Genomic DNA, 118,616 nt, shown 5'->3' with positions numbered 1-118,616 from the left:
ATTGAACCTGGGACCTTCTTCATGCAAAGCAGATACTCTGCCACCACAGAGCTATGGCTCTTCCCCAGAGTTGCTCTTATGCTCTTTCCTGATTACAGGAAATATATCTGTTAATTTTATTTATTTAGTTAGTTATTAAGTTATATCCCGCCCTTCCTCCCAGAAGGAGGAAACTAATGAATTGTTTTCTTCACATAACTAAAGCAAAAATTTGTTGTTTGCTTTGTTATTTCTTTCCAGAATTGTCATGGTTTATCTGATAACTTACATACTCTGTTATTCTAAATTGGGAGGACTGTGTTATTTAGTTTTAAAAGTAGCAAAGTTAGTCTAAAATGAAAAAAAATGTTTAAAAAAGAATTCCATCCCACTGGGTTCTTTGGGACCGGGTTCATAAAGTCACCTGCATTGCTTGCAGAAGGTCCCAAATTCAATCCCTGGCATCTCCAGGTAGGAGAGAGACTGGGAGAGACCCTGGTCTGAAATCTTGGAGAGCTGCTGCCAGTCAGTGTAGACAATACTAAGCTAGATGGACCATTAGTATAAGACAGCTTGCTATGTTTCTATTTAAACCAGCCCTTAATATTCTAATTGGGCAAAAGGCAGCTTCCTAGGTGCCTATTTCCTGCATAAATGTGCCTAGAACTTCAGCCTTACAGCACAATCCTGTACAAGTCTGCACAGAAACAAGTCCTGCTGAGTTCAATGGGGCTTACTCCCAGGTAAGTTGGTATAGGATTGCAGCCTTAGTGCCACTGGCTTCAGTCTGATTGCAGAGTTAAGCATGTGCTTAACACAATCCTACATCAACTTACCTGGAAGTAAATCCCATTGGACTCCATGGGGATTGCATCTCTGTAGAGACCCTTAGTCTTGCTGAGTTTGTCTCTCTTATGGGAATTAAGAGGCTGGATCCAGACATTACTGTTATTAATTTATTACCCACCCTTCACCCCGTCCCAGGGCGGCTTACACTTAAAATGCAGCCTTAAAAACAACTTAAAACACCTTACAATCGCAAATATTGAGGTTCCTCAATGTTATGGGAGAAAGGGAGGATTTTTACAAGTGCCATCAGCTTCCCAGTGCAGAACAACAATGTTACATTGCAATCTTAACTGTGCCTACTCAGAAGTAAGCTCTGTTGAATTTAATGTGGCTTGCGCCCAGGTAAATGGGTTTAGGATTTAGGATTGCAGCCTATGTTTAAGTTTGTTGTTGGTTTAAGTGGGTCTACTCTCAGCATGACTTAAGCCCAGATATATCCCAAATGGGACTACAAAAAGCTTTATATTGGCTGGATCATGCCTCTAATAATACATTTATTTAGATATTTAGAATTGGGTTGCCAATGAGTCCGGATATACCTTGGCAAGAGGAGAGTGATCCCCAACTCTTCCGTTGTTTTCAAAATGTGCTGCTTTGTTTTTGCTTGGGAGGGGGGGATTTTATTATCTATATTTCTCCTTTATTTTCTTTATTGAAATAGTTACAGGCCACACTTTTATAAAAAACCTGGCAAGGCATGTATACAGCATGCAATATCACAATAAGGTCAATAAAAATGATCAGTAAAACATCAATAAATATGGAGTTGGTAAAAAAAAGAAATGCTTTTAGGGGATGTCAGGAGTGACTCTCTTGCAGAACCTCTGCTGGAGGTGAAGGTGGAAATGGGCAAGAAATTTGGTTCAGTTTGTATTTCAGGCTGATTTTATCAAATTCACACTTTTGAAAACAATCTGAGAACTGAAACGTAGTTCTTCGAAATGGGCACATATTTGAATTTTGCAACGCAGTTCGCCAACCAAACGTTTACAAAAATGCGTATATTAAGGAAAAGTGGGCATAAAAATGAATATATGAGTAACATGCAAAAATGCATGATATGATGAGGCATTGCTTGCAAAAATGTGTATATTAGTCAAAACTGTCTACAGAAATGTGTTTATCAAGAGAAATTCGCACTAAAATGCTGGAGAATTTTCATGAGGATTATTTTTTTAATTGCTGCAGAAATGTGGAGAACTGAATTTAAGAAAAATGCGAAACGGAGAGAGCCAAAATTGACAGAACTTTCCATCCCTAACTGGAACTTTGGACAAGTTCTGTATCATAATTGTATCGCATTGCGGTTTTGCCATTCCGTCTGCATTGTATTTGTGGGGTGCGTGTGTGTGTTTGTAAGCGGTTTAGAGACCATCTTAGTATATTAAGTGGCATATAAATATATTGAATAAATAAATAAGACACTTTTGGGGGGGTGCTTTGGAAAATGACCCTTTCGTAAGACCCTCCAGGACCCTCCTCTGTTGTGATTGCCAGTCTTGTTAGTTCATCTGTATCATTGCCCTGGTGACCTCTGACCCCTGCTGTGTGTCTCTCTCTCTCTCCCCCTCCCCATATAATCTTTTTACAGCCCTCCCCTCCCAGCCCTTGGCACTCAGTGTATATTGATTGCCCCTCTATTCTTTTTTTTTTGGCAAAGAAACATCCATCGGTCCATTTCCACGTGGTGCCCCTTTGTCTTGCCTTTCTGTTTCTCCGTGTTGCCAGCCTGTCCTCAACTTCTTGACCTCTGCCTCCTCCCCCTCCCGCCGAGCCTGGAATCAGCCTTGTTTGTCCACCAAGATTCTTTTTCATACAAAGCAGAATTTCTTTTCTTTCCCCCTCCAGGAGAAGCTGCTTTGATCCCTCTCTCTTCATCCCTCCCTCTAACTTTTCTCCGATGAAATGGTGCCTTTCTCTTGACGGCAAAGGCATTCTTTGGACGGAGGAAACTGAAATGGTACCTCTGATGAAGACAGATCACGCCTCTTTTATTGCTTGGAAATGGTGTGTGTGTGTGTGTGTGTGTGTGTGTGTGTGTGTGTGTGTGTGTGTGTGTGCGCTACCCATTTTGGGGCTGGATCCATACAAGGGTCAATTGGATCTCCCTCATCCTCAATTGAAGAGTTGTGAACTTAGAAGCTCAATGAATGCAGTTTAAGCATGGGTCAAGGTCAAGTCTGAAATGCATTTGTATTTATATTGCTAGCCTGGCGGGGACAGACCTGTATATGAAAGATACACATTGCTGGACATATTAAGGTGCAAATATAGTGTGATGGAATGGTTAGAGGGTCAGACGGGGATTAGGGAGTGCTAGATTCAAGTCTGCGCTCAGCTATCAAGCTCATAGAGGCCCCATCTGCTGTACACATTTAAAGTAGTATCATACCACTTTTAAACAGTCGCAGCTTCCCCCAAAGAATCCCAGGAAGCGTAGACTGTTAAGGGTGCTGAGAGTTTTTAGGAGACCCCCTGTTCCCCTCAGAGAGCTACAATTTCCAGAGTGGTTTCACAAACAATCCCTCTTTCTAGGGAATTGTGAGGGGAATCCAGGTCTCCAAAGAACTCTCAGCACCCTTAACAAACTACAGCTCCCATTATTTTTGTGGGGATGGGGAAGCCGTGACTGTTTAGAGTCGTATAATACTGATTTAAATGTAGTGTAGATGGGGCCTAAGTGATTTTGCACCCCCTCTCTCTGCCTTGGCCTTGGGCTCCTTAGTGGAAGAGTGAGATGTAACAATAATAAATAACACAATGTGAGACCTGCAACAAAACATTGTAGCACGGAGCATTCAGGGTTCTTAGTGGAAAATATGCAAGGGGGGGGAGCAGAGCAGATCTGTAAATTAAGGGTTACCCTCCCTCTCTATATTGTGATTTATTTTCATGACAGATCACATGTACAAATCCTCCCTCATCATTCAAGTTTTTAAAAACCACAATAAAACAATGTAAACTGTTGCTGCAGCAGAAGAAACCCCTTTGTGTATGTGATTTTACAATTAGCAATCTTCACACCATCTTTTTAAAAACAACAACACACAATGAAATAATGTAAGCAGTTGCCACACCTCTAAGAATCTAAAAGTGAAATAAAAATGGGGGGGAGAGGAGAACACCAACTGAAGCATCAGCAGTATAATATGGCCTGCAAGAGCCTAGCAGAGTAACAAAAGGCAAGTCTCTGCTGCAAGGAACATACAGTCTAACACGGACATCTGCGCTTTGAATGTAAGCATCCGCCTTGCTGGCCAATCATTGACGAAACCTGTGCCTTAGTAACCGTTCCGAGGATTGCAGCTTACGGGGAAGGTCACAAGGACAATCGGATTGCTTGGTCATGTAAAAGGGAGAGTCCTGTGTGTATACAGCCACAGCTTCCCTTGAGCCCAGAAAGGAATCTGCTGAGTAAGTGCTGATGGCAGCAGGAAGGAAAACACAGCAGGCTTTTCATCGGAGGCATGAATTAAAACAAGGGAGGCCAATCCAATCCTTCTTGCCCTGTATCCTGTCTCCAGCAGTGCCCAGCGTAGAAGATTACAAAAACACAGGACAGTTACGGAGTGATGAGCCATTCCTCTTCCTCTCCTTGACAAGATCTGAAACTTCCCATGATTCAGATCTCCTCTGCCTCACTTAAGATACCCCCCCCTGAAATTAAGGGCCCCTCCAGACTGGCGGGGAGTATTCTGTAACACGTCATTGACGTGACACTAGTGCATTAGTGGCTGGCTTATACTGGACTGTCCACACATCCATTCCACTTTATTGGTCGTTCTGTGATGTTTCCCTGGTGTTACTGCATGATTGCCATCCGGAGGATCACTCTTGTTCTACAGTGCCACAAATAAATATATAAACAAACTGGCACATTTGCGGTATGAACAGTTACAGGATTTCAGCAGGGAGCTATGGGGCATATACTGATTGGAAACAAAGCTGTATGTCTGTCGCAAAACTTTTGCAGGCAGAAACAGTATTGAAAATGGGAGTGCATATAACCACCCCAATACTTACGTGAGCAGCACACATTGTCCTGAATGCACAATAAAAAGACATCTCGATACGCCAGACTCTGGCTTGTTTCCACACAGCACGGCACCAAGAGAAGCAGAGCAAGACGTTTCAGCGGTGCACACCAGCATGCTGCATGTTCACACGAAGCCATCACTTGTATTTAACCACAGTTTAATGTGATGCGCAACCTGGGCCACTGTATGCGAATACAAAATAAATAAAAACATATAATAATATGGTTGAATCTTTGATGCCTACTTTTGCACCCTCGTGTAAGCTGTGCTCAGAATAATAGGTACCTCGTTGCTCTTTAATTTTTCTTTTTTTAAACTTTTAAGCCACTGCTTTTATTGATTGACACCTTCTGGTCTATAGTTCCTCCCGATCTGCAGAGATAGGCAGCAAGATGCAATGTTCATTAGCATGAAGTTGTCAAGCAATTAAACCAGCTACCGAAATGAAGATGTTCCTCCCTCTGTTTTTTCCGTTTGGTTTTAAAGCCCTCCCATCAAAGGCAAAAAGCGAGCTTGTCCGGCTAATCTGTGATAGAAATCTGGTACGGTTCAGAGGTAAGCAAGAAGGTCATCAAGAGAACACAGAAAACTACCCTAGAAGAAAATCAAGGCGTCTTTCTCGAGTAAACAGTGAGCAACTGGGAAGGAAAGGTTTACGAGGTTTACTCAGAAGGGCACACCTTTGATTAGCTATAGCAGCTTTCAACGGTGCTTGGAAAGGAGACAGACTCCCAAGGAAGGGAGCCAGGAACCTGGTGATGGTAACCACAGACAGAAAGAAGCCTCTACATTCCACAAAGGTTCAGCACAAAGTTCCTTTAAGTGGTACCCTGAAAAAGGCTGCCCGTGTGGCCTAAAATGATCAACAAGAAGATGGACCCTGCTCTCAGGCTTACAACTTAAAAGACACAACACAAAAGGAAAAAGGGTTGAGGAAAGGGAGGAGGGGAAAACAAGCCAAGTTGGGCACTTGGTCTTAGGATGCTTCCAGACCGCTGCTATTTTCTGTCGGGACTCAATCACATGCAGACAAATTCAGGCTGTGCAATTAAAGTGGCTTTGGCACTCCTGTGCAACAAACCTGCTTCCCCAGTAATCAGACTTTTTGTGGTGAGGAAAGCAACAAGCATTTTAGAGTTTTTCCCAATATACACATTCTTGCATCTAAATTTGCCTAATAAACATGTTTTTGCAAAGCAGATTTTCCCTAGTATTTATATTTTCCCTGTCACATAGCCCAGTTTTGTACATTGTTTTCACTAACATGTATGAATGTAAGACCACAAGAAGGGCCTTCTAGATCAGGCCAGTGACCCATTTAGTCTAGTCTGTTCTCCCAGTGGCCAACCAGATACCCGTTATGGGAAGCCTGCAAGGAGGACCTAAGCACAGCAGCAACTCTTCCTCACTTTTGATTCCCAGCAACTGGCATTCAGAGGCTTACTGCCTCCAACAGTGGAGGTACAGCATAGACATAACGGCTGGGAGCCACTGATAGCCTTATCTTCCGTGAATTTGCCTCATCCTCTTTTAAAGTTAGCCAAGTTGGTGGCCATCCCTGCTTCTTGTGGGAGTGAATTCCATAGTTTAACTATGCTCTGCATGAAGTACTTTCTTTTGCATTTCTGTGCAACCTTTACCTTAGGTTAAGCATTTTTGTACACATTACTTGGCCGAAAGAACTGCATTGCAACATTCCAAGAAGTGTAAATTTCAAAGGATGGCTGTGTTTCGGGTCGCGTGTTGTTTCAGAAAGTGCAAATTGGGTAGGTTTGCTTTTAAATGCATGCTAAATCGAGTTGCTTCCCATTCCGAGCTGAAATGCAATGCCACATCCCAGCACCGTGAAGGCAACAAAGGATCCCATAGCCTCCGTCTATCTGATCTTTGCAGACACCAGCTCCGCAGATCCTTGGGAGTTAACAGTGTGCACAAATACATGGGCGGGCCCTGCAGACTTCAGTTGGCTTCTTCTGAATTCCTCTCCTGCTGCATGCCACTGAAAAGTGGAGGATCGAGCTAAGCAAATCTCCCTGCAGACTTCAAAGGCCTGTACGTGTTTGCTGTCTGCGGGAGAGTCACGGTGCTTTTTCCCTTTTGACCTGAGTTGTCATCAAAGAGCTAGGAAGCCACATTTAGCCATTGGTGACAGAGGCCTGCGGAGGTACAACTGAGAGTGTTTGCTAGAGATGCTGGCATAGTATCCCCCATGCAGTGCATGCTGGGAAACTCCCGGCTGCTTCAACCATATTGTCACTCCCTGCAATGCATGCTGGGTAACTCCCTGCCGTCCTTAAGTATTGCAACTCCCTGCAATGCATGCTGGGAAACTCTCTGCTGCTCCTCAAGGACTATCACTCCTCAAGTATTGTCACTTCCTGATTCAAACTGGCATCCAATTGTATCCAGACATAGATGAAAACCTGCTCTTTGATCTCAGGAACCATCATGCAAAATTTTGTTAAAATCAATGCAGTTTTTAAAGGCTCAGCCTGCCATCTTGATTCAAAATGGTGCCCAACTGTATCCAAACATACACAAAACCTGCTCCTTATTCTCAGGGACCATCATGCAACAATTTGGTTACAATACCTTAAGAGGTATCCACATGCATAGGGAACAGACAAACCATTTTCCAAAAGATATCTTGGATTACATTTATATCTCACTGTTCGTCCAAGGAGCTCAAGGTGGCATGCAGACACTTCTCCCCCCTCTCCATTATAACAACCCTGTGAGGTAGCTTAGGCTGTGAGAGTGTGACTGACAGTCACCCAGTCCGCTGAGTGGGGATTTGAACCCTGGTCTCCCAGGTCCTAGTCCAACACTCACTACACCACACTGGCTTTTCTGCTTCCCATAGGGGCATCTGGTTAGCTGGCCACTATGAGAACGACATAGGCCATTGGCCTGATCCAGTAGGGCTCTTCTTACGTTCTGTCCTCAATAGACATTCAGCATTCTGTGGCCACTGAGGATGCGCAATCCCCACGGGGCTGTCTAGTGTGGACAGTTGCCCCTTAGCACCCACTCCATTCTTCCTACTTCTGTAAACCAAACCAAGAATACCTGGGGAAGGGCCAGAGATCAGTGGCAGAGTATCTGCCTGGCATACCGAATCCTTGGTATCTCCAGTCCCCTGTCTGAAACTCTGGAAAGCCACTGCCGGTCAGCGTGGACAACACTGAGTTAGATGGAACAATGGTCTGACTTGGTAAAGGCAGTTTCCTATGTTCCTAATTTCACTCTTTTTTCTCTATACCCTTTTTGGCTACATAAGTCGTCAGCACTCAACACCTGTGTTCTCTATTAGCATCAATTATCTTATTTTATTTTGGCTGAGTGGGGGGGTGAGCAAAAGAAATGTACAATCCGTTGACTCACCTGTGGGTCGTGACCTCTCATCTTGCGATGCACCAGCTTAATACACTCCCCCCCAGCCCACAAAACAGAGCTGTGCTGTCCAAGGCTCTCATGCCAACGGTGCCACGGGAGTTGGTAACCTCGACGTGACCCAGCTGATCCTCCCGCCAATCTCACCTGTCCTCCTACTGAGCAAACACCACAACTGTTGGCAGAGAGGATTTGCCTGTCTGAACAGGTGAGGGCCAGGCCTCACTTTCTTCTGGGGAGGGTGATCGAGAGGTCAACTCTTTTTCCACCAGCTTCTTAATGCCCGCTGAAGTCACCTGCGCATCTGCAGCTAAACTTTTCAAGAAAGTAGCCTCAGTTTCTTCCCAGTAACTGTCTGATCAGGACAAACAACTGCTTGCAATTGCTATTTTACTCTTTACACCTTGATTGGGGCTTTCTTTCTTTCTTTCTTTCTTTCTTTCTTTCTTTCTTTCTTTCTTTCTTTCTTTCTTTCTTTCTTTCTTTCTTTCTTTCTTTCTAAACAAACAAACAAACAAACAAACAAACAAAAACAAACAATGATCCTTCTCCTTTATTTATTTAACAAAATGTATGAGCTGTGTGGTTGTAATAAAACTTCTAAGCGGGTTTACTGCAAAATCAAGAGATGACAACCATTTAAAGGTTAATTCAAACGTAGAAAAGAGATTAAAACACGTCGGCATCTACGTGCGGGGATGGGCTTGCTTAAACAAAAATGAATACAGCGCAGGAGCCTCTCTGATGTCAAGAGGCAGGGAGTTCCACAGTGCAGGTGCTGCCACAGTAAAAGAATGGTTTCTCACAAGTGCAGAACAAGTGTTATGTGGGGCCTGCAACAGGTCCAGTTCCACAAGTTGAAGTGGTTGAGGGAGGCACCTATGGGGTAAGGTGGTCCCGCAAGTAAACTGCTCCCAGCCTGTTACTGATAATTCAACAGTAACACCTTGAACGTGGCCTTGAACCTGGCCCAGTAATAAATCAGCAATCAGTGCAGATCTCTGGGCAGAGGTGTTCTATGTTGACAGGGCCTCGCTCCTGTCAGCAACATGGCTGCAGCATCCTGCACTTTCTGGATCAAGCGTGAGGGAAGCCTCACTTAGAGTGCTTGCAGTAACCCAGTCTTGAAATCTCTAGTGCCCGAACAACTGTGATCAGGCTCTCCCAGCCCAGGAGTGACATTGGGTTGTATCCAATGCTAGTCCTATGTACAGCAGGCCCATTGAACATAACATACATGACTAATTTAGGTCCATTTAATTAAATAAGTCTACTCCCAGTAAAAAAATCTTTTTATTTATTTACTTATTACATTTATATCTCACCTTTCCTCCAAGGAGCTCAAGGTGGTGTTCATGGATATCCCTTCCCCATTTTATCCTCACAACAACCCTGTGAGGTAGGTTAGGCTGAGAAGCAGTGACTGGCCCAAACTCACCATACAGACTCTAAATGATAACACAGATATTACGTTGCGGACATACCATACTTTGAAAGCACATTATTTCCCCCAGAGAATCCTGCTGAGCTCCTTGGACAACTCCGTGAAAGTTCGGACTAAAACCTGGAGTGGATTCTCTGCCCCACTGACATCGGAGTGCCCAGCCTCCACTGCAGCAAGTAATCTGACCTTCAATATGTTATACCTAGTTCAGTGTGTGTGTGTGAATGAGATTGTTGCACTCTATTGGATTTCCTCCTTTATCATTTTATAGGGACGTATCATCACTGTTAAATCTATAATTTCCGGCTGTTCCCATATCTTTCTAATTAAATCCTTGCTTTCTTGGAACCTGGGTCACTTTTTCAAAGGACAGCCCTAGAACCTCCTAGTTGGATATGTTGAAAAACACACCAACATAATTTAAGAAATGGGGGACGAATTGATCAGTGGCTAAGCCCAGGTAGAGCCTAGTAGACAGCGATCTACTTCAGTTAGCCAGAAGGTTGTGTGTTCCTTCCTATTTAATTTTGCTGTATTGTTGGGGTGGGGGAGAAATTCAGTGTTGTTGCATTTTAATGAGAAACGTCCTAATTTGTACTTCTCAGGCCAATGCACAAACCCAAACACAGCTGTCCGTCCAAATTTGCACTTCTCTGGACGTTTGCGAGGCAGTTCTCCAACCAAACAATGCGTACAGCGTATTAGGGGAAAGTAACTGCGTATATTAGTGAAAATATTAGTCATGATAACAGGAGACAAGGGGACACATGGAGGGGAAGTGGGGAAAATGAGTCGATGCAACGCCACAACATGTTATACTAGAGGCGGGAGGGGGGAAGAGCTAATAATCTGAATTTGCCACATGTTTATCCTTCCTTTTGCCCAAGAAGCTCGACAACACACATGTTCCCCTTGCTTGATCCACAAAGCAACCCTCATAGGCGGATTAGCCTGAGAGATAATGGTTAGAGACAGTGCGCTTCATGGCTGAATATGGATTGAACCCAGGTCTCCCTAGGCCCAATCTGGTACCACACTGCCTCTCTTTGGCAGCAGTCTGTGCATTTCCTATCATTCACAATTTGACCCTCAGTATCCTAGCCAAGTCACAATCCTCAGAATCCTTTGCAGGGGTTGGGGAGCCATGGTGATTAACCTGTAGAAAACTGATAAGAGTTCCTAGTGTAGATAGTAGGCTGCACCTGACCAAAAACAAAGGTTGTGACCTGCTCTTCTGCCTTTTTAACAGCCACTTTATTGGCAGCTATCCCTGATAGGGGTGGTTTTGTCCAGCTTGGAGGGAGCCAAGATCACCTGCTCATATCTGTAGATCAAGCTGGGATTAAAGCAGAAGAGCACAGACTGGTTAGAAAAAGAAGAAGTTGGCAGGCCTTAAAGATACATCCACAGTTAAATAACTGGACACTGGTCTCAAACCACTCTATGAGTTTTTAACCCATTCCCTGTCGCATTGGGGTGGGGGTCCCTCCAAGTTTATTTCCAATTGTCACTCCTGGTATTTAATTGCACACGACCATCACTTTAATGCCAATGAGGGTTTGCACCACAGAGGTGAAGTAGCCAAGTAGTGCCTCTGTCTAGAGCATTGTGGCCAAGAGTGCCTTCCAGATGGGACCAGAGGTCCTTCTAACATTTTTGTTGTAGATTTAAGGCCATATGTGAATGTTACCCTAACCAGCACCCACCAAGTGCCAGCACAACTCATATCAGCAGCTGATGACAGTGGTGGTTGGTGCCCATTGGGACTGGTAGGGTAGAAGGCAGAGAGGCCAAGAGTGGGAGTGCCACAGCCAAGGGGCAGGCAGAGCCAGTTTTATCCCCATCCTCTTCTTTAAAAATGGAAATGCAATGCAATGGACTGCCTTCAAGTTGATCCCAACTTATGGCGTCCCTATGAATAGGGTTTTCATGGTAAGTGGTATTCAGAGGGGGTTTACCATTGCCTTCCTCTAAGGCTGAGAGGCAGTGACAGGCCCAAAGTCACCCAGTGAGCTTCATGGCTGTGTGGGGATTCAAACTCTGGGCTCCCAGATCGTAGTGCAACACTCTAACCACTACACCACACTGGCTCTCGTAAGAATGGAAAGATCTTTACATTTCAGTTCTTTTTGTTTTTCATTTTTCCAGTCTTAAAATTCAGTTCCCCATATTTCTGCAGCAATTTGCTAATTTCTTTTTGTAAATCCTCATGAAAATTCCAGAGCATTTTAGTGCAAATTTCTCCTAATAAATACAGTACCTGAAAGGTCATCTCATATACCCAGTCAATCACTGCGCTCTGCAGGTGACGGACTCCTGCAGATGCCATCTCATCAGGAGGTCAGTTCCGCACAACATAAGAAGCGGACCTTTAGTGTTGTGGCAGTTGCCCTTTGGAATTCCCTCCCCTTAAGACGGGCAGTCTCTGTTGTCTTTTCAGCGCTTATCAAAGACCTTCCTCTTTCCACAAGCCTTTTAAGTAGAGACCTTATCCCAGCCTGCGTCTGTGCTGGAATTGTTTTTTAGATTTTAAAAAATATATATGTTTTTAAAGATGTTTTTAGTGTACGCATTCATTTTTATGCACACTTTCCCCCTAACACAGACATTTTTGTAAGCATTGTTTGGTTGGCAAACTGCATTGCTAAATTTGAGTAAGTGCAAATTTCAAAGGAGGGCAGTGTTTTGGCTCTCATATTGTTTTAGAAAGTGCGGATTTGACAGATTCAGCTTGAAATGTGAACTGAATTGAATTTTTCACCCCTTGCTACTCCTCTTCCCTGCTGAGTTCCACAAGGGGGCAACAATGAGTCTAGCGAGAAGGAATCATAGAATCGTAGAGCTGGGAGGGGCCTATAAGGCCATCGAGTCCAACCCTCTGCTCAATGCAGGAATCCAAATTAAAGCATCCCTGACAGGTGCCTGTCCAGCTGCCTCTTCCAGGGTTGGAGAACCCACCACCTTCCTAGGTCATTGGTTCCATTGCCTTACCACTCTAACAGTTATGAAGTTTATAGATCTTGAAGAACAGGATGTGAGGCAATCCTGAAGGTTATCCAGGTCTACATCATTTATGGTCAGAGTGAATCTCCCATTCCCATTGGACCTGGCTTACAGGGCCATCTTGTGACACTTTGAGCCAAATGACAAGATGGTGCCTTCCAGAGCTTGGAAAAGTTACTTTTTTTTAACTACAACTCCCATCAGCCCAATCCAGTGGCCATGCTGGCTGGGGCTGATGGGAGTTGTAGTTTACAAAAAGTAACTTTTCCAAGCTCTGGTGCCTTCCCATTCCATGTGCAGAATCCAGCTGGGCTAGCAACTGAACGTTATTTTAACCCTGTCAATGGGGCAGCATCTTCCATGTTACTATAGTCTTTACTTTGGGCCAGGCTACTTTAGGGGACTCATGGAGAATGAAAGCTGGTAGACAATAACATCCTCCGGGCTGGTTGAAAGAAAAAAAGTGGGAAAGTGGGGGCTGAGTGAGGGCAGACTGAGTTTGATGGGGCCTAATAGACTAAACTCCAGTGCCTGATTGAGTATGATGATTTATTCAGTGTACCAGTTGCTTGTAGGAATGGGAGAGAAATTTGATTTAGTTCACATTTAAAGGCTGATCTACCTAATTCACACTTCCTGAAACAATACGGGAACTGAAATGCCATCATCCTTTGAAATCTGCACTTTTATGAACAGAAGCGCACATACGAGGAGAACGTGGGCATGAAAATGCATGTTAGTGAACATAACATACAAAAATGCACTACATTTGGGAAAGTTGCTTGCGGAAATGTGCACATTATGCAAAAATTGCATTAAAATGTGTGTTTCAGGAGAAAACTGCACTGAAATTCTGGTGGTTTCTCATGAGGACTTTTTAAAAAAGGGATCTGCAAACTGATATGGAAATGTAGAGAAATTAGTTTTAAGACTGGAAAAATTAGAAACTGAAGGAAGCTGAAACTGACAAGTTGATCTATCCCTAATCGTGATCCAAAGGAAATTCTACAAAATATTGCAACGGAGAAAAAGGCAGCTGCCATTTTGAGCACCAGTCACATATGTACTACGTATTTATTGGATCTGAGGATTCTCAGCTACTGACCCTTAGCCCTTGTCCTGTCTTCTGGAGGGCAAGTCCCACTGGTGATCTAATAACAGGAGATCAGGTCAGAAAACCAAGATGCCGGAGGGAATCAGGATAAGACATACTGTTCAGTGTGTCTTCACAATCCTAGAGGATAGCAGCCTTGCCTTCAGACACACTAATCTTCAAAGGAGGGTCAGGCTCAAGGCTTGCAGGACTGTGGACAGATCACTGAGAATCTTACTTCCAGATGACCTTTTATTGAGCATTCATCCTGATTTGTTTGTAGGGAGGCTAGAAAACACTGTTTATTGAGCATTCGTTCTGATTTGTTTGTAGGGAGGTTGCGTCAAGGAAGTGTTGCCCCCAGTGTGTTTTCCCATCACCTTCCTAATCGCAGAAAGTCTGATTTTTGAGGGGGAAAGTGGCTTTGTGGTGCAAGACCTCCAAATCAACCCTAACTGCATAACCTGAGTTCGCTGGCATGTGACTGAGTCCCACTTGAAAACAGCAACAGCCTGGAAGCACCCAGTCTCAGCTACAGTTGGAACCAGATTCTGACTGAACACCAGGAAAAACTTCCTAGCTGTTAGAGCACTATGACAAAGGAACCAATGACCTATGGAGGTGGTGGGCTCCACCACCATTGAGCAGAGGGTTGGACTAGATGGCCTTAGAGGCCCCTTCCAACTCTATTATTCTGTGATTCTATGATCTCTCCAGGCCCAAACTTCTCTTCCCAGGCTCTGTGCCCCCCTTGTTTGAGGATTGGAGGTCCTTAACAGGGCAGTCCATTAGGCTGGCGCCTCCGTTTCATGTGATCTAAGTTCCATTGTGAAGGCACTGGGGGAGTGAGTGGTGGCTGGTGCGAAGGGGCTCAGTCCCTTGGAGGCACCAGGTTCCTTGGGTGTTTCTGGCTGGCTGGTATTAGTCCCTGAACTCGGATCATGCCTCTTGGTTGTCTGGAGGAAGGATAAAGAGGGATGTGTATAGGAACTAGCCTGCTGTCCAAAGGAAACATTCACACTTAATACTCTGCCCACTACTGGCATGTGGGCCCTGGAAAGATGTCCAGAAGGGAATGCGGTCCTGCCCTGAGGAATCAGAGCAACTGTTGCCCATTTGTTTATGGTGTTGAATCTGATACACCCAAAGCCAAGAGATGTTGTTCAGCCCACTTTGTGGCAGTGCCTGGATTGCCGACAGGTGAGGGGGGGGGATGGATGGGGAGGCCCTCTTATGTTGGTGACAGTCCTGCTGAGTTACTATCTTTAGAAGGCTATAAAATGTAAATGTACTGCCTTCAAGTCGATTCCGACTTATAGCGACCCTAGGAATAGGGTTTTCATGAGGCTGAGAGGCAGTGACTGGCCCAAGGTCACCCAGTGAGCTTCATGGCTGTGTGGGGATTCGAACCCTGGTCTCCCAGGTCGTAGTCCAACCCCTTAACCACTACACCACACTGGCTCTCTTAGAAGGCTATAAGTGAGCACAATTTGGCTAAAATTAGGGGGCATGGAGCTGGTAGATTTTCCTACGGAACCCCTACCTCAGAAGCACTGGCGGCTGGTGGCTTCATGTCAATAGGGCAGTGGGATCCACTCTGGGTTTTAGTCCAAACATTATAGGAGCTGTCCAAGGTGCTTCAGCTCCTTGAATGTTCAGACTAAAACCTGCAGCGGATTCCACTGCCCCACCGACATGGAGCCACCAGCCCCCAGTGCTTCTGAGGTGGGGGACCTCAGGCCCTGGGGTCAAATGCAGCCCTCCAGACCTCTTTGTTCGGCCCTCGAGACTCTACCCAGATCATCCCCTTCACTGACCCTGCTCTGCACCCACTTCTAGCAATTTTACCAGGCTGGAATGTGTTCCGGAACGGTGATAATTATGCAGCCACAAGAGCGGCTGTATACTATAGCCAGCGTGGATTTTTCACATTCCACAATGTTAAATTGAAAATACCCCCATGCCATTCTGATGCTTCCCATAAGCTCATTTCAAAACAAAACCTTACAAAACTTACAGTCCTGAACTCAGAAAAGCTTGCTTAACAACCCTCTCAATTTTCATGGCGATACACAAAACAGTCAGAAAGAATTGAGAGCTCAAAGTCTAAAGAGGAAAAAAAACCAGAAGCCTTTTGAACTTTTTTCTCTGAGTTCTCATAATCTGTTGAAATTCATTAAAAATCAGCCATGTTCACAGAGTACCTCTAATCCTGTTACTGGCGTTGCCCCATACTCCGACCTTCATCCTCTGCAGTTTAAAAGTTTTAAAAATGCCTGGCTGATTTTTACTTAATTTAAGAAGTTTTGGCTGGAACCCAGTGATAGTGTCAGGCATGCTCAGTAAAAACCAACTGTCAGTGTTCTAAAAGTCAGACTCACAGCTGCTGGGCTTGGCTAATCAGGGGGCCACACCCACACCTGACCTTGATTTCACGTCAGGCAGTCATGGCTTCCCCCAAAGAATCCTGGGAAGTGTAGTTTGTGAAGGGTGCCGAGAGGAGACTCCTATTCCCCTGACAGAGCTCCAGTGGCCAGAGTGGTTTAACAGTCAGCCACTCTGATTGAAGGTCTGTGAGGGGAACAGGGCGTCTCCTAGCAACTCTCAGCACCTTTCACTAACTACACTTCCCAGGATTCTTTGACAGAAGCCATGACTGTCCAAAGTGATATAAAGACCTGGTGAGGATGTGGCCGGGGACAGTTTTGGTTTAAATTTGGGTGGGAGGCTGCATGTGCCTGCTGTGGAATAAAAAGGTGGGGAAAACGCTGAAAAGCAATGATACTGTTCACAATGTTTTCCTTTTGGAAAGGAAAGGGGCTTTCCCTCTGCCCAGTGCCCACCCATTCAATCCCCTCCTCCTACCCTCCCTGCCCCTTCCCCAGATCAGTGTTGGACTGCGACCTTGGAGACCAGGGTTCGAATCCCCACAGAGCCATGAAGATCGCTGGGTGACCTTGGGTCAGTCACTGCCTCTCAGCCTCAGAGGAAGGCAATGGTAAAACCACCTCTGAATATCGTTTACCATGAATACCCTATTCACAGGGTCATCATAAGTTGGGGTCAACTTGAAGGCAGTCGTTTTCCATTTTCAAACATAATTGCACAGAAATAAATCCCACTGAACTCAAAAAGTATGCAACTGGTCAAACCCACCTTCCCTTTTCCTCCCTCCTATCCCCTCCCTCTTGCACCTCCCCTCCCCCTCCAATCCTCTCCCTCCCCCTCCCCCTCCTTCTCCCCATGGTCTGTTTTACCTATCTTAAGCATGATTGCACGGGAGTAAATACCATTGAACTCAATAAGCATGCAAATGATCAAACCTGCCCTCACCTGCCCCTTCCCTTGCCTCTCCCTTCCCCTCCCCTCCCTTTCTCCTTCCCTCTCCTCTCCCCTCCCCTTGCTCCTCCCCCATGCTCAGAAGCACACGTTACCAAATTCTTCCAAGCTACACAGGACGTGGATTGGACTGTGAAAGACCAACCCAAATTGTGTTTGCATTTTGACAACTTTGTAGGGCAGTACAACATCTCAGAGAGGAGGTCAGGTCTCTTACTCCCCTGGTGCATTCACTATAGCTGCCCAATTTCCCTGCTTTAACTTTGATATAAATATCTGTGGGCTATGGGTACATTCTTAAACCGCAAGGTTTTTTGCCTATTAGTGAATTTCTCTCTCTTGTCTGGAGGAAGGATGGAGAGTGGTGTGTGTTTGGTCGAATCTACCATTAGTATATGGCCTCTGCAAGGTTGCCCATGAGGGAATGTGGTCCTTGGGCTGAAAAAAAGTATATCCCCCCTACCTCTTTAATCCCCCAAAATCTAAACGCTGCTTCCTATCTTCACTTTTGATAACACTTGGACAATTCCCGTGCAAAAGCCTTCCCTTCCATCTCCCCACCCTATAGGAAATGCTGGTAAATTATCATCCTTGGCTAGGTTCATGGAGAAGGCTATCAAGGGCTACTAGCCACGAAGGCTACGTTCTATCTCTACTGCCAGAGGCAGCACACTTCTGAATGCCAGTTGCTGGGGAGAGGGCTGTTGTGCTCAGGTCCTGCTTGCAACTAGCCACGGTGAGAGCAGGACTCTGGACTAGATGAGCCACTGGCCTGATCCATTCATTAAAAAAACGCAAACGCCTGGGAACGTTGCAGACTAAATTCTGCCCTTACCAAAAAAAAGAGAGAAAGAACAAGAGAAAGGATAAGCGATCTTGTGATGCTATGTACAGGTGGGGGACATTGCACTTAATTCCTTATACATCCATTGGACAACATTCACTTTCTTTAATATATAAATCTCTGTGGATAGGCCAGGGGTAAAGGAAAGGGAGGAGCCAGGAAATCATGGAGTTTCTCTATACACAGTTCAGTTGGCTCAGTTTGACTAGCACACGCAGCTCCTCCCTTGCAGCACAAAGTAACAGCCCCAATTTCGCTCTCCGGTCCATCACGGCAGAGGAATGTAACTTTATAAATATGATTGATCTTCAACTTTTGCACTCTCTCCATAAAGCTCCTTCTCAGTTCAGAATCCATTTTTGTTCTCTCGTAAAGAAGAAATGCCCTTGGGGAAGGAAAATACTTTCAAAAACCTTAAAGACAGCAAGTCTTTGGAAATACTGCGGAGGAGAGGGGGACGCCCCACGTTTCGGGAACTGGGTCCACGCTGACGCCATTTTTGCTCCCGTTGCAATGAGTCACCAAAAAGTTTTGTCTTTGAAACTTCTGGCGCTCTCGCCAGGCTGGTACGACGCCAGTCCTCTTGGCCACCTCCTGGCCCCAAGACTCCATCGTCGGTCACTGGCAGGATGATGTGGAAAAACAATTTCCGGTTGCTAAAAGCAAAGGAAGTGAGGTTGGGAGCATCACCAAGCTTGCAGTGGACACTAAAAAGGGGGGGGGAGAAGAGGGATGCAGAGGTTAGAAGTGACATATGAGTGGTGGGGAACCTCAGGCCTGGGGGCCTCATGTGGCCCTCCAGGCCTCTTTCTATCTGACCCTTGGAACCCTCCCCAGGCTACACCCCCTCTCCCCAGGTGACTCCTCTCATTGGCCCTGCTTTGCATGGCTGGAATGTCTCCTGGAACTCGCATAATGCCTCTTGCTCGCCTGGGTGGAGGACAGAGAGAGGGGCGTGCGAGTGTGTGTAGAAATGAGCCTCCTGTACAAAGGTAAAATATGCATCAGTTGCTCTACTTCCGTTTGCCTCTGGACCTGCCCACCACTGGCATGTGGCCCCTAGAAGGCTGCTCAGAAGGTAATATGGCCCTCAGGGTGGCATAGGTTGCCCACCCCTGTCATATACAAAAGGAGAAAAGTAGCAACTTTGGGGAGTTTAGGGAAGGAGGAGGAGGAGGAATATTTCCTGACACTTTGCAAGTGTTCTGTGTAACAGGATGGGATAACTGTGAAACGTTCAAGGCATTTCCAAATGGATTTAGCTGAAGAGGGCGAAGCTGGTTACTAGTTCCCAGTTCCTTCTATGGAAGTTTGAAAGCATGAGCAGCCTTCATAGAATCATAGAACAGTAGAGTTGGAAGGGGCCTATAAGGCCATCGAGTCCAACCTCCTGCTCAATGCAGGAATCCAAATCAAAGCATTCCTGACAGATGGCTGTCCAGCTGTCTCTTGAAGGCCTCCAGTGTCAGAGAGCCCACTACCTCTCTAGATAATTGGCTCCATTGTCGTATGGCTCTAACAGTTAGGAAGTTTTTCCTGATGTCCAGTTGAAATCTGGCTTCCTGCAACTTGAGCCCATTATTCCGTGTCCTGCACTCTGGGATGATTGAGAAGAGATCCCGGCCCTCCTCTGTGTGACAACCTTTCATGTACTTGAAGAGTGCTATCATATCTCCCCTCAGTCTTCTCTTCTCCAGGCTAAACATGCCCAGTTCTTTCAGTGTCTCCTCATAAGACTTGGTTTCCAGTCCCCTGATCATCCTTGTTGCCCTCCTCTGAACTTGTTCCAGTTTGTCTGCATCCTTCTTGAAGTGCGGAGACCAGAACTGGACGCAGTATTCAAGTAATAAATAAATAAATAAATAAATAAATAAGATGAAGCCTAACCAGTGCTGAATAGAGGGGAACTAGTACTTCACGCAATTTGGAAACTATACTTCTGTTAATGCAGCCTAATATAGCATTTGCCTTTTTTGCAGCCACGTCACACTGTTGGCTCATATTCAGCTTGTGATCAACGACAATTCCAAGATCCTTCTCATATGTCGTACTGCTGAGCCAAGTATCCCCCATCTTATAACTGTGCATTTGGTTTCTTTTTCCTAAGTGTAGAACTTTGCATTTATCCCTGTTGAATTTCATTCTGTTGTTTTCAGCTCAATGCTCCAGCCTATCAAGGTCCCTTTGAATTTTGTTTCTGTCTTCCATTGTATTAGCTATGCCCCCCAATTGTGTATCATCTGCCTTCATAAGGAACTGACATCAGATACCCTTATCTTAAAGCTTATTTTGGGGGGCCCTTATTAAGCTGCTTCAGTAACACCTTGGATAGCTCCCTGCACAGCTCGGGCTGGCTATTCCATGACAACAACGCTGAAATGTTGCTTCAGCACCAGTCATCCTCTGACGGAGCCTTAAACAGGAGCTGCAGCTCCCATCTCAGTAGTCAGCTCCACTTCCTGTGAGAGGAGCTTCTTCATTTAGCAGTGGTTGACTCTAGCAGAGCCAAGGAGACTGCAGTTGCACTAGGCTGCAGCAGTAACCAACATGGTGCCCTTCAGATGTTGCTGGACTTCAACTCCCATCAGCCTCAGCTGCATAGCCAATGTTGGTGGTTGTAGTCCAGCAACATGCTTGGAAATGAATAGTCCATTGAGTAATTGGTTTTGTAACATTTGTTTGATTGGTTGTAATGGTCACTGGATCAATAAACGTATTTTTGCAGTAGTCAAGCAATGGAGGGCACTATGTTGGCTACCTCTGCTCTAGAGCTTCTGAGTCAGAGGAGGGCAATGCAACCTCCTCAGGCAAAGACGTGCTTGCACACTGGGCTCCTCTTGTGCATGTGCTTCAGACTCAGTGTGCACATCTTCAATGCACTGTATGTGGGGCTGCCTTTGAAGACAACTTGGAGTCTACAGCTGGTGCACAATTCAGCAGCCAGACTGCTCACTGAGGCAAGATGGCCTGAACACATAACACCAACTCTGGCCAAGTGCACTGGCTACCAATTAGCTTCCGGGCTCAATTCAAAGTGCTGATTTTGACCTATAAAGCCTTATACAGCCCAGAACCCCAATACTTCAAGGACCACCTCTCCCAATATGAACCACCTCGGACCCTGTATTCGGCATCTGAGGTCCTTCTCTGTGTGCCTCCTCCGAGGGACATGTGGAGGATGGCGACATGAGAACAAGCCTTCTCAGTGGTGGCCCCCCACTCATGGAACACTCTCCCCAGAGAGGCACACGTGGCACTATCATCATCTATTTTTAGGCACCAGGCAAAAACATCCCTCTTTTCCCAGGCATTCGGCTCTTAATTTTTTGGAGGTTTTTTGGGGGGCTTTTGATGTTGTAACCTCTTTTAGGGGGTGGGTTGTTCTACCATCTTATCCATAGATTGTGTGTGTTTTAAAAAACTTTTTATTTGTGTTAGTTTTATATTGGTTTTAATGTTTTTATTGTATGTCACCTTGGGTTCATTTTTCTGAAGAAAGGCAACTAATACATTTAATAAATAATAAATAGTAATAACATCTGGGACTGGCCCCAAGGGCAATTACCTCTCCCACTACAAATTCCCTTGGGCCCATTTCCAGTTCCTTCATCTTCCTGCTAGATGCATCTGTTCGGGCTTTTAAAAAAAAGTTTTCAAAACTTATGTTTTTCCTGGCTTCTATTTGAAAGTCTTGTTTTATATGCTGGTGGTGGGGTCTTTGTTGTTACCTATTGAATTATATTATATTGGATTGATTTAAACTGACCATTTTTTCTGGAATTGTATGTTTTAATGTTTGTTATAGATAAAATTATATATTTGTTATTAATGCAAGCCATCTTGGGAAGGCTATAGTCTTGAAAGATGGCTTAAAAATACACATATAGATATATTTCTCCCAGTCTGTATCTGTATTGGATTTGAAATTGTTTATACATAAGAAATTCTTCTAAATTGTTATATATGGGGTTGTATTCAACCAACTTACTCAGAGTAGACCCACTGAAATTAATGGAACTAAGTTAGTCATGGCCATTAATTTTAATGGGTGTACTCTGAATAAAAGTTAGTTGAATTGGCTGTTGTTATGTGCCTTCAAGTCGATTATGACTTATGACGACCCTATGAATCAGCAACCTCCAATAGCATCTGTCGTGAACCACCCTGTTCATCCCATGAAATAATTTTTAATTGTTTGTATGTATGGATTTGTTTCTACATATAGAACTGTTTCCTGCATATGCAATTAGTTTTAATTGTCCACGTGAAGCTCTATTTATTTTAAGACTAGTTATATATTTTATTTATTAATGTTGATTATTAATTGTGATTATTGACATTACGTGAAAGTCATTCAGTGTCATAATGTTTTGCATTTAGTTCTGTTCTGCAATAGTCTTTTGACTAAGCAATAAACGTATTGATATTGATTGATAATTGTCCTTATTGTTGATGTTTTTACTGTGAAATAGCTTTGAATATATAGATATAGATATTACTAACTACATTGCTAAATATAAATATATATATGTGGAAAATAGCTGGCTGCTGGTAATTATCTCAACCAGCTCTTCTTTTAAAGGCAGACTGAATTTTCTACATGGCCACTCAGGTCCACATTGGGCTCCCCGGCGAGACTGAGCAAGTAGCATCTTGCAAAGTTTTGATTAAGAGGACACTTCCTGGGTCCAGGAGGGCTTGTTTCAACAAGCAAGCATCAAAGTCAACTGGAGGGCAACACTGAATAATCAGGGACAAAGTAAGGGTTGAGCGCTTGGCAGATGAATCGATAAGAGCCTTGCTAAGGAAATGGCCTTCTCCTTTTTCCCAGTAGTCTGGACTCGCCTGATTGCCTAACTGATGGAGAATGTGTGGGCAAGGGGTCTCCCCTGTTGGCTAGAAAGGATGGGAACCCAACTGGTGGTGGTGGTGGGGCTTGAGAACAGCACCTTTGCCTTCAAACATGGTGAGAGGAAAGCTTCTCTGCAGGCTCCGCGTTGTTCTGGCCCAAGAGCTCCCCATCACTGAGCAAAAACAACACACCCAGATATCCAAAGGGTGAAACCAAAGCAGACTCTGAAGAGTTCCAGAAGGGACTCTCCAGACAGGGTGTGGGAAGGCTGAACATGAGCGTGTGGCCCTATCTACAGCATTCATTTAAAGCAATGTTAAACAGCCGTGGCTTTCCCCTAAAGAATCCTGGGAACTGTACCTTGTTAACGGTGCAGAGAATTGTCAGGAGACCCCCTATTCACCCCACAGAGTGACCGCTTCCTGGAAGAGGGACTGATTGTTAAACCACTCTGGGAACTGTAGCTCCGTGAAGCGAGTAGGGGTCTCCTAATAACACTCAGTACTCTTAACAACTACAGTTCTCAGGATTCTTTGAGGGAAGCTATGATTGTTTAAAGTGGTACATTACTGCTTTAAAAGTATGGTGCGGATGGGCCTCAATTAATGTAAACTGGATTTAAAATGTATTGTAAGCTGCTTTCCCTGATTTTGCTTGCTGGCTGTGATTGTCCTAATGAGGGTTCTCTTTTAGACAAAATAAGTATTTCTTTTAGGCAAAATAAATGAGGAATTTCTCAAAAGTATATTTGAATCACTTGCAAAATGTCTTGGGGTGTATGTGTATGATTGTTTACACATCCTTAGGATGTCACTGGAGTTTGGAGGCATTTTTTTGCATGAGGCAAAAATATCTGATGACTTTCTCAAGGGAAGAATTAAACTACTGTTGAGGATCAAAATTGTTCAGGGGTGGGGATGGGGTTCACAAACATTTCTCATTGAACAAGCACCTGTTATGTTTGCTGGGCTGTCCAAGCTGATCTTGCTAATCTATTTAATTGGAGCTAGCTCCACCAGCACAGTCTTCCAGGGCTGGGGTGGGTCAGAGTTAGGACTTTGGAACACAGGAATCTACCTTATACCAAGTCAGATAATTGGTCCATCTAGGTCCAGTATTGTCTGCACCAACTGGCAGTGATTTTACAAGGTTTCAGAGTTGGCACATTCCCATTCCTACTTGGAGGTGCCAGGGATTGAATCAGGGACCTTCAAAAAGCCTAGGAAGCTGCCTTATACCAAGTCAGATCATTGGTCTGTCTACAGAATTATCTACACTCTGCCTGGCAGTGGCCAACAGTATAGTGGCAAATTCAGAAGTGCAGGGCCCCTTCATGATACTCACAGCCACACTCCTTTCCCCCTTTTTTGCTGTGGGGTTGAGATCCTTGTTAATCCCTTCTCCCCCAACAACAGATGTCCCTAGGAGCCAATAAGCATGAAATGGGAGAGTAAGAAGAGTCTGCTAAGAAGAGTCTTCTCTGTGGCTGAATCACCTCCTTTCACTCTGATTGCCTCCAATCAGCAAGAAAGGACAAGGGAGCCCATCAGAAGACTCTTCTCAGCCACACACTCTCCTTTCATGCTGATTGGCTTGCAGGATGCTGGAGACAGAGGGGCCCTGCTGGGACCCTGCTCCCAAAAAAGTAAAGGGTCTAAGACATACACCCCCGAGACCCTGGACGACTACACCCCTGCCAGTGGATCTCTGGGGTTGCAGAAAGGAAGTCCTTCCCAATCCTGCCTGGAGATGTTGGGCATTGAACTTGGTACCTTTTGCATGTAATCATGCACTCTAACCACTGAACTATGCCCCTTCCCCACTGCATCCAATGCTCAGGCAAACCCCAGCTGCAAGCACGTACCCACAGACATTCATCAGCTCCCCTTGAACAATCTCCAGGAAACACTGGTCCTGTACAGGAACCCAACATCTCATGCCAAACATTCTTCAACCCAGCCCATTATTATAATTATCCTGGCACACCAAGGTGGGTGGGTTTTTTTTTAAGTGAAAGCTTATCTGTTGAGAAGTTCAAGGCTTTGTCTCCTAACTATCTACTAATCGATAGAGGCTGACTGTTTCCCACAGTCTGCAAAGCTGCCTTTAAAGGGGAGGAGGGAGGGGCAGAGGGCCTTTTGTCTGTTTTCCCCCATGAATTGAGGAAGGTTTACAGCAAAAGGGACCAGCGATGGGAGTTCTTTTTGCACTGATGTATCTCCATGAGTTTCATAAGGGCTGGGATAGCCTCACTTGACTCTGATAATGTGTTGCTTCAGACTGGCTTCCTTATAACCTAGACTGTGTACACACAACACATTTAAAGCACAGTCCCTCTCCCCTGGGAACGGTAGTTTAACCCCTCACAATTCCTAGCACCATTAACAAACTACAGTTCCCAGGATTCCTGGGGGGGTGCGCTTTAATGTGCCTTAATGTATGGTATGTATGAAGCCTTACTGCTGCAAACTGTAGAGCAGTTTCCAAACTTTTTACCCCGTAACCAAAGCTTTTTACATTGATGAGATAGTAGCACGTTACTTGCACAAGATTGCCCTTGATAAAGGGACTTTCGATACCCAAAATGCGTCCGGCTGCAATAAACAATTATTATTTTCATTTTGGGTGGTTGCTGGTTCAGCACTTCAAGGGTTCCCTTCTCCTTGTCTTTGCAGCAGAACACCAAATCAGCTTTAACTGAGCAAATTGCATGTATGTAACTGAATCCCAGTCAAAAATAGCAACAGTCCGGAAGTGCCCTTCATCATACTTAGAGTAGGCCCATTAAAATTAACAGGACTTTAAGGCAGTCATGACGAAATTCTCATTTATTTCAGTGAGTCTAAGTAGGAAAAAGGTCACATCCGCATAATCCATTGAAAGCACATGGCTTCTCCCAAAGAATCCTGGGAACTGCAGTTTGTTAACAGTGCCAGGAATTGTCGCTCTGCGAGGAGTAAATTACAGTTCCCAGGATTTTTGGGGGGAAGCCATGGCTGTTGAAGTGGAAAATATGCACTTTAAATACATGGTGCAGATATGCAGTTAGTCTGGATCCAGCTCTTAAATATTATATGATTGTCATGTCTGGGTTTGAATTGGAGTATTTCAGTTTTAGCCTCTTTCTAAAGGACAGCAAAATCTCCCTCAAACAAAATCTCAACGTTATGAGGTAGATTAAGGAAAGAAAGGGAACAGGCTATTTTCGGCTTGTCATGAGAGCTTGCACTGTTTGCTCAGCGACACACCATCAAATCCCTCCCTTGGGGCACTAGGCACCCCCAGGCTCAACCTCCTGTGCCTCAAAAGACCTGGGAACTCTAAATGGAAACCAGCATTTTCAATCAGCTGGGGGGTGGGCTGAACTGCAGCTCATGCCAGGCTGTGCTTTGAACCTGTGGTTTAGTTTGGGATAGTACTTGGCTCATCGTTTACCTGTTTACTGGAAGACATATTGGTTAACGAACTGATGCTGCTGGTATCCGTGACCACCATGGCTGAAGGGAACCGAGATGTGTGAGAATACTGAGGGGGTTCCTGTTTGTGCGCATACACTGTGGAGAAAAAAACAACAGCAACCATTTTAGAGCACAACCGTAAACCAACCCCCCTACCACACACACACAAGAAGCCTCTCTGCACACATTATAAAGCAAGATAGTAATTTATAGAACCTTCTAGTGTGCGGTGGTAGGACTCTTTTGGTCCCCCTCATACGCAACTAGAATAAAACAAAAAAAAGAGACTGATAGCATTAATTTTTTATCAAGATTGTTGTTGTTATGTGCCTTCAAGTCGATTTCGATTTATGGCGAGCCTATGAATCAGCGACCTCTGAGAGCATCTGTCATGAACCACCCTGTTCATATCTTGTAAGTTCAGGTCTGTGGCTTCCTTTATGGAATCAATCCATCTCTTGTTTGGCCTTCCTCTTTTTCTACTCCCCGCAAACAAATCAGGGTGAATCATCAATAAATTGGTTGTTGGGAAATGTGTACTAGTGGAAGTTCTTTGCTGGAAATTGTCCATCTATTTGCATAAAATTTGCATTGGCTAATTTATATACATAGCAGAAAATTTAGAAATAACTGCCATTATTTAAAGAAAAATACATCTCACTCTAATGAGGAGGACTGCGATCAGCTGGCCTGGGGTACTTGCTCAGTCTGCTGACCAGGTCCCGCTAACTGTTGATGGGCAACTGCATCTGTGTTGGAATTGCTTTTTAATATATTTTTAAACCTTCTTTTTAAAATGTTTTTAAACCTTTTTTTGAAATGTTTTTAAAGATGTTTTGTTTTAATATGTTTTTAATGGTTGTTGTGTTTTAATATACTTTGAACTCTGTTTTTATGAAGTTTTAAAGTGTTTTTAGTGCTTTTGTTTGCCACCCAGGGCTCTTACTGGGAGAAAGGGCGGGATATATATCATATAAACAAACAAACAAACAAACTTCAAGGCTCCTCCTGCTATCACTTCTTAGATTCTTTGTCTTTAAACCAGATGTTGACAGAGGAGTCCTTAAAATAGAGAACTCTCCTATATAAAATAGGATACATGGCAATTAGGGATGTAGAGAGGACACAGTTTTCATCCTGTCCAGGGTTCATCACAATCAGTGCCGTTTCTACTCCTCTACGGTTCAGCTTCTGCTAAAACGTAACGTAGTTTGTCTCACTACTTGCTATGGCTGAAAGCAATTTAATTATGGAACTAATTACACAACCAATTTCAATTTAAGAAACAATGCAGAAAATAATGTAATTATTTACATAACATTTGTGGACAAAAAAATCAGCAACAGCAAACACCACGTGTATTTGCTTGTATGATTTCCATCCCTGACCTCTGATAAAGATGCAAATTGTGGCAATTTCTGCTCCGATTTGTGTTGCTGACAGAATTCTTGGACATCCCCAACAGGAACCCTGCCTTGCACTAAGGCAGTGAATTTCAGACTGTGTTCTGGGAAATCAGCAGCCGAGAAGGGGAATGAAAACTTTGTTTTGATTCTGGCCCCTGTTGCAACAACACACACAAAAACACCCACCCACACATATACACAATCTGTACCTTACGAGCCCCTTTTTTCACCTCCGGAAATACCTGACAAGATCCTTACTGTGTGAATTCTGCAGCTGCGTCACTGTGGTCATGTAGGGCTGCTGTGCCAAGGGATTGGGTGACTGCTGCATGATCGGCTGCTGGTGGGGGCTGTGCAGCTGCTGAGAGAACTGGACGGGCTGGAGGGCTGCCAAGCTGCTGGCCACACTGTTGATAACAGGGACGCTCTGTGCTTGGGAACTGTTTAGGCCTGAAACAGAGAGAGAGAGACAGAGAGAGAGAGAGAGGAGGAACACATTAGAGCAGGAGTGGCAAACAACCTCAGGCCCCAGGGACCAAATGTGGCCCTCCAGGCCTCCCTATTTGGCCCTCAGAACTTTCTGCAGGCCACACCCCTGCTACTTTCTTGACACCTCAAATGTGTTTTTCCCCAGCTAGAAAGTCATGCTTGCCTGGAATGAGAGAGAAAGAGAGAGTGTGTGTAGAACCACCTGACATTTGCATGACTGGAATGTACAAAGGGAAGAGTCACATCCATACAGTGGAGGCTGGTTGCTTCGATGTCAGTGGGGCGGTGAATCCATTTCCTGTTTTAGTCCAAACTTTCAAGGAGTTGTCCAAGGTGAGCACCTTGGACAGCTCCTTGAATGTTTGAGCTCCTTGAAAGTTTGGACTACAACCCAGAGCAGATTCAGTGCTCCATCGGGCATCGGTACCACCAGCATCCACTGGATCCATGACTCTGCCCACTTTTATATCTGGCCCTACCCACTGTTGGCATGTGGTCCTCAGAAGGTTGTCCACAAAAGAATGCAGCCCTTGGGCTGAAAAAGTTTCCCCACCCCTAAATTAGACGCTTCCTGAAATTTTAAAGGAAATGTGTCAAACCTAAAGCCAAGTGGTCTCATTACGCCCTTTAGGGGTCCCTTGTATGACCCACAACACTTCTCTGCCTCTCCATACAAATTATTGAACTATCCTCAGAGCCAGGCGTTTCCTTTATGAGGCAAATCGTCACAGCATCAGATCATTCTCCAGTGCATGTAATTTATTAGAATTATTTTTAACATATATTGATCACCTTTCTGCCTTGTTTCACACAGAAGACAATGTGGAGTTTCTACAAACTCCAGCTACATTCAACTCAGAGCAGACCCATAGAAATTAATAGACCTAAATTTTCATGTCTATTCATTTCAGTGAGTCTACTCTGAGTATGACCAGCCTCAGTCAGCAACCCTCAGTCAGCTAAAAACTCCACTTTTCTTCCTTCCTTACCTCTTCAGAACCAACTTTTCCATGAAGCCTCTGGCCCAACCCCTTTGCCCCCCATGCCCACTGCAGGAATAGCCAACAGGGTGGTGCCCTCCATATGAATAGCAGATTATAATTCCCATCATTCATTAACATTAGCCATGCTGACTGGGGCTGATGAGAGCTGGAGTCCAACTACCAGTTGTTGGCAGTGGCGGCCGGTGGCTCCATGTCAGTGGGGCAATGGAATCCACTCCAGGTTTTAGTCCAAACTTTCAAAAGTTTGAAAGTTTGGACTAAAACCTGGAGTGGATTCCATTGCCCCACTGACATGTTTGAAAGTTTGGGCTAAAATTCTGGGGCAGATTCCACTGCCCCACTGACATGGAGCAACCGGCCGCCACTGCCAACAACATCTAGAGGGCACCACGTTGGCTACCCTTATCCTAATGTATCTAAGCTTAAGTATGCATAACTGAAATAGCAGCACATTATTGCCTGTTCACGCCTATCTTCATTTTCCTCTTCTGCAGTTTTCCCTGTGTTGAACTTTGGACTGTAAGATCTCGGGGCAGAGACCTGTTCCTTGTACTCAGTAAAGCATCCTGCGCACTGATAGCACTATAAAAGGAGAAAGAAGGGGGGGGGAGAGAGGAAGGCAGGAAGAAAGATCTAACCCTCCAGTTTAGCAGAAAAGTGCTTACTTTGGGTGATAGCCATGACTCCTGATAATGGCGCCATGATGAGGTTCTGCGACTGTTGTGGGTTATGATGGGAAAAGCTGTGGATGTTGGTGAGAGTACTGACTGGGGGCAGCCCACCTCCAGACACTGTAATCTGCCAAGAAAGGAAGATGGGACAATTCAAAACCAAGGTATGGACAGTCCACCAAACAGCTTTAGCCAGACTGAGTGCCTCATAAAAGCAGAAATTCTGGGTAAGGGCATTTTTAATATATAAATAAGATTGTACACAGAGCTGCCTTTAGGAACCTTGTCTGCCACAGCAGTCACCCAACCCCATGAGGATTTAAACTCTGATCCCCCAGGTCCTAATCCAACACTCTGGATTGTACCTAATGCTAGTCCTACTCAGCGTAGACCTGCTGAAAATAATGGACCCAACTAACTTGGGACTATTAATTTCCATGGGTCTACTCTAATTGGAGATTACTCAGTAACTGCTACCCCACACCCCAGCCTTGAGTCACTTTTCCATTCTTATCTTAAAAGTCCTTTCAACGTCCATCAAAATTCCTACAGCTATCACCACCTGGTCCACGAAAAATTCCTACAGGTGCCATCACCTGGCCCTCCAAAAGTTTGCCTCACATTTCGCTTGGGGGAGGGAAATTCCCTGAAAGCTTTATTTGTAGAGTGGCATGTGACCCTGGCTGAGACAGTCAATAAACGACTTTCTGGATGGAAGACCAGATTGTCTCAGAAGAGAACTATGCATCCCTGGCCAAGGGAGAGAGAAAAACTATAAAAATCACTCAGTGTGACATGAATCAGTCAAGCTAGGCCAAGGAAAATAACCCCACAAGATGAATTTCTAGAATATTCTCACACTTTGGCTACTGAAGGCTGGTGTGGCCCAAACAAATAAAGAGTTATATTACCAAGATCTGGGGGCTCAGTAAGAAGGGACTACGAGAAGGCGGAACGATAAATTTTATAATACTGTAATAATAATAACACAAGTTAAACTGTGAATGTTTGAAACTGTCTATATCTCGGGGAGCTTGTTCACAGTAATTGTTTTCAAGATGGCTGCCATAACACTTTTGGCGGGAAGTTCAGCTTGTCTGAAAATGGCATTGTCACGTGTTCCAAAGTGCACGTTCTGGTCACACAGGGTATTGGACAGGTAGTGGACCTTACTGAGATCATGCTGTGGAACACATTTAACACACCCCTTTGGCCACACATTGAGCAGAAAATCGGGAGTGGAGGTCAAGCAGCCTTTCAGGGAAGCTTGCCCACCATTAGCAATCTCCTCACGCCTGGTGTCAGCAGCCGGTATCCTCAGGCCTTGGAGGAAAGGTGGCACATAAACATAATAACATAAGTAATAAATAAATCAAGAGCTAGTCCTCCCTCAGAAGCTTCCAATAAACCTCTGAGGCACAATAGGGTAGGGTCTGGGAGAAGTTCCATTTTGTTTGCATCTTAATGAGAAACTACATAATTCACACTTCTTGAAACAATGTGTGAACCAAAACACAGATGTCCCTTGAAATTTGCACTTCTCTGAATCTTGCAATGCGATTATCCAACCAAACAATGTGTACAGAAATGCACACATTAGAGGAAAGTGTGCATAAAATGCATATATTCATGAAAGTAACATACAAAATGCATTATATTAGGGGAAATTGCTTACAAAAATATGTCTGTCAAAACTTCATGCAAAGCATGTGTTTATATGGAGAAATTCAGACTAAAATGCTGGCAAATTTTCATGAACATTTTGTTTTTAAATTAATCACAAATTGCTGCGGAAATGAGGAGAAACAGGACTTTATAGATTGGTCCATCTCTGTCCTGCAGTTCACCAGAACATAGACTGAAAGTTACTGACAAGAGAGCAAAATTATTAATGCTTTCGGCACTATGGTGATAATAAATTATATATTAAAAAAACTTTCTTCAACGCATGACACAATTCCTTATGTGCTTACTCTGAGGAAGGAGACATTCCTCAAAGCCAAGTTGCCTCAGGCATGCATGTGATATTAAAAAAAAACCATTTACACAAACCCATGCAACGCATCAGCACACACTGGAAAAGCAATTAGGGGCAGAGAAAATATGAATTAATAAGGACAGAGGAGTGGAGTCACCTGACCAAGAAAGAATTCGACCCCACGGTCACAAACAAAACCTGCAGTGGCAATCTCCAAAATTATGGGCCCGAGTGCAGAGTCATAAAAGACTGACTTCACGCCCAGAGATCAGACTGACACAGGTCTGGAATTAAAACACTGGCATAATTCCTAGGCAGATTCCAGTGCAAATTTCTGACTTTAACCTGATGGGGCCAGGAGACAGATTTCATAGGTCTAATTTATTTATTTAAAGGATGCATAATTTGCTTTTTGTGAACCAGGCTCCACAAAGCAGCTCACAACATATATAAAAAATGGGAATCCAAGCCCAAATACAATGCAGAATAAAACTATTTTAAATATCCATGATTTCACAATGCTAAATGCCTAAAACCAGCTCAAAGGAAACTTTAACATAATAGCGAGGCCCCAGCACAAAAGACCCACCTCTGTTTTTCTCTAGCAGAAAAGGCCCCCTCTGGTCCCCCCCCCTTTGGCCTTTACCCCCCCACACACATCTGCCCTTGGTGCCACCCATTTAGCCCTTGGTCCTGCCCACATGGCCCTTGGAGGGTTGGCCAGATGCAAATCTGACCCTCAGGCTAAAAATGGTTCCCCACCCTTGCCTTAATAGAAAAAGGCTGAAAGGGATTTTTAAAAAATATGTTGTGTTTAACTATTTTTTTACAGTGCAATCCCAATCTAAACCTGTTTCAGTCCTAATCAGAGGACCCCAGTACCTGTCATTTGGAATGGAAGAAAGAAAGCTCCTATTGAAGAGTTTGCACATATATATAAATAAGATACAACAAAGTTTAAATGTTAAGTATTCACACAGTAATGTGGGCTGGGAGGTGTGTGTGGCTGTAATTCAGCCCAATGGAGCTAATTTGGAAGTACCCTCAATGCACTGAATCCAAATGTACCTTTTCTCTCTAGGGACAAGGTTTTAATGGTTCTGCAAGTTTACAGTTTCAGTGGCTGTGTGCATAGTGCTGATTGGCTAGTGCTGCTTACGTCACGAATAAATTAACCACTCCCCACTCCCAGAGGAGTTTTGCAGTGTAAACCTTTTCAAATTATAATTAAGGCATGAATAGAAGTATAAATATGCACACTCTGCTTTTGAAAACAATCACCCCCTCAAAATGCAGACAACCCACCTGGAGAATGGCAGAAGGATAAAGACCAACAGATATCTGTCATTTCAGTTGTAAAGCAGGTACGAAGCTGAGATAGGCCAAAAGACCAGTCCTAGGCTCTCATATTTTATGTGTAGTCTTGAGACAAGAGAGTCTGCCTTGCCATTACTATTGTCTTTTATGATCCCAGGAAGGGCATCCAACCAGGCCTCTTAAGTGCCAGTAGCACTATACTGATAAAATTATTATCGTTTGCCTGGTTCACACATAATGCTAAACCATGGTTTATGCTAACCATAGTTAATAACCCATAGTTAGAGCTGAGGCACCTGGCAGACACTTAAACCTTGGTTTATTACATTACAGAATAGTAGAGCAGCTGAGCCTTGAGAGTGGTTTAAGTTTTTTGCCACCCTTCATCTGTGGCTCTGTAGCTTTTCAGTGGTGACAGCTCCTATAGTTAAGAAAGAGGTCTGGGTTCGTACATAATGTTAAGCTATATTTAACTTTACCTTTTATAAACCAACTACAAACCTTGGTTAACAAGTGATCTTTGACAACCATAATTAAGCTACTAGGCTGGAGTCACACATAGCACTGACTAACTCATAGTTTAACAAACAGTTTAATAAGCTATGGTTTGGTGTTATGTACAAAGTAGCCCATTATTAGTTAAGTTGCTGGGCTGGGTTCACACATAATCCTAAATTATGGTTTAACAAACCATAATTTTATAAACCATAAGAACATAAGAACATAAGAAGAGCCTGCTGGATCAGGCCAGTGGCCCATCTAGTCCAGCATCCTGTTCTCACAGTGGCCAACCAGGTGCCTGGGGGAAGCCCGCAAGCAGGACCCGAGTGCAAGAACACTCTCCCCTCCTGAGGCTTCCGGCAACTGGTTTTCAGAAGCATGCTGCCTCTGACTAGGGTGGCAGAGCACAGCCATCATGGCTAGTAGCCACTGATAGCCCTGTCCTCCATGAATTTGTCTAATCTTCTTTTAAAGCCGTCCAAGCTGGTGGCCATTACTGCATCTTGTGGGAGCAAATTCCATAGTTTAACTATGCGCTGAGTAAAGAAGTACTTCCTTTTGTCTGTCCTGAATCTTCCAACATTCAGCTTCTTCGAATGTCCACGAGTTCTAGTATTATGAGAGAGGGAGAAGAACTTTTCTCTATCCACTTTCTCAATGCCATGCATAATTTTATACACTTCTATCATGTCTCCTCTGACCCGCCTTTTCTCTAAACTAAAAAGCCCCAAATGCTGCAACCTTTCCTCGTAAGGGAGTCGCTCCATCCCCTTGATCATTCTGGTTGCCCTCTTCTGAACCTTTTCCAACTCTAGAATATCCTTTTTGAGATGAGGCGACCAGAACTGTACACAGTATTCCAAATGCGGCCGCACCATAGATTTATACAATGGCATTATGATATCGGCTGTTTTATTTTCAATACCTTTCCTAATTATCGCTAGCATGGAATTTGCCTTTTTCACAGCTGCCGCACACTGGGTCGACATTTTCATCGTGCTGTCCACTACAACCCCGAGGTCTCTCTCCTGATCGGTCACCGCCAGTTCAGACCCCATGAGCGTATATGTGAAATTAAGATTTTTTGCTCCAATATGCATAATTTTACACTTGTTTATATTGAATTGCATTTGCCATTTTTCTGCCCATTCACTCAGTTTGGAGAGGTCTTTTTGGAGCTCTTCGCAATCCCTTTTTGTTTTAACAACCCTGAACAATTTAGTGTCATCAGCAAACTTGGCCACTTCACTGCTCACTCCTAATTCTAGGTCATTAATGAACAAGTTGAAAAGTACAGGTCCCAATACCGATCCTTGAGGGACTCCACTTTCTACAGCCCTCCATTGGGAGAACTGGCCGTTTATTCCTACTCTCTGCTTTCTGCTTCTTAACCAATTTCTTATCCACAAGAGGACCTCTCCTCTTATTCCATGACTGCTAAGCTTCCTCAGAAGCCTTTGGTGAGGTACCTTGTCAAACGCTTTTTGAAAGTCTAAGTACACTATGTCCACTGGATCACCTCTATCTATATGCTTGTTGACACTCTCAAAGAATTCTAATAGGTTACTGAGACAGGACTTTCCCTTGCAGAAGCCATGCTGGCTCTGCTTCAGCAAGGCTTGTTCTTCTATGTGCTTAGTTAATCTAGCTTTAATAATACTTTCTACCAGTTTTCCAGGGACAGAAGTTAAGCTAACTGGCTTGTAATTTCTGGGATCCCCTCTGGATCCCTTTTTGAAGATTGGCGTTACATTTGCCACTTTCCAGTCCTCAGGCACGGAGGAGGACCCAAGGGACAAGTTACATATTTTAGTTAGCAGATCAGCAATTTCACCTTTGAGTTCTTTGAGAACTCTCGGGTGGATGCCATCCGGGCCCGGTGATTTGTCAGTTTTTATATTGTCCATTAAGCTTAGAACTTCCTCTCTCGTTACCACTATTTGTCTCAGTTCCTCAGAATCCCTTCCTGCAAATGTTAGTTCAGGTTCAGGGATCTGCCCTATATCTTCCACTGTGAAGACAGATGCAAAGAATTCATTTAGCTTCTCTGCAATCTCCTTATCATGGTTTGGTGTTATGTACAAATCAGGCAATTATTACTGTTACTAACATATTTTGGCCTAAATGCAGATATCCACAAGGGTTAAAAAGAGAAAGGGATTCTGGGAGCTTGCTAAATGACTTAAGTGGGGTTGGAATGAATGAGAGTTTTTTGTTTTAATCAAAGGGAATGTCATCAGCAAACAACGATCTACCCCATCGTTTCAATTTAGCAGGCATTCAATCAATACCCTGAGAACGGCTCAGTGTCACATTTATTGGCGGGTTTCAAAGCTTGTACCACTACCTGTTGCCAGGGAAAGGTAAGGTCACAGTGCTGAATTTTTACTGAGTGTGTACTCAGGATTTTCCCCTTCCCGTCCTTACAAACGCTTCATTGTTTTAATATAGGTCTTGTGCAAAACCACACATACACACAAACACCCAGAGTTTAAAGAAAAAATCAGAAAAAAAGAAAGTTTTGTTTGTTTTGCTTGCTACTAGACCATCTTATCTTATCTGCACTGCAGTTACAATGGCACAGGTGTACTCACCATTTTACCATCTGGGGAGAGCAGGCTGTGGCTGTGGCCCGGATCCAAGCCAGCTGGGGACACTTGCTGCAGGACAGCCTGGCTGGTGGTCACCATGGAGCTATTACCGTGGTGACTTATGGTGGAGGAGGAAGTGACTTCATTGCTTCCTGGTTGGTTGTAACGGACACCTGGAGAGAAGATCATTTCAGCCATATTGCTTATTTATTTATTTCAAGGCATTTATAAACTGCTTAATTCTTAGCATTTCTAAGCATTGGACATAAAAAATAAACCATAAGGAGAATAAAACACAGGTGGGAAAAAATTCTTCAGCCCAAGGGCCACATTTCCCTTCTGGGCAACCTTCTGTGGGCCACATGTCAGTTGTGGGCAGAGCCAGAAGCAAAGGTGGGAGGAGCAACGAATGCAAATTTTACCTTTGTGCAACAGGCTAGTTTCTGCACAGGCAAACACACCCATCTCTAACCTCTACCACAGAAGCAAGAGAGTGCAAAAACACTCAAAGAGGTTGCAAAGCAGGGCAAGTGGGAGGGCGGCTGGAGAGGGGCTATGGCCTGAGGAGAGTGCACCTGAAGTTCAACAGGGAGGAGACCTATTTGATCTCAGCTGGGAGTTCTGCAGAATTGGGCCCACATTACTAAACACATGACTCCTGGTGGATACAAGCCGTGCATCTCTACACCATAGGGGATTACTAACAGAGACTCCTCCAAAGAGCTCAGTGATTGGGGAGGAGTACAAGGGGGCAAGGATATTATTATCATCATCATCGTCATCACCATCATCATCAAATGCTATCAAATGCACATGGCACTGTGCATAAAATAAAACAACAAAAAATAAGTCCCTGCCCAAAAGGCGTACAATCTAAATACAAGGGATCAGACAGTCCTCAAGATATCCTGGACCCACGTTGTTAATGGCCTAGTAAATTAATACAAGAAACTTGAACCTTACTGAGTTATTAATTACGTTTCCCACCTTTCCTCCAAGGAGCTCAAGAAGTTCCTCCCCACTTTCTTTTAATCCTTACAACAACCCAGTGAGGTAGGTTAGACTGAGAGGTAGTGACTGGCCCAAGGTCCAACCAGTGAGCTTCATGGCTATATGGGGATTTGAACCCAGGTTTTCCCAGTCCTACACCACTGCACCACACAGGCTCAGATCCACAAGAGTAGTTACCTATCTGAAACAAAATGTTGCAGTGCAGAATGCTCCCATTCACTGTTCCAGTTAGTCAACCATGACCTCCTCTGTAACACTCCATTCCATTCCCTTTCCCAACTGGTCTCCCCCCCCCAACAGTCAGCCAGCCAGCCAGCATCCCCCTTTTTTTCTTTCTAAACCTTTGGGTTCCCTCAGGTCTCCTGATTCCTCCCTCTTCTGTGCTGGATGGTGCTGTTGTGGCTATTTAAGCATTGGCACATCACACCTGGACACTGGAAATTGAGGAAATTATTGGAGGAGGGGTAGGATAATAATAGCTTTGCACGTGCCTGGCATTTTCCCTTGAGGGAAACAGTGTTTTGCTTAGAAATAGATCCAGCCCATATTTATTTAATGTATTACATTTATTTTCTACCTTTCCTCGAAGGAGCTTGAGGCTGCATAAACAGTTCTCCCACCACCAACAGCATTTTATCCACACAACATTCCTGTGAGGTAGGTTAGGCTGACCAATCACGACTGGTCACCTGATGAACTTCGTTCATGGCTGAGTTGCAATTTGAACTTGGGTCTCCTCAGTCCTAGTTTGACACTCTGACTGCATTCATGCTGTACATTTAAAGCACAAGGCTTTCCCCCAAATAATCCCAAGGACTGTAGTTTACCCACTTACAGAGCTATCATTCCCAGCACTCTTAACAAGCTACCATTCCCAGGATTCTTTGGAGGGGAGAGATATGTGCTTTAAATGGTGAGAGGACCCTGTTCTAGACAAAGGGCATTTCAAGACATTTACACACCACCAATTCTCTCTCTCTCTCTCTCTCTCTCTCTCTCTCTCTCTCTCCCCTTGAACATTGCAGAGCAAAGCCATGTGCTCAAATGTTTTTGATTTTATATACACATACACAAAATGAGGAAGTAGCTCCTCATAGTGGGCTAGAAAGCAAACAGCACAAGGCCAGCAACTTTCAACAAGGTATTGCATAACCAAATAAAAAAGCTCTTGGACCTAGTTCCAAAGGAAGAAGGAAGCTGACATTCTACCAGCTGAGTCAAACAGGTACATTTTTGAGGTTATGCTCTGTTGTTGTGGTTTCCTGTGATCTTCACAAGCACGATACTCAAGCTGGTGGCATCTAAGACCAGGGAGAATTCACCATCCCAATAAAATGGAGTGTTCATTTTGAAGAACGCCAGCCCTTAAAACTGCAATGATCAGTTCAAGATCAGGGCTGTGCCAAAAGTACATACAGTTGTTGTGTTGTTGTCAGTGAAGACTGGTAGTTCCTATGCCTGGTAGTTCCTGTGTCAGTGGGGCAGTGAATCTGCTGCAGGTTTGTCTGAACTGAAAGCACCTTGGACAGCTCTTTAAAAGTTCAGACTAAAACCTGCAGCAGATTCACTGCCCCACTGCCATTGGAGCCACCAGTCTCCGCTAGTTGTTGTTTCATGAACATTTCCATAAGTGTCAAAAAATGCCTCCCCTGTAGATAATTTCTCTTAAGCAAACATCTACTCCTTTATTAATTTATTACAGGAGTGGGCAACCTGTAGCCCTTGGTCAAATTTTGTGCAGCCCTTAGCCGTCTGCAAGCAGTCAGTTCAGACCTCTGGCAACTGCAATCTGTTTCGCGTCTGACAGCCCACTCCATGGGAAAGAATAGTAAAAGGGGCAATGAGAAAGAGCATAACCAATGTCCCCCGTCCTATTATGCCGCGATATGGAATGCTTAAATTCTTGTTCATTTGATAACAGTGTTCATTTTACAGACTGAGCATAGTGGTGCTTTCCCATGTCTTTTAATATTGTCTTGGTGTGTTTCAATGGTGTGTGATTCCTTTGTGGCAGTGTGCACCTGTAACTTTTGACCATAGCTCTACCGTCTGGCGAGAGTGCTTACTCTCACTTTTTCTGGGGAGGAGGTTGGTTCTATATTTTGCCCATCAGTTTTGTAGTAAACTATCATTTTTGAGCTTTTTTTAAAAAAATCATTATGAATTTACAATCATTGTTATTTAGTCACGTGTATGTTTTATTTCCTTGGTGTTAATGTATACAGGCAATGGTTAGTGAAATCTCAGGTTGGTGTCAGCAAAAATAGGGGATAGGTAGGAACAGAGGACGGGCCTTCAGCACCACAAACAGGTGTCTGTCCTACCCCATGTCAGGCTGAAGTAGGATATATTATGCAAAACAAGAGTTCTGCTTCATTTGCACTGTGTATACATGCCATTTTCAAGTTTGCAGCTTTGAATTTTTTTGCAGTGCTGGGTACAAACAAAATCAAGATTCTGCAACCCAAATTTCTGGCCTGCAGATTTAGACATGGTGATCTTAGGAGCTTTGGAAATTGCCTTATACTGATCTACCTAGAGCAGTATTGTGTACACTGACTGGCAACAGCTCTTCCAGGTTTCAGGCAGGGGACATTCCCAGCCCTCCTTGGAGATGCCAGCGATTGAATCTCGACCCTTCTGCATGCAAAGCAGATGATTTTGAGCCACAGCTCCTCCCACAACAAAACAGGATTCCAGTCCTCATGGTTCTGAATTAAGGGCTCATTTCAATAGAAACATAGAAGACTGCCTTTTAGTGAGTTACACCATTTGTCCACCTAGCTTAGTACTGTCTACACTGACTGGTAGTGGCTCTTCAGGGTTTCAGGAAGGAGCTCTACCTGGAGATGCCAGAGTTTGAATCTGGGACCTTCTGCATGCAAAGCAGGTGCTCTACCGTTGAGCTGCAGCTGTTTCCTAATGACCTAGTAACTTCCTTCCCACAGGTATTTGATACTTACACACCAGCAATTGAGAGAAAAAATAGGCAGCTTGTCTTGTTCAACAAGGTGCAGCTTTAAAGTATGAAACAATTCATTATAGATGTGTTTAACTTAGTTAAGAATAGATGTTCAAACCTTCAGAGACAGCCACAAGATACACTGGATGCTGTTTTGGAAGGCTCATCGAGCAGATCAGAAATAATTAACTGAAGAAGCCAGATGGGAAACAAGATCCCTTTTATCAGTCCTGGGTCTCAAAAGTAATTTGTTATGCACCGTCATGCACCATGAACCAAAAGCATTGCTAGAGGGTGAGGCACTGGAAAAAAAATCAAGCCTGGGCAGCAGGACCCAATGCTTCCATAATGGACCTGGAAAAGGGGAAGCCAGTGGAAGACTCCACACTTTGCACGCAGAAGGTCTCGAGTTCAAATCCCAGCATCTCCAGCTAGTGATAGGAATGACTAGAGATGAGGGAGAAATTCAGTTCAGTTCGAATTTTAATGAGAGCCTACCTAATTTGCATTTTCCATAACAATTCGCAAATCAAAACACAGGCATCCTTCGAAATTGGCACTTCTCTGAATTTTGTGATGCAATTCTCCAATGAAATAATGCATACAAAAATACATATATTTGGGGTAAAGTGTGCATAAAAATGCATGTATTGGTGGAAATAGCACATAAAATGCATTATATTAGGGGAAATTGCTGGCATAAAAGTGTACATTAGAAATAATTTGCACTAAAATGTTGAGAAATTTTCATGAGGATTTTTTTTTAATGCAAACTGGTACAGAAATGTAGAGAACTGAATTTTAAGACTGGAAAAATGAGAAACTGAGAGGACCAAAATGGGCAGATCTTTCCATCCCTATTCTGGGCACAAACAATTTGCACAGTTTCCTTTATGTCCTGTTTGTGAGCTTTCCCAAGGATGCAGGGAGCTGCCTTTATACCTACTCGGATTATGTGGGTGCTTCCAGACAGAGACCTCTGCCAGTCCCAGGCTGTTGCTATTTTTGGTAGGGATTCAATCACATACTGGCAAATTCCAGTTGCGCAATCTGGATTAAATGTAAAAAACAAAAAATGATGGGATGCTATTTTTACGATGGCATCGTTGTGTGGGTGCTGCAAAGAAGCTTGTGTAGCACTAATGCCACAATAAACTCCCACCTGGAAGAGCCCTTTGTTCATCTAGCTTAGTATTGCCGACTCCGACTGGCAGCAGCTCTCATGCAGAAGACTTTCCCATTACATGCTAACTTTTCCTTTTAGCTGGAGAAGTCAGGGCTTGAACCTGTGACCTTCTGCTTGCAAAATATGTGCTGTACCACCAAGCTATGGTCCCTCCCCCAAAGACTTGCACTCTACATAAGGCCCAAACACAGCCTCAGCACTGCCTTTTGCTGCTGTATAACTAGAAGAGCCAGTGTGGTGCAATGGTTAAGGTGTAGGACTATGACCTGGGAGACCAGGGTTTGAATCCCCACTCAGCCATGAAGCTCACCGGGTCACCTTGGGCCACTCACAGGCCCTCAGACTAACCTACCTCACAGGGTGGTTGTGAGAATAAAATGGGGAGAGGGAGAACCATGTACACCACCTTGAGCTCCTTGGAAGAAAGGTGGGATATAAATGTAATAAGTAAATAAATGCAACAAAATAAAGGGAGCCAAAAGTGGGGAAGGGACATAGCTCAGTGGTAGACCAACTGTTTTGCTCACATAAGGTCCCAGGTTCAATCCCTGGTATCTCTAGGTAGGGCTGGGAAGAACGCCTGCTTGAAACCCTGGAGAGCCGCTGCCAGTCCGTGTAGACAATACTGAGCTGGATGGACTAATGGTCTGACTCAGAATAAAACATGCATGGTGCCCTCCAGAGGTTATTGGACTACCCCGCCCATCATCCCTGACTATTGGCTATGCAGGCTGGGGCTGATGGGAGTTGTGGTCCAACAGCATCTAGAGGGCATCATGTTGTCTATTCCTGAGCAAACAGATTGCTCCACTGGAGCTCAGTAGCTGGTTGGCCACTGAGGGAAACAGGTTTCTGGATTAGATTGATCTTTGGTTAAATTCCGCAGAGACCTTCATATGGGTGCATCTACTATCTGGATATACACTGACCCAGTCATGCCATACAGATCCATTGGGCAGTGTTCCGTGCTAGTCCTACTCAGAGTAAACCCACTAAAGTTAATGGGCATGGCTCAGTTAGGTTCATTCATTTCAGTGGGTCTACTCTGTGTAAAGCTATGGGCAGATCCATACCATGTAAGTGTGTTTTGTGCACATCCAATGCACAATTAAAGCACATGACGTCCCCCAAAGAATTGTGGGAACTGGCTTTCCCCTCACAGAGCTATAAATTCCCAGCATGCTTAACAAACCATAGTTCCTATGATTATTTGGGGAACGTCATGTGCTTTAAATGTGCATTGGATGTGCTTTAACTGTATGGTGTGGATGGCCCATTGCATTGACTTCAACCCACAATATATCCACATGTTTAAAGGACATGGCTTTTCCCAAATAATCCTGAGAGTTTGTTAAGGGTGCTAGGAACTGTGGAATGGGTAAACTACAGTTCCCAGGATTCTTTGGAGAAGCCATGGGCTTTAAATGTATGGATATGACCGTAGCTGCCACGCATAGATCCAACATCGCCAACTCAAAAGAGTCGAGAGGCCTTATTCTCTAGATGTCTTTGACACCCTCTATTTTCTCATCCTGATAATGGAAGAATGTTCTTTGACAAATGGAGATTTGCCAGCACAAGTGGACGTCCCAGACATGAACAGGGTAAACATTGCTTAACCTGAAGCGCTTTACACCCGCATTCTTCAGCTGTATTCCTAACCTCATGCAAAGGGTGCCCAGGCTTGGGACAGATCAGAAAATCTGAAACATTGTTTGAACAATGGAAGGAAAGATAATTTGAACAAAGGGAGTCAGGTTTTGAGGGATGGGGTTTGTTTTTTCTTAATTGAAACATAAATAATACTGATTCTTTCATTTCCTCCCCCCCCCCAATCCACGTGGATTCTGCTATTTAAAAAACTAGAGTTGTTTTGTGCTTAGGAATGCTAGCTCTATAAGGGGGGGGGGAGATCCCTTTAAGGGATAATTAAAGCTTTATGGGACCATCCATACATTTTATCGTATTAATATGTACCATTAGATAATGTCAAGCGTACTAAGCTATCCTTATTTAGGGCTCTGGCTGTTCTTGTGCAGATTCTCTCTTCCCCCCCCCCATATTTTTTGCCCCCTTCATCCTAACATTTTTAGTTTGGGCCTGCGGCTCCAGTTTATACAGCATCATCTGGCTGAATGGATTTATCTCTCAAACATACTTTTTTTCCTGATCAGGTTCTGATCTTCTGAGAAAAGGGCTGGCCCTATCATTAGGTGGTGGCAGCCTCAAGTGGACGGCATCACTGGCCACCCCCTTCTGTTGGAGGACGGAGCTATGTGTGCCACTGCCACATGACCTGTTCCTGCACCCCCATAACTGGCCCGCTGCTCTCAGGTGCATTGGAATACAGTTGCCAGTATTGAAATAACATTCAACTGCCAGCCCAATTGGCTTCTGTACATGGAACGGTGCCATCTTGTCCTTTGCCTCAGGCAGAGATATGTTTTGGGCTGGCCCTGCCTGTGAAGATATTAGGAACATAAGCCTTACTAGATGAGACTAAAGGCCTATCTAATCCAGAATCCTTTTGCTCACAGTGGCCAGCAGATGCCTTTGGGAAACCCACAAACAGGCCACACAGAACAGCCCTCTTTCTTCTTCTGAATCCCAGCAAATGGCAGTCAGGGGTATACTGCATCTGATCCTGCAGGTGCTGTACAGCTATCATAACTAGTGGCCATCGATAGTCTTACCCCTTGATGAATTTGTCTCACCTTCTTTTTAAAGCTGTCTTAAATTGGAGGCTGTTACACAGTTTGTAGAATCCCATGCGTCAACTATGTGGTATGTTTTTAATCAGGCAGTTGGAATGTACAGTCACATCAAGTCAGTTTTATTGTCAATTGTCCACTTTAAATTGGTTTGTAAGGCCTCTTACCATGAAAACCCTATGAATATATATATAAATAAAAGATTCATAAGGTTGCCATAAGTCATAACCGACTTGAAGGCATATAACAACAACAACAAAGGCACTTTCGGGGGGGGGGGGGTCAATTTGTTTTGGTGCCGACATACAAATACCAAAACAGTAGTTGTTGTTATAATTAATTAATTAATTAATTAATTAACTTTCTTACCTGTAATTCACCATGAGATCCCAGGGTGGGTCACAACAATTTAGACATTCAATATTAAAACAATAAAACAGATTACACTGAAGAGAGTAGGGTATGTTCATATGTATCCATTGATCAATCGATAGATCAATCAATAGATATCTCAGGTGTCAAGGGCAAGGGTGAAGAGTTGCATCTTCAGCATATGGCGAAAGCTAAACAATGATGGTGCCAGGTGCGCCTCTGCGGGGAGGGAATTCTACCGCTTAGGAGCTATCACAGAGAATGCCCTCTCCCAGGCTGCCACCCTCTGAACTTCCGAGGGTGGCAGAACAACCAAGAGGGCCTCGGCTCTGCCAGTCTGAACACCCAAGAGAGTCTGTAAGGAAGGAGGCGATCTTTCAGATATTTGGGACCTAAATAATTTAGGGCTTTAAACACTTGTGTGAGCACCTTAAATTAGGCCAGGAAAGAAACTGTCAACCAATAAGATATGACTAGTTGAAAATAATAATTTTAAGAATCAGGATCCACAGCAGCATGTATGGAAGATGAAAATTCTCTGGCTGCAGAATGTCTTGGGATAATATATTGTGCAAAGGATATTGTCTGCGGTTTATGGAAAACCTGGGCGAGACGGCCATTGAAAAGCCCAGTCCATTGTTCACCCTCTTCCCCTGCCACAGCATGAGTCTGTCCTGGAGCAAAGGGTTTTAATTCTTCCCTGAGCTGACCCTCCCCTCAGCTCACAGCAGCTCCGGCTTGCCTCTGAATGCCCTCCAGCCTGTGTGACTGTGCCGTGCTTCATACAGACGGCTTTACTAGCGCAACAGACATAATATAAAAGTCTGTTTATGGGACCTGCGCTATTGTTTCTGACACCGGGTTGCAGAGCCCATGAAATGCCTTTATTGGCTTCCCAGCAGATCTATATGGGAGGAGGCACATCTTCAGATTCGGCTGCATACACACCAAACATTTAAAGCATACAAGTTACCCCAAAGAATCCTGGGAACTGTCGTTTGTTAAGGGCACTGGGAATTGTAACTCTGCGAAGGGTAAACTACAATTCCTAGGATTCTTTGGGGCAAGTCATGTGCTTTAAATGTACTTTAAATATATGGTGTGTACGCAACCATAAAGCATTAAGGTTAATAGCTGTCGAGAGCGCTGACCTCCTCTGCAAATTTGTTTGTTCCCCTTTTAAAGCCATCGTTCATCCCATGGCCATCTCTGCATCTTGTGGTGGAGAGTTCCATAAACTAATCGTACACTGCGGTGGGGGGAGACTTCCTTTTGCCTGTACTTGATCTATTGCCCATCGATTTAACTTGGGTGATCTTGACTTCTAGTATTATGGGAGAGGGAGAAAAAGATATCTCTCCCCAATGCCATCCCCCATGCTGTGCCTAATTTTTTTTAATAAAACTTCAGGTCTTGCCTTAATTGATCTTTTTTCCCCCTAAATGAAAAAGCCTCAAATGCATTGTCTTCTCCTGGTACTCCACTCCTCAGGTCACACTGCACCTTTTCAGCTTGATGATACTCTTTTTGAGACAGGGCAATCAGAACAGGGCAATTGCAGCTCACAGGGTAGAGCATCTATTTATCTGGATGCAGAAGGTCCCAGGTTCAATCCCTGGCATCTCCAAGTACGGCTGGGAATGTCACAAGATTGCTGGAGAGCTGCTGCCAGTCAGTGTAGACAATACTGAGCTAGATGGACCTATGGTCTGACTCCATATAAGGCAGCCTCCTATGTTCCTAACCAGATACTACCATTCCAAATGATGTTGTACCATATATTTATATTATAAAGGCATTACATTAAGCATTGGAACCTCATGCCTATTGAGATCAGGCAGACATCTTCACTGTACTCTTTTTTGGGTGCCTGCTAAAAACATTTTTGTTAAGGCATATAGAAGTCAACATATGTTTTAATCTGTTTTTAGCTTATTGTAGATTTTAACTTTTTTTAAAAAAAATCCTGTTTTAACTCTTTTATTGATATTTAATGTTGTTGGGGGTTTTTTGTAAACCACTGAGAGGTTCTATTTATAATCAAAATGTATATAAAGTTGGTTAATTAATTAAATAAAAATAATTACTGGCTGTTTTATTCTTAAATCTCTTTTTTCTAGAACCAGATGATATTATTTTCCATTCGTAAACCCCACTGACCAGAGGAAGGCAAATTACCACTACACCACAAACACCCCAGAAAAACCTCCAAGTCACTAACTCATCTGGCTGGGGGGTGGCAAACCCTTGCCAGCCCCACAAACAGGCTAATCAACCAGACGTTTGTGCCTTCACCCCATCTCATCTCCAAGAGCGAAGGGATTCGACTGAGAGAGACAGAAGACGACAGAAGACTGCCACTCAACTTGAAAGCATTATTCTCCTGTGGCTGTAAGGCGAATTGTTTATGTCCATTATAAACCAGTTTATTGTGACTGCCCTCCCTTGCCTATTCGGATGGTGCCATAAAGCTCTAATTATCCCCAATAAAACCAGAAAAAGGTTCCTAAACAACGTGTTGGGCTGATCCAACACAATAATGGGCAAGAAAGCATAAAATATGGGCTTGGATGGGCCACCCCCCTTTTGGCATTCAAATCCAGCATTCTGCTGCCCTTTCTAGCAGCAGAATGGGAAGTAAATCACGCTGGACTTCTCAAAGTCCCCCTAAAACCCACAACAACTTCCTTCCAAAGATCTGAAAAATCTAAGACACACAGGAAGAGAAGGAAGAATTAGAGAATGCTAAGTTAGCGTAGTTGTGCTGATGTTTCCGATTTGGTTTACTTTTGGTGGGTACCACTGCTTCATTTATAGAAGGAGAGGTGCCAGGGATTAGGGATGCTGGAGAATTCTGATAAAAACAGGAGTGAAAACTGCTGATATTCGCTTATTTGTCCCATGTCTGGAACGGAAATAAATTCAGTGAATACAACCAGCATTCATGGTTGTTGTGGCTTTCAGTTTGCAAATGATATATAACTGATTACATTCCCCGCACGCACAAACCATTTGCATTGCATTTCCTTTGAAATGAATGAATGGGGTGAAATAAGCTAATGAGAATATAATTACTTTATTTATTTATTTATCCTGCCCTTTCTCCCAGTAGGAGCCCAGGGGGCAAACAAAGGCACTAAAAATACTCTAAAACATCGTAAGAACAGACTTCAAAACATATTAAAACACAACCACCATTAAAAACATATTAAAACAAAATATCTTTTCAACTGTTTTTTAAAAAGCTTTAAAAACATTTTTAAAAGGTTTAAAAATATATTAAAAAACAGTTGCAACACAGATGCAGACTGGGATAAGGGCTCTACTTGAAAGGCTTGTTGAAAGAGAAAGGTCTTCAGTCGGCACCGAAAAGATAACAGAGATGGTGCCTGTCTAATATTCAAAGGGAGGGAATTCCAAAGGTTAGGCACTACTACACTAAAGGTCCGTTTCCTATGTTGTGTGGAACCGACCTCCTGATAAGATGGTATCTGCAGGAGGCCCTCACCTGCAGAGCGCAGTGATCAACTGGATATATAAGGGATAAGATGGTCTTTCAGGTATCCTGCTCCCAAGGTGTATAGGGTTTTGTACACCAAAACTAGAACCTTGAAGTTAGCCCAGTAGCTAATAGGTAGCCAGTGCAATTCTTTCCGCAGTGGAGTGACACATTGGCGATAACCTGCTCCACTGAGCAGTCTCGCCACTGTATTTTGCACCAGCTGCAGCTTCTGGACCAACCTCAAGGGTAGCTCCACAGAGAGTGCATTACAGTAATCCAGTCTGGAGCTTACCAGTGCATGGAAAACAATGGTCAGGCTATCCCGGTCCAGAAACGGAAGCTGGTGAAAGGCTCTCCTAGCCATGGAGGTCACCTGGGCCTCTAGTGACAAAGATGGATCCAGGAGCACCCCCAGACTATGGACCTGCTCTTTCAGTGGGCCCCATCCAAAGCAGACAATTGACCAATTATCTGAACTCGGGAACCACCAACCCACAGCGTCTCCATCTTGCTAGGATTGAGAGTCAGTTTATTGGCCCTCATCCAGCCCACCACCAAGTCCAGGCAGCGGTCCAGGGCTTGCATGTTACAGAGAAATAGAGCTGGGTATCATCAGCACTGCTGACACCTCACCCCAAATCTCCTGATGACCGCTCCCAAGGGCTTCATATAGATGTTAAACAGCATGGGGGACAAGATGGTACCCTGCGGCACCCCATAGCACAACTACCAGGGGGCCAAAATACAATCACCCATGCTATTCTCTGAAAATGACTTTGGAGATAGGATCAGAACCACTGTACAACAGTGCCTCCAATACCCATCTCACTAAGTCGGCCCATATCATGGTCAATTGTATCAAAAGCTGCCTAGAGATCAAGTAAGAATACAGGGTCACACTCCCCCTGTCCTCCCTAAAAAGATCATCTATCACGGCGACCAAGGCCGATTCAGTCCCATAACCAGGCCTGAACCCAGACTGGAATGGGTCAAGATAATCTCTTTCATCCAAGAGTACTTGCAATTGCTGTGCCGCAACCCTCTCAATCACCTTCCCTAAGAAGGGGGTATTTGTAGTAGTTGCCGCAAACCAATGGGTCCAGGGTGGGCTTTTTTAGGAGTGGTTGAATCACTGCCTCTTTCAGGGTGGCTGGAACCACTACAATGACGCATTGACCACACCCTGGATTCACTCGGTCAACCCCCCTCAGCAAGCTTTAATAAGTCAAAAAGGGCAAGGGTCGAGAGGACGAGTTGCAGGCCACATCGTCACAAGCACCTTGTCCACGTCATCAGGCCACATCAACTGAAACCGTTCCCAAGAAGACGCAACACATGTTGCACTGGACACCTCACTGGGGACTACAGTAGATGTGGATGAGGCATCAAGATTGCCGTGGAGGTGAGCAACTTTACCCCCAGAGTGCCTCACAAACAATTCACAGTGGTCCTCCGAAGGGCCTAATACTCCATTTCTTGGAGTTGATGCCAATAATTGATTGGCTATTGATGCCAACTATTGAATTATTGATGCCAATAGTTGACGCCAAAGACTTTCCTCTTTCAACGAGCCTTTTAAGTTGAGACCTATCCCAGTCTGTGTCTGTGTTGGAATTGCCTTTTAATATGTTTTTTTTAACAATATGTTTTTAATCCTTTTTTAAAAAATATGTTTTTAAAGCTTTTTTAAAAAAATGTTTTTAAGTTGTTTTGTTTTAATGTATTTTAAGGTCTGTTTTTATGATGTTTTAAAGTGTTTTTAGCGCCTTGTTTGCTGCCCTGGGCTCCTGCTGGGAGGAAGGGCGGGATATAAATCAAATAACAAATAAATAAAATAAATAAATGATAGACCCCTGACAATATGGAAAAGCTTCACTGGACGGCTACTAGAGGATGTGATGGTGGCAGAAAAGTGGGCCTTCTTCGCTGCCCTCACCGCAGCACAGTAGATAAAGTTATGTCTTACTTGTGCCTGATCAGCCTCACAGCACGTCTTTCACCACTTGTGCTCTAGCCATCGTCCAGCCTGTTTCATTGCCCTTAGCTCACTGGTGTACCAGGATGCAAACTGGGCTCCACAATGCCGGAGAGGGCACTCAGGGGCAACCATGTCAAGAGCCTGCACCTAGCTGTTCCACAGTGTGACAAGGGCTTCAACAGGGTCACCTGCTCTATCTACTGGGAACTCCTCCATAGCATTCAGGAATCCAGTGGATTCCATTAGTATCTGGGGGCGGACTATCTTAATCTATCCATCACTCCTGCAGGGGAGGATCGGAGTCGTAAGTCTAGACTTCACCAGGAAGTGGTCTGATCATGACAATGGGGTGACATCCACCCCCCATCTCCAGACCACCCTTTCCTCCATCTACTTGTGCCCTGCCCTATGCGTTGACAACTTGAGACAGCCCCATGGTCGTCATGGAGGCCATGAAGTCCTGAGCCAGATCACTAGAGGCAGCCTCAGCATGGACATTGAAATCACCCAGGACTATCGTTCTGGGGTCCTCCAATACCACAGCAGAGACGGCCTCCACCAGCTCAGTCAGAGAAGCTGCCAGGCAGTAGGCTGGACAATACACCAGCAGCAACCCTAGTTTACTGTCTCCTTGGCTCACCAGGTGCAAGCCCTCACAGCCAGCTCTAATACAGAGTGGTTTCCTGGTGACAGAGATGGAAGTTCTGTAGACCACAGCAACTCCCCCCACCCTGCAGCCTGTGCTGGTGTTGCACCGAATATCGAGGTGGGCAAAGCTGGGTCAGATCAACTCCTCCCAGCTTACCCACCCAGGTCTTAGTAATGCACACCAAATCTGCGCACCTTCATCCAAGATCAAATCATGGATGAGTGTGGTCTTATTGTGTACCGATCTGGCGTTAAACAACAGCACACACAGGCCAGTGGGCAGAGCAGGCCAGTGGGCAGAACCTAAATTTAGAGCATTGGACTGAATCTCTCCTGCAAATCCTGACCATCTGCAGGCAACTACAGAGGGTACTTCTAGACTGTCACTATTTTCAGGTGGGATTCGATCACATACCAGCAAATTCAGGTTGTACAATTAGAGCTGATTTGGAGCTTTTGAGTAACCCACTTTGCCCCAAAATTGGGCTGTTTTCTATAAGAAAAGTGACCGGGAAATGTTCTGGAAAGTGCAGGACACTTAACTTGATGCAACATCATCTGACTTCCCTGAAAACAAATCAGGATGAACATTCACTAAATATTAGCACTTGTGTTTTTATGCTTTGGTCTGTTTTTGTCTGGACAACTGCTTTAATGGCTGAAGGGTATGAAATGGTCTGTACATTTATTAAATCAACAACAGCAGCAGCCCAGGATTAAACATGTCATCTGGAACAGGGATGGGTGAGAAATTCAATTCAGTTTGCATTTCAAGCTGAATCTATCAAATCCACACTTTCCGAAATAATATGAGAACAGCCATCCTTCAAAATTTGCGCTTATTCAAATTTTGCAGTTAAGCTCTCCAACCAAACAATGATTGCAAAAAAAAAAATGCATATATTAGGGGAAAGTGGGCATTAAAATGAATATATGGGTGAAAACATACAAAGTGCATTATGTGACGAGAAATTGCTCGCAAAAAGGTGTACATTAGTCAAAACTTCCTACAGAAATATGTTTATTAAGAAAAAATCACACTAAAATGCTAGAGAATTTTCAAGAGGATTTAAAAAAAAAATTCAGATTGCTGCAGAAAAGTGGAGAACTGAATTTAAGATTGGAAAAATGAGGAACTGAGAAAACCGAAATGGGCAGATCTTTCCATTTCTAGTCTAGAAGCACCCAGTCTCTAGGATTCATGAGAAACAGTTACATCAGGAGAGCCACCTGGACCAGGCCAGTGGCCCATCTAGTCCAGCATCCTGTTCTCACAGTGGCCAACCAGGTGCCCCAATGGGAAGTCCTCAAGCAGGACCTGAGCGCAACTGCACTCTCCCCGCTTGCAATTACCACAACTGGTGTTCACAGGCAAGCCGCCTCTGACTGTGGAGGCAGAGCACAGCCATCATGGTTAGTAGCCATCGACAGCCTTCTCCTCCATGAATCTCTAATCCTCTTTGAAAGCCATCCAAGCGGGTGACCATGGCTACCTCTCGTGGGAGCAAATTCCATAGTTAACTCTACGCTGGGTGAGGAAATATTTTCTATTGTTTGTCCTGAATCTTTCAACATTCAGGTTTGTTGGATGCCCCTGAGATCTTGTGTTATGAGAGAGGGGGGGAAACCCCTTCTTTCTGTCCACTTTCTCCACACCTTGCATAATGTTATACACTTCTATCGTATCGCCTCTTCCTCGCTTTTTCTCTAAACAAAAAAGCCCCCAAATGTTGTAACCTTTTCCCATAGGGGAATTGCGCCATCCCTTTCATCATCTCCTTGCAGGCAAAAGGTGAAGAGGATGACCCAATGAAAACCAGAGCCTAAAAGTTAAGTTCAGATCAAGGACATCTCAGGTAATCAGGGACCCGTAGGCTGAGCTATGAACTAGGAATGCATCCCCTATTCAAGCCTTCTGTCCCATGAACTTGCTAGGAGGCATTCGGCCACTCCCCTCATCTGCAGTGATAATTACCATTGTTCCTTTTATTTCCAGTGTTCAGGATATGAGTGCTGATCCTTATGTAGCCAAAATGGCACCACCCATGCACAGGAGGGAGGTATCAGCTGGCTTGGCAGGAAACTCAAGATTGTTTGCAGAAATATAAAATATATTTAGAGGGTGGGAAGCCCACTAAGACTGGGAAAAGGGGACAAAAATCAGTCCAATGAGGATCAAGCATGTTCAGCTCAACTCATAGAATCCTGACTTATTGTTAGGGGTGAGTGGTAGGGGATGGAATCCTGAATAGCGGCACTCCACACTTCAACTCTTCGTTGCAGATCCCACTTTTACTGAGCTAATATCCATAGCTGCTGTACATACATATGACCAAATGTACAGTACGAATTACTTGGAGAAGTGCTTCTTACCCTTTGCAGTGCTACATAGTTACTAGGATAATAATTTCAAAATGATTGTTTGAATGGGTTGGTTGCCCTGATGGATGACCTTTTTGTTTGAATGGGTTGGTCGCCCTGATGGATGACCTTTGTCGGGAGAGCAACGGGGTGTGTGTGTGACCCTGTTGTTCTCATTGGCTTTTGATACCATCAGCCATAGTATCCCCCTGGACCATCTATGGGAGATGGGTATCGGGGACACTGTTTTACAGTGGTTCCAGTCTTCTCTCTTGGAGCAGTTCTAGAAGGTAACATTTGATTAATGTTTCCCAGCCTCTTAGCTCTTGAGCCAGGGGTGCTGACAGCACTATTCTGTTTCCAGTGTTATGTAACATCTACCTGAAACCATTGGGAGCAGCCATTAGAAGATATGGAGTGAGGTGTCATCAGTACTCTAAGGATATCCAGCTCTATCTTTTTGTAACATCTGAACAGGGAATGGTTGAGAAGGCCTTGGACTGGAGTCTACATGCGGTGGTGAGCTGGATGAGGAGAGTGAATAAACTACATCTGAAATCCTGGCAAGAAGGAGACTCTGTGGGTGAGCGGTTCCCAGTTCCAGGAAATTGTTAAGTTGCCTGCTCTGGAAGGGGTTACACTCCCCCTGAAGGAATAGGTGTGCAGTATGGGGATGCTCCTGGATCCAGCTCTGTCACTGGAGGTGTAGGTGCCCTTGGTGACTAGGGTCAGTGGAGATGGGTGCTTCAGCACATTGGACAGTTCCTTGAAAGTTCAGATGAAAACCCAGAGCGGATTCACTGCCCCACTAACACTGGAGCCACGTCTCCACTGGTTAGGAGTGCCCTTTACCAGCTCCAGCTGGTAAGACAGCTATGGCTGTTCCTGGGTCAGAATACCTTGACAACAGTTGTCCATGCACTGGTAACCTCAAGGTTGGATTACTGCAATGCGCTCTGTGTGGGGCTACCCTGGAGGTTGGTCCGGAGTCTGTAGCTGGTGCAGAACACGGCGGCTAGGTGGTTTGTGGGGGCAAACTACTGCTAGCATGTAACACCTTGCTTGCAGGCCTTGTACCAGCTGCACATCTGATACTAGCCCAAGTCCAACACGTGGGTACTAAGGCCCTATACAGCTCAGGGCCAGGTTTGTTGAATGACTGTTTTATCCCTTCTATACCCAGTAGCTCACTGCAGCCTACAGGAAAAAATGCGCTGGAAAGTGTGGAAGCGCTCGATGCAACATCTTATAACCTTCCTTCCAACAAATCAGAATTAATGCTTAACAAACCATGTTGTCTTATCTCCCCGCAAACACTGTGCAAATAGATCAGGATGAATGCCCAATAAACATTATCTGAATGCCGACTAAACATCATCTGAAAGCAACCTGTGCATGCTTCCTCAGTCTCTCATCTGTAAAATGGTAGTTATAGTGCACTACTACACAGAGTTGTGAAAGAAGACACAATAAAAGTTGTCATCAGCAATAATAATAATAAAATGCATCCTCCCCCCCCTTGCTGTTCAATTCAGAAGGTTTAGGGAAAGCTACAAATATATACTGAATATGTACAAACAATGCTACAGCTCTCCCACACACACGACTTCAAATGAAAACCTTATTGTCTTCTGCCTTTGCAGATAATTTAGGATGGGCCAGAGTAGCTGGGAACAGAAAAATGTGGAAGCAAAAGGATGCAGATCCACCGTTTGAGGCTTGCTATTAAGCACTTAAGGAATTTAGTGCTCCAGACAACCCCACAGAAACAGTGCAAGGACAGTTCAAATCTCAGCATGGAGAGCCATCGGTGGGGTCAGCAGAAAACAGCCAGAGTGGGGAGCTGCAACTTCAACCTCTCCCCGCCCCCCCTTGCATTGTGCAGGTGGGTAAATTAAAGCAGGGATATTAAACTTCCAACGAAGAGGTTTACAGCTGTGGTTGTCAGGCTCTCCCACACCCCACCCTGTTAGGAGATCCTTTGCACATCAGCTCATTGCTGGAACCCCCCCCCCAAGCGAGTTGCAAAGGATTCTGAGTGAACACAGATAAAACCAATCCTTTAGTGTGGCAGGCCCTGCCCTGTGGAACTCCCTGCCAGTAGAAAGTTCGCAGGAATCATTCCTGACTTCTTTTAGATGTCTCCTAAACACTGTGTTATTCAGACCGGCCTTCTCAATGTGAATTTTCCTTTTACCAACCAGAGTTTAATTACATTTTTAATGATTTTTTAAAAAAACAACTGAACTTATTGTCATTTCGTATACCGCCTTGCAGTATAATGCCTTGTGATTTTTGATGAAATTGCAGTCTACAAATATTTAAATAAAACAAAACAAATAAATAAGAAGTGCCCCGCTGGATCAGTCAGAGAGTCTGTCTCGCCCACCACCCTTGTTTCACACACGAGCCAGCAAGATGCCTCCCAGAAGCCCCCAAGCAGGACCTGCCCACAACAGTGATCTCCCCACTTGTGATTCCTGGCAACTGCTATGTAAGAAGATACCTTATATCAGGTCACACTGTTTGTCTATTCTGACTGGCAGCAGACATCAACAGTCCCAGGCCAATCTTTCCCATCACCTACTAGCTGACCCTCTTTTAAAAAAACAAAAACCTGGAGATGCCAGGGATTGAACCTGAGAGCTCCTGCATGCAAAGCAGGCGCTCTACCCACTGAGTTACAGCTCTTCCCCTAAAAAAAAAAAGCAGGATTCCAGTCCTCATGGTTCTGTATTGAGGGCTGGCTTAAACAGAAACATAGAAAGCTGCCTTATACTGAATCAGACCAATGGCCCATGTAGCTCAGTATTGTCTATACTGACTGGCAGCAGCTCTCCAAGGTTTCAGGCTGGAGTCCTTCCCAATCCTACCTGGAGATGCCAGGGGATTGAACCTGGGACCTTCTACATGCAAAGCAGATGTTCTACCTATTGAGCAACCCCTCTCATTTGTTGTTTCCCATTAACTGGTATTCAGAGACATACCACTGCTGGCCCGGAGCCTCTCCAACCCTGGAGGCCTTCAAGAGGCAGCTGGATAGCCACCTGTCAGGTATGCTTTCATTTGGATTCCTGCATTGAGCAGGGGGTTGGACTGGATGGCCTTATAGGCCCCTCCCAACTCTATGATTCTATGGAAGTATGTTATATGGAAAAGTTGATTATTAGCCAGTCATTGATAGACTTGCCCTACATTAATATGTCTAATCCCATTTTAAAGCCATCTTACAGAAGAGAATTCCATCAATCAATTAAGACAGGTCCTATGGACCACACACAAGTTACGAGAGTTAGCAGTAGAGAAAATGCATTGAATGCAGAAGGCCCCAGGCTCAATATCTGGCCTTTCCAGTCAAAGATTTGCAGGTAACAGGTCTTGGAAAAGATCTCTCTCTCTCTTTAACTACTACTACCACTACTAACCCATTACCACAAAGTCCCAATTCAGGTTACAACAAGAGGAGGAAGGGTGGAATATAAGTCAAATAAATAAATGAACAAGTACAAGAGTTAAATCAGTTACAGCAATTTACAATCAGAAGAACAGGACAGGTCCTAAAATATATTGTTATTTTTATTATTATCATTAATAATTTGATTTATTACCCACCCTTCACCCTAAAGGCCCAGGGCAGGTCACTCACAACAATTTATAATATGGCATTAAAAGCAGTTTAAATCAAATTACAATCACAAGTATCGGGTGGGTGCTAAAGTATATATGCCTTAGGTGTCAAAGACCAGGGTAAAGAGGTGCTTCTTCAGCATACGATGGAAACTATAAAGTGAACGTGTTTCTACATCTCTCTGGGGAGGGAATTCCACAGCTTAGGGGCTGCCCCAGAGAGCACCCTATCCAAGACCGGCCACCCAAACTTCCAAGGACACTGGAAGTACCAAAAGGGCCTTGTCTGTGCCAATATTAACACCCGAGAGGGTCTGTAGGGAGTCTTTCAGATATTGGGGGTATAACTGCAGATCCAAACCATACATTTAAAGTACATCCAACACTCATTTAAAGCACATGACTTTCTCCAACGAATCCTGGCAGCTGTGGATTCCACCTCACAGTTTAAATTCCCCCATGATGGGTGAAGTCATGTGCTTTAAATGTGCATTGGAAGTGCTTTAAATCTATGGTGTGGGCATGAGGCTTTAAATACCAATGTAAGAACTTTGAACTGGGCCCGAAAATGAACTGGTAACACAAAGGCCCCAAATGCACTATACATTTAAAGCAGTGTTATACCACTTTAAACAGTCATAACTTCTCCACAGCATTCTAGGAATAGCAGGGAGGGAGTCTGCAGGGAGGTTAGAGTTCACTGGGAAGAAGGACTGATTGATTCTCAAATTCTTGTGAAAACTATAGCTCTGCGAGGAGAATAGGGGTTCCCCAAACAACTGTTAGGAGGCTTAACAAACTACAGCTCCCAGGATTCTTTGGGGGAAGCCATGACTGATTAAAGCGGTATAATATTGCTGTAAATGTACAGTGCGGATGGGGCCCTAAGGTCTGGAGGGACGCTGCCAATCAGAACAGACAATCCTGAACTGGACAGGCCAAAGTGTTTGTTCTGTATAAGGCAGCTTCTTGTAATCACATCACTCATTTCAGTTCCAGAGGTCCAGCAGAAGATCTGCAGCCAGGCGCTCCAAATCCCTCCCTCCCTCAAGGTCAAAACTGGACATTAGGGACACAGAGCCACTATCACTTTCTTTCCATTTGTTCCTGGTAACGCCACGCTGAGCTTCAACACAACACAATCATGTGACTCTGTCGCACTTTGCATGGCCCCTCCCACTTCATATCATTGGCTATCAGTGACGGTGGTGGGGGAACACACAGTGCAATGACGTCCGTCGTGCCATGCACTGTGGAAAACTAGCTGCCTTGGGCACCACTCGGTGGAAAGGTGGTATACAAATTTAACTAACAACAGACAGACAGATAGATAGATAGAGAGAGGGGGAAGGACCATAGCTCAGTGGTAGAGCATCTTCTTTGCAAGCAGAACGTCCCAGATTCCATCTCCAGCATCTCCAGGTAGAGCTGGGAGAGACCTCTGTTTGAAATCCTGGACAGCTGCTGCTCATCAGTGTTGGCAATACTGTGCTAGATGGACCAATGATTTGACTCACTATAAGGCAGCTTCCTACATTCCTAGAATTGGAGTGATGACTATTCCACATCTCTCACAATGTTTGCCTTTCAGTTTGAGCCCTCTGAGGCAAACAAGGTCTGTAAGGGCAAATCTTGGTGATCCAAGTCCAGTGCTAAAATAATTTTTTTTTAAAAAAGGAAGGGATGGGGCGGGTGGAGTAAAAAGCCCCAATTTAACTGCCTTTCCATCCTCGCTGAATAAAATGGACACTTGTTAAAACGATCCCAGCAGCCCCCTAATAGAGAAAGGCAAAAGAAAGTCATAGGGGGACTCAGTCCATGCTGGAGGGATGAGGAGGGCACATCAAAGGCACCCAGGCTGGTTCAAAGCCCCCGCTTTAATTGTCAATTAAGCATGCATAACAGGGAGGAGTGAGGTGGGAGCGAAACAAACCCATGACAACCCCCAGACTCCATGCTGGTGTATTATTGTAAAGGCAGGCGGGAGGAAACACTGAAAACAGCTGATTTTGCTGACAATGTGCTGGTAGTGCATCTTGTAAGCAATCAGGCCCTGACAGAAGAGCAGGCTCCTCTCTCTGTCGCTGGTATTGTGTAGGACATTCCACCCCAAGGGTCACATCATGGTCAGTGGGGAGAGAGCGGAGCGGGTGAAGGCAGGCAGCTGAACTGCGCATCCAGATCTTGCTGGCTGCATACGCTCCGCGGGGATCCTTATTTACCAGGGACAAGTCAGAGGAACATAGGAAGTTGCCTTATACTGAGGTCACATCCGCACCATACATGGAAAGCACTCTGATATGCCACTTAAGGGCAAAAGACGAGCCTGGCTGCTGGGTGAGGCCAAAGGCCCTTCTGCTCCAGCATCCTGGTCCCACAGTGGCCGGCCAGATGCTTGCAAGCGCTCTCCCGTCCTGAGGTTTCCAGCAGCTGGTATTCAGAAGCATGTTGCCTCTGACCGTGCAGGCGCAGCACAGCCATCATGGCTCATAAACTTAATTTCCATATATTTGTCTGGCCCACTTTTAAAGCCATCCAAGTTGGTGGCTATCCTCTGGGAGCCAGTTCCATAGTTTAGCTATGTGCTTTAACAGTCATGATTGTAACAGTCATGGCTCCCTCGCTGCCAAAATAAATAAATAAATAAATAAATAACAGAATCCTGGGAACTGTCATTTGTTAAGGGTGATTGGAACTGTAGCTCTGCGAGGGGTAAACTACAGTTCCAGGGATGAGGGTGGGGAGGGAGGAATGCGTTTTAAATGTATGGCGTGTACTCATCTTAAAGCACCATGCAGCACACAACTTGCCATTTCACACGTTGTAGATGTGAAGGTATGTTTTGATCTGCAATAATACATTATCAGGCAGTTATGTCCCTCCACCCCACCCCACAACTCTAACGTAACTTTAAGTAAAAGAACAAACTCTATCCTGGTCTTTCAGTCACTGGAGTGCAGGCTATTACAGAGTAAAAATGAATACGGATTACAAAAGACAAAGCAAACCCGTCAGCAGCATATAATGAGCAGTAGGGGCTCAGGTCACATCCACACCAAACATTTAAAGCACTTTTAGACCACTTTTAGCAGTAATGGCTTCCAGAAATGAACCCTGAGAATTATAGTTTACTATTCCCTCACAGGGCTACAGTTCTCAGCATCCTTAACAAACGACAGTTCCCAGGATTCTTTTGGGGGAAGCCATGTGCTTTAAACGTGCCCTGAATGTCTGGTGTGGATGTGACCTCATCAGTCAGTGATCTCTGGCATGAAGAAACCGGTGTCATGTGCACCTCCCTATTTACATCTGCAGAACGTTGAAAGGTAAATCAGTTCCTCTAATCATGGGTGGGATTTCGGTATATATAAAAAAACCTTAGGCCAATAAAAATCAGACTGATTAAATCTGTGATACATGTCTTTGATACATTTAAGATTAGAGGCAGTTCAAACGATGACACATGAATCAGGGGAAGGGCTGTAGCTCTGTGGTAACACACACAGGGCTTGCGTGCAGAAGGTCCCACATTCAGTCTCTGGCATCTCCAGGAGTGACAGGGAGAGAGCTTCCTGTCAGAGCTGCTGCCAGTCAGTAGACAATAATCTGACTCTTCAGATGCTGTGCGCACTCTTTGGCTGCAAAGCTTTGTGCTGCAATTCCCAAGGTGCCCCTGAAAGCACCCTGGGAATTGTAGTCTGATGAGAAGAAGTAAGGGCCCAGTCCAAATGCGGCCCTGATTGACACTGCCAGTGTTACACTGAACTCAGGTTGCTTCCAGACAGCCTGTTTACTGAGCAGTCATCCTGATTTATTTGCACAACGTTTGTGAGGAGGTTAGACAACTGCCACATTCACACCGTACACTTAAAGCACATGGCTTCCCCCAAGAATCCTGGGAATGGTAGTTCACCCTTCACAGAGCTACAATTCCCAGCACACTTAACAAGCTACCATTCCCAGGATTCTTGGGGGGAAGCCACATGTTTTCAGTGTATGGGGTGGATGTGACCAACGCCGGCTATTTATTCAGCATCCATTCCGATTTGTTTCTGGACAGGTTACACAATCAAGCAAGTTTTATCCCACACTTCCCAGTGCATTTCCCCCTCACTTTCCTTATCACAAAAAGTCCAGTTTTGGGGAAAAGAAGTAGGGGCATGTTGCTGCACAAGAGCACCAAATCAACTACAATTGTGCAGCCTGAATTTGCTGGTATGTGATTGAATCCCACCCGGAAAAAAACAAGAGTCTGGAAGTGCCCTCAGTTGCCACTCCTAAGCGTAATGTGAGATTTCGAGAGGTTGCATCATAACAATGACTCAACCTGTTAAAAAAGTTGATTCAGCAGTCCCCCCCCCTCCCTACATATGTAGCCAGCGATCCTGGATAGAAGTGACTGTCCGAGAGATGCACCTCAGCTGCTGTTGCAAAACGGCGTTGGCTTTTCTGCAGCCTCTCATTCCGGGTGGGATTACATCACGAGTCCCACCCACCCAGTTCTTTAAAAAGGAGAGAGAGAGAGGATGCTGCGGCATTGTTTAAGGAACCAGCAGCAAGCCCCAAAAGAAAAGAGCTGGTGACCCCACACTGACCCCCACGCGACCCTACTGCTTGTCAGAAAGCTGATTTCTGTTGTTTGCCTCTTGAGCTCACTGACTTTGGTGTGTAGATTACAGGTACAGGAACAATGGGGATTGTTTTCCCCAACAATGCGCCTTGCTCCACACCACTCAGTCACTCAAGATAGCCTCCCCCTCCTCCAGATTAAGCTCCACTTTTTTCTGGCCTTGTCCCTTTCCAATCTCTCCAATTTAAATTTAGCTTGCTTTCCCCCCCCTCTCCGCTCCAGGTTTGCTTTTGTGTGACAATTCTCTGTCTATCCAAAGAGTTATAAAATGGCCAAAGGCTTGCCATAAACACAGATGGAGAGAGAAGGGGGGGGCATCCAGACATCCTTTTTATTGTGCATTCATGATGATTTGTGCTCGTATTGGAGCAATAATACACAACCTTGCTTTCAATACTGTTTGCGACTGGCAAATGTTGTGAGGAGGACAAACCACTTTGCTTCCAGTCCGTGCATGTCCTGTAACTTCCTGCTGAAATCCTGTCACTTTTCATACTATAAATGATCCGGGGCGGGAGAAGGGATTGTTCCACTTTTGTTGCACACTAGTTCAAGAGTGCAATAGTAACGCTGAGAAAGCATTGCAGAACAGCGAATAAAAGGGAACAATGTGTGGACAGTCTAGTATAAACCCACCACAATTGCACTATATTGTGACAATGACATGTCACAGAATACACCTGCAAAGAAACTCTAGTCTGGAGGGCCCTTCTGTCTATCCAAAGAGTTATTAAATGATTAAAGACGTGCCATAGAAAGAAAAGACGGACAGAGCAAGGCTGCATACACATCATACATTTAAAGCACATGACTTTTGCCAATGTTGGTACGAATCCAGGGTTCAAATCCTCACTCAGCTGTGAAGCTCACTGGGTGACCTTGGGCCAGTTGATGCCTTTCAACTGAGCCTACCTTAAAGGGTTGTTGGGAGGATAAAGGGGTGGGTAGAGAGTGGAACAATATATGCCACCCTGGGCTTTTTGGATAAGTTATTAAATAATAATACCAAACAGCTAAATGAAACAAGGCTAAAAACATCAGGAAAGTCCAGCTGGATCAGGCCAATTGTCCATCTAGTCCAGCATCCACTTCTCATAGTGGCCAAGCAGATGCCCCAATAGGAAGCCCGCAAGCAACACCTCTCTCCTCACCTCTGATTCCCAGTAACCCAAGGTTGTCTCTCCTCCTGATGTTTATTTATTTATTTTATTTATATCCTGTCCTCCTCCAAGAAAGAGCGCAGGGCACCAAACAAAAACACTAAAAGCTCTTTGTTGTTGTTGTTATGTGCCTCCAAGTTGACCACGACTTATGGCGACCCTATGAATCAGCGACCTCCAAGAGCATCTGTCATAAAAGCTCTTTAAAACATTTTAAAAAAGCAATTCCAACACCGACACAGACTGGGATACAATCTCTACTTAAAAGGCATGATGGAAGCGGAAAGTCTTCAGCAGGCACTGAAAAGACAACAGAAGCGGTGCCTGTTGAATATTTAAGGGGAGGGGATTCCCAAGGGTAGTTGCCAACATCCCCCCCCATTGTCTGTTTTTGTTTGTAAGCTCCTGGCAGGCAGGGAACTGTCTATTTTTGGTTATGCCACTCTGTCAAGGCACCATTTATACTTAAATATAGTATAAACAGCGTTGTATTAACAATCATAACACAACAAATGCTTATAACAGTGATTTGCGGCAGGGTGGGGTGGAAATATACATAGCATTGATTTCTCGCTCCACCCCACTTTTCCTTACCTGGCATTTTGCTTGGTGGTGAAGAGCTGGGTTGAGCATGATGAGGGGAACCGTGCGCGAGCAAAAGGTTCATGCCCTGGGGCTGCCCCGTGCTGTAGGCATCCAGGGCCAATTTCTGACGAAAAGCCTCTTCTTTCCTCCGGTTGGCAAACCAGTTGTAGACCCGGACTTCCGTTACCAAATTCGAACCCAGGCCATGTGCTTTAGAGGGGGACACACCACGCTGGAGGCATTCTGCCCTAGGGGAGAAGAATTAAAAGGGCACGTTGGAAGGGTTCACAGTAGGCAACTAGAGCTATCCTGGCACTAGGCTTGTTTTAGTGTTGTGGGCTTGATAAGTAATGCTAACTCAATAAGTGTGAAATCAACAGAGGCTGCATTTAAAGCACATGACTTCCCCCAAGGAATCCTGGGAGCTGTAGTTTGTTAACAGTGTTATGTTATGTTAATGTTTATTTATACCCCGCCTTTCAGCCAAAAGGCCCTCAAGGCGGCCTTAATGGGGAACTTATGTGGACTTAATGGGGAACCGATGGCCCTCCGGATGCTGTAGAACCCAGTTACAAGTGTCATATAATATTCATTCCACACTTGTAAGTCATCAAACTTTTAGTGTGGCAGCATCTACACTTTGGAGCTCCTCACATAAACGCTGTGGACCACTTGAATGAAGCTCACAAGCCACTGATGGTCCATGGAACCTTTGGGAATCCTTGGCTTGGAGCCATGCAAAGCAAGACAATATCTGAGGAACTCTCCTGCAAGCGGGTGACACAACTACCAAGCGAACCACATTTTGAGGACCCCTGTTTTAGTTTATATTTGAATTTGTTTATGCAGGTTTTTGCAAGCCACCTTTGAAGAGGTGGCACAGACATGTTGTACCTTAAATAAATTGGGGGGAGAGGGAGAAGGAGGGATGTCAATACAAATGAGGCTTGGAGGCTCAGCTCTGCCAGAGATTGGTGAGGAATGTTGGAGTGGGTGGGGTGGGGTGATAATGCACATTTGTATCACGGTATCCTTACTGGGGAATATAAAGGCTCTTTCGTCTCTACTGATGTTTACATCAACGTGCAGCTTGCAAAGACGCTATCTGGACCTTGGTGAAGTTCTGATAAGATACAATAATGTCCTTTACATAAGGGGGATGGAAGAAAAAAAGAAGATGTGGAAATGAGAGAAAAACTAATTTTGGAAAACAAATCTACTTTTATACATGTAATAAAAGAGGCTGTTGGCAGTACTGGTAGTGGCTGAAGATCTTTAGGGGGTTCTCTTTTGGTCAATACATTTCTAGTTTTATTTTATTTATCATTATTATCAGGGCTTTTTTTGTGACAGTACCTGACAGTACAGAATACCATCACTCCTTTTCTTTGCTACCTATGGCAGCCATTTTATAATGGCACTTTTATCAAGACATGAGTACCAGTACATCATTTTTTTAACCAAAAAAGCTAACAACAATAATAATAATGTCGTTTTTCTCACATAAGTGACCCAAAACAACTTACATTATAAAACAATATTACAGTAAAACATTACATTTTTGAGGGGGGGTGTCTCTCTGATACTGTATTGTTTCCAGTTTAGTTCTTTTGTTTTCTTATTTTGTGATTTTACGACAAGGCTGCTATATATATGCTTGTAAGTTGCTTTGAGTCCATCTTAATAGAGAAAAGTGGGACACAAACTTTTAAAAAAATTGTTAGGTGCAAAAGCCCTTAGGAACTGGGCTGTGAATCTAAGGCTGTGTAAACACCATACATTTAAAGCACCCAGCTCCTCCAAAAGAATCCTGGGGACTGTAGTTTACCCTTCACAGAGCTACTTCACCCTTAACAAACTACAATTCCAAGGATTCTTTGGGGGAAGCCATGTACTTTCAATGTATGGTATGCACGCAGCTTTAGAGTGATGTCTGTTGAATCCTAACTACTGATTCAGGCACCATATAGGCAGTAACATAGCCGCAAATTCAGAAGTGCAGCATCCCTCCGTGATTGTCATGCCACATTCCCTCACAGCCACACCCCCTCACTTGCTTGCTGTCTGTCATCATCTCCACAATCCTCAGTCCTTCCCCCACATACCTTCTCCTACAACAACAAATGTCCCTAGGAGCCAATCAGCATGAAAGGGGAGTGGGTTAGCTACTGAAAAGAGTCTTCTCGGTGGCTAACTCACCCCCTTTCACTCTGACTGGCTCCAGTCAGCAGGAAAGGACAAGGCAGCATATTAGAAGATTCTCCTCAGTGGCTAACACACTCCCCTTTCATGCTGATTGACTCATAGGATGCTGGAGACATAGGGACCTGTCCGGGACCATGCTCCCAAAAAAATGAGAGGTCTAAGCTCCCCTGAGATCCTGGACGACTACACCCCTGCATACAGGTTTATTGGCAGGCTGTCTACATCTTTCCAGACAGGGCCCCTAATGCATGCCTGTGGCAAGGCTTCTCCTAATTCCTCCTGTTAGGTGTGCTTTAAATTGGATTACTGCACTGAGCAGGGGGTTGGACTCATGGCCTTATAGGTATCTTCCAACTCTACTAATCTATGACTCTAGTTCACGGGAGGAAAGGAAGCAAAGAATCTGGAGACAAGGCTGTATACTGTTAATTTACTATTGACAACCTGATACATTTCCTACTTGAGCCCTCCACAGATTTGGATCACCAAGCTGAACCATCCAAGCCATGCATGATGGGTCTCATTAGAACGGGGATAGGGAATCTTAGGCACAGACAGGACCAAATGTGGCCTTGCAGGCACCAGTGTTTGACCCTTGGGGATTCTCTCTGAGCCATCCTCTCCCTCCCACAGGCCACACCTTCCTTGAGTCCTTTTCCCCTGCTGAAATGCGTCCGTGAACTGGGATGATGATGCCTCCTGCTTGCCTGAATGTAGGATGAAGACTCTGCACTAGAGGCTCAGCCAGTTAACTATATTAACCAGTTTCAATATTGCATTTTTATGTTGCGAGTAACCTTCCCTGAGACTTTTATGGGGAAGGGCAGGTTAGAAATCCAAATAACGATGATAGCAGTATTTTTTGTTTTCAGCCGCCTACAAATTTGGGAGTTGTCAAGCATCCAGCCTGGGCTACAATATAAGCCATACATTTAAAGCACATGACTTCCCCCAACCCTGCAAAAAAAACCTGGGAACTGTAGTTTGTGACAAGTGCTGGGAATTGTAGCTCTCTGAGGGAGGGGTTAACCACACACCATACATTTAAAGCACATGACTTCCCCCAACCCTGCAAAAAAAACCTGGGAACTGTAGTTTGTGACAAGTGCTGGGAATTGTAGCTCTCTGAGGGAGGGGTTAACCACACACCATACATTTAAAGCACATGACTTCCCCCAACCCTGCAAAAAAACCTGGGAACTGTAGTTTGTGACAAGTGCTGGGAATTGTAGCTCTCTGAGGGAGGGGTTAACCACACACCATACATTTAAAGCACATGACTTCCCCCAACCCTGCAAAAAAACCTGGGAACTGTAGTTTGTGACAAGTGCTGGGAATTGTAGCTCTCTGAGGGAGGGGTTAACCACACACCATACATTTAAAGCACATGACTTCCCCCAACCCTGCAAAAAAACCTGGGAACTGTAGTTTGTGACAAGTGCTGGGAATTGTAGCTCTCTGAGGGAGGGGTTAACCACACACCATACATTTAAAGCACATGACTTCCCCCAACCCTGCAAAAAAACCTGGGAACTGTAGTTTGTGACAAGTGCTGGGAATTGTAGCTCTCTGAGGGAGGGGTTAACCACACACCATACATTTAAAGCACATGGCTTCTCTCAAAAGAATCCTTGGAGCTGTAGTGCACACCTCACAGAGCTACAATTCCCTGTATCCTTAAACAAACGAACAGTGCCCAGGATTCTTTGCAGCCATGTGCTTTAGATGTAGGACGAGTGCCGCACACAGCCTTAGTGGAGGGCTCAGATGCAAATTTCCACAGGCCTGACCTTCCAGGATAGTTCCCACCACCCCCATCCCGTGTTGACTTATTCTAGATGGTGAGAATACCAGGTTCTTTTTCCTTTGACACAGAATGTGCCAGACGCTTCACACAATGGGGCTTTGGTTTTAAAAACAATGTACGGCTTAGCCCTCTGCCAAGAAGCTACTAGCTAATTAGAAACAAGACAAGGGGGAAGACGCCTTTGTCTTTTGCACAGATTGTTAGCAGTAGGTGTTTTGTTGGGTTGCTGCTGCTGCGGTTGTATTATCATTATTATTCTACGGCCTTACTATTCTGAACATGCCCAATCTCTTCTGATCTCAGAAGCTAAGTCAGGCCTGGTTAGTACTTGGATGGGAGACCGCCTGGGAATACCGGGTGCCGTAGGCTTAGAGGAAGGCAATGGGAAACCACCTCCGGATACCTCTTCGCATGAAAACGCTGTGAATATATCCCCAAAAAAAGATTCATAGGGTTGCCATTTTGTCGTAATCGACTTGAAGGCATGTAACAACAAATTATTACTGCTGCTTTTTTAGTAAAAAATGAGGTGCGGTAGTACTCATACCTTGCTAAAAACGTTCTGGGTGCCAGCACAAAATGGCTGCCATGGGAAGGCAAAATAGAGGCGCCAGTACTCCATACCAGAGAGTACTGTCACCAGAGCTTGGAAAAGTTACTTTTTTGAACTACAACTCCCATCAGCCCCAGCTGGTTGAGCTGGCTGGGGCTGATGGGAGTTGTAGTTCAAAAAAGTAACTTTTCCAAACTCTGACTGTCACAAACCCACCTACCGCCCGATTATTATTATTATTGTTACCTGTTGCATTCCTCTACCAGTGCTTCTCGTTCTTCCTTGCTGGGGTTCTTCTGCCGATCATAAGCCTGGTATAATATCTGCTGGGATGCGGGACCCCACTTGAAACGATTCCGCCTCATCTTCTTGCTGGGTGTTTCGGCGCAGGGGTCGTCCAGCTGGCCCATGCCCTGGGTTTGCTGGTTGAACTCTGGAAAGAGAGACAGCAGCTGATCTTGACTGCTTTTGTCTGTCATATTTCCCGAACCCTGGACTGTCTGGCTGAATTCTGAAAGAGAAAGGAGCAGATTTTGATCGGGCCTATAGCCGCTGCCACTCAACAAGAGATCTTTATTGCACAAATTAATTTGACTCTACGACCGGTGCGGGAGCCTTTGGTCCTCCAGATGTTGCTGGACCCAGCAAGCATGGCCAATGGCCATGGATGATGGGAGTTGTAGTTCAGCAACATCTGGAGGGCCAAAGGCTCCCTGCACCTGCTTTATGAGGTCAGCCAGCCTGATTTTTTTTTTAACCTGGATCAATATTTTCCTATGATTTAATCTGAGTTTTGCATGCAAGTATGGGCCACAGATTGAGGCAATCACCTATGGCAAGCATGGCCAATGGTCAAGGACAATGGGAGTTGTAGTCCAGCAACATCTGGAAGGCACCATGTTGGCTACTCCTGTGTCCTCCTGACCAAGGCTGCCAAAACTCAAGACAATGCTTACTTCCATGGGATAGGCCTTTGAATGGGAAGCTAAGTGGGAGAGGGCAGGCAGGCAGCAACCCCTCTGCAGGTCTGATTTGGTCCAGGGGCCTGTAGTTACTTACCACTACCACAATGTTATTTATGATCCTCCATTATATATAGATTGTGCAATTAAGGAAACACATTGAGCTTTTAAGAACTGCTTCTCAGGGCAGTACGACACACAAATGTACCCACTGTTTTGAACACGCTGCAGTGAAGTGGTGGGTGGGAAACCTACTTCCAATGGAGAAGTGGCAGATGGGGGAATAGGGCATCCACAGGAATGTTTCCAGTGCTGGGTGGGTGGGCGGAGGTGGGCAAAGTTCATCACTGAAAAAGGGGAGCCAGCTTGCTTCTCACCAAGAAATTAGAAGAATATGGCTTGTACATTTTGCTTCATTATCCCAGGTTCGACAAAAAGTGTCTGGAGTAAAAGATTTGTGGGGGACGTGGTCAGTAACCCTTCCCCTCCCTCCCTTGGCTGGCTCCAGGTTTCTGGGGGCTCCTGGGCACAGGTTATCAGTGGGGGCCTTGTCCCCTTGCTTTCCTCCTCAGACCACTCCTCCTCCTCCCTCTTGGCCCCACCCCTTTAAAGTAAAACAAATCTTGATGAATATGGTGGCAAGGAACCCCCTCTTGTCAAAGGAAAACAGTAAAACATTTTGCTTTTTGAAATAATGAGTGCTATTTCTCCATCAGTGAATGGAAAACACCACTCTCACAAGGGTTAAAATTAACCCTTGGGACTCTCCACAATAATCACATTTTGCACTTCCTTTTCTGGAGATAAAAATGGCAACATCTTTGTACAGGCAAAGTATGCAAATAGATCCTGTTCAAACAAACCATGAGTAATCTCACAGATGAGCAAACAAGCCATGGTTTGTTTCTCCAAAGCTTGTTTCCCAGCTGCTCTTTTGCCGTTGTACCTTGAAAAGCATCTAGGGTGAGGTGGCCAGACAAACCACAATTAAGCAAGGCTTGGGTTCAGATGTAAACCATAAACCAAACCATAGTTAAAACAAGCCATGGTTTGTAAGCCATCAGCAATCCATGGTATTTAAGGAGAGACTAGGTGGCCACCTGTCAAGGACACTGCAGGATCCTCACTGAAGATTGTACATGAAGAAGGAAGTTGGACATGAATGACCTCCAAGTTCCTATTCACCTCTATGATTCTATGGTTCTGAAAAAGATGGTTCAAGCCACTTGGGCCACCAACACCCTGAATTTGGACTGCCTGTGTAAGGTTGCCACTTTTTCTTTTCCTTACTTGCAGACTTCAGTAACAACTAAGAAATTCAGCAGGTGAAGCTTTTTCCTGCATGTGAGAAGAGCCTCACCTACTTTATTTCTCCCTGTCATGTAGTTGTTAAAAGGCTCCGAAGTTTTGCCAAGATAAAAGGAAAAGAGGGTTTTTGGGGGGGATGGGAAGGACCTTATACATACTGCTAATTGAGAAGCTCTCATCTGCTCCAGATCCATTCATCCAAAAACAATTGATAATTATACTGTGCAATACCTCCTGGTATCTTGCGCTCTTCTTAAACTTGGTGCTATAACCACAACAAAGATCAGCAAGTTTATCTTGGGATGTGCCAGACTGCAGCTAGCTAATTGGATCACTCTGTCCTAATGACATTGTCCCTCAAGGAGACAGGGCTGCCGTTTGACACAATAGCCTATTTAATTTTACTCAGATCTCTGGAGACAAGCTGGGTAGGCAATTTCTGGTGGAGAAGAAAGCCCAGGTTGTTCTTCCCTCAATTAACAAAAAGTGTGTGTGTAAAAGAGAGAGAGAGAGAGAGATGACAGAAACCCAGCTTTCCAGATAGGAATTCACAGCACAAGCTGATTCGCATGGATTCAGAATTAAGTCTCATTTTCAGAGGGGCTAATGTTGAGATAAGTGAGTCTAGGATTGTCTTAGCCTTAGTTCCCTGCTCAGTAGAGTAGGTGAGACTCAGAGACAGAGCGCTGAGATGCTTTTGTCCAAGACCTTGGAAACCTGACAGAGTGAGCAATACTGGCCTAGATTGTGGGTGGAGGGAATTTGTGGCCCTCCAGATATGGTTGGACTACAACTCCCATCAGAACAGCCATGCTGGCTGGGGGTTGTTGGGAGTCTAAGACGGGTTCCCAAACCATGGTCTTCATTTGGGTGGTCCACATGGTGTCTCTGAAGAACAGTGGGTGCAGTGCATTAAATATTTGCATTGATTTTTAATTATATTTTTATTTCTTCTCTTTTTTCTCATATTGTATTTTATATTCTGTTCCATGGAATTTGAGTGGTAATACAATAAAATATAATATAAGAAAGCAATGAAAGTACAGTTAAAAATCATATAGCATCTAGCACAGCACATTATAATTGCTACAACAGGCAGAAATTTACAAGGAGCAGGGGGGTGGACTTGATGGCCTTATAGACCCCTTCCAACTCTGCTATTCTGCGATTCTGGGAAAAAATCATTAAGTGGTCCAACAAGACTCTCAGCAATTTTCAACTGGTCTATGATGGGGGGAAGGTTTGGGAACCTCTGGTCTAACGAAATGTCTATGGCCACTGTGACCCGTTCCCCAGCCTAGATGGATAGCCCAAGATAGCTGCCTTATATTGAGTCAGACCAATGGTCCACCTGGGTGAGCATCATCCACACCAGGAGGAGCCAACATGGTGCTCTCCAGATGTTTTGGACTACAACTTTTATCAGCCCCAGCCAGCATAGCCAATGGTCAGGGCAGGGTGATCAGGAGTTGCAGTCCACATCATTTAAAGGGCACCACATTGGCAACTTCTAGTCTACACTGACAGGGTTTCAGACAAGTATCATCCCCAGCCCTACCTGCAGACGCCAGGGATTGGACCTGGAACCTGGAACCTTTTAAACAGCGGCAGCCGGTGGCTCCATGTCAGTGGAACCCACTCCAGGTTTTAGTCTGCACTTTCACAGAGCTGTCCAAGGTGAGCATTTAAAGCACATGGCTTCCCCCCAAGGATCCTGAGAACTGTCATTTGTTAAGCGTGCTGGGAATTAAAGCTTCGTGAGGGGTAAACTATCATTCCCAGGATTGTTTAGGGGAAGCCATGACTGTTAAAGTATTATAAATGTGCTTGGTGTGGATGTGACCTTAGAACATAAGACGAGCCTTGTCGGATCAAGCCAGCAGCCCATCTAGTCCAGCATCCTGTTCTCACAGGGGCCGACCAGATGCCCCAATGGGAAGCATGCAAGCAGGGCCTGAGTGAAAGAGCAATTCTCCCCACTTGTGATCCCTAGCAATGGGAATTCAGAGCCATACTGCCTCCAACAGTGGAGGTAGAGCACGGTAGGGATGGGTGAGGATTTTGATACAGTTCGCATTTTATGGTTATTATTTATTTAATTTGTATCCCGCCCTTCCTCCCAGCAGGAGCCCAAGGCGGCAAACAAAGCGCTAAAAACACTTAAAAACATCATAAAAACAGATCTTAAAATACATTAAAACAAAACAGCGTTAAAAACATTAAAAAAAAAAAACTTTAAGAAAGGGTTAAAAACATTATTAACAGACACATTAAGCAATTCTAACACAGACGCAGACTGGGATAGGTCTCAACCTAAAAGGCTTGTTAAAAGAGGAAAGTCTTCAAAAGGCACCAAAAAGGTAGCAGAGATGACACCTGCCTAATATTCAATGGGAGAGAATTCCACAGGGTAGGTGCCGCCACACTAAAGGTTCGTTTCCTATATTGTGCAGAATGGACCTCCTGATAAGATGGTATCTGCAGAAGGCCCTCACCTGCACAGCGCAGTGATCGACTGGGTATATAAGGGGTAAGACGGTCTTTCAGGTATCCTGGTCCTCAGCTATATAGGGCTTTGTACACTAAAACTAGAACTTTGAACTTGGCCCGGTAGCAAATGGGCAGTCAGTGCAATTCTTTCAGCAGTGGGGTGACATGTTGGCGATACCCTGCCCCAGTGAGCAGTCTCGCCACCGCATTTTGCACCAGCTGCAGCTTCCGGACCAACCTCAAGGGCAGCACCACATAGAGCGCATTACAGTAATCCAGCCTGGGGGTTACCAGTGCATGGACAACAGTGGCCAGGCTATCCCGGTCCAGAAACAGCCTCAGCTGTCTTACCAGCTGAAGCTGGAAAAAGGCGCTCCTAGCCACGGAGGTCACCTGGGCCTCCAGCGACAAAGATGGATCCAGGAGCACCCCCAGGCTACGAACCTGCTCTTTCAGAGGGAGTATGACTGCATCCAAAGCAGGCAACTGACCAATTATCCAAACTCAGGAACCACCAACTCACAGCGCCTCTGTCTTGCTAGGTTTCAGACTCAGTTTATTGGCCCTCATCCAGCCCACCACCGAGTCCAAGCAGCGGTCCAGGGCTTGAACGGCCTCTCCCGATTCAGATGTTATGGAGAAATTTTAAGCAGAATTTATCAAATTCACACTTTCCAAACCAGTATGAGAACTGACACACAGCCATCCTTAGAAATTTGCATTTATTAGAATTTTGTGGTGCAGTTCGCCAACTAAATATTTACAAAAAATGCATACATGAGGGGAAAGTGTGCATAAATATATGAGTGAAAATAACATGCAAAAATGCATTAAATAACGAGAAGTGGCTTGCAAAAAATGTGTACCTTTGTTAAAACTGCTTACAAAAATGTGTTTATTAGGAGAAATTTGCACTACAATGGTGGAGAATTTTCATGAGGATTTTAAAAAAAGCAAATTGCTGCAGAAATGGGGAGAACTTGAATTTAAGGTTGGAAAAATGAGAAATTGAGAGAATGGAAATTGACAGGTCTTTCCATCCCTAGAGCATAGCTATGAAGAACATCAGTCTTCGTAGTGACGAAACAGCGGAGGCTCATCTGTATGTACTTGACAGCAGTTGAGTGAGGAATGTGTGCGTCACAGTCAACAGATTGTAGGTTGGAATACTCTCCGTCAAATTACACAATCCACACACACAAACACAGACACTACAGTGTCCAAAACCACGGTACTTACGCCTGAGGATCTCCCTTTGCTTCCGGACGTACCACGTATAGAGGGCCGCCCGCTTCTGTGTCTTCATGGGTGTCCCCTTGTTGAGATGCTGGGAGAGGTGTGACTGATTCAGTCCCGTGACATCCACCACCTCTCGCTGGGGGATGTTGTGCTGTTGCATGTACCCCTTGATCATCTTTGCAGCCCGCCAAGGGTCCTCACTAATGGGGGAGAGGGTAAATGACAATTAATCTCCATTCCATGGAAGGTGCTGGAAGAAACTGTTTTAGGCATGTAAAACATCTGGAAGTGTTGAGAGTTAAAAACAAAATGGGATGTGGGAGGGGAATTGTCCTTTTTCCCCTAAGGGGAAAACATACTTTGGAGGGAAATTGTTTACAATTTACCTGATTTATTTATTTATTTATTTATTTATTTATTTATTGTATTTCTATACCGCCCCATAGCCGAAGCTCTCTAGGCAGTTTACAGTAACTAAAAACATTAAAACAAATATACAAATTTAAAACACATCTTTTAAAAACAATTTAAAACACAGTTTAAAAATTTAAAACAATTTAAAAACACATGCTAAAATGCCTGGGAGAAGAGGAAAGTCTTGACCTGGCGCCGAAAAGGTAACTTTACTCAAGATGACTCAACCAAAGGCTGGTCCAAAATATTTTGCCGCCTGAGGCAAAATGGTGTCCCCCGCTCCCCAGCCAAGTCAAGATGCACAGTTCTCAAAGCTGGTCACGTTATTGTGGCCCCAAGGCAAAAAAATTGAAAAAGGGCCTCTTCCCCCTTCCTGTCAGTGAAATCACAATAATAAATTAATAACTAAAAATTGGCTGTCCTTTCATGTCGCCCAGAAGCACTTGCTTCAAGCAAGCCGCTTCACTTTGCTGTTTAAAACCTGGCTGATGGATTGACAGAGGTGCAGGTCAGGATTAGCAATTCACAGGCTCAGGTCTTCAAAGAAGCCTAGAAACCTCCACATAGAGAGACACATCTACATAGTCATTTGTGTGTTAACTTTTATAAGATGAATCATATAGCTATTTTGGTAAATCCTAGATACACGTTACTGGCTGTGACTAGAAACTGGCCCGAAGGCTGACTCAAGTGTGTGAACACCCACAGCCTGAAATTTCACCTCAGGTGTGGTAGCCTTATTTGCTCTGCCCTCAAGGGCTGCCCTCCATTGTGAGGTAAACTTCATGCTCTCCATTTTGAGGGAGAAATATAGAAATTGTCTCCTTTCTGATTTTTTCCAAGTGAGCTACTCAGGGACCACATTTCAGGTCTCTAGGTCATGAGTCTGATAATGTTGGCACCCCATAAGAGAGTGAGGTACAAGTATAATTTTTATGTAATTAACCATCCACACCAACCATACCCTAAAGAATCCTGGGAACTGTAGTTTTTTAAGGGTGCTAGGAATTGTAGCTTTGCGAGGAGTAAGCTACAGTTCCCAGGATTCTTTAGGGGAAGCCATGATGGCTGAAGTGGTATAAATGTGCTTTAACTTTTTGGTGTGGGTTTGAGATCTGTACTTCTGGCTTTTACTGAAGAGGTCATATCCACATCTGAAGAGGCAGAGGAATTCCACAAGCCCAACATCTTCACTGTGTACACACCGTGCATTTAAAGATTATTTAAAGCACATGACTTCCTCCAAAGAATCCTGGGAACTGTAGTTTGTTAAGGGTGCTGAAAATGGCAGCTTTGTGAGGGGTAAACTACAGTTAGCAGGATTCTTTGCGGGAACCATATGCTTTAAATGTATGGTGTGTACACAGCCCTTGCTAAACATGAGGCTTGCTTTCTCTGTGCTGGCCTCTATTATGACAAAAACCTAAAGGCCCATGTTTTGACAATAGTTATCATTAGTAACACTCACACTAATATTTATTTGACACGTTTTTGCACTCAGTGCCTTAAAGCAACTTACACAGTAGTGCCACACTACACTGGGCACTCTGAGGCATTGCGCGAAATCAAAATGGCTGCCCACCATTATGGATGCCAGATAAGGCAACAGATAGAGGCCCAGAGCAGGGATCAGTGCTGGTGAGCCCTGCCACATTTCTGGGGCATCAGTAGCTGCCTGAGAGTGCCAGGTTTACCTCTACTGTTAACCCACCCCTGAGCAGAACCTCAAAGCTTCAATGGGTGCACATTGCTATGAATATTCTCTTTCAGGTTTTTAAATAAGATTTTCAGCCAGTATCTGTTGCGTACCACATGAGAATTAAATATTAACTCCACCTATCTTTTGTCACCTCACCGCTACCCCACACCAAAAAACTATCCTGCCAGCTGCCACACACAAAAACAATCTGTTAGTCATTTATGGTGTGTATTGCAACAGACCAACATGGCTACACCTCTGGAATTTGTTGCAAAGAAACTTGGGGTGGTGGTGGGAGGAACAACAAAGTGAGGAATGTTACCTCAGAACATAAAGCAAGGGTCAGCACCTCACTCCGTCAGCATACATGCAGTTTGGAGCAGCAACTCTTTCCCCCCAAAAAACACAACAGTTTATGATTTATTTTATCTGCCTTCCTTGTGCGCGCACAGTTCCCAGATCAAAGCAGAGCATTTCACCAAAGTGCACAATAGCGACATGCATGAGGTCACGAAACTAGACCAGTCCTCCGACATGCTAATGAGTGGAAACTGCCCAATCCCAGGTGGCTTGTGGATTTGTGGTTTCAGAAAAGTTTCATCACTGACTTTACCTTCCTTGCTATCCCGCCCTCGGCTTCTCAGCCATCCTTACAACAAGAGTGGGTAAATAAAACTCAACAACATCCTCCCAAGATATATGCCAAGAATTTATTCTCCTGTATTATTTAAAAAAAATACCTCTAGCTTAAGACAACCTATCTAATCTGCATCTGTACACACATACAAAGCGGGCCTAGGAGAGGCACTCCATTCTTCTTCTAGAAGTCGGACCTCCCCCTCAGTGCCCCCATACCCACTTGCCTAAGGTCACAGATCCACATCATACATTCAGAGCACATTTAAAGCACATGGCTTCCCCCAAATAATCCTGGGAACTGTCGTTTAGAGCTAGAATTCCCAGCACCCTGAACTACAGTTCCCAGGATTTTCTTTGGAGGGGGGAGAAGAGAGGCCTCATACTTTAAAAAGGTAAAGGTGTCCCTGCACTTATAGTGCCAGTCGTTTCCGACTCTTAGGGTGACGTCTTGCGACATTTACTAGGCAGACCTTATATATGGGGTGGGATTGCCAGTTCCTTCCCTGGCCTTTCTTTACCCCCCAGCGTATGCCGGGTGCTCATCTTACCGATCACGGATGGATGGAAGGCTGAGTGGACCTCGACCTTGACACTACCACAGTGCATGAGTGGTGGATTTATTTTGCTTCAGATTGTTCTGCAATGCTTCCCCGAGGCTATCACATTATTGCTGTCTGGAGGGGCTATATAGCACAACAAAAATGAGACAAAAATAAACCAGAACATCTGCAGTGTAAAAAGTTGTTGAATTTCAGGAAGTTACGGGACATGCACTAACTGGAAATGAAGCGGTGGGACCACCGCAAAAGGTTTGCGAGCACAAGCAGTAGTGAAAGAGAGATTGTGTGTGAGCTCTCATGATGAGCCCAAATCATCATGAATGCACAATAAAAAGGATATCTGCAGGGGCCCTAAGGCTTTAAAGTGCTACCAGATTCTCTATTCTATTTGCTGCATAAGTCTAAACCCACTATTATTATGGTGGAACTAGCAACAAAATGTTGCAGTATGAGTTCCAGTCAGCCATGTTTTCTTCCACAATACTCCATTCCAGTGGTGGCTGGTGTCCACTGAGTCTGGTAGGGCAGAAGGCAGGGAGCCCAACAGTAGGTGGAACCAGCGCCAATGACAGAAAGAGCCAGCTAACACGAAATTTTGCCCCCGTCCTCCTCCCTGATGAGTTCTACAAAGGCAACAGTGAGACTAAGGAGGAGGAAGCTGGCAGCTGGTGCCACCCCCTGGCAGAGGCTGGCTTGGTGGGGCAGTGCCCCATTTGCCTTAACAGACCAGCCTCCACTGCTACATTCCATTCCTCTTCCCCTCTAGTTTTCTATTTGCTGCCCCCATACACACACACACACACACACACACACGTCAATGCAGCCATTATCATGCTGTAGCCACTGACTACACACAGTCCTCACTGGGTTGTTTGCCACCCCCTTGGTTCCCCCCCCCTCAATTTTTTCTGTACAACTGGAAAAGTGTTCCCCTTGACCTTGCTGATATTTTCCCTCCATGAGTTGATGGTGCTGTTTGGACTATATAAGCCAGGAGTGGCCCTCCAGACGTTGCTGAACTATAACTCCCATCATCCCTAGTAGGCATCACTAATGGACAGCAATGTCTGGAGGGCCAAAGATTCCCCACAGCTGATATAAGCAACGAAACTCATGCCTGAACATCAGAAATGGAGGGAATAATTATGGATTACATTTGCTCAAGGTCACTGAGAGCTTTGTGACTGAGAGGTGATTTTGTTGAGGCCAATATGCTAAACCAGTGGTTCCCAAACTTTCCCCATGGACCACTTGAACATTAAGCCCAATATATGATGCCACACCCAAACCCAACATGGCTTAACTCTGCCTCTCGTGCACGTGGTGTACAACTCCTCCCAAAACCATGGACGCAAGGGTGGGTCACTGCAGACAAATCATTAGTATGACTGCGTTGTTGGCTTGATCAGAGAAGGAGTAGCAGGAGTTTTGTAAGTGTATATAAGTGGAGTTGCATTTGAGTTGTTGTTAAAGATGAGTGAAGATGCATATAACGGGTTCTCAGCTGTCATCCATTTTCCGCAAGATGAATTCAACGACCAGTTCCTTATTGGAAACAGGCAGCACTTCCTCGACTGGGACACCTCCTGTTGTAGCTACACTGACCAGCTCTACATGGCTGCCGGAAGTGAATTTGTACTTGCTTATAGGACTGGTACTCCTGTGGACACTAAGTACTTTGTTCAACTGGAGAAAAGTCAGGGTTATTACCACCTCCATGAGGTCAGCAGTGGTGTCAGCATTTCCATCTATAACTTCTCTCGATACATCCACGAGGTGGCCAGATGAGTGCTCCAGTCGTACGTTGGAGGAAGGTTGGACCGAGCCAGCACCATGGTGCGTATCGAGCGGATGCAGGGAAGTCGGTCAAACACGTTCCGCCTGAAAACGGTGGTGCCAATCCAGTTTGTTCAAGCGGGGTCCCGAGTTCTCAGCGGAATGTGAGCATCACAACTCCAACGACTGCGTCCTGTGGGCCTGGACCAACTACAACAACTTGTTTCCTTCGGCCCTGAATCCCCCTCTGCGTCAGATCGAGTTTACAACGACATGATCCAGCCAGAGCATGTGGATGATCCCGACCCTGAGTCGCCCACCAAGGAGCTGCTGTCCAAGGCCGAACGCAAGTTCAAGCAGCTGTGCGAGTACCTGATCAAGCATCGCATCAGCAGCGACGTGACCGTCCAAAAACAGTTCCCTGGGCTGTACATCAAGTACCAGGTCTCCAGCTACTCCACTTCACAGCTGCGTTGTGCCCTAGAAGTTTCTCCCAGGGGCTGCTGAACCATTACACCTTGGCTTTGCTGATCATTCCAGATACTACTGCTCCCCCTGACTTTATGCACATGCAGCATAACAAACTCTATCAACTGTTCCATCTGCAGAAGAATAACCCTGTCACAGCTGCGCGCTACCTGTATGCCTGGGCGGACCACCAGACCAGAAACACAGTGTGGATCTTTGGACCCCCTTCCACTGGAAAAACCCATCTCAGCCACACCATTGCCCACGCCAGCAAGAATTACAGGAACGTCAACTGGACCAACGACAACTTCCCCTTCAACAACTGCGCTCAGAAGCACATTGTCTGGTGGGAGGACGGCATCATGAAAGCCAAGTTTGTTGAAGCCACCAAGGCCATGCTGGGAGGCACCCCTTGCCGAGTGGACCAGAAAAATCGCCAGTCCGTCAAACTCAACCGAACCCCAGTCCTCATAACCAGAAATACCGACATGACCACCGTGTTCGATGGCAACACCATGAACTACGAGCATCACCAAGCCCTGAAAGACCACATGTTCAAGTTCATTTTTGATATACATCTGCCTTCTGATTGGGGCCTGATTGATGGACAAGACATGTGCGAGTTCTTACACTGGGGCAAGGTGAACATGCAGCAACCAATCAAAATGGTCCACCTAGTGGAGAGGGACCCCACCCATGGTCCTTACATTGAACTTGCTCACAACGACAACATTCAGTCTCTGGATGGATCTCTATGGGGAGAAGACCCTTCAAAACACTCTGCAGGAGTTGGAGATAGCAGTCTCAGTGTTGTGGAGACAGAACTGGGTGGAGTGGCAGCCTCAGGAGCAGAGATGGTCGTATTTCAGGAAACTGATACTGGAGTCCTTGTTACTCAGGAAGTCTCCGTACAGGACTCTAACAGTGAGGAGTTTTCTGGCAACTGAAGGGGCGAAGAAGTACCCATACAGCCACGTGATCCTGACGCAGATCCGGGGGAAGGCCCTAGTGAGTCTAAGCAACCTTGAAGAGACTGCTCCCCGGAGCCCAAAGCATTTGAAGACTGGATTCCCTCCACGGCCTCTTCCATATACTGCCCAGACGATTTCTACCCTTCTGAGTGACTCTGAATGCAAGGAAGACGCAGAAACGGTGGGAGAAGGATTACTGGAAACACCAAAAGACCCAGTACTATCCTAGACCCACCTTTGGCAAAAAAACGGCCAAGGGAGGAGGAAAAGAGTGTGTCCCCAACACCAAGCAAGACCCTGCCACAGGCAAGTGCTTACCCTGCCCCAAAGGCCACATACGAGAGCCGGGGCAACCCGTCTGCCTGACGCTTGCATCCAGACAATGAATTTGACATTGACTCGCCCTCCAAACGTCTGTGGGAAGAATCCCCTCCCGAAACACCTGCCAAGTCCATGTCCGAAGACATGGCACCAGTGGGTCAAAGAAGAGATACGGCTCCAACCTCTCAACCTGGCCCCCCTAACACCGTGGTTGCAGGAGCGGGAGGACAAAATCCCCTGCATTGGATTGCTGATACCTCCTGGGGTGACAATACTGTCACAACAATCCAGACCCGTATATGTCACCTGAGACAGTGGGAACCTGGTGGAAACTACGACCCACACTCCATGGAAATAGGAAACATCAGCAAGCCGCAGAGACTTACAGAAACCATGGCATGTAGTTACTTTGAAGGCTACTGCACTCCGTGGTCCTACATTGACATGAATAACTGGGCCTGTCATTTCTACCCTAGAGACTTTCAGCACCTGGTGAATAACTTCAGGAGCATCCGTCCCAAAAAGTTGACCATCAAAATTTCCGATGTACAGATCAAGACTATTACCATTGAGAACTATCAGACAGTCGTGAATAACAACATGTCTGGAGCCATGCAAGTCCTCTTTGACCCAAACTACATGTTCCCCTACGTCTCTGACAAGATGCAGTGGGGATACCTGTCTCCCAGACCCTGGGTCATCAATACCCTGCCACGTTATGCCTACTCCACTGGCTGCAACATCTTGGATGAACAAATTGAACCGCCTCAAAAATTCTTTGTCCTTGAAGCCCACATCCACATGTTACTAAAGAATGGAGAAGAAACAGAATTCACCTACAAGTTTCCACCCCACAAAGGACATAGCCTCAGTAAACTTTATTGGCCGAGAAGGAAACACATTGTACGGACAATACACCATGCACGCAAACCCACGGACGCACCGAAGCTGCCCGAAGAGAAGCCATGAGAAAACCTGTGTATGCAGTTATCGAGAGCCGAGATTACAATCAAATGTATCGGCACTTCTACAAAACGGGACCTGCCATGTGAGGCATCCGTATTCACGAAGAACTGGAAACCGTCCGAGAAAACAGCAAAGATGCCAACGAAGATGAAGCCACAGACCCTGGACATCCCGACAACCATCTCTACACAGAATTGGATACCAGCAAAATCCATCCAGGGCACTCTCAGATCTCCAGAACTGGGTCCCAACTGTGGCCTAACAAAGTCATTGGCATTGACCCGAAAAGAACATTGAAAACGAGGACGCTGGAGAGCCCTACATGCACACCAACAACATGGCCATCGGAGCAAGGAACTCCTCTGGCGACACTCATTTTGTCTCCCACATCAATCCCGATGGGTCCTTCCCCGAAGTAGGTACACCCATGAGAGGGCTCATCCCCCTACTCCCAGGCATGAAGTGGAACTATCCTCCCATTATGTACTGTGAACCTATCTGGGCCATGAAACCTGCTGTAGAAGAACATGCTTGGTGCGACATCACACACATGGGCGCCATGGCCTTCGCAAGACCACCACCACAAATCTTTGTCAAAATCAAAGAAGAACCCACCATCTCCTCCGCCACCCAAGTAATGGAAGATGAACAAGGAAAAAATTATTTCACCATCGACTCCTATTTAAACCAAGAAGGGATGTTTATGATGTCGTACACTATCGAATGGGAACTTCCACCCAAAAGACACACCGAGTGGACTCTAGAAAATCAAGTGTCATGGGTCAGAGGATACAAAGTACGTCAAAGTTTCCATCATCTCCGGAATCACCTCCCAAATAATTTATTAATCTGTTTACACACACTCACTCCCGCAATTGTAATCAATCCTTAATAAACACGCTAAGGCTTATGCAGCATTACCATGTCACACCATTTTTTTCCTTATCTGATCAGGCCCATACTAATGATTTGACTGAAGTGACCCACCCTCACGTCCGTGATTTTGGGAGGAGTTGTACACCATGTGCACAAGAGGCGGAGTTAAGCCAGGTTGGGTTTGATGTAGCATCATATATTGGGGCTTGATGGACCTCTTAATTATCTTCCTGCCTGTTGTAGCAATTGCAATGTGCTGCGCTGCATGCCATAGGATTTTTAATTGTAGTTTTATTGCTTCTTCATTTTCTTGTATTGCAATTTGCGCTCCATAGAATTCCGATTCAAATACCATACAAGAAATGAAAGAAGCCATAAAACACAATTAAAAATCAGTATGAATATTTAATGCAAACATACCACAGACCTTCTGAATGAATCTCGTGGACCGCAGTTTGAGAACCCCTGCACTAAACATTACACCACACTGGCTACCTCTCTGGAACACACACTTCCTACTGCTGGTCTCTCATCCTTCTTTCCATCAATCTGTGCAGCCTCTGCTGGACAAGTCTCAACTGTAGGAAGCAGAAATATGGGCAGGTTTTTAAGTGCTTCAACTGTGCTTATTCACCAGGCTCCATCCCGATCTCTCAATCTCTCTCAAAATGCTATTCCTGTTCTTATTTTGTAAGGACCTTTGGAGGGGTGCCTTTTACAAACGTTGCTAGCTTTTGATTACCTCCCTCCTGCTACAAGGACCCTGACAATAAATATCGCTGAATGTGTTCCAAGTTGCAGATATTCTGTAAGAAACACAAGCAGTTCTGTCAGGAGATTCAACGGTCACAAGAGCAGAAAACTGTTGTGTTCGGTTGACAGACACACTTGCTTCAGAAGCTGGTGCAGGACAGAACAGGGAAAGGCCATCGCTCAGAGGAAGAACATGGTTGTTGCATGCAAAAGGTCCTAGGTTCAATCCTTGGCATCTCCTTATAGGACCAAGAAAGTCTTCTGCCTGAAACCCTGTAGACTGCTGACAGTGAGCCCTTTGTCCACTGGGGCCTCTACAGATGTCCTTTTAATTGTGCATTCATGATAATATTGGGGTGATTATATCCATCTCACTTTTCAATATTGTTTACACCTGCAGAAGTTTTGAGATGGACATACCAGAACATAGGAAGCTGCCTTATACCGAGTCAGACCATTGGTCCATCTAGCTCAGTACTGTCTACACTGACTGGCAGGGGCTCTCCAGGGTTTCAAGAAGGAAACCGTCTCAGCCCTACTTGGAGATGCCGGGGATTGAACCTGGGACCTTCTGCAGTGCTCAGCCACCAAGCTACAGCCTTTCCCCAATTCCCCAAACTGCTTCATTTCCAATCAGTTTATGTCCCGTGGCTTCTTACTGAAATCTTACAACTTTTCATGCCACAAACGTTCCAGGGTGGTGGTGGTGTCCACTTTCATTGTGCTTTGGTGCATGCGTGCCCCTCTAGACGGCAATAAAACAATAATATTGAAGAAGCATTGCAGGACCACTAATAAAGCAGAATGATGTGTCGACGGTCCAGTACAAACCCACCACTAATTCACTACTGTTGCAGAATACACCCACAAAAAACCACCAGTTTGGAGGGACCCTCTGTTGTGACTTTCCAAGAGTCTCGTGGCACCTTAAAGAGAAGTAAATTCATGATTGTATCATGAGCTTTTGTGGACTATCAAGCCAATTCATCTATAGCCACAAATAATGATAGATGTGTTATTCTTTAAGGTGCCATAAAATTCGTTGCTGCTTTGGCTCCAAAGACTAACTCACATAGCTACTTCTCTGGAAACTGTTACAAAGCAATGAGTTGGCTCTCAAGTTTTACAGAACTCTTCTTCAATCTGGATGTCACTCTAACAAAAAGGTTAGCGGCCAGGGGGAGGGGAAGGTTTTGCTGGGAAAAGGCATGGTGTGAAATACCAGTCTCCAGTTTAATCTTTTTGTGATGATTCAGGGATGTGTTTAAAGACAGAAGCTGCAATCCTATGATAAACCAATTTCCCTGATAATAAATCCGGTTGAATTTAGCAAGACAGAATTCACAGGATTGCACTGTAAAGCTAATCCTGATAACTGCTGCATCTACTATAGATTTTGCAGATTAGAAAGAAAAGTCCCATTGAACGCAGTGGGAGTTGCTTCTGAGACTCTGAGCGAACACTAGAGAGGGATGAGAAATTAGACTCAGTTTCAATTTAAAGCTGAATCCATCAAATTCACAGTTTCGGAAACAATATGAGAACCGAAACACAGACAGCCTTCGACATTTGCACTTATGCAATTCTGAATTTCGTAATGTAGTTCTCCAACCAACCAGTGTTTACAAAAATGCATATATTAGAGGAAAGTGAGCATAAAAATGAATATATTCATGAAAATAACATACAAAAATACATTATATTAGGAGAAAATGCTTGCAAAAATGTGTACATTAGTCAAAACTGCACACAAAAATGTGTTTATTATGACAAATTTGTACTAAAATGGTAGAGAATTTTCATGAGCATTTTTTTAAAAAAAGTTGCAAATTGCTGCAGAAATATGGAGAACTGAATTTAAGGCTGGAAAAATGAGAACCAGAGAATCAAAACTGACAGATCTTTCCATCCTTCATGAACAGGCTAAAGGATCATGATGTAATTAAATTACTTTCTGCTCGGTAGAAAAGTTTGCCACTTCCATGACAGTATAACTGGGAAGAAGAAGCAAAGGATGTTCTCTTTGAAACATAAAACCCAGCAGTTATCTTAGGCTGCAATCCAATACATGTCTACTCAGAAGTAAGTTCCATAGGGTTCAATGGGACTTATTCCCACGTCAGTGGATACTGGATTACAGCCTTAATATTTTTCCAGCACTATGTGGAACACATAGGTTTCATTATACCTGTCATACAAGTATTCTACCTTTTAAACAGGTATTATATTATATTTAATTAATTTATATCCCACCTTTCCTCCAAGGAGCTCAAGGTGGTATACATGATTCTCTCCTCCCCATGTTATCCTCACAACAACCTTTGAGGTAGGTTAGGCTGAGAGAGACAGTGACTGGCCCAAGGTCACCTAGTGAGCCTCATGACTGAGTGGGGACTCAAACTCTGGACTCCCAGGTACTAGTCCAACGCTATAACCACTACACCACACTGGTAGTGTAGAATTCTCAGACAACAACCTCACGAAGATGCACAGGAATAGAGATTTGAAAGAAATTCAATTCAGTTCACATTTAAAGGTGAACTCTTCTAATTTGCACTTTCTGAAACAGTCTACAAACTGAAACACCACCATCCTTCAAATGTTTGTACTTCTCTGAATGTTGCAATGCACTTCTCTAACCAAGTAATTTAAGAGGGGGAAAATAATGTGTACAAAAACTGCATATATTAGTATGCATAAACATGCATATATTTGGAAAAAACAACTTTACAAATATGTGTTCTGTTAGGGAAAAGTTATTTGCAAAACTATATTAGGCAAAATTGCATACAAATGTGTGCATTCTAAGGAGAAATTCGCACTAAAATGCTGATGATTTTTTTGTGGGGACGTAAAAAAAAAAATCTGCAAGCTGGGGTAGCAATGTGGAGACTGAATTTAAGATTGGAAATGGAACAAAACTGACAGATGCTCCCATCTCGGCATAGGAGGCACCGGAACTGTGGCTGTGTGCTCAGGAAGGATTTAAAAAAAACCAAAAAAAACCCCTGCCCCCTGCGTAGTGTTCCCAATTAAAATCCTTCCCCCCTCAAGCTGCTACTCAGTTGAAGAGAGATCAAAGAGAGCAGTTAAGATGGGATATAGCAAACACTGATGAATAGCTTTGTCAATTCAGCTACCATTATAATTTTATGCCATTCTTAATCCATATTATTTTCTAAATGTACTGTATTGCTATATCATGTTGCTATAAGTTGCTTTATTTTCTTCAGCATTCATAATATCAAACCCATAATATCACCTGGCCACAGTCTGACAGTGAGAAGTATTGCACCTCTATTTAAATTACAGTATTGCTCCTAAATCTGCACCTATGCATATAAATTAACATTTAATTTAAACATAATGTTGTATGTTTGCTTTCAAGTTCCACAGAATTTACTTTGGCCCTAAAAAAGGCATTCTTACACTGTTGTTACTTCTGGATTTTTTTCTAATCACAAACAAGAGTATCAGAAATCTCATTGACAATAATAAATAAATAAATAAATAAATAAATAATAAAAGGTGCGTAAAACATCAAGATAGCCAGAAATACAGATGTGCTTGAACCATAATCATATGTGGTGTGAAACATGTGTTTATATCCCCTGTATCAGGTGCAGGGAACCTTTGCTTCTCCAGATGTTGCTGAACTACAACTGCCATCATCCCTGGCCATTGGCCATTCTGGCAAGGGCTGATGGGAGCTGAAGGTCAGCAACATCTGGAGGGGCAAAGGTTACCCACACCTGCCCTAAATCAAGGGTGGCGGGGAGTATCTGTGGCCCTCCAGGTGCTGTTGGACTCCCATCAGCATGACCAATGGTTACAGACGATGAGAGTTGTAGTTCAGTAAGCATCTCAAGAGACGCAGGTTCCCCACTCGGAGTTCTCATGGTGTAGAAATGTGCTCATTTTGTCCTCGCCATCACCTAGCGTGCAGCAGCCCTGTGTAACTGAGCTAGTTTTCCTAACTCCAGCTCCTTAGCCAAGTACAAAGGCTCCTTTAAAAGCAAACAGGGAGCTCATTGCAAAAGGCTCTTCAGGGCCAGGGGCTTGATTTTTGTTTGCACAGGAGGGAAACTTTGCCCTGCTTCTGGGAAAGCTGCAGTGCATGAGACAGGGCGGAATGGGGCAGGGTGAGGGCTCTGCGGGTCTTCTCCATGCAAAACTACATAGGGGAGCATCAAACCTGACCAGGTGACAGAGGGCATCCAGGCTAAGGCAGCATGTCCTCAACTAAGGTCTACTTCCTCACAGCTCTTATTTATATATTTGAGGCCGGGGTGAAGAACCTCAAGCCCAGGAACTGAATGTGGCCCTCCATTCTGCTTTATCTGGCCTTAAGGATTCTCCCCGCCTCCCGGCCAGGCCCATCACTGGTCCTGCTATGCATTGCAGAGCTTGGCAAAGTTACTTTTTTGAACTATAACTCCCATCAGCCCCAGCCAGCATAGCCAGTGGATTGGGCTGATGGGAGTTGTAGTTTAAAAAAGGAACTATTCCAAGCTCTGTACCTGGGGTGCTTTGCTTGGCTGGAATGAGTTCTTGAGCTGTGATAATGTCTCTTGCTTGCCTCGACGAAAGATGGAGCGATGTAGGTGTGCCTGTCTGATTTTGTGTGACTGGAACGTAGCCTATTTTTACAAAGGTAAGAGTCACATCTATTGTCCTGCCCTCTTTTGCCTCTGGCCCCAACGACTATCAGCATGTGGCCCCTGGAATGTTCTCTGTGAGAGAATGCAGCCCTTGGGATGAAAATGATTCTCCACCCTTGATTTAAGACAGCTATATTCTGCCCTTCAACAAATGTCCATAGCAGCTTACAAAAAGGTTGAAAAATCACAACAAAACAGATGAAAGCAGAACAAGAAAATGAAGACATTAAAATTGTGTAGTTTAAAAAGCAGTCAGCAGATCTAAAGACAATAAGTAGCATAAAAATGAGGTACAGAATACTGCAAAGTCTGGGAAAATAAGTACTTACCTGGTGCCCAAATGACATCAAGGCAGGTACCAGGAGAACATCTCTGGGGAGAGCAGGGCACAGTCCCCACGTATGGATTGAGGAGACATTAAATTCAGTACACACATTTAGAGGTGGGCCTATCTAATCTGCACTTTCCAAAGCAATATGTATACTGAAACACAGCCATCCATCAAAATTTGCATTATTATTATTATTATTATTATTATTATTATTATTATTTAAAATATTTATACCCCGCCCTTTTTCTAAAGAACTCAGGGCAGCTTACAAAAGTAATCATAAAGAATTAAAACAGTAAATATACAAAGTTAAAAACAGTTAAAATGAATTAAGTCAAATACAAGGTATATCCAAATTTTGAAATGCTGTTCTCCAGTCAATGAATGTGTACAAAAAATTGCACATTCTAGGTAAAATGCACATAAAAGTGCACATTTTAGCAAATATAACATACAAAATGCATTATATTAGGGGAAATTGCATTGCAAAATGTGTTTCTCAGGGAAAATTGCATTAAAAATGTGCTTCTGGGGAGAAATTCATACAAAAATGCTGATGGATTTTCAGGAGGATTTAAAGCAAAAAACAAAAACCTGCAAATCCGGCAAAATTTGCATCTTCTTCAGGTGAGGCTGTTAACATGCTAAACCGTTGCCTGGCCGCGATAATGGACTGGATGGGAGCTAACAGACTGAAGCTCAATCCAGAAAAGACTGAGACGCTGTTGGTGAGTGCCTTCTCTGCCCAGATGGTGGATGTTCATCCTGTTCTTAATGGGGTTACACTCCCCTTGAAGGAACAGGTTCGTAGCTTGGGAGTTCTTTTCGATCCTTCCTTGTCTCTTGAGGCCCAGGTGGCCTCGGTGGCATGGAATGCTGTTTACCATCTTCGATTGGTAGCCCAGCTACGTCGCTATCTGGACAGTGACAACCTCGCCTCAGTTGTTCATGCTCTGGTAACTTCTAGATTGGACTACTGCAATGCGCTCTACGTTGGGCTGCCCTTGAAGACTGTTCGGAAACTACAGCTAGTCCAGAATGCAGCGGCCAGATTGCTGACGCGGACCAGAAGGTCCGCTCATATAACACCTGTTCTGGCCCGTCTGCACTGGCTTCCTATTTGTTTCCGGGCTAGATTCAAAGTGCTGGTTTTGACCTATAAAGCCCTACACGGCATGGGACCACAATACCTGGTGGAACGCCTCTCCCAATATGAACCTACCCGTACACTGCGCTCAACATCTAAGGCCCTCCTCCGAGTGCCATCCCATCGAGAAGCTCGGAGGGTGGTGACTAGAACTAGGGCCTTTTCAGTGGTGGCCCCTGAACTGTGGAACAGTCTTCTCGATGAGGTGCGCCTGGCGCCGACGCTACTATCTTTTCGGCGCCAGGTGAAAACCTTTTTATACTCCCAGGCATTTTAAAGTGTATTTTAAAAGTATTTCCCTATTACCTTGTATTTTGGACGTTGTTTGGTTCTTTTATTGTTTGTTTGTTTTTGGTTCTTGATTTATTGTATTTATTGTACTTATACACTGTGCTTGTTTTATCTTTTATGTACACCGCCCAGAGAGCCTTCGGGCTTAGGGCGGTATATAAATTAAATAAAATAAATAAAAATAAATAAATAAAAATGTGAATTTGAGACTGGAAGAATGAAAAACTGAAATGGATAGATCCTTCCATCCCTAGTGTTCTCCAAGCAGATGGTTCAAAACTTTTCTAACCACCGGAGGTGGGGGGGAGGAACAGGGAAAGAAGGCAGGAAAAATAACAGAGAAAGAAGAAAAGAATGAGAGTCAGGAAGAATGAGAAAATCACAGTTGAGAAAAGACAGAGAGAAGGAGAAAGGAAAATGGAAACGCCTTGCAAAGATGAAGGGAAGACTCTCATATTCATATAAGATGGCACTGACACCTACATTTAAAGCACATGTCTTCCCCAAAAGAATCTTGGGAACTGTAGTTTGTTAAGGGTGCTGGCAATTATTGCTCTATGAGGGATAAACTACAGTTCCCAGGATTCGTTTGGGGTAGGGAGAATGTGATTTAAATGTACAGCCTAGGTTATGAAGACTGAAAGAGAATAGTATCCTGTACGTATGTGTGTGTGTATATATATATATACTGAAAGTAACACTGAAGATAAATACCAGAGAAGGATCAGTGAACTTAAAGAACACCTTCTTCTAAGAGGATATTCTCCACATATTATCATTTGCAACATCCACCGAGACTCCATTCTGTCCAGAGAAAACCTCCTCAATCATACTGAGGTGTCAAAGGGCAGAGAGCAACGGATTCCATTTGTGGTAGATTTCCATCCAGCATCTCCTAACTATCACCGAGCAATCAGGGAGAGCTCCCCGTTGCTGGCAAACTCTGAACATCTTGCTAGAGCCATCAGCAGGCCTCCTGTTGTAGCATTTCGCCAACCTCCTAATTTGCGCAGACTTGGTGAGAGCTGTGCTTAAGCCACCTATCACCAATCCAGGGTCTCATCCTTGTCACTCCAAACGCTGTAACACCTGTGTGTACCTCAGGGAGACAGCCGCTTTTACAAGCACTAAGACAGGCAGGACCAATTACATCAAACAGAACATCACCTGCAGGTCCTGCAATATAGTTTACATCATTGAGTGCAAAAGACCAGGATGACATATCCAATATGTAGGGAAGACCACAAATGACCTACGCACGTGCTTCAGAAACCACAAGTCGGCAATCTTGACAAAAAAAAGTAGAGCAACCAGTTGCAAAGCATTTTAACATCGAGGGTCACAGCCTGTTGGGCTTTTCCATTACAGCAATAGAGATGTCAGCAGATCCAGCAGCACTGACTAAAAGGGAGAACTTTTGGATTTACTCCCTGAACACATTGGCACCACATGGCCTGACCCTGGAGGACAGTACCACCACCACTTAGCTTCTGCAAAGGAAGCCCCTCTGAGCATTCCATCCTCAAAGCTCTCTAACTGCCACCTTGGTAACAGCATTTGTATGTTGGCAGCTGATGAAGGCGGAAGCTGAAACGTTTTGTTAATACTATAAAAATCTGTTTGGTTAATCACAATTACGTTTATATATATTTTAGGTGATTAACGGAATCCTTATAGGGATCCAGAGCAAGCTTGAGTGAAGTTCTGTTTGTTGCTTTCAAAACTGTCTTATATATATCTCCAGTCCAATCCAGCTCATGGCCAGTCACACACACACACATAACCAGCTGTGGAAAATCACCTTCTATCCCCACACAAAAGGCCAAAAGACAAACAAATAAATTCAGGAATTACAATAAGGATGGGAAACCTCAGGCACCGGGGAGCCAAGTACGGCCCTCCACGCTCCTCTGTCTGGCCCTCAGAAGGATTCTCCCCAGGCCCTCAGGCTGTGTGACATACACATCATACATTTAAAGCACATTACTTCTCCCACTGAATCCTGGGAACTGTAGTTTGTTAAGGGTGCTGGGAATTGTAACTCTGTGAGGGGTAAACTACAGTTCCCAGGATTCTTTGGGTGAAATAATGTGCTTTAAATGTATGATGTATACTCGCAGGTATGTGTGTCTAGAACTGCAGCCAAAGTATGCTTTGTGGAGGAGTGTGAATTTGAACCTTGTACGGCCACCTGCTCTAATACAAGCCTCTACTACAGACATAATGGGGCTGTCATTCATACATGAACCAAACACCATTTGTGTTATAGAACAGTAATCAGAAAGACCAACAATTCCTATTCCACTCTGATTCTCAGTATATAACTTATGAAAAACAAAGGGAGAGATATTATTTTGTAAAAGGAGAAGCAGGTCTGAAAGATGACTGTCCTCATAGCAGTCTAGAAAAGCTTTCAAAATTATCTCAGGATTTTCTGTTATGACCCTTCTTTCATGTAAACAGCTCGCTAGTCTTCAGCAACAAGATGACCAAGATCACTAAAAATAATGGGGGGAGAAATTATAATGCATGTAAGAAAAAGACCAGTTGCAAAATCATAAGAAAGCCCCACTAAACTGAATGGGGATTTCTCCCAGTAAGCATGCATAGGATTGTAGCTGTGAAGTGCAATCCTATACATGTGTTCTCAAAAATAAGTCCTATTCAATTCAATGGGACCGCTTAATCATTAGCATTTCTAACAGGTGTACATTTATTAGGGATGGCGTAGAATATTCGCAAAATCGGATTTGGTAATGAATGTTCATCGTCGAACAGGCTCCCACTTTTTGCATGCGTTTCTGGCTGTTAGCAACACTGTAATTTTTTTTAAAATCCACAACAAGAATTACCAAATTATTTACATAATTATTTTTGTAATCTGCTGCTGCTGTATACATTATATAAATATATAGCAATTCAGATGTTATGGAGAAATAGAGCTGGGTATTGTCAGCATACTGCTGACACCTCGCCCCAAATCTCCTGATGACGGCTCCCAGGGGCTTCATATAGATATTAAATAGCATGGGGGACAAGATGGTACCCTGCAGCACCCCACAGCGCAGCTGCCAGGGGGCTGAAAGACAGTCACCCAATGCTATTCTCTGAGAGCGGCCTTGGAGATAGGATCGGAACCACTGTAAAACAGTGCCTCCAATACCCATCTCACCAAGTCGGCCCAGAAGGATGCCATGGTCAATGGTATCAAAAGCCGCTGAGAGATCAAGTAAGAATAACAGGGTCGCACTCCCCCTGTCCTTCTCCCGATAAAGGTCATTCCCTCCTGGGCAACCTTACAGGGGCCATGTGCCAGTAGTGAGCAGAGCCAGAGGCAAAATGTGGCAGAACAACAAATCAGACTTTTACCTTTGCACTAGTAATCTAGTTTCCATATATACACACACATACACCTCTGTGCTCCGTGCAGGCAAGCCAGAGGGATTCCCAGAGTACCAAGCACACACTGCAGACAGGGAAAAAATGGGAAGAGGATGCATTGCTTGGAGAGAATTCTGAGGGCCATATCAAGAGCCTTGAAGGGCCACAATCAACCCCTGGGCCTGTTCTTCTCCACCCATGATGTATTATTAATTAATCAATTAAAATTTATATCCCTCCCTTCCTCCCGAAGGAGCTTAAGGCGACATGCTGTCTAGCAATGGGTCCCAAACTTTCCCCCCCTGTGGACTACTTGGAAGTTGCAGATGGTCTTGGCAGACCACTGAAGGATTTTTCTGCCTGTTGATAGCTGTTGTAATGCGCCGTAGTAAGCGCCTCGTGCTTTTTAATTGTATTTCAATTGCCTCTTTTATTTCTTATATTGCATTTTGTTGTTTTACACTTTCCATTCTGTAGAACTCAAACTGATAGACCACAAAATACAATATAAGAAATAAAAGAAGCAAAGAATAACGGCAAAAAAAAAAATCAATATGAGTATTTAATGCAGAAATGCCACGGACTATCTGAATGAAGCTTGTGGACCACTGGTGGTCCATGGACCACAGTCTGGGAACCCCTGATGTAGAGGATTGTAAACTATTTTTTTACAATTTACCTCCATGTTTACTAGATTATGTCAAGGTTATGCCTCTTTGGTTTTTCCTCTGAGGGTTGAATCCACCTAAATCATACTCAGGATAGACCCAATGAAATCAATAGACATGACTAATTGAAGTCCACTGACCTGAGAGCGCAAGGATCTACATAATATTGTAATGTGCTGTGTCTAGTGACAGTGCGGTAAATAGCAACACTAACAGAATTATCATTATACTGGAATGGGAAGTGTAAGAAAATAAACAAACAAAATGGCCCTATATTTTCCCTCTCATCAGCCACGGGCTCCCTGCCTTGTTCGGCTGCGTTCAAATGAGGGCCACCCTGGATTATGGATTATTATAAACGTGAGCACCTTTTTAAAAAACGTCTTTAGAATTGAGAGACAGACGGAAAGGAATCATTGATTTAACATACAATCCACATACCAGTCCATATCTCGGCGTACAAAATATAAAATGTATATCCATTCTCAAGGCCACTGAACAAGACTTCTTTTCGAAACGTGTTTGGCTTTGTTACACATTTTGTATTTTCATGGGCATTAGGTTATGCATATTGGCCTTTGTTTATAAGTTGCCCTTCATGTTGATATTGATATTGTTTTGACCACATTATATATTTTGTTTCTTACTATGTATGGGCATTGAGTTATTTTCAAAAACTTTCTGGCCTATTTCGCATTATTACATGAGAACACCTACAAGGATTTCATACTGTTTGTTTGTATACATTAAATTTTTGATATTTTTTATAACATTGTATTCATGTCTGTACCTTAACTTTTTCTGGAGCACTATACTTACGTTGAGGTAGATTTTAACTTCACAGTTTTCACAAGTTAAAGATAACCTCTGTTTGATTATGGGTGAATCAATTTGTTTACAAGGCATGTTCATTATTCTCAAAGCTTTGTTAACAGAGAACGAAGATACGCCCAAGTATACCCAGGAAGGCTGATGTTAAAATCCTTGGATCTATATGAGCAGTTTTTGGCGATTAACAGCCTGCTGAGGGAAACTAGGGAATCTCCTTCCCCAGAGGTTTTCAAGGGAAAGTTTGGCGTAGTTTTGGGTGAGTGTTTTGGGCACAGTCTTGGCTATGCGTTACTGATCGTCTCAAACTCTTATTTAAGGCCAGTTCAGCTATTTATTCTCCCTGTCTCTTTCTTAATCAAAAATATTTATATACCCCTTATTATGAAAACAACTCAAGGCGATATACAACCCAATCCATTAAAAATTCAGACACGGGAATAAAATTAATCCAATAGCACTGCAGTCAGTCCAAGGTTTAACTACCAAAAAAAAAAATTATTTACAAATGGCTGACATTTGTTCCTCATGTAATGTGCTCAACACAGGTCTGGTGTTTTCATGCACAGACATGATTTCTCAATCCTGCTACCGCACCCTTGGGCTTAATTCAGATGCTCATGTGAAGACAGCAACATCAACATTTCAAGAATGCCAAATGATTGCTGCAAATATAACTGGGGATTTTGTTAGAATTCCCCCATCCCTCCTAATGCAATGCCTTTCCAGGAAATCAGATATACACATTCAAGATTTTGGTGGAATATTCTTGAGGGACAGAGCACTTCAGGGATGGAATCAATCGCCCACAGGGGCGGGGTGGTCTCTTCCTTGCTGGAAGACCTCTGGCAGGGGTTGGACAGCCATCTGTTGGAGACAAAGGTAACATGGGGCAGAAGGCAGGAGCCCAGCGGTAGGTGCAGCCAGAGTCAATGAGAAGCAGAGCTAACTAATTCTAGTTTTGTCTCCATCCTCCCCCCTACTAAGTTCTGCAAGGGCAAAACTGAAACTAAGGAAGAGGAGGAAGTGGGCAGCCAAGGCCACACCCTGGAATTGTTATAAGTAAGAAGGCAGGCAGGGGTGGGCTGGCTGAGGGCGAACTTGAGGTTGATGGGGGCACTGCCCTACCAGCCCCAGTGGACCAGCCTCCACTGGTTGGGGATGCTCTAGCTTGGAATATCCTGCACTGACAGTGGGCTGTGGCCAGACAGACAACAGAGTTACGAGGGGCCTTGTGGGTTATGATTCTATAACTTCCAGGCATCGAGCATAATCAAATGGGGAGAAACAAGGCAGAATTCCCTTCCTGCATGACCCACGCCTTCTGCAAAACACCTCCCGAAAGCAATTTCTCTGATCACACAGCATCATCTTTTTCAACTGCTGTCACACAAAAGTCAATCCGTGAGCCACAATGCTGTGACCATATCTGTGAAAATCACATGGTTAGGTTCTCCAGATACATGTGCCCCCAGAAGCAGTTGGTAGCCAACCATTGTGAGGAACGAGAGGAGAAGATGGCCAGATAGAAAAGATGTCACTAGCATGACAAGCGACGGCTACTGACATTTCCCTTTCTACACCACTATTAAAGGTACAGGAGCCCCTTCTTCGTTTGCATCACTATTAAAGATACAGGAGCCCCTTCCTCTTTTGAACCTGTCTACCATTTTGTTTTTCAAAACCGCTTAATTCAGATTACTTAATAAGCCACAGCCCTTTTGAATCACATACACCCCAATCTTGCTTGTCTTATGGCCAAGGGTGAATTGATTTCATGAGGGGGGGGCACACTGATGGCTGAAATGGGGTTGTTAGCTACGATTGTGAGAGCCCAGAATTGGTTGATAATATAAGGGCTGTCTTGCTGGATCATACAATAACCAGCCAGATGCCCCTAGGCAGAGGGGCGGCACCTGTAGTCCTCCAGATGTTGATGGGCCACAACTCCCATCATTTCTGGCCACTGGCCAAGCTGGTGTGGTTGATGGGAATTGAAGTCCAACAACACCTAAAGGGTCACAGATTCCCCATCCCTGCCAGAAAGGATTTTTTTTACCAACCCCTCTATTATTGTCATTCGATCTTACAATTTCATTTTTATTTCTGACAAAAAAGGGGCATTTCTTTCAATAAGCCACAAGTTTGAATCCAGCACCACCAAATAAGATTAGGTGCCAACTAGGGATGGAAGAGTCTGTCATTTCTTGTTCTCTCATTTTCTCATTGTTCCCATTTTAAATTCCGTTCTCCACATTTCTGCAGTAATTTGCCATTTTTTTAAAAAAAAATGCTCATTACAATTATTCAGCGTTTGAGCGTGACCTTCTAATAAACACTTTTTCTGTATGCTGTTTTAACTAATGCACACATTTTTCTGCCAGGAATTTCTCATAATATAATGCATTTTTGCATGCCATTTTCACCAGTATAGTCATTTTCAGCACATTTTCCTGTAATATATGCATTTTTGTAAACCCTGGTTAGAGAACTGTATTGCAAAAGTCAGATAAGTGCAAATTTTGAAGGATGGCTGCATATTGTTTCAGAAAATGTGGATTAGAACAATTTAGCTTTAAAGGCAAACTGAATCCTATCCCTAGAGCCAACTAAAATGATCCTCCACTGTCCTAGAGCAAGTTTACTCAAGCTTCAGTTCCCAACATATTTTTCCCCCTCCATGGACCGCTTGAAAATTGCCCAGGGCCTTAGCAGACCACTTCATGTGTTTTTCCCCTAGCCATTGTAATGCACTGTGCTTGATTCTGTGTGATTTTTTAAATTGCATTTAATTGCGTCTTTTATTTCTCATATTGTATTTTAATTGTATCACCATTTGAATTCCATAGAATTCTACAGAATTCAAATTGTAAACGGACGTACCACAGACCACTGGAATGAAGTTTGCGGGCCAGTGGTGGTCCATGGGCCACAGTCGGGGAACGCCTGGCCTAGAGCCATGCAAAGCAAGACAATATTTGAGGAACCTTCCCGCAAGAGAGTGACACAACTCCTAAGCTTCTGTTTGTTTGTTTAAGAGCATGCTTTGAGGGGGGGGATCTCTCCCCTCTTCCATTCTTAACCAACCAACATCCCCCCCACCCCACCCAAAGACACACACAAGACCTGGGTTTGATTTACAACTTCACCAATGAATAACCCCCCCTCTTGTCTTTTTTTTTTTAAATCGCAAGCTCTTGTGTATCTTTCTGTTGATGATTTATAGAAATAAAATTAATAAGAGCCAGAGTGCCCACGTGCTGGAAGTTTATGTGCTGCCATATCTTCCACGCCATCAGATTTGGGGTCAGATTTACTGATATCTTAGAACTGCTTTGTTGCTTAAGGCAAAAGTGTCCAGCATTTTCTGTTTCTGACAGTCTGGACAATCTCCCCTTGCAAGACATGAGCTTTCTGGACAATCTGCCTTTGCCAGACATGAGCTTCCCCTGTTGTGGATGCCACACAGCTGCTATCCAGAGATGCACTGCTTCCAAACATGGAGGTACCTTTTAGGTGCACTTGCTAACTTATTTGATACTAAACCAGAACATGTACAGACCAACTCCACTGTTTCATTTGACTGAGGATTTGCAATAGGACAGTAAATAAGAACATAAGAACATAAGAAGAGCCTGCTGGATCAGGCCAGTGGCCCATCTAGTCCAGCATCCTGTTCTCACAGTGGCCAACCAGGTGCCTGGGGGAAGCCCGCAAGCAGGACCCGAGTGCAAGAACACTCTCCCCTCCTGAGGCTTCCGGCAACTGGTTTTCAGAAACATGCTGCCTCTGATTAGGGTGGCAGAGCACAGCCATCATGGCTAGTAGCCATTGATAGCCCTGTCCTCCATGAATTTGTCTAATCTTCTTTTAAAGCCATCCAAGCTGGTGGCCATTACTGCATCTTGTGGGAGCAAATTCCATAGTTTAACTATGCGCTGAGTAAAGAAGTACTTCCTTTGGTCTGTCCTGAATCTTCCAACATTCAGCTTCTTTGAATGTCCACGAGTTCTAGTATTATGAGAGAGGGAGAAGAACTTTTCTCTATCCACTTTCTCAATGCCATGCATAATTTTATACACTTCTATCATGTCTCCTCTGACCCGCCTTTTCTCTAAACTAAAAAGCCCCAAATGCTGCAACCTTTCCTCGTAAGGGAGTCGCTCCATCCCCTTGATCATTCTGGTTGCCCTCTTCTGAACCTTTTCCAACTCTATAATATCCTTTCTGAGATGAGGCGACCAGAACTGTACACAGTATTCCAAATGCGGCCGCACCATAGATTTATACAACGGCATGATGATATCGGCTGTTTTATTTTCAATACCTTTCCTAATTATTGTTAGCATGGAATTTGCCTTTTTCACAGCTGCCGCACACTGGGTCGACATTTTCATCGTGCTGTCCACCACAACCCCGAGGTCTCTCTCCTGGTCGGTCACCGCCAGTTCAGACCCCATGAGCATATATGTGAAATTCAGATTTTTTGCTCCAATATGCATAATTTTACACTTGTTTATATTGAATTGCATTTGCCATTTTTCTGCCCATTCACTCAGTTTGGAGAGATCTTTTTGGAGCTCTTCGCAATCCCTTTTTGTTTTAACAACCCTGAACAATTTAGTGTCGTCAGCAAACTTGGCCACTTCACTGCTCACTCCTAATTCTAGGTCATTAATGAACAAGTTGAAAAGTACAGGTCCCAATACCGATCCTTGAGGGACTCCACTTTCTACAGCCCTCCATTGGGAGAACTGTCCGTTTATTCCTACTCTCTGCTTTCTGCTTCTTAACCAATTCCTTATCCACAAGAGGACCTCTCCTCTTATTCCATGACTGCTAAGCTTCCTCAGAAGCCTTTGGTGAGGTACCTTGTCAAATGCTTTTTGAAAGTCTAAGTACACTATGTCCACTGGATCACCTCTATCTATATGCTTGTTGACACTCTCAAAGAATTCTAATAGGTTACTGAGACAGGACTTTCCCTTGCAGAAGCCATGCTGGCTCTGCTTCAGCAAGGCTTGTTCTTCTATGTGCTTAGTTAATCTAGCTTTAATAATACTTTCTACCAGTTTTCCAGGGACAGAAGTTAAGCTAACTGGCCTGTAATTTCCGGGATCCCCTCTGGATCCCTTTTTGAAGATTGGTGTTACATTTGCCACTTTCCAGTCCTCAGGCACGGAGGAGGACCCGAGGGACAAGTTACATATTTTAGTTAGCAGATCAGCAATTTCACCTTTGAGTTCTTTGAGAACTCTCGGGTGGATGCCATCCGGGCCCGGTGATTTGTCAGTTTTTATATTGTCCATTAAGCTTAGAACTTCCTCTCTCATTACCACTATTTGTCTTAGTTCCTCAGAATCCCTTCCTGCAATTGTTAGTTCAGGTTCAGGGATCTGCCCTATATCTTCCACTGTGAAGACAGATGCAAAGAATTCATTTAGCTTCTCTGCAATCTCCTTATCGTTCTTTAGTACACCTTTGACTCCCTTATCATCCAAGGGTCCAATTGTCTCCCTAGATGGTCTCCTGCTTTGAATGTATTTATAGAATTTTTTGTTGTTGGTTTTTATGTTCTTAGCAATGTGCTCCTCAAATTCTTTTTTAGCATCCCTTATTGTCTTCTTGCATTTCTTTTGCCAGAGTTTGTGTTCTTTTTTATTTTCTTCATTTGGACAAGACTTCCATTTTCTGAAGGAAGACTTTTTGCCTCTAAGAGCTTCCTTGACTTTGCTCGTTAACCATGCTGGCATCTTCTTGGCCCTGGCGGTACCTTTTCTGATCTGCGGTATGCACTCCAGTTGAGCTTCTAATATAGTGTTTTTAAACAACTTCCAAGCATTTTCGAGTGATGTGACCCTCTGGACTTTGTTTTTCAGCTTTCTTTTTACCAATCCCCTCATTTTTGTGAAGTTTCCTCTTTTGAAGTCAAATGTGACCGTGTTGGATTTTCGTGGCAATTGGCCATTTACATGTATGTTTAATTTAATAGCACTGTGGTCACTGCTCCCAATCGGTTCAACAACACTTACATCTCGCACCAGGTCCCAGTCCCCACTGAGGATTAAGTCCAGGGTTGCCCTCCCTCTGGTCGGTTCCATGACCAACTGATCTAGGGAATAGTCATTTAGAATATCTAGAAACTTTGCTTCTTTGTCATGACTGGAACACATATGCGGCCAGTCTATGTCCGGGTAGTTGAAGTCACCCATTACTACCACATTTCCTAGTTTGGATGCTTCCTCAATTTCATATCTCATCTCAAGGTCTCCCTGAGCATTTTGATCAGGGGGACGATAGATCGTTCCCAGTATTAAGTCCCTCCTGGGGCACGGTATCACCACCCACAACGATTCTGTGGAGGAGTCTGCCTCTTTTGGGGTTTCGAGCTTGCTGGATTCAATGCCTTCTTTCACGTATAGAGCGACTCCGCCACCAATACGTCCTTCCCTGTCCTTCTGATATAGTTTATATCCAGGGATAACCGTATCCCACTGGTTTTCTCCATTCCACCAGGTCTCTGTTATGCTCACTAGATCAATGCTCTCCTCTAAGACCAAGCACTCCAGTTCTCCCATCTTGGTTCGCAGGCTCCTAGCATTAGCGTACAGGCACTTGTAAGCAGTGTCTCTCTTCAAGTGTCTTTGGCACTTGTGGTTAGGCCTGTGGTAATTTTGCTCTTCTGAATTTATATCCTGTGCCCCTGCTCTCACAATGCCTACTTCTAGGCCTACCCCTTTTAAAATTTCATAATTTCTTTGGTTTTTATCCCAGGGGGGAGGTTTATTCCGAACCGGACCTTTCTCAGCTCCTGTTGGGTTTCCCCCCTCAGTCAGTTTAAAAGCTGGTCTGCTACCTTTTTAATTTTAAGTGAAATTAATGAATTCATTCATTAATTAATGAATTAATAAATATTATGCCTCATAATTCAATATGTCTAAGAGCAGAGGCTGCCTATAGATTTGAGTGGTATACGCTTTGCCTATGTTCAGAGGTACCCTTTATTAGAATGTTTGGGGTTTATTGATTTAGGCCCTGTCCTATTGTGTATCAAACCTTTAACGGGTGTTTCTTTTCTTTTTCCCTCCAGTTATATATGAGGAGAGAAAACTGAAAACCCAGAAGCAAATGTAGAATCAGTCAAAATAAAATAAGATTAAAACTAAGGGTCTTGGAGAAAAACCCTCAGTAAAAATGGGTTTGAGCACCCTTGCTTGTTTTCCATATCAAGACACACTAAAACAGGTTCCCTGGGTACAGATTTAAAAGGCACCCACTGGGTATTTAAAGAACATTGCAAGAAGCACCCCTGCAATAATCTACAGCGGGGAAGTATCCCGAAGGACCCCATCAAATTATCCTATGCTTACTCCAGAGTAAGCCCCGCTGAATTCAATGGGCCTTACTTCTGAATAAGCATGCGTGGGATTGCACAGTAAAGATCAAACTCCATTTTACTTAATCAGGCTTTCAATTTGGGCTGCAATCCTGTACATGCTTACCGGGGAATAAATCCCATTGAACTCAACGGGGTTCGCTCCTAAGTAGACTTGCATTGGCTTGTGCTGTTATTAACAGGGCTAGGCGTGGGCTGAAATCATTCAAATCAATGGACTGCAAGGCAGATTAGGATCCACAAAGAGGCAGGAAAAAAACCCCTTTTAGCCTGCAATAAATCCCACAGGGCCCTCTCCCAGAAGGGTGCGGTCTGACCTGATGGGTGTTTAAACTTGGAAGTAAGCCCCGCTGGTGTCAAACGGGGCTTCTTGGACCAAGGAGGCGCCGCAGACAGAAAAGGCAGCCTGAACTCTTTGTAAGCTGCAGCCCTAGAGGGCAACATGCCGTTGGAGTTCGGGTAGGCATGGTTAGGATCGCGCTGAGAATGCCCAAATTGTATGGTGTGTGAACAGCCCGGGGAGGGGGCTGGGACTTCAAATTTCTACTTTTAAGAGCCGGAAAACCAGGCAGTGATCCTTCAAGCCTTGTTATGGTCCAGACAGCAGCGTAGTGGCAAATTTGAAAGAGCGGGGGTCCCTTCATAATAGTCATAGCAGTGCCCCCTCACAGCCACACACCCTTCTAAAATTATACAGCCTTCCAAAATATAAAATAATCTAGCCAGGCTTGAATACTACTTTAGAAGACTCTTCTCAGTGGCTAAAGCACTCCCCTTTCGTACTGATTGGCTCATAGGACCCTGGAGACATAGGGACCCTGCTGGGACCCAGTTCCCAAAAAAGTAAGGGTCTAAGACCCCCTGAGACCCCGGACGACTGCACCCCTGGTTCCAGAGTCCGTCCAAGGTGATTGGATTTGGCCTAGACCAAACCGGACCGAGAATCGTAGGTTCAGGGGTCCCCAGTCCCACAATATCTTCCCCTTCTGATTTATTATCTGGGAAGTAAATGGCACTGAAATCCAATGCAACTTTCCTTCTAAATAAAGTTTTTTTAAAAACTTAGGACGGTGTACCTCCCTGTTTAAACACACACATTTCACACGCTAAATGAAAGCGATTTGGGAGAGGGACACACTGGAACCAGGCTGTACATTTCTCTCTAACCTTTCAGAGCAGGGCCTCGATCCAGCCAAATCCCCGCAGTTCAGTTGTTAGGACTACAGAAGCCCTGAAAATAATTGCACGAGAGTAAGTCCCGTTGAACTCACTGGGATGTGAACAAGTCCACGTGCGCAGGATCGGCCCCTTATGGGCTGTCAAATGTGCTTACTCACAAGTAAGCGCTATGGAAATCAAGGGGTTTTCCCCCTTCCAAGTAAACTTGGTTAGGATCGGGCCGCGAGGCTTCTCGCAGGCCCTGGAAATCCGGAAGGGCGGCCGCAAATAAAAGGGGCGTCGGGTTGCAGCCTGCACGGCTCCCTCCCCAGCCCGATCCTAACCACGTTTGTTCGGGAAAGCCGCTCTCGCTAAATCCCGCGCAACACCGCTCAGGTTGGAGTAAGCCCAAGGGAACTCACTGGGACTTGCTCCCGAGTAAACAGACCTTGGATCGGCTTGCAAAGAATTCAAGGCGGAGATCCTTAGCCGATTTGACGTGGAAGGAAGGCCCACTAAGCTTACATCAACGAAAAGGAACGAATTAAATCAGATTTTTGTCCGAATCAACTCCTTCTAAAAACCTCGGAGTGCTTGTTTTCTTTTCCCGTTTAAGGGTTTGGTTTTTTTTAAAATGAGTAGAGAAGCAAAAGGAAAGGGGTGCTGTTCTTGTCTGCCTCTCCTTCCTAACCGAGCGACGGTTCTAATCAAATACATCCCATCATCGGAATAAATCCCAGAAATACGTATTTTGAAAAGTTACCTTTGGACCGAAAGCCATTTCTGAGCTGCGGCGGGCATCTTAGGCTGGCCAGCAGGGTCGAGCTAAGCCGGGAATAAACCCTCGGCTTCTCTTTAAATTGAGGCGTAGGGTTAATAAATAGCAGAGTTTATTTAGTTGATATTTCGCTAAAGGAAAAAAAAAATCGTAAACTCCGCGGGATAATTAGTAACCAACTTGTCAAAGCCGTTCAACTGGCTCTCGGCTGGGCGACACACTTATTTCTGAGGATATCTTTAGCTAACAAATCGAAGGCAAGAGCCAGGAACTTGGGACCAAGGAAAGGAGATGAAAGTAGAGCAGGTCCTTATTAGACAAAAGTTTTTCCGGGGGGGGGGGAATTGAAATCTTACTAGGAAGTGGAAAGGTTTACTCGGAGTTAATTATTAGAAGATTTTCCTTTTCATCAAGCTCACGCTTCTCTCTAAATGGACTTTATATTGTTATTGATTATGATGGATAGCTTCTTGGCTAAATGATGACAGACTTTGTATTTAATAATAATAATAATATTGGTGAATGATGATGCTTAGGATTTGTCTCGTCAGAAAAAGCAGCTGAGGAGAAGTATAGATCTGCTGTCATATACACAATATTTTACATATGTATGTATGGCGAATATTGCATATTTGTCAATATAGACTAGATAATGTTTTATATGAATGAATTTCCAAAAGGTGGCCACTTATTGGCATACACATGTAGGTGATGAAAATTACACTCGGTGAATACCTGAAAACTCGGAGATGATATATACTGGCCTCTGTCTAAAAGCAATTGCCAGCAATTTATTGTGTGTCTAAACGAGAATAAATTGCCTGTCTGTCTGTCTATCTGTGGCTGGTTTCCGACAGTCACAAAATACATTTGAGATTGTCAAAATCCACTAAATTTTGGACTGTATGTGCATATGTGCAGATGTATGTGGAAGTCACAACACATTTAATACACATAAAATATAATCTAATGCATAACTATATTGTAGGTGTAATATGGACTCTCTTTTGTATGCATTATATACGTGCACAGACGGACACAAAGAAAGATCCATTTGAACAACCGGATCTGAACAAAGGAATCATGCCCAGGTTATTTTTCTCTCCTGAAATTATATTCCTTCAGTCAAGTCCATCTTGTCCTTAATTTCTTCCTTTTGGGCCTTCACCCTGAACAATTTTTAAAATAAGTTTGAGGGGAAAGGCAGACGACAAGCCAAGAGCACAACTGGAAATTCAGCTCCTAGGTAAGTCAGTTTGAAAAAACAAAACAAAACAAATCAGGAGCAAGGGTCGGTTCATTGGGCTTTTTTTTTATCCTTCCTGAAAGGATACCACAACGCAATCCTAGGAACGTGTTACTCAGAAAGAGATTTCATCCTATTCATTGGGCATTAGTCCCTCGTAAGTGTGGCTAGGATTGCATCCCCCGTATTAATTCCATTTTTAAAAAACCGTTTTCCAGCTCAAATATTGCCCCCTCCCTTCAACCGGGAAGGACCCTCCCGTTGAACAAGCAGAAACAAATATATAGCTTAGAAATTTTCAGGATTAAGCGGCATACAAATTCTGTTAAACCCATAAATAAAAATGGCATGCCCTGTTTGCCATGACCCTCTTGTTTGTTGACTAGCTCCCCAGACGGGTTCAACCGGGAGATTTGGAAAAGAGCACGTTTTCCAGTTCTGTGAGGACTGCAGCCTTTAAAACAGGCTTCCTAGGGAAGGAAACCTACTGAACGCAGGGGGACTTACTTCTGAGTAAAACACGCGCAAGATCGAGCGGCCCTTGTTAGAAAGACATGCTCCTTTTAAAAAATATATGATTATTTTAATCAGTTCTAATACATTTTAAAGAGGGGGAGAGAGATCCCAATCCTGAATATTTGCTCCAGAAACAGACAAAACCTTTTTTTGTGGGTGATAGACAGATCGATAGATAAATAGACAGGCGCGCGCACACAAACATATATACTCGAAGCACGGGGACAGCAGCAACGTGGCTGGGCAAACTTTCCCCCCAATCGATGGACGCGGTCGTTGTTTCAATAGAAAGGGCGACATAATGGGGAAAGTTTTCTTTTTTAAGGCGTTCCGTGTAATTTTTGGTTAGCTTTCCACGGAAGGCCGTTTTGCGGTGCGTTGATATATAATGAATGAGAAGGTTCGAACGTTCCCCGAGCCCAGCGTTCCATCCCCTTTGATTTGAACGCGCCCTCCGCCGAACCTTGCGCCTCTTTCATCCCAACGTTCCCCCATCCCCTTTGATCCGCGCGTCCCACGCGCGCGGGGCTCCCCAGCTTGCCTCGGCGCGGTTCCCTCCAGCTCTTTCCGCCGCCCCGTCCAGTCCTGGCTTACTTGATCATCCTGTCCACTTCGGCCCTTTGCTCCGCCGCCTCCTCGGTGTTGAGCGCCTGCAGTTCGCGGAGGATCTGCGGCGTGTCAAAGTCATCGCCGTCGTCCGAGGCCTCGTCCCCTGACAGCTTGCCTTTGCTGTGCCCGTTGGTCAGCGTGTGGAACACCGGCTTGCTGTCCGCCTCGGCCCCGCCGCCGCCGGGGGACAGCTGTAAGTTTTCCAGTTTCACCCCATAGCCGCCGCTGGCGGAGGTGCTGCCGGTGGGCACCAGCTCCTCCAGAGCTTGGATCAGGACCTCCTTAGTCACCCCAGAGGTGAGGAGAGCGTTGAGAAGCTCTTGCTGCAAAGCGCTCAGTTTGGACACCATTTTAACGCAGGGAGGAATTTGGGGTGGGGGGGGAGAGGAGAGAGGGGGAAAGGATCGGGAAGGGGGGAAGGAAAGAGAACCCCCCAAAAAACCCCGACCCTCAAAAATCCACCTTCTTATTGTAAAACCCCGCGCACGCGCAAAAAAAAAAACACACCCAAAAGTAAACCAAAACACAACACTCCTGGCTTGACACCTGCTCTGTCCACAGGACCCCGGGAGAATCTCCCTTAAGGATGCCTCAGCCGGCCTCTATCCCAACGTGATGATCTCCATTAGGCAATATAAGATATGCAAATGAAGTGGGCAGGCGGGGGCATTCTTGCAACATGCAAATGATGGGCAAGGGGGGGAGAGAGAGAGGTAGTGGGCCGAGAGCGAGAGACCAAGATTGTCCTCTGCTTGGCGTCGCCTGGAATTGGCTGCACTCAGAAGCGAGGGTGTCTAAGAGGTCGCCAAATCTTTTCACTGTACTTTGAACCTGTTTAGGGAGAGAGGGGGCGGCGCGGGGTGAGGTGAGCTATCAAGGGCGACCGAGAGTCTCTCCTTTGAGATTCTTTCTGTTTCTTTGTCTTCTTTTTTTGGTGGTGGTGGGGAGTTGTGAATCTGGAAATCAGTGGGAAGAATTAAATAGATTATAAACCCCTGTCCCATTGTGGAAAGGGTTTTAGGAAACCAAAAGCGAGCTACCTTAAAAACAAACAAACAAACAAACAAACAAGGAAATGGAGGAGAGATGGACCAGATGCCTGGACAATTTCATGGTTGTTTAAAAGAGCGGGTTAGTCAATTTCCCTTTCTGTGTTTAGATCCATAACTTCTGCCGTTTTTCCCTTTTGATTTCTTTTTTTGGATACAGGTTTCCAAAGGAAAAACAGGACTGACGGGATAAATCTTACCTGCTACCTCACAAGGTGGAATAATGTCCCTAATGAATTTTTATTCTCCTTATTCCCCTCCCCTCAATTTCTTGAGGTTCATTAGAGAAAAATTTGTCAAGACCTGAAAACAACAACAGCAACTAGAGAGGCCAAGCCCAGAACATTTAATATGTGTTTATTTCTATATTTGAGATTTGGGTTTCCTGTCCATACTTTTAATTGTGGGAAATATATGTGGCATGAGTGAAAGGGATCAAAAGAAAGTATTTTTTAAAATTGAAATATGCAATCATTTTTTAAAAAAAAATCACATTTATTAGCTGTTGTTTTTACATAATGGATTGTTATTTTCTCTTTTTCAATAAAATAAAATAAACTGTAATTTGCAAAAATGTGTGAGGTTAACTTTCCTTCTGTACACATGTGTACACGTGTAAAAAAAATACCTCAATTAAACAACAAAAATGGCCATGTTTGTACTTTGTAACAAACATTTTAACCAAATAAATTTCAGTTAAAACACTCTCCATCGGGAACAATTGAAACAAAGCAACTAAAAGTTTTAAAGGCATGATCCAGCTAAAGTTAAGCACTTTTAGTCCTCTGAAGTGATTGATGTTTACTTAGAAGTAGTTCCCACAAAGTTCACTGGGACTTACTTTTAAGTAAACAGGCAGAGAATTGGGCGCATGTTGTTTATGGTGTAAGCTTCATTGGGTGTGTACAGGGACTTGCTTCCTGGTAAGAGTGTGGACAGAGGTGCGGTCTCAAAACATGTGCGCTCTCTCTCTCTCTCTCTCTCTCTCTCTCTCTCTCTCATTGAGACAACACAATCCTATGCATGTTTACACAGAAGTAAGTGCCACTATAGTCAATGAAACTTGCTGCCAGGTCAGTGTGCAGAGAATTGCAGCTTTCAATGAGCTTTGCTTTCATTAGATCATGCCCGAAATATCAGCGTTGCCTTCAAACATGTCAGAGAAAAGCAACGTGGTTAGTGTGTGTGTGTGCGCGCGTGCGTGCGCAAGTGCATTTTAAAAATTACGATTCATTTTAATTGCTTCAGTTGGCAATCTGGAGAAACCCCACAACGAAACTGGTGGCTAGTGGGGTGATGTGCACAAAGGCTTGGCCTTCGCAGTGGGTTTGTCACAGACAGAATGAAGTACATTGCAGGTTCGCTACGAGCTGGGGTTGCATCAGTTACCTGTTCCTTCCGCATCTGTATCTCTAACCTCTCAATAGATTTCCCTGGGAGAAGTGGTGCCTGGTAGCTCCATGTCAGCAGGGTACTGAAATCCACTTTGGATTTTAGTCCAAACTTTCAAGGAGCTGTCCAAGGTGCTGGAGCGCTTTGAAAGTTGGGACTAAAACCTGTCGTGGATTCCACTGCCCCACTGATATGGAGCCACCGGCCGCCACTAGCTAAAACTGAATCCGATTATTCTGGCTGAACTATGTTCAGCAGTAGGAAACAGAATACAAACTGCAACCCTGAAGCTGCAATCCTGTGCTCACTTGCCTGAGTATAAGCCCTGCGGAACTTAGTGGCATGTACTTCCGGGTAGGTACATATAGGATTGCATTGTCAATTGATTATTTATTTACTTACTTATACAGATTCCGCCCTTTAAGCCAAAAGGTTCTCAGAGCAGTTTGCAATAAAATAAGTTCTAATATGGTCCCAACCCTCAGGCTAACAATCTTGAAAAGATATGACACAGAAGGAAAAAGGAACAGGAGGGAGGAGGAATAAGGCAAGCTTAAGCACAAACCCTTAAAATGACAGTCCTTATAATGCAGTTGTGTAGCTCAGTCTATGCAGATTAAGGATGTCTAGAAGTACAGAAACTCCCCACTTATCTCAGTGGCCATTCTGGATTTTAAAATGTTTTAATCAGCCCAAAAGGCATCCCTGATTAGCCGGGCGACACTTAAAAAACAAAGGAAATTGTTTTGAATGCAATAAGTTGTTTTAGAAAAGCTGCACTGGCAAAGTGCATCACGGAAGAGGTATCTTCTCTTTGCTCTTGTGAACAAGGGGATGCCTCTTCTGTGATGACAGACCCATCTGTAAGATGAACATACACCATCTAAAAACAAAGTATGGTTGTTTTAGTCATATGCAAATACATGCAGATTTAAGACTGCCATCTAAACACTCTAAGGGCCCTTGCAGACATCCTTTTTTAAAATGATGCATTCATGATGATTTGTGTTTGTGATGGTATTGGAGTGGTTATACGCGATTTCCCTTCGGCGCTGTTTGGGCCTGCAAGTAGCTTCCAATTGGTGCACATCCCAGAACTTCCTGCTGAAATCCTGTAACTTTTCATGCCACAAATGTTCCGGGGTCTGTGTGTGTGTCCCATTTCTGTGGTGCTGTTGCGCAAGAGTGCCCCTCCAGGTGGCAATAATGGAGTAATATTGGGGAACCATCGCAGTACAACTAATAAAGAGGAGTGTTGTGTGGACGGCCCTGTATAAATCCCCCACTAATGCATTATTGTGTCAGTGGCATACTGCTGAATACACCTGGGTGGCTGGGAAACCAGTCTAGAGGGACCCTGACGGGGGAGTAAATCACACCCAGCTCATTGGGACTTACTTTTGAATCAATATGTTTAGGGCTGCTGTGTTAATACTTGATTTAAACACATTTGATTAATTCAGCAAGGCTGCAGTCCTACATTTACAAGGGAGTAAGGTGCAGTGAACACAGCAAGGGCTCATTTCTGAGAAAGAGTGCACAGGATTGCGCAGTAAGCTTTTTTTAAATTAAGCCGCAGCATTAATTATAATGTGATTGGGCTCTGTTGCTCTGTTTCCTTTTTAAAAAAAAATTAGTTGACCCATGGGAACATCCAATCTCCATAACACTGATCAGAAGAAATGTATAACCCACACACAACCTGGAGAAATGTCAAAAGAATGGGTTCTGTCCAATGCAAGCCCTGCTCAGAGTAGACCCACTGAAATTAATAGGCACAACATTGTTTTCAGTGGGTCTGCTCTGGGTAAAACTTGGTTGGCTCCAGCTCACTGAAATTCAGATTTAAAAAAAAATCCCAGTGAAACATTTTTTATTTACTAACTTTTAAAAAACAGGATGCCTTTAATTCTAGGGAGCTGATTCAATCTACCTTGAAGCATCTTTCATTTCAGAAAAACAAATCGTGTTTTCTGGAGATATTTCCCCCCCCCCCAATTACTTGAGAGACTCGATGAAGTTTACAGGCCACAACAAATACAATTGGGTTTCTGTTCCCTTCCAGGTCTGTTTACCTGCCTTAGCTAAAAGGGGTGGGGTGGGCTATATAATATAACTGAGAGCATGACTGGTTCCAAGGCCATTTAGGCAGTGCAAAGAATCTGAGGTGGTTTTGTTTAAACACTTTCCAGTTTTTCCTTCAGAGGTGGGGAGGGGGGAGAGAGAAAAGGACATTTAATATAGCACCAACAAGGAAATGCCCCAAATCCTCGTGGGGACCGACTGTTTTTGCAACAGAAAAAAGATGTTAGCTTACAAAGTGGGGCAGTGGTTATTTTAAGCTGCGATGGAATGAGCCAGAGGTTGAACACAAGTTCAAAAATGATTGTTTCTGGAAAACAATACCTGAGTTGAAAAGAGGGGGAGTCTCTCGGTAGGTTTGTTATTAAAGGCTGCGTATGCATCATACTTTTAGAGCATGTTTAAAGCACATTTCACACACACAAGTCCTGGGAACTATAGTTTGCTAAGGGTGCTGGGAATGGCAGCTCTGTGAGGGATAAACTACAGCTCTCAGGATTTGGGGGTGGGGGTGCTTTAAATGTATGGTGTGTATGAAGGCAGTTTGGTGTACACTTGAGTGAAAGCACAGAACCAGAGGAAGAAAGGAAGGGGGAAAGGATTCAGTTTTTCTTTCAGTGGATCCTACAGGTCATTTCACCTGCGCCAGTAGTGCAGTGGCAAATTCAGAAATGCAATCACTATTAATGATAGTCACAGCAATGCCCCCTCCCCATTTTATCGGCTGCTGAGTTGAGAACGAGATCCTTGTATATGCCTTCTCCGGCAACAACAGGAGGAGCCAATCAGCATGAAAGGGGAGAGTGTTAGCTAGTCTTTTCAGTGGCTGACTCAGCTGTTTTCACTCTGATTGGATCCAATCAGCAGGAAAGGACAAGGGATCATGTTAGAAGACCCTTCTCAGTGGCTAACACACTCCCCTTTCATGCTGATTGGCTTGTAGGAAGCTAACAACACAGGGACTCTGCTGGGACCCTGCCCCACCAAATGTAAAGGGTCTAACACCCCCCAATACCCCAGACAACTACACCCCTGACATGCATGCACACACGCACACACACACACACAGACAGGTGCCACTTCTGTATAGGAAAAAGCCTCTACATGCACTACATGTCGGGGTGAGAACCCTTTTTTCAGCCAGAGGGCCACATTCCCTTTTAGACAAATCTTCAGGGGCCACATGCCAATGGTGGGTGGGAGCAAAGGCAAAAGTGGTCAGAGCCATGAATGTAAATTTTTACCTTTGTAAGGAAAGCTAATTTCCACTCAGTCCTCTCTATCTTCCATCCAGGGAAGCGAGAGGCAGTCTGAGAGTCCCAGGACACACTCCAGCTATGGGCAAAAATGATCAAGAGAGCCTGGGGAGAGTTCTGAGGGCCAGAGAGAGAGGCTTGGAGGGCCATCTTCGGCCCTGGGCCTAAGGTCCCCTACTCTGGGGTATGCCATCCCATGTAATGCCCCTTAAAGCCTATCATATGTAATGTGAGATATAGATGATCAAATCTATATTTTTCTTTTTAAACTTTTTTTTTTTTGCATTAGGAAATTATTTGCCGATTACAAAATCTAACACATGAATGAGACCATGGCAAGTGGTGCGGTAGGGCTGACAGCTCTCCGTGGCGGCTGAGCACCAACTGAAAGGGGGTAGACAGAAGTGTTAGGTCAGAGATGGAGACGCCACGGCTCTCCAGATGTTGTTGGACTCCAGCTCCCATCATCCCCAGCCAGCATGGCCAATGATGGGGAATGATGGGAGCTGGAGTCCAGCAACACTTGGTAGGCCACGGATTCTCTGCTCCTGTGCTAGATGAACCACGGTGTGACTTCAAAAGTCAATTCCTTCTTTATAGGCACAAAAACAGCAAAGCGTTTTTTATAGTCAGGATAAGTTCCATTTATGTAAAAATATGCATCCTCTGAAGCTATACAGAGTTTATAATTAGATTAGGATGCCTTTCCTAGAACAAAGAGTTCTGCAATACTCGATAGCTTGCAGGTTATCACCCGAGAAATCCAAAGGAATAATCACAATAGATCACAGCGACATTCAATTCACAAGAGTTTGACATCATCCTGATTCCCTGTTGTCTGTTATCTGTGGCTTTCCCCTGGGCCTGGCAACCAAGAGGTCTTCTGTATCTTTAAAAGTTGTGCAGGGGGAAGGGAGAATTCCACGTTGTGGTTTTTCCCATTACAGAGTTGCAAGAAAACTTGCACTTGGCTGAATTTTCTCTTCTCTTAAAGATACAGAATCATTCTCAGGCCCTGAGCCTGGCAATCCTAATTGTATTACAGTATGGAACTCCCATCAGCCCCTGCAGCCAACGCAGCCAATATGTCAGGGACGATGGGAGTTGTAGGTCCAGCAACATCTGGAGGGGCACAAGTTCTCCACGCCTGTTCTCCCTCCGCCCAAGTGGACCCTTTCTCCCATGATTAAGTCCTCTGGCAACCAAACAAGAGCTCCTACCAGGGCCAGGGCCAGACATGATTGGGCCCTTGGGCACCAGCCTGCCCTGGGCTTGTGACGCCCACCCAAGGATCCCACCTACCTCTCACATAGTCTCATATGAATGGCATGCATAGCATGCATGCCTGCCATCAACTAAGATGGTGGAGAAGGCACCAGCCCCTTAGGGAAGCCTCCACCGCCATCTTGGTTGGTAGCAGACACATGCATGCAGCGCGCATGGCATTCACAGCAACGTGAGAGGTAGGTGGGGTGTGCATGCGAGCTTATTGAAGCCTGCATTGTCTGTATTGCGGCGGGTGCCTGGGAGCTCCCTCTCCTCAGTCCACAGCAGGGTCAGGAGCCAACACTGCCATGGATCGTGGAATGGGAACACTACCCCCCCCTAAGGAGGGGTCCTTCAGGGGCCCTCAGCGAGGGCCCAGCCTGGCAATCTCTGGCGCCAACCCTGGCTCCTAACTACCCTTGCTTTTGCAGTGGTGGCTGGTGCCTATTGGGCCTGATGGGGCGGAAAGCAGAAAGCCCAACAGTAGCTCAAACCAGAGCCAATAACGGGCAGAGCCAACTCATTCTACTTTTGTCCCCATCCTCCTCCTCCTCCCTGCCGAGTTCTACAAGGGGCAATACTAAGAATGAGGAGGAGGAAGGTGACAGGCAGTGCCCACCCCCTGGGCTGGCTGTAAATAAGAAGAGAGGCAGGTGGGGGCTGGCAGAGGATAGACTGAGGTTGGTGGGGCAGTGCTCAGTTTGCCCAAATGGACCAGCCTCTGGTCTTGAGGTCCAGTAGGCACAAAGGGGGAGAAGCAGAGCTCAGGGCAGGGTTCAGGCTGTTCTTGGATGAGTTGTTGTCTGTGTAGGGGGGGTTCCACGGGGTCCCATGCCTCTTCCTTAAGAACGTAAGGACAGCCTGATGGATTAGGCCAGCGGCCCATCTAGTCCAGCATCCTGTTCTCGCTGGCCAAACTGATGCCTCAATGGGAAGCCCGTAAGCAGGACCTGAGCACAACGTCTGCAACGGAGCGATTCCCAGCAACTGGCATTCAAACGCGTACTGACTCCAACAATGGAGGTAGAGCACAACCATTATGGCAAGTAAGGGCTAGCAAAGTTAATGGTGTCCACATAAGAACATCGGAAGAGCCCTGCTGGATCAGGCCAGCGGCCCGTCTAGTCCAGCATCCATTCTCAGAGTGGCCAACCAGATGCCCATGCGGAGCCCTCAAGCACGGCCCGAGTGCAACAGCACTCTTCCCGCTGTGATCCTCAGCAACTGGTATTCAGCCTCTGATAGTGGAGGCCTTCCTGGATTCCTCATTGGCCCAGATCCTGACACTCCCTGACCTAAGCTACAGGAAACACACCATTTTAAGGACAGTTGTATCCACAAGACACATTTAAACCACTCTTATACTTCTTTAACAGGCATGGCTTACTCCAAACTATAGTTTGTTAAGGGTGCTGGGAATTGTAGGCCTGTGAGGTCAGCAGCCTTAGCATACTGCAGCTCCCAGGATTCTTTGGAGGAAGCCCTGACTATTAAAGCAGTTTGGGTTGTTTAAATGTATGGTGTGGGATGTGAACATTGTGCTTCTGAGACTTCCACAAGAAACCCCCAAAACACCCTGACATCAAGTGGCCCTGAAGGTCAACTGTTTTCAGGACTGAGTTGGCAGATCAGCAGAGATGTTGCCATGCAAAAAGTGAGCCATCTGAAAGGGCTCCAGGAGGAACACCTCAGCTTGGCCTTTGAGCAAATTCCACGGGCGTTTGATTGTAATAATGTTCTGTCACAGTCGGTAAGCTGGGCCTTGGCTGCCCGCCACACATTTGGAAACACTGTGCTAATGAAGTTGATATTGTTTGCTTGCCCGTTCACTGCTCTCAGCAACCACCCCTCACCACCACCCCGGACCCCTTACTTAGACAGGATGTCAAGAGGGAATAGCAAGATAGTCTGGTGGGTGTTTGTTCTCTCCCCCCCCCATGACTGTCCTACACACCTCATTAATTCTTCTGAGTCGAAGATCATGGCCATCGTGCTTGATGGAGGTTGCTGGGTTGTTCAGGGCCTCAAAGAACATGCAGTTTCTTGGAGTTTTCAACCACAAGAATTCTGTCGGATTGGGAATCGGATCGTGGGAAAGGATGGAGGCACAGAGGCTGCTATAAAAAGCAAACCCACTTTTATCTGGCCGAGCCTCCGATAAGGAATAAAACTGTATTTAGCGAATGCATTCCCTCACCAATTGGTAGGACAGGTATGCACATATTTTAGACCAGGGATGGAGATTGCAAGGATCTGTTGATTTCAATCCTCCCAGTTTTTCATTGTTCCAATCTTAACTTCAGTCCTCCGCATTTCTGCAGCAAGTTGCAATTCTTTTTTTTTAAATTCCTAATGACATTTCCCCCCCTGCATTTTAGTGCAGTTTTCTCCTAATAAACATTTTTTGTATGCAGTTTTGACTCCTAGATACATTTTTGCAAGCAATTTCTCCTAATGTAATGCATTTTTGTATTCTGTATGTTATTTTCATGACTATATTCATTTTTATGCACATTTTCCCTCTAATGTATGCATTTCTGTAAACACTGGTTGGAGGACTGCACCACAAAATAAGTGAGAATTTTGAAGAAGGACTGTTTTGGTTCTCATATTGTTTTGGAAAGTGGAAATTTGCTTTAAGTTGGATACTTGCATTGAGCAGGCCTTATAGGCCCCTTCCAACTCTACTATTCTATGATTCTAATGTGCTCAAGTTACAGGAAGCCAGATTTCAAGTGAACATCGGGAAAAACTTCCTAACTGTTAGAGTGGTACAACAATGGAACCAATGACCTAGGGAGGTGGTGGGCTCTCCAACACTGGAGGCCTTCAAGAGGCTGCTGGACAGCCACCTGTCGGGGATGCTTTAATCTGGATTCCTGCACTGAGTAGGAGGTTGGACTTGATGGCCTTACAGGCCCGTTCTAACTCTGCTGTTCTATGATTCTATAATGCAAACGGAATTGAATTTCCCCCCCCCATCCCTCCTTGTCATCTGGAGAGGCACATTTGCATTACAACAACAAAAGTGGGACACACACCTACGCCCCAGATCATTTGTGGTTTAAAAAGTAGCAAGATTTTGGCAGTATGTTACAGGACATGCACTGATTGGAAACGAAGCAGTGTAGGCAGACCCACACCACACATTTAAAGGACACCCAACACACGTTTAAAGCACATAACTTCTCCCAAAAAATCTTGGGAACTGTGGTTTTCTCCTTACAGAGCTACAAATTCCCAGCACCCTTAAGAAACTATAGATCCCAGGAGTCTTTGGGGGAAATCATGTGCTTTAAATGTGCATTGGCCGTGCTTTAAATGTGTAAGCCCCAAAAGCTTTGCAGGCACAAACAATATTAAAAGCAGGATCACATATAACCACCCTAATGCCATCTTGAGCACAAATAAGCATGAATGCAGAACAAAACGTTTGTCCACACTAGAGGTGTGACACTGCCCCATAGGTGGGAAAGGTATGATTTACCTGAGAAACAATTTGTTATCAGTCCTTTTAATAAGTCCTTAAAAATATTATACAGTCACGAGAGTGGCTGTATACTATAGTCAGCATGGATTTTTTGCATTCCGCAGTGTTAAATTGAAAATACCCCCCATGCCATTCTGATGCTTCCCATAAGCTCATTTCAAAACAAAACCTTACAAAACTTATAGTCCTGAACTCAGAAACGCTTGCTTAACAACCCTTTAAATGTCATGGCGATACACAAAAGAGTCAGAGAGAATCGAGAGTTCAAAGTGTAAAAAGAGAGAGAGAAAAACCAGAGCCCTTTTGGACTTTTTTCCGTCAGTAGTCTCATAATTTGTTGAAATTCATTAAAAATCAGCCATGTTCACAGAGTACCTGTAATCTTATTACTGACCTTGCCCCATACTCTCACCTTCATCTTCTGCAGTTTAAAGGTTTAAAAAATGCCTGGCTGATTTTTAATTTTTCAGACCCGCCTTTCCTCTCCTTCCCCTCTCCTCTCCTTTCCTCCCTTCTTCCTCCCCTCTCCTCTTCATTCTTCCTCCTCCCATGTCCACTCCAGGCTTCCCTCCCCATGGTCAGTTTTACCTATCCTAAGCATGATTGCACAGAAGTAAATCCCACTGAACTCAATAAATATAGAAATGATCAAACCTGCCCTCCGCCTGCTCCTCCCCCTCCTGCCTGCTCCCACCCCCTCCTCCCCTTCCCATCCCCTGTCATCAGTTTCACCTATCCTAAGCATGATTGCAGGGGAGTAAATCCCACTGAACTCAGTAAGCATGCAAATGATCAATCCATTCTGAGCAAACTTGCACAGGATCCCATTTCTTACCTCCTGGATTAAAAAGCAGAGAAATTCACTAAGGCACATTACCAAATTCTTCCAAGCTACACGGGAAGTGGATTGGACTGTGAAAGACCAACATTTGCATTTTGGTGTTTGCATTTTGACAAATTTGTAGGGCAGTACAGTATCTCAGAGAGGAGTTCAGGTCTCTTGCTCCCCTGGTACATTCACTATAGCTGCCCAATTTCCCTGCTTTTTAAAGTTTGATAGAAATATCTGGTGGCTGTAGGAACGTTCTTAAACCGCAAGATTTTTTGCCTGTTAGTGAATACATATTTGATTTGTGCTAAAAGCATTTATTTATTTAGAGGTAATGGTGTGATTACTCTCAGGATTTGTAAAAATTACTTACCTGTTTATTAAATTTATATCCCACCCTTCCTCCCAAAAGAAGCCCAGGGTGGTAAGCAAACAAAATACTAAAAGCATTTATAAAGCATCTTAAAAACAAAACATTTAAAACATCTTTTTTAAAAAAAACATCTTTAAAATCATCTTTAAAGACATCTTCAAACCAATTCGACCACAGATACAGACTGGGGTAAGATCTCATATTTCAAAACGTGTTAGGATGTCAGAAAGTGTTTTTTTGCAAATTTGCAGACTGGGAAAACAAAATGTTGCTTAAAAGGTGGTAAAAAGTAGTGGGTTTTCTTAAAAATAAATCAAGATGGTGCTAAAATGGCATCCACTGGAAAGGTGACAGCCAAGGTGTGCCAAGGGGCATTAGGTTTACCTGTCTGTTAAAGCCAGGCCTCTTCAAAAAGATTGCAGTGCTAAGGCCATCAACACTTGCAGAGATAGTACTACAGTACTATTAGAAACAGAGGAAACTATGTTACACTGTGTTAGACTATTTGTCCATCTAGCTCAGCGTTACCCAACCGTTTTCGACCCAACACCCCTTTGCAAAATCTTTTTGTGCCCAACGCCCCCCTCAGATTAAGTATATGCCAATGCTTCCTATTATACTTAATATACTTAACAACAAACTCATTCAGTTTACCGGCATTGTTTCGTTAAACAAGTTCATTTAAACATCACAGAAACAACGGGTAGCGAGTGTGTCCCATTCCTGAAGAAAACCAGCAAATAACTGACTGTCTGCGTCACCCGTTTGCACACGGCACTCTGCGCCCTCCACCAATACACCCAGCTTATCAAACACTCTCTCGTGATTGGTTCCAACATCCCTCAAGACAGCATCGGAACATTACCTAGTGCCGGGGCATG

General features: G+C 44.5%; 1 protein-coding gene and 1 pseudogene across 5 annotated transcripts; one reads left to right on the top strand and one right to left on the bottom strand.

The window, feature by feature from the left end:
- Positions 1–18,066: 18,066 nt before the first annotated feature.
- Positions 18,067–106,580, bottom strand: HNF1B (HNF1 homeobox B). 5 transcript variants are annotated; one of them, XM_061605060.1, is made up of 9 exons: positions 105,984–106,578; positions 73,546–73,745; positions 67,793–68,057; positions 62,991–63,229; positions 36,252–36,421; positions 29,856–29,988; positions 27,940–28,147; positions 26,269–26,387; positions 18,067–18,688 (listed from the first exon to the last, which is right to left on the bottom strand). In XM_061605060.1, the coding sequence occupies exons 1-8, from the start codon at positions 106,346–106,348 to the stop codon at positions 26,273–26,275; spliced, it is 1,695 nt and encodes a 564-aa protein (XP_061461044.1). In that variant the 5' UTR covers positions 106,349–106,578; the 3' UTR covers positions 18,067–18,688; positions 26,269–26,272. The 5 variants fall into 5 exon arrangements, with proteins under 5 accessions (XP_061461044.1, XP_061461046.1, XP_061461043.1 ...); XM_061605062.1 differs by having other exon boundaries at positions 27,956–28,147; positions 67,793–67,979; positions 105,984–106,577; XM_061605059.1 differs by having other exon boundaries at positions 27,956–28,147; positions 105,984–106,576.
- Positions 67,249–67,362, top strand: LOC133374556 (5S ribosomal RNA; annotated as a pseudogene).
- Positions 106,581–118,616: the final 12,036 nt, after the last annotated feature.

The sequence above is a fragment of the Rhineura floridana genome, chromosome 21 (genome assembly GCF_030035675.1).
Source record: "Rhineura floridana isolate rRhiFlo1 chromosome 21, rRhiFlo1.hap2, whole genome shotgun sequence".
Taxonomy (NCBI): Eukaryota; Metazoa; Chordata; class Lepidosauria; order Squamata; family Rhineuridae; genus Rhineura; species Rhineura floridana.
Note: the sequence above shows the minus strand (reverse complement) of the source record. Positions and strands in the feature narration are given on the sequence as shown.

What these genes read in the sequence shown, in the direction of transcription:
- HNF1B (XM_061605059.1), bottom strand. Translation starts at nt 106,348, where the DNA reads ATGGTGTCCAAACTGAGCGCTTTGCAGCAAGAGCTTCTCAACGCTCTC. An exon ending in TCTCCCCAGATGGTAAAATG is followed by an intron (nt 29,989 to 36,251) that starts GTGAGTACACCT and finishes CTTTCTTGGCAG; the next exon opens with ATTACAGTGTCTGGAGGTGG. An exon ending in ATATGTCTTCCAGTAAACAG is followed by an intron (nt 18,689 to 26,268) that starts GTAAACGATGAG and finishes CCCCCTTTTTAG; the next exon opens with TGTCCACTGCAAGCTTGGTG.